This window comes from Gobio gobio (assembly GCF_949357685.1).
Source record: "Gobio gobio genome assembly, chromosome: 3".
Classification (NCBI taxonomy): Eukaryota; Metazoa; Chordata; class Actinopteri; order Cypriniformes; family Gobionidae; genus Gobio; species Gobio gobio.
In genome coordinates, this window is record NC_137099.1 from 63,094,846 (window position 1) to 63,239,024 (window position 144,179).

Consider the following 144,179-nt stretch of genomic DNA (forward strand, 5'->3'; position numbering starts at 1 on the left):
TGACTATTTCTGTCAGACGTCTACAGAAGCTCTTACTGAGAATTAACAGAGCTTTAGATGTTGATGTTTATGTTTCATTTGAAGTCACCATTGTGGCGGGAAGCGTTTGCTTTAGTTGGGCTCTTGGTCCCCGTATTTGTGTTAGCTTTTCTTTGGATGTTATAACTGTGTGTGTGAAACACAATAGTTATGGCTGAGAAAGCAAAGATAAAGTGACTTCAGGTGTTGTCATCTCCTTGTTGATGACTAAATCATCAGAAGTCTAGAATCTTATGTTATGAGTTTTGTGTTCTTGTTTGGCAAATAATAATTTGTTTATATACTATAACCTTGTGAATCCACTGTATTGACACCAATAGCAATAAACAAATCACTTATCCTGAAAGATGATAAAACAGCATGTGCACATTGTTTTGAGAAAATATGTCACATAGTCACACACAGACATCAAGATTTTGCATATGATTCACAACAACGGTGACAATCAAGCATGAGTTTTGTACTTTGAAGCTACCCATCATGCATTGCAGCATGAAGTTTTTTTGTTATGATTGTCACCGTTGTTGTGAATCATATGCAAAATCTTGATGTCTGCGTGTGACTATGTGAAATATTTTCTCAAAACAATGTGCACATGCTGTTTTATCATCTTTCAGGATAAGTGATTATTTTATTGCTATTAGTCCCGATACAGTGGATTCACAAGGTTATTGTATATAAACAAACGATTATTTGCCAAACAAGAACATAAAACTCAAAAGCACAACATCAGATTCTAGACTTCTGATGATTTAGTCATCAACAAGGTGCTGACAACACCTAAAGTCACTTTATCTTTGCTTTCTCAGCCATAACTATTGTGTTTCACACACACAGTTACAGCAGCTAAAGAAAAGCTAACTCAAGCACAGGGACCAAGAGCCCAACTAAAGCAAACACTTCCCACCACAATGGTGACTTCAAATGAAACATAAACATCAACATCTAAACCTCTGTTAATTCTCAGTAAGAGCTTCTGTAGACGTCTGACAGAAATAGTCAAAGTGTGTCTTATGTCTGTGATTAAGGGCAGCACCAGTGTCTCAGTGGGAAACACTGTCTCCTCACAGCAAGAAGATCCTGGATTGAATCCCACGATTCTCTCACGATCCAAAGATGTGTGAATTACAGATGATAAGTTTTCTAAAGTGTCTAAAGGTGTGAGCTAAGTTTCTTTTATTTTCATGATTTCTGGACAAACACACACTGTCTGTGAGTTTCTTTGCAATTACAAATGGAAAATATGTCCACAATTTGAACTAGTTTTTAACCCTGAGGTTCCATGAGCGTCTATATCGGACGTGCAGAACACGTCAAAAACAGACGTCATAAAAACTTTCATTCTGGCTCCTCAGTGGACGTCTTTTCAACGTACACCTTTGCTCAGTGGGAATTATCAATAAAAACTAAGATGACAGAAAGTCAATCTAATAGGTAAAAAGGGAAGCTGATAATGCTGTTTGTGAAGTTGTGTCTGAAGTCTGTTGTGTTTCTCTGTCCTTCAGTGATTCTGCTTGTTATCATCAGGAGTCTTCAGTAATATTCAGTCATTACTCTATTAATCACTTAATTATCTCATTAACTCCAACACTGATTCAGTTACATTTAACAGCCTGTAGTGTGCACACTGAGCAGTGTTCAGTTCATCTGGGCTAGCCCATGTGGGGCCTACATGGAAACTGAGGACAAAACTGGCTGGGCCCCAGTTAGACAGCCCAGGTGACGCCCATATGGGCCCCACATGACTGTGCTGGCTGGGGTGTGGTGTACAATAGGCTTTACCAAATATTTTATTTATGAAATATGACCCATTGATGGTGTTATGATCTTCTATTTGTTTTATGTGGGTTGTTTTTCTTTTGTACATGTGTGCAGGGATTGATTAAATAATAGAGCTGATGTGGAAGGAGTCTGATTGGTGGATCAACCGGCTCTCCGCTTTAAACGGGCGGCGCTAATGGAAGAAGAGGAGCTCATTCTGGCATTGACCAGGTGGCGTGCAGAGCTCCGGATGCCTCCTCCTGTCGGCAGATCCCAAAGCGTTTCGTTTTGATTATGAGTGTTTGTTTAAGCTGATTTACTTATGTTCACATTTGCGTTTTGGAGCGTAGGGGTGTCCTGCCATTTATTTTTATAATGTTAGCATTTGTTTATTAGTAGGGAGTTAGGGAAGTTTCTTTGTAACTTTTGTTTTACTTCCTGATTAGGTAATTTACATATGTTTTATTTATAAGATTGTTTTGTTTGTTATGTTGGCCTTGGGGCACCCTGAAGCCATTGCTCCGTTATTCACTCATTATTCTTTTTTCTAAAAGAAATTGATATCTTTTATGGAATTTAGTGTTTGTGTTTTTGGTGATCTGTCGGCTGGGGCTGGTTTTCCTATTTTTACCATCTTAAATTTGCACGTCGACCTCGTCGTTATACGGCGGGTCGTAACAAATGGGGGCTCGTAACGAACTCGGACACGTTATGGTAACAAGTTCGTCGTGAGGTATGTATCCGTTTTTTCTCGTTTTTCTGGTGCAAACGTTTTGTTGGCAGTTTTTGTCTTGAGTAGGGGTATAGAATAATGGAATTTAGCATTGAGGCGTTTCGACAAAAGCCTTCGTATGAAGCATAAGAGTTGTGTCGTAAAGCGGATTTGTACTTAATTGCTGATGATTATGAAATTTCTGTAGTAAAATCAGCTCGTAAGAGAGAAGTGCGGGACGTGATACAAGCTGTGTTGATTCAACAGGGTGTTCTAACAGCAGTTCAATATCCTGGAAGTGAGAGTAGGAATATGGATGAAAGCGCAAGTGATGAAGAACAGGGTCCGAGCAGTGATCCGGTGCTTCGTTCACTTAGTGGGGTAGGTACAGAAGATTTAAAACTTGCTATCCAATTGAAACAACTTGATTTGGAAATGAAACGTCAAGAACATACTACCCAACTTTTGCGCTTTAGACAATGTGAGTTGGAGAGAGAGGCTGGTCACCCGCTCGGTGACTCTAAACCACCTGCTGTTGTTGGAGCTAGTCGGAGTTTACATCATGCTTCTGATTCGTCGTTGCCTACGCCGTCTGTAACTTCTCCGGATTTTGACATTAGTAGACACATCAACCTCGTTCCACCGTTTTGGGAGACAGAGGTTGATTCATATTTCGGTGCGTTTGAACGCGTGGCTGCTGCTTTGAGGTGGCCGAAAGAGGTCTGGCCTCTTTTGTTACAATGTCGTTTAACCGGCAAGGCTCAGGAAGTTTGTTCCGCTTTGTCTGTTAACGACAGTTTAGATTATGAAAAAGTAGAAACCGCTGTGTTGAGAGCCTACGAGCTTGTCCCCGAGGCTTATCGCCAAAAATTCCGTTTACATGTGAAAACTGCCAATCAAACGTTCGTTGATTATGCGCATGAGAAAAGCACATTCTTTGATAAATGGTGTCAGGCCAATAAAACGGCAAGTTTTGAGCAGCTTCGTGAACTCGTTTTGATTGAAGAGTTTAAGAATTCGTTGCCCGATAAAATTGTGGTGTACTTGAATGAGCAAAAAGTTTTGACTCTTGCTGAGGCCGCTGTGTGTGCTGACGAATTTGTATTAACACACAAAAATGTGTTTGTAGCATCTGCTCGTCGAGAACGAGAAACATCACAGTTTGTAAGTTCTGAGAGAACTTCAAAATTGTCTAAACTCTTGAAACCATCAGTGCAAGCTGATGATCGTGAATGTTTCTATTGTCACGAAGCTGGTCATTTAATTGCGGCGTGTCCTGTTTTGAAAAAGAAAAATACGATCAAACAGAAAAAAGGGGTCGGTTTTGTACAAACTGTTCCTCAACCGTTGGAGCCAGAAATTGATGCGCTTTTTGAACCTTTCATTGGCCATGGAATGGTTTCTTTAAGTGATTCGGAAAGTGACCAATTGCCTGCTACTATGTTGCGTGATACGGGGACAGCGCAGTCTTTTATTTTGAAAAGCGCGTTGCTAATTTCAGAGAAAACGTATTGTGGTTCTGATGTGTTGGTGCAGGGAATTGTGATGTGAGTGGAAAAGGTTCCATTGCATCAAATATATATTCGATCTGAGTGGGTAACTGGTTTCGTAAAAGTGGCCGTTCGTTCTCAATTGCCTATAAATGGCGTAACTTTGATAATTGTAAATGACTTGGCAGGTGGAAAAGTTTTCCCTCTCCCTGAACTCATTGAAAATCCGCTTGATGAAACCTCTATTGGGTGTAAGCATAATGCGGTAGATTTGTCAGTGTTTCCTGCATGTGTGATTACTCGCGCGCAATCACAAAGATTTTCGAAAGTAATTGATCTTTCTAACAGTTTCCTCGTTGATGAAACATTACAGCCTGATGTGTCCGTTAAACCTCACCTAACTGAAATGTCAGAGTCTAAGCCGCTGTCCACTAGCAGCGGTGCTGAACTTGGTTCCGCTGATCTGTTACTTTCTGTAGATCGTACGTTGTTGGCTGCCGAACAGAAACAAGACCAGTTGCTCGAACTCTGTCGAGATTCTGCTGCAAATGCAAAAATTGAGAATAAGCCAATTGGTTATTATTTCGAGGATGGTGTATTAATGCGGAAATGGACCCCTTCAGTGTCGGATAACTCAGGTTGGGACACAGTGTACCAAATAGTCGTTCCTAACTGTTTTCGAGAACAGGTGTTACGTGTGGCGCATGATAATGTGGCTGGCCATTTAGGCGTGGCTAAAACGCTTTATCGAATTTTGCGTCATTTCTTTTGGCCTAGGATTAAGTCAGATGTTATCACAGTAAAATCCCCAGAGTTAAATTAACACTGCTCAGAGAACATTTGGTCCCACTCTACAGAGTGTTAAAGTAACACTGAATCAGTGTTAAAGTTAATGAGATAATTAAGAGATTAATTAAGTGATAATTGACCATTAGTGGTGAACACCTGATGATAATGAGTAGAATCACTGAAGGAAAGAGAAAAAGAAAAACACAAGAACTACGACTGACTATTAAAAAGACATTCAATCTCTGAAGATCTCAGCAGAGGAGGATTAAACAACTCCACAAACAGCATTACCAGCTTCACACATTACTAACCAGACTGACTTTATTTCTATCAGATGACTACAGAAGCTCTTATTGAGGTTTAGATGTTGATGTTTTATTGAAAATTAAAGTTGTTTGAAGTTACCATTATTGTGATTAGTGTTTGCTTTAATTGGGCTCTTGACCCTTGACTTGCTAACATAAGTTTTTCTCTGGCTGCTGTAACTGTTCGTTACGGTGAAAATGGCAAGAAAATCTTGACGCTTGTTGTTTATGATACAGTTGTTATCATCATATAGTGCCTTATTTGCTGATCCCCTGAAAGTCATTGATTATAGGAGCATTGTGATTCTAGGGCAGAAGATCCAGCAATGTTATCATCAGAGAAACTAAACAATTATCAAAAATTTTTTACGTAAGATTTGTACTGCGGTTTAATAACACATCACACAATAAGCACTTCTAACTCCTGCGAGTTTTACTCACACACAGAGATCAAGAATCTGCCTATGAATCTCAACAATGGTGACATGCTTCATGCCACAATGCATTCTGGGTGCATCACGCAAAACTCATCTATGGCTCCCAGAATGCATTGTGGCATGAAGCATGTCACCATTGTTGAGATTCATAGGCAGATTCTTGATGTCTGTGTGTGAGTTCATCTCGCAGGAGTTAGAAACGATTAGTGTACAATCGGTTGCAAAACTTATTCAGCTTTTCTGATTAAAACAGTGTTGGATCTTTACTAAAATCACAATAAAAAAAGTGAATAGTATATTGCTCATACTCAGTCATAAAATCAATGAATTAAATCATTATACAATGATCATATTCTCATCATCGAGCAGCCGACAGCATCTGATTGTGTTTACTCTTGCTTTTCTTGCTATAGCAAACTCAGTTACAGCAGCCAGAGAAACACTAATGTTAAAAAGTCATCAAACTGCCCAACTAAAGAAAACACTGATCACCATGATGGTCACATTAAAAACTAACAATTTTCACAACAAAATCAAACAAAACATTTGTTAATTCTCAATAAGAGACGTCTGACAGAAATAAAGTCAGTCTGGTTAGTAATGTGTGAAGCTGGTAATGCTGTTTGTGGAGTTGTTTAATCCTCCTCTGCTGAGATCTTCAGAGATTTAATGTCTTTTTTATAGTCAGTCGTAGTTCTTGTGTTTTTCTTTTTCTCTTTCCTTCAGTGATTCTACTCATTATCATCAGGTGTTCACCACTAATGGCCAATCATCACTTAATTAATCTCTCAATTATCTCATTAACTTTAACACTGATTCAGTGTTACTTTAACACTCTGTAGAGTGGGACCAAATGTTCTCTGAGCAGTGTTAATTTAACTCTGGGGATTTTACTATATATATATATATATATATATATATATATATATATATATATATATATATATATATATATATATATATATATATATATATATAGACTGTATTTATTTTATGTTTTTCTGTGTGCCAGAAAAAATGCAATATACCAGTATAGATTATACATATACTGATATTTAGCATTTTTTCTAGCACACACAGGAAAAAATTATATATATATAAAAGAAAAAAAAAAGTTCTGGACGGCCGACCATCTGTGTGATTGTTGAATGCTCACTGTATCACCGGCCATTAGATTGATTGTAGGACTGTGTGCGAATGTATGGGCCGCCGTCAATATGAATGCTCACTGTATAGCCGGCCGTTAGATTGATGCTTGGGCTGTGTGAGAATGTATGGGCCGCCGTCAATATGAATGCTCACTGTATAGCCGGCCGTTAGATTGATTGTAGGGCTGTGTGAGAATGTATAGGTGGCCGTCAATATGAATGCTCACTGTATAGCCGGCCGTTAGATTGATTGTAGGACTGTGTGAGAATGTATAGGTGGCCGTCAATATGAATGCTCACTGTATAGCCGGCCGTTAGATTGATGCTTGGGCTGTGTGAGAATGTATGGGCCGCCGTCAATATGACCAGCCAACCAGCAGAAAAGAGAAGAAAGCTTTCAGATTCTTCAAGATCTGCACTTGCTGTTGTAGACCTGAATTGGCCAGTAAAAGGCCAGTAAATGTTTTTTTTTTACATTTGCAAATTGTGTGTGTTTTTATAGCTATATATTTATATTATATTGTTATTCATATTTATATTACTAGTTATATTTATAGTTATTATACTTATATTACTTGTTGTGTTTTCAGTTGCAAAGAAGTTTAGCTCTTTTTTTATTAATATTTCATTTTTTTATTATATTTTTATAAGTGCTGTTGTACAAATAAATCACTTATACAAAGTCTTATGGTTCTGCCTATTATTTTATAGTTGAAAAAACATTCAAGCGTCATATATGATGGCTAAAACAGCTTGCAGTACACTTCATAACATTAGGTTATCAAGTCTCCTGTAGGTTTCTTGGCACCTGGACATATTCTTAGAAAAAAGCATGCAGGAACCCCATTTTTCATGATATCTTCGTCAAATTTTAAATATAAACTGATGAGTCTTGTGCCTTTCAATTCATGAACTAACTGGATTCCTCCAGGTTTATTTTCATATATTTTTACATCAAATAATAAAGTGTTCATTGTAGCACAAATCATCTTCAAGACACTTCAACTTCTATAACTGTTTGTCTTTCTAAGTTTTTTCTACTTTAATGTTTGGGTAATAAACTCTAAAGTGTCTTCTTTTTAAAGATGTCTAAATTGTGCACAGGGTATCTGCAGGTTTCAAGTCAAACTTAAGACTTTTTAAGACCTTTTCAAGACCATTATGAATTAAATTTAAGACCTATATCACGCAATTACAATAAAAATAAAAAACGTACAAAAGGAAATGCAGAATCACAAAATTACTCGCAAAGCAAATTCATTTATTCAAATTGAAAAAGTATTAGTAAACTTGCACTTCCTCATAGCTCAATCCCACCAGGATTAATATACAAACACACTACCGGTCAAAACAAAAGTTTCGGAACGGTAAGATTTTTTAATGTTTTTACATTCTGCTCATCAATGCTGCATTTATGTTATTAAAAATACAAAAAAGCTGTAATATTGTGACAGTTCTCATGTGAATATAGTAAAGTGTCATTTATTCCTGTGATCAAATCTGAATTTATCATCATTACTCCAGTCTTCAGTGTTACATGACCCTTCACTGATCATTCTCATATGAGGATATGATGATCAACAAACATTTCTGATTATTATCAGTGTTGAACACAGTTGTGTAAAAAATTTTTTTAGGATTCTTTGATGGATAGAAAGTTCTAAAGAACAGCATTTATCTGAAGTAGAAAAAATATTTCTGAAGGATTATGTGACTAAAGTCTGGAGTAATGATGCTGAAAATTCAGCTTTGATCACAGGAATAAATTGCATTTAAAAAAAAAATCACAATAATACTGTTTTTGCTGTATTTTGGATCAAATAAATGCAGCCTTGGTGAGCAGAAGAAACTTCTTTAAAAATATTTGAATCTTACCGTTCTCAAACCGGTAGTGTGTGTGTATGTATATACATTTTTGTGAGATCAAAATTACTGATTTTGTGGTGTTCATTTTCAGAAATGTGCATTTTATTTTTTTCATAATTACACAGCAAAATCCCCAGTGTTAAATTAACACTACTCAGTGTACATATGTGTCCACACTACAGGGTGTTAAAAGTAACACTTAAGAAGTGTTAAAGTTAATGAGATAATTAAGAGATTAATTAAGTCATGATTGACCATTAGTGATGAGAAACACAAGAACTACAACTGACTTCAGCCACAGCTTTAGATGCAATCCACTGAAGATAAAAGAAGACATTAAATCTCTGAAAATCTCAGCAGAGGAGGATTAAACAACTCCACAAACAGCATTACCAGCTTCACACATTACTAACCAGACTGACTTTATTTCTGTCAGACGTCTACAGAAGCTCTTATTGAGAATTACTTTTTTGTTTATTTTGTGTCGAAACTTTTTTAGTGTCACCATCATGGTGATCAGTGTTTTATTTAGTTGGGCAGTTTGATGACATTTTAATGTTAGTGTTTCTCTGGCTGCTGTAACTGAGTTTGCAATGGCAAGAAAAGCAAGAGTAAACACAATCAGATGCTGTTGACTGCTCAGTGATAAGAATATGATCATTGTATAGTGATTTAAATCACTGATTAACTTTGTTTTTACTGTGATTCCAGGAAAGATCCAGATCGGGTTTAATCAGTAAAGCTGAACATGTTTTAAAGCAGATTCTACACTAATCATTTCTAACTCCTGCGAGGCTAACTCACACACAGACATCAAGAATCAGCCTATGAATCTCAACAATGGTGACATGCTTCATGCTGCAATGCATTCTGGGAGCCATGGATGAGTTTTGCATGATTCACCCAGAATGCATTGCGGCATGAAGCATGTCACCATTGTTGAGATTCATAGGCTGATTCTTGATCTCTGTGTGTGAGTTAATCTCGCAGGAGTTAAAAGTGCTTATTGTGTAATGTGTTATTAAACCGGGAAACAAGACTTATGTACATGTTTTAAACATTGATCAGTTTATCTGATGAAAACACTGCTGGATCTCCTGCTGTAGAGTCACAATGCTACTATAATCAATGACTCTCAGGAGATCAGCAAATAAGGCACCATATGATGATAACAACTGTATAACCAACAACAAGCCAACATCATCTGTCATCAACTTGTCATCATCAATTTTCTCTTGCTGTTCTCACTGTAACAAACAGTTACAGCAGGCAGAGAGAAAAACTACTGACAAGTCAAGGGTCAAGAGCCCAACTAAAGCAACACTGATCACCATAATGGTGGCGTCAAACAAAACTATTATTTTCAATAAATCATCAACATCTAAACCTCAATAAGAGCTTCTGTAGTCGTCTGACAGAAATAAAGTCAGTCTGGTTAGTAATGTGTGAAGCTGGTAATGCTGTTTGTGGAGTTGTTTAATCCTCCTCTGCTGAGATCTTCAGAGATTTAATGTCTTCTTTTATCTTCAGTTGATTTCATCTAAAGCTGTGGCTGAAGTCAGTTGTAGTTCTTGTGTTTCTCATCACTAATGGTCAATTATAACTTAATTAATCACTTAATTATCTCATTAACTTCAACACTTCTTAAGTGTTACTTTTAACACCCTGTAGTGTGGACACATATGTACACTGAGGAGTGTTAATTTAACACTGGGGATTTTGCTGTGTAGGATGCCACATTTACCATATCATTATGTTAGATGCACAATAGTCACACATGGCAATAAAACAAACAAAATTCATGATTCTTGTTTGACAATAGGACAAATAAATACAACTTACATATACAGATACAAACAGTGCTTTAAGTTTAGGTAGGCTACTGTTTGTTTTTCCCCGTTGTTATTGTTTGATTAATATTAAGGACACAGGCAGGAGGGGGTAAAGGCTAGGCTATATTGGGTTGCTTACTTTCACTTTAAGACCTACAGTAATGATAATAATATGGATATCTATGAATGTGCCTAGATTCGGTACACTCGCGCCAGCGCTGATAGGCGGCAAACGCATGCAGAATCCGCGGCCAGTCTGACATCAGTCCGTGTGGCAGTAGCGAATGAGTTCGGGGTTTACATCGCTTTTTAAACTCTTTTTTTAGTGCTATCGGGCATATCATACTTTTATTTGTTCATTATACGAGATGGCCGGTAAGAAAGATTCGCCTTTGCTTTCACGATCGCGGAGCTGGAAGAACTGGAGAACTGAAGCTGAAGGATAAAATCCGTTTGATGTGTCTGTGGTACAATCCGAGAGAGCCTCGCGCCAATAACACGAAAGCTGATTGGCTGCTATATAAGATGCATGTTGGTCTCTCACTAACGAAAAAACGAACTACAACTCACACACACACACACACACACACACTCGCTCTCTCTCTCTCTCTCTAAAACGCCGCGGGAGCATTTCAATGAGCAAGAGGTAGCATTACATGGACGTAGGAAAATTAAGACCCGTTTAAAATTATTCAAGACCTAGAACTCAATACTTCAGCGAATTTAAGACTTTTTAAGGCCATAAAATTTTGATTTTGAATTTAAAGACATTTAAGACTTTTTAAGATCCCGCGGGTACCCTGTGTGCATGTAGTGCAAATTGTTCAGCAACTGCAATTGTTTTAGTTGGGAGATGTCATTTCTGGGGATGTGCCTCAAGCAGGGGGAGGGAGAAATGGAACAGACATAGTCTTGGAAAAAAGCTTGCAGGAACCACATTTTTCATTATATCTTCCTCAAACTTGAACTATAAACTGATAAGTCGTGTGGCTTTCAATCCATAACTGAACTGGATTCCTCCAGGTCTATTTTCATATATTTTTACATGAAATAATAAAACATTCTATGTAGTGCAAATAATTTTTGAGGCATTTCAACTATTATAATTTTTTATCTGTTTGAGAATTATCAACTCTGATTGCTTTTTTGAGTCCCAAGTGTCTTCTTTCCAAAGATACCTTAATTGTGCCTGTAGCACACTGTTCTCAGGAGCTATAATTGTTTTAATTCAGGTAGGTCGTTTTCAGCTGTGAGCCCCCAAGTGGGGGTGCAGCTTAACAGGTTAAGGGCCAAATCCATTGTGAAAGCTATAACTGTTTTCTTTTCTACCTTTGGACTTCCGAGAATCGTTCAGACGTACCAGGGAACAAATTTTATGTCCCGGCTGTTTAATCAAATTTTGTCTCAGTTGCATGTCAAACACATCGTTTCCAGCGCTTACCATCCTGAGTCTCAGGGAGTGCTTGAACGATTCCATCAAACTCTGAAAACTATGTTACGCACTTATTGTGTTGATTCGGAAAAAGAGTGGGACGAAGGGTTGCCTTTGCTGTTGTTCTCAGTATGTGAAACTGTTCAGGAATCTTTGGGGTTTAGCCCCGCAGAGCTGGTTTTTGGGCATACAGTGCGTGGCCCACTTAAATTGCTCAAGGATAATTGGTTGTCCGAAACAAAGCCATCCTGCCATCTTCTAGATTACGTGAGCTCGTTTCGAGAGCGTCTGCATAAAGCTCGAGATCTGGCTCAGTCAGCTTTGTTAAACGCTCAAACAAAGATGGAGCGTTTTGATAAAAAGGCAGTCGCTCGTTGTTTTGTGAAGGGAGACAAAGTTTTTGTTTTGTTACCCCTATTGGGTTCTTCGTTGCAAGCAAAATTTGCTGGACCTTATGTTGTGGAGCGAAAGCTCAGTGAGACTGACTATATTATTGGTACCCACGATCGACAGAGAAAAACCTGCGTGTGCCACATTAATATGTTGAAGCGTTATGTTGTTTTTGGCAAACAAATAGAGTTATTCCGGTTGCTTCTTTTTCTGTGGTACCTCCTCTTTGTGGGGATGAAGATGGGTTAAATCTACGAAGTATGCCAGTGTCTGAGGTCAGATTGAATAATTCTGAAATTTTGGCAGATCTTAGTTCTCACTTATGTCATTTAACTGAGAGTCAGCGACCTGACATCATGAATTTGATCCAGTATTTTCTAGGACTGTTTTCGGACGTGCCTACTCAGACAAATGTCATTCAGCATGATATTGAAGTGAATGATCATCCACCCATTAAGCAACATGCGTACCGAGTCAATCCAGTGAAACGCAAAATTATTGAGTCTGAAGTGAAATACTTACTGGAAAATGAGTTCGCTGTCCCGAGCACAAGTGCTTGGAGCTCGCCCTGTCTGCTGGTTCTGAAACCTGACGGTACCCATCGATTTTGTACGGATTACCGTAAAGTAAATGCGATTACAAAACCTGATTCATTTCCTTTACCGTTAATGGAAGATTGTGTGGATAATGTGGGATCGGCTCAGTTCGTTACAAAGCTCGATCTTTTAAAGGGGTATTGGCAAGTTCCCTTAACTGAACGTGCAGCCGAAATCTCTGCTTTTGTCACTCTAGACAGTTTCCTGAATTATACTGTGATGGCCTTCGGGCTTCGGAATGCACCAGCGACTTTCCAGCAGTTAATGAACACCATACTGGCTGACGTTAAGAACTGTAAAGCTTACTTGGATGATATCGTGGTTTATTCCACTAGCTGGAAAGAACAACTAGAGACCTTAGTTACGGTTTTTACACGCTTGCTTAATGCTTCCCTCACGTTGAATTTGGCAAAATGTGAATATGCAAAGGCAACCGTCATGTATTTGGGAAAGTGGGTTGGACAAGGACATGTGCGTCCTGCAGTCCAGAAAGTGCAAGCAATTGTTGGTTTTCATGTGCCTCAAACCAAACGTGATCTTTGCCGTTTTCTAGGAATGGCAGGTTATTATAGAGCATTTTGTCGAAATTTCTCTGACGTGGCTCTACCATTAACTAACTTGCTTCGTGCCTCGCAAAAATTCCTATGGTCTGAAGAGTGTCAACATGCTTTTGAAGCGATACAAAGTTTGTTGTGCAGTTCCCCAGTTTTATCTGCACCGGATTATTCACGTCCTTTCAAGCTTGACGTTGACGCGAGTGCTACCGGTGCCGGAGCAGTTCTCTTACAGGATGATGTTCACAGAGTTGAGCATCCTGTAGCCTACTTCTCGAAAAAGTTTTTGCCATATCAGTTACACTACAGTACTATTGAAAAAGAGGCACTTGCTTTGTTACTGGCGCTACAGCATTTTGAAATCTATGTGGGTTCAAGTTCTATTCCTGTGGTCGTCTTTACTGACCACAATCCACTAGTATTTCTGTCTAGAATGTGCAACGCAAATCAACGAATCATGCGGTGGTCCTTGGTCATTCAAGATTTCAATCTTGAGATCCGTTACAAAAAGGGCAAGGACAATGTCTTGGCAGATGCCTTGTCCCGTTCTTTTAGTTTCGTTTGAAAATCACTTATTAATGATTTTTCTTTTTGTGTGTGGGGGTGTTATGATCTTCTATTTGTTTTGTGTGGGTTGTTTTTCTTGTGTGGGTTGTTTTTCGATTGCTCTCCTGCCTGATCGATTGCTCCTGTCTGCCTGCTGTGTCTGTTGCTCTGTAGCTCAAGTCTGTAGCTCTGTAGAGCCTTGCTTACGTTTGAATCTTTATTTTGATATTTCCTCTTTCTTCTACTGCTAAATATAACTTACTCATCACCATACATTGTTTAAAAATTGCCTATCACGTTAAATTTGACATCGCTAGCTTTTAATCTAAATCACCATCACACGTTAGCATTTTGCTAGCCTGTTAGCTTGTTATCTCTGCACCCGGGTCTCCCTTTTTCTGAGTTCATAACTTGGATTAGTAAATTGTGTCCAGCAAACGATTGTGGTAAGTGGTAAGTTGGATTTATCAACAAACACGGTAAGTCATGTCTTCTCCTGTCATTATCACCTGCACTGCATGTCGCATGTTTAGTGTAGGCTTCTCCGCTGGCGAACAGGGCTTCACATGTGATAAATGTAAGGAGATAGTTAGGCTGACGGAGAAGATTTCAGAATTAGAAACACGCATCCATACTTTATCTGAGAGTAGTGAGGATGTAACAGTTTTAGACACTGATTTGGATGCGAATAGCTTAGTGAACTCTGTACATTCTTCGGTTCCGGCTGCAGGGCCCTCGCAGCAGGGAAACTGGGTAACAGTGAGGCAGCATAGTCGCAGACCAAAGAACCGCTTTTCCGTTCCAGTTAGAACATCAAACAGGTTCTCCCCTCTCAGTGAAGCACCCACTGAGTATCCTGTTGAAAGTGCCCTAGTCATTGGCGATTCTATTACACGGAACGTGAAGATAGAGACACCAGCCGCCATAGTCACTTGTTTACCGGGAGCCAGAGCGCCTGACATCAAAGCAAATTTAAAAGTGCTGGCTAAAGCTAATCGTAAATTCTCTAAGATTATTATTCTCGTCGGCACTAATGATGTTCGACTTCGCCAGTCGGAGATCCCCAAAATTAACATTAAAGAGGTGTGTGAACTCGCTAGTACGATGTCTGAGGCTGTTTTTTGTTCTGGACCGCTCCCGGCAAAAAGGAGTGATGAGATAGTTAGCAGACTATCATCACTCAATGGCTGGTTGTCTAAGTGGTGTCATAGTCTTAGTCTTAGTCATACATAGTCTTAGAGCTAAACCTTGACACACTAGGGCCCAGGTCAGGAAGCAGACAAACTGGCTAAACCGACCGTCTGCTAGCTGTCTCACGTTACCGGAGTCAGATAAATCCCAGCACATAGAGACTCTTTCACCTAGTTATTATCATATAGAGACTGTGTCTGTTCCCCGAATTAGTAAATACAAAAAAACATCAAAACCATTCAACAGTAAAATTTTAATTGACGTCCAACAAATAAACAAAATATATAATACAGATGAACAATTGATAAAGCTTGGGTTGCTGAATATTAGATCCCTTTCCCCAAAAGCGCTTATTGTTAATGATATCATTACAGATAATAATCTAGATGTGCTCTGTTTGACAGAAACCTGGCTAAAACCTGACGACTACATTACCTTAAATGAGTCCACCCCCCAAGATTATTGTTATAAACATGAGCTGCGTCTGAAAGGTAAAGGGGGAGGGGTTGCTGTAATTTATAATAATATCTTCAGTATTACTCAGAAGTCTAGTTTCAAATATAATTCCTTCAAAGTTTTGGTGCTTTATGTAACGCTATGTAGTGTACATGATAAAAACCGTTCAACATTTGTGTTAGCTACTGTATACAGGCCACCTGGGCATAATACAGACTTTATCAAAGAATTTGCTGATTTTCTATAAAAGTTAGTACTGGCCGTAGATAAAGTACTAATTGTTGGTGATTTTAATATCCATGTAGACAACGGAAAAGACGTATTGGGATTAGCATTTAAAGACACACTAAACTCTATTGGAGTTAGGCAACACGTGTCAGGAGCCACTCATCGCCATAATCATACTTTAGACCTAATATTGTCACATGGAATAAATGTTGATACCGTTGAAATTCTGCAGCAGAGCGATGACATCTCAGATCATTACTTAGTATCATGTATACTTAATTTAGCTAAGGTTGCAAAGCCGCCCCCTTGCTTTAAAAATGGCAGGACAATCACTGCCGCTTCTAAAAATTGCTTTTTAAATAATCTCCCTCATCAGTATCATTTGCTCAGCATCCCAGATAGTATAGAAGAACTCGATGTTGCAACAGAAACTATTGACTCTCTCTTTTCCAGTACTTTAGACACAGTTGCTCCTCTGCGCTTAAAGAAGATTAAAGAAAATAGTCCAACACCGTGGTACAACGAGCACACCCGGGCCCTTAAAACAGCAGCCAGAAAAATGGAGCGCAGCTGGAAGAAAACAAAACAAACACAACCCAAGGTATTTATTCGATACAGTGGCTAAATTAACCAAAAATAAAGATTAAACTTCTGATGATTGTAAACAGCACAGCAGTAATGACTTTATGAACTTCTTCACATGTAAGATTGATAATATTAGGAAAAAAAATTTAACCATGCAGCCGTCTAATACAGCATCATATCAGACAGAGCATTGTAGTGTCACTGAGGAAAAATTACACTCATTCACTGCTATAGGAGAAGAAGAATTGGCTAAACTCGTTAAATCATCAAAATCGACAACATGTATGCTCGACCCTATACCAACTGGGCTATTAAAAGAGATGCTACCAGAGGTCATAGATCCTCTTCTTAATATCATTAATTCATCTTTGTCATTAGGATATGTACCGAAAACTTTTAAGTTGGCTATTATTAAACCACTTATTAAAAAAACGCAACTTGATCCTACAGATTTAGTCAATTATAGACCAATCTCAAATCTACCCTTTCTGTCAAAAATACTTGAAAAGGCAGTGTCTTCACAATTATGTTCCTTTTTAGAAAGAAATGGTATCTGTGAGGATTTCCAGTCAGGATTTAGACCGTATCATAGCACTGAGAATGCTCTCGTCAGAGTTACAAATGATTTGCTCTTATCATCCGATCGTGGCTGTATCTCTCTATTAGTGTTACTCGATCTTAGCGCTGCATTTGATACTATCGACCACAACATTCTTTTGAATAGACTCGAAAATTATGTAGGTATTAGTGGAATTGCATTATCATGGTTTAAATCATACCTATGCGACCGTTATCAGTTTGTAGTAGTAAATGAAGATATGTCACACCGATCGCAAGTTCAGTATGGAGTACCACAAGGCTCAGTGCTAGGACCGCTACTCTTCACCCTGTACATGCTACCACTGGGAGATATCATTAGGAAGCATGGCGTTAGTTTTCATTGTTATGCTGACGATACTCAGCTCTATATTTCTTCACGCCCTGAAGAAACTTACCAATTCACAAGATTAACGGAATGCATAGCTGATATAAGACATTGGATGACCGGTAATTTCCTGCAACTCAATTCAGAAAAAACTGAATTTTTAATTATTGAACAAAAAAGCTCCACAAGTAGTAACCTAGAATACTGTCTAACACTTGATGGCTGTTCTGTCAAGTCCTCGTCGTCAATGAGGAACCTGGGTGTGCTCTTTGATACCAATCTTTCGTTTGAAAGCCACGTTTCTAGCATCTGTAAAACTGCTTTCTACCATCTTAAAAATATATCTAAATTACGGCACATGCTCTCAATGCAAAATGCTGAACAGTTAGTTCATGCGTTCATGACCTCAAGGTTAGATTATTGTAATGCTCTACTGGGTGGTTGCCCTGCTCGCTTAATAAATAAACTCCAGCTGGTCCAAAACGCAGCAGCTCGAGTTCTTACTAGAACCAGGAAGTATGACCATATTAGCCCAGTTCTGTCAACACTGGACTGGCTGCCTATTAAACATTGCATAAATTTTAAAATCTTACTTATTACTTACAAAGCACTAAATGGTTTAGCTCCCCAATACTTGAGCGAGCTCTTAACATTTTATACTCCATCACGTCTACTGCGGTCTCAAAATTCTGGCCAGTTGATCATACCAAGAATATCCAAATCAACTGCAGGCGGTCGATCCTTTTCCTATTTAGCACCTAAACTCTGGAACAGTCTTCCTAACATTGTTCGGGAAGTAGACACACTCTGTCAGTTTAAATCTAGACTAAAAACACATCTCTTTACTGTGGCATACACATAAAACACTTTTTCAATGAAATGATTGTTAGGCTGCATTAACTAGGTCAGCTGGAACCGGGAACACTTCCCATAACACCTGATGTACTCGTTACATCATCAGAAGAATGGCATCTACGCTAATGATAGTCTCTCTGTTTTATCCCGAGGTTTACTGCAGTCAGCCGAATCCGGGCCGTATCCAGTTCAGATGGTGGACCTGCGCCCAGAGAAGACCAACACAGGACCCCGAAGTGTCTGCAGAGACCGTGATTAGACTCCCCCTGCAACTGCCTCATCGACACGTTATCTCAATAAACCCGTCTCCGGCGTGATGACTCAGATTGTTCGAATATTAAAATTAAATAATACTTAAATCGATATGTCATCCTCAATAAACCCGTCTCCAGCGTGTTGCCTCCAATCATTCGAATATTGCACTTGAATAATTATTTAATCAACATCATCCTCAATAAACCCGTCTCCAGCATGTTGCCCCCGGTCCCTCGAATATTCTGATCTATTATGACTTCCGAGCTGTAAAACTGCCAGAATAATAATAATAATAATAATACGGTGTTTGTTAATTGGCCAGAGGAGAACTGGCACCCCGACTGAGCCTGGTTTCTCCCAAGGTTTATTTTTCTCCATTAGGTCACCTAATGGGGTTTTGCCTTTGGGCATTATCACCCACCTTACCTGCATTTTGAGAAAATTGACAAGTAGTTTAATTCAAATTAATTAACTTAAATCAGTCAGTTCACCCAGATAACTTAAATCCATCACCCAGATAACTCAAATCCGTCACCCAGATAACTTAAATCCATCACCCAGATAACTTAAATCCGTCACGTCACCCAGATAACTTAAATCCGTCACCCAGACAACTTAAATCCGTCACCTGGATAACTTAAATCCCTCACCCGGATAACTTAAATCAGTCACCCGGATAACTTAAATTCATCACGTCACCCGGATCATGGGATCATGCGTCATGGCATCCAGCCCCAGCAGGGCCGGATGGGTGAGGGAGAACCACAGTGGGCAGTGGGACATGGCCTCCACCACCTCGGGGTGGAGTCGGCATTCTCCGGGCCTCAGCCCCTGCCTCGACAGAATGTCTGCTCCCTGATTTCGGTCCCCGGGGATGTACATCGCCCTGAGGGATGACAACCTCCCCTGGGACACAGGTGAACCTAGTGCGCCAGTCTGTAAAGAGGGCGCGACCTCAGGCCCCCCTGACAACAGACAGCCTACAGGAACCCTGTCAAATAAGGTACAGGTGGGCCCTTACTGCAATAGCACAGAAAACACCAACCTGTAACTTATTTGACGGGACCTCTGCATGCTGTCTGTGGGCATGACATTTTAATGCTAATTATGCATAATTAATTAATTAGTTGGCCCTTTACCACAGAAGTCCAAAACAGCATACCATCTGCAATCTATTTGACAGGACCCCTATAAGTAGTCCTGGCACAATTCAATTTTAGGCTAATGATGCATAATTAAAAGACATTCCTGGAACCGATCTAGAGCCCTGCCATCCAGGATCTAGAGCCGGGGGCCCCTGGACTACCACGGTGTCAAATTTGGAGTCGCTGCGACTTTTTGACCCCTGTATTTCCTGCCGACCAAGTGCAACTTGTTCAATTGAAACTTCACAAGTGCTTCCTGGTCAAGGGGGTCTTTTTTGGCCAAATAAGCAGGCATGGACACGGAACTCTGGACACTGTCCCAGGGGCCCGTGACAAGACGTATATGTCACTTTGGGGCCAAACGGACCACCATTCATGAAACACCTGTGAAATGAATGTTATAAGTTGCACGTGACATTGGCCCCTGTTCAGCCCTGGGGGTCCTATGGACCCCAAACTCGGTGTGCTGGTGGTCACTTTGGGTCCTGAAATACCAGTGTGACCAATAGTATGGTAAAGTTTAGTGTCAGAATATGGTTCAGTATAGTTTAGCGTCATAATAGGCACTCTAGGATGACGGTGAAGTTTAGGTGTTTAGGTGGCTCAAAACGCCCTTTGTGGGCGGTGAGGAAGACTATGGTGAAGATTAGGTGGTTAGGTGGCTCAAAAGGCACTTTGTGGGCGATGAGGAAGACTATGGTGAAGTTTAGGTGGTTAGGTGGCTCAAAGGGCAATTTGTGGGCGCTGAGGAAGACTATGGTGAAGTTTAGGTGGTTAGGTGGCTCAAAAGGCACTTTGTGGGCGATGAGGTGGACTATGATGAAGGTTAGGTGGATAGGGGGCACAATAGGCATTGGTTTGCATGCAGTGCAATAGCACCCCCAGTGTTGCCCATACATTGCATATGGGCATTATCACCCACCTTACCTGCATTTTGAGAAAACTGACAAGTAGTTTAATTCAAATTCATTAACTTAAATCCGTCAGTTCACCCAGATAACTTAAATCCATCACCCAGATAACTTAAATCCATCACCCAGATAACTTAAATCCGTCACGTCACCCAGATAACTTAAATCCGTCACCCAGATAACTTAAATCCGTCACCTGGATAACTTAAATCCCTCACCCGGATAACTTAAATCAGTCACCCGGATAACTTAAATCCGTCACGTCACCCGGATAACTTAAATCCGTCACGTCACCCGGATAACTTAAATCCGTCACGTCACCCGGATAACTTAAATCCATCACCCAAATAACTTAAATCTGTCACCCAGATAACTTAAATCCATCACCCAGATAACTTAAATCCATCACCCAGATAACTTAAATCCATCACCTAGATAACTTAAATCCATCATCCATCAAGGAGAAAGGCCACCTTGAAGGTCAGGATCCTCAGCCGACTCCAGCGGCTCAAAGGGGGCCTCAGCCAACCCTCCAAGCACCACTGCCAGGTCCCAGGTTGGGACTTTAGAACGAGCCGCAGGCCTCATCCTCCGAACCCCACGGAGGAATCGTACAACCAGATGGTGCCTTTGCAACGGCCCATCACCTAAAGGTGCGTGGAAAGCCCCAATGGCAGCCACATAAACCCTAAGTGTGGATGGGGAAAGACCGGCGGAGAAGCGTTCTTGAAGGAACTTCAGCACTGAAGCCCCTGGGCAGATAACTGGGTTCACCTCCCACACCAAGTGGAAAATACATTCCACTTCAGGCTGTACAACCTCCTGGTGGAAGGAGCTCTGGAGCTGAGTAGGGTCTCTACGACACCCGCCGACAGGCCCTCTCATAGGTACTGGGCCCCCTCAAAGGCCAGACCCAGAGATCCCACACCTCTGGCCTGAGATAGCAGGTCCCTCCTCAGAGGGGGACCGTCCTGCAGGTAGATGATGTCGGAGAACCATACTCAAGTGGGCCACCGGGGTACTACTAAGAGAAGGCTGTCCCTCCCGGCGGACACGCTTCAGAACTCCCGGGAGCAGAGTGATCGGGGGAAAAGCATACAGATGCAGCCTCGGACAAGTCTACATCATGGCATCCAGCCCCAGCGGGGCCGGATGGGTGAGGGAGAACCACAGTGGGCAGTGGGATGTCTCTCGAGACGCGAAGAGATCCACTTCCACCGGGCCCAACCGCTCGCACATGGCCTCCACCACCTCGGGGTGGAGTCGTCATTCTCCGGGCCTCAGCCCCTGCCTCGACAGAATGTCTGCTCCCTTTTTCGGTCCCCGGGGATGTACATCGCCCTGAGGGATGACAACCTCCCCTGGGACCACAGGTGAACCTAGTGCGCCAGTCTGTAAAGAGGGCGCGACCTCAGGCCCCCCTGGTGGTTTAGATATGATACAGCCGACATGTTGTCGGATCGTATCAGGACATGGTGGCCGCGGAAGTCCGGGAGAAAGAGCCCTGTAGACTGCCAGCATTTCCAGGCAGTTGATGTGCCAGGAAAAATGCCGGGTCTCCCACAGACCTCTTGCAAAGCGGCCGTCCATGACCACGTCCCAACCAGTGAGGGAGGCATCAGTTGAAACTGTTTTACTGACAACATGATTCTCCCAGTACTGGCCCCCGGGACAGGAACCAAGGTCTCTTCCATATGATGAGGGAACGAAGGCATCTGCGCGTTACCCTGATCATACAGAATGGTTTTCCCCTCGAGGAAAACCCCCCCGGTACCCAGCCACCACTGTAGGGGTCTCATGCAGCAGCCCAAGAGAAATCCTGTTGAACGCAGCTGTCATAAGATGCTGCGACCTAGCTTAATTTGGATACCATCACCTGTATGAAATCGATACGTGCGGGGGACAATCGTGCCCACAACGTAGAGGATCCCATACGACTCCCAGAAACACGGTTCTCTGAGAAGGCGTCAACACGCTACTGCGGGTAGAGTCTCAACCCCACGCACAGAGAGCAGCCAAGGACGACATCTCAATGCCGAACTGCTGCTACTTGCGAGAGATAAAAGCCAGGCCGAATGGAGGAACCCGATAATGATACGCTTCACCCCCGAAAGCGAACCTCAGGAATCCCCCGTGACACAGAAGGATGGATACATGGAAGTATGCGTCCTCTTTAGATCCACGAGACAGACCAGTCCTCAGACTGGATCTGAATCACGACACTCAAGCATCTTGAATCTGAATCTCCTCAAAGAACGATCCAAGTACCTCCGATCTAAAGTTGGACGCAACTGGCCATCCTTCTTAGGAACTTTGAAGTACCGGCCGTAGAACCCAGACTCCCTGACTGGCGGAGGAATATGTTCAAAGCCTCCTTAACCAACAGGGAGTGTACTTCCTGTTCCATAACCCGCACCTGCTCTGGGCCGACCACAGTCCAGACCACCCCGTTGAACTTCGGGGGAGGGAACTGAACCACGGCCTCTAACCCCGTTCTACACTACGCAGGGCCCATGCAGATATATTCGGAGGCATAACCATGCGGCAAAATAATCTGCTAAGGGAACCAGCCTCTCGAGGCCAGCCTCGGGTGTCAACCAAGCTTCCTCCCTGACCCCCTGAAACGGCTAACTGGCAGGGCGAAATCGAGGAAGATTTTCGGTGTGCGTACGCGTTTGCTGGACCGCCGCAGGTCTTGCTAGAGGCGGCTGGTGCAGCGTGCGTGCGCTGAGAAACGATGTGGCCCAAAGCGTACTAGACGGCGGGAGCACAACATCGATTCCCAAAAGCTCCACAGGGGAGGCGACCTCGATCGCTCCTACTCGGGAGAGGGGGCTGGCCAGCAGGTGCCTCATCTAAGGGAGCAGCTCGACAGGGCCGCACTTTTCTTTACAATAGTGCAGACACTGCGATCAGCAATTGCCTGAAACTGATGTGTCCCGCAGGCCATACGGCGGAAAGAACGACATCAACTTCCGGAGGGCTCCAAAGAGGAGCAGCCTCACCATGCAGGGAAGCTGCCCCCGCAGGAACTGCCCATGCATGATTGCTCCCATCTCAGATGAATATCCAGACAAGTCAAACACACTTGGGTGACAGACTGATCAAAAGTATCTAACTTATCAAAGTCAGATAACATGACACTCAATTCCTCAGAATTAAATGTCATCATAATAACCCAACCTGTGCAACCTGGTCTGAATGATAGGCTGCGTAAAAAATACTAACTCCTCAAAGTCAGATAATATTTTAATTTAATTCCTCAGAATTAAATGCAGCCACATTACGGTGAAACATGGTCTGAATATCTAACTCCTCAAAGTCAGATCATATTTAATTTAATTCTTCAGAATTAAATGCAGCCATAATCATCAGACGATACTGTTTTTATTGTATTTAAATGGACTCGCAAACCACACGTTGCCTCAGCAACATGGTTCAAGCCGTTATAAAACAATTGGCTTTCATCCCTCGAGAAGAAAGTCAAACAGGCGCAAGGCTGAAACATCCGAAGGCGCACGGCAGTACGTGTCGAGATATTTCTCAATGAAAACAGCCAGCACCCTCAGGAGCTGACTGCATACCTCGCACCCAACAGTATCACATGCCTTCTCACCGTGTCACGTTGTATCACTCTAATAGCAGACTCAAACCTTCACGCTTCGGCAACGCCAGATTGAATCTTGCATTAGGAAAGGCGAGCCTCGATACGGAGCCCATCTAATTCCTCAGAATCAGACTGCTCACACATCGGGTCCTCCACCCCGAGGGAAGATGCCGCAGCGCGGGCTTCCACACGGGGAAGGAGAACAATGGAGCTATCACTGGGAAGGAGAAGATGCCTCAGCACTCTCAGGTTCCCTTGACAGACCCATCTGCGAGTCCATGATTGATGGACCAGCCACGAAGTTCGCAAGCCCTGAATGCTTGTGAAAACAACGTTAGTAGACAACAGCACCAAATACTCTTAGACTGATTACACAGACTGCTACCGCTGAAGAGCAAAAAAGCTATCTCTGTTGTGTTCAGATGTCTCTTTGTATCTTCCGGGTATGCCGTCACATACTCATTGATGGACCAGCCACGAAGTTCGCAAGCCATGAATGCTTGTGAAAACAACGTTAGTAGACAACAGCACCAAATACTCTTAGACTGATTACACAGACTGCTTCCGCTGAAGAGGAAAAAAGCTATCTCTGTTGTGTTCAGACGTCTCATTGTATCTTCCGGGTATGCCGTCACATACTACGTTATCACGCAACACCAATCAGGATTGGGCTGATTCTACTGTTTCTTCAGACGCTTTACGCGAAGGGCGCTCCCCAAAGTGTCGTCACGATGACGCAGTTCGAGTTCCCTCGAAGGGGAACTTAAATCCGTCACCCAGATAACTTAAGTCCGTCACCCAGATAACTTAACCCTCTCGAGTCGGCAGTCACGCCGGCGTGATTGGCTTACTTTTTTTCTTATCAGTGCCAAAGAGACTCAAATAACTCTGTCGTTTTGTATCATTCAGGCAAGTGTTATACATCATTATAATCTGTTAAATAAAAAAAAAAAATTGTACAGTCACAATAAAAACAAATTGTTGTGCTTTTTGCAAAATAAAGAAATCAAACATGATGCGCGATCTGCAGCCTTTCTGTCAAAGACGTTCATTCAGATAGTCTTCAGAAAATGACCTCTAGCTTAGTGAATACTTGTCTTAAAAACATGAGACATATGTCTAAAGTAATGCTGAAATGTCAGGTTTTAAACACTGTAAACCAAATCAAAAACAAATATTCTGTGTTTATGTAATCCGTTTGAAAGCAGAGCGATGTTAGTCGTTCCCGAGCGGCTCATTATACACTAATGCGACCACGCCCATGAAGCGCGCGCTCTATTGAGATTCAAAAACTGAGGTCACGCCCACACACACATCAACTCAAACAAACACATCGTGCCTACAAGGGCGCACTGAAGCTTTCTTTGTTTAAATTAGCTCAAAATTACTGTCAGATGTAAGTAATTACCTTGACAAACTATACATCATTTAAAAGATCTAAGACTCAAGCTTCCATTTTTGACCTCTGTTTTATTCTCAAAGACATATAGTGACCGTAATTTGTTAATAAGTGTCAGGAGTTATGAATATGAAAACCGTTGGTACCTTCTAAAGATTGTAATACGAGCGTCAGCTGCTCTCATTCATAAAAAACTCTTCATACTTCATACTGGCAGCCGGAGGGCGCTCCGTGCACATGTAGTCCATATATAGCACGCATGAAGAAGATACCATGTGACATTGACATAAACAGCTTCCAGAAAACGCTCTTACATGCAGACAGACAGGTTTGAAGATAATAAACACACAATCGCGACAATATATGGCTTATCTGTGTTATTTATACCATGTTGGGTGTTTTCATGATAGATTATATTTATAAAGCAATGTTACTCGAGCTTTTATAATTATGCAGAATATTGTAAAATATATTTTCTGTCTGATTTTTTGATCCAAAGCCAAATGAGATCACAGAAGGTTGTTTAAAACATTTGAATTGTGATATAAAGTAAGTTTGAAGTAAAAACATGGTTTTAATCTCATTAATTGTTGTTGTGGCGAGCAGCGAGGCAGAGGGACCGTGAGGGCGGGACGAGGCGGCGCTCATCAGAGAGGATGAGCGCCAGCTGCGAGCTGCAGCGATCTCGGCCCTTGCGGAGGAGTGAGGGAGTATAAAGGAGGAGCGACGACAGTGAGGGACGAGAGAGGACCAGGCCTGGACCTGGTCCTCCGCAAGGGCCGAGATCGCTGCGGCTCGCAGCTGGCGCTCATCCTCTCTGATGAGCGCCGCCTCGTCCCGCCCTCACGGTCCCTCGGCCTCGCTGCTCGCCACAGTTGTGTTTTAATAAATTGGTGTAATAAATCATAAATTATGATTTAATAAATCATAAATTGTTGTGGCAGAGAATATAGATTGTTTTAAGTTATCTAGTCTACCTTTAGGAAGCAACTCTGCATTGTGCCCAAGCAGAATTTCCCCTTGGGGACAATACATTTAACTAACTAACTAACTAAGCAAAAACTCACTTCATTTTGATTTCCCCCTGGAAATTTGTACTTATCTAGTAAATTAATTTTGATTTAAGAATTTTAAATATTTGGACTGGAAACAAGAAAAAATACCAAATAAGAAGAGCATTTTTTGCAGTGTAGTCAAATCTTCTGATCATTTAAAATATAATAGGCCTCTGTTGATTACATTCCAAATAAAATAAACTACAAAAAATATATATTTCCTTTGCTCTGTTGCTCTCTGTCACATAGGCCTACCTGAAGCTCATTCATTATGCAGCTCATTAATGCGAGTCCTTTGTTATCTCAGGTGCTATCGCATCATTATTCATTTGATATCACGCCTCCTCGCATATTGGCTTTGAGAAGAGAAACTGTCCTACACATTTTAAATCAGTGTATTGTTTTATGTGAATGAGTAGGCTCAATGATTCTCACATCAGTATAAAGAAAAAACTCTATACAAATACAGACAGGAGTCAAAAGTCTTGGGAACAGATATCTATTGTGTGTTTTGAGGCCTTAATTTTAAAACAATATTTTTAGTTTTCTCAAAATCTGTGCATAAACATTTTTTTCTGCGTCATATTCTCGCGCATGCGTCGTGGAGACACACACGGAAGACAATAACAAGCTGGATAAAGGTGTTATTTTGATTTTTTTTTGCGAAAAAAAACTATTGTCGTCGCATCGTAAAATTATTGTGGAGCCACTGTGGTGAGATGGACTTTGTAACGACGTTTTACGTGCCTTTTATGGGTCTTGGGAGGACTAATGTACTGAATTCCAATGGAGGCCTATCTGAAGCCTTTCTCAGCCATCAGCTTTCAACTAAAATATCTTCATTTATGTTCCGAATATGAACGGAGGTCTTACGGGTGTCGAACGACATGAGGGTGAGTAATTAATGACAGAATTTTCATTTTTGGGTGAACTAACCCTTTAAATCCATCACCCAGATAACTTACACTGCATGAAAAGTGGGATTTTCGACCCCGTAAACGCCTGTAGACTCCCGGAAATCTCCCTAATTTTCGGCAGTTTTCGACAATTTAGAGGCAGCGAACGTCGCGTTCGTCTGTGCCACAAATTGTCGTAAACGAACCATGACGTAGGTGGAGAGCCCCCCGCTGAGAGACCGCGCGGAGGTGCGACACATCTAATTAGCATATGAATAGCAGCGAAACCAGAGAGTCAACGGCCAGACTTGAATTTACTCACTCACTATTGGCTGAGGCCACTACTTTTAAACAAAAAAAATTCCCTCGTGATTGGTTGGCAGATCACTGCAAACCAATCATTATTGGTCCTCCTGGCTCATTATAAATGTAAACCCCAATAATAATAATAATAATAATAATAATAATAATAATAATAATAATAATAATAATAATACATATATCATTTATGTTGTAATAATTTATGTTTTATATTAATGTTATTGTGCTATGAAGTACACTATTCATACCATCAAGGAATATATGGGAAAATTACACGGACCGTGCCGTTTATTCAAAGAAAGAGCTTCATTTACAAACACACAGCTGTTCATTCAAAGAAAGAGCTTTATTGTCAAACACAACTATGTACAGTGCAGCAGTAATGTATCTTATGTTGTCCTCCAAAAACGTCAAAGAGAAGTGGCCAACACATTCAGGGAACACAGGCGTATACGAGAGGGCGGTGGCCGAACAATCCATCCCGACAACCCCGTCAACAATGCCGTCTTCCTCATCAGACATGAGGTCAATGGTCGCGCACTTCCAGTCCATCTCATCCTCGGCCAGCACACTTCGTCTCGCTTTCAGCAACTGTAATACAATCCATAAAGACAATAAGAAACCTGAAAAATACTCTCATTGACAAAAAACGGATCTAATATAATAAATCTTACCCTTTTTCTTCTTGATTGACTCCGAGCTAAACTTCGCAGTTTCCGCCTGCGATGCAAGTTCAGGTTGTTTGTATCTGAAGCTCCGGCGTGTCGATTCATAATACGTCTTACAGGCAGCTGGAAAACAATTACATGAGACTGGTATTAATAAAAACAGTCACGGTAAAATTAAACAAAGAATGAGAAAAACATTAGACGTTATACTTACACACAATGTCGTCATGTTCAGCGGTTAAATCTGGACTCGCGGAAATCGCTCCAAGCAGATAAGAGCTCACGGCTTCGTTATGAGGCGGGGATAGTCTGTGTAATCAAAATGTGCAGTTTTAAGCTCGGATCTATTAACGCTTCCATTTCCTTATACAGCTGAATAAAAGCATATTTTTTAAATCGTAACGTTACATTACCCATGCTCTGGTTCATAGCGTCTGCAGTTTGCCTCAGAGTTGTGGAGACGCCTGAAAGATTAGTCGAAAAAGTTGGCCGCGTCCATGCAGAGGAGTTGAAGGGGAGCTGAAGGCGAAACGGCGTCCTGTCATTGTTGATCACGAAAAAGCAAAGCAGCAAAAACACATGAAATTTATAAAAAAAGAGAGTCCAAAACACGTCTGTTTAAAGCTCGTCTTCAAGTTTTGTACGCGTCATGGCCATGACCTCGCACCTAATTGGACGAGGGCGAGAAGCTCGTCGGGCTCCTCCAATCACATGCGAGGTCATTGTTATAAGGATGTTTTCCAGAATTAATGAAAAAAACTCTGTATTAATACATTTTCCTGGACAGAATGGAAAATGTATTTAGTACCACATGCATGTACAGACTACAGTTCTCGCTCACAAATTTGATGGGATTAGGATTGATTGTCATGATATAGTCAGTTTATGACAGTTTACAAAGAAGGTCTAACAACAAACTGATTTTAAGAAATGTATTAAATTAACAAGAAAATGAAACAAAAGAATGTTAAGAGGTGAATAAAATAAAAAAAGTTTTGATGTATTTTGGCTGTGTGTGTGTGTGTGTGTGTGTGTGTGTTTGTGTGTGTGTGAGTGCGTGTGATTGTGTGTGTGTGTGTGTGTGTGTGTGTGTGTGTGTGTGTGTCTGCCTGCACAGATAATTAATACAGTAATTAATCTACTCTGTTAGCCCGGACAAGTTGAATCTACTTAAAAAATTGGAGCAAACTGGTTGCCCTAAAAATGTAGTAATGTGAACTAAAATGAGTACATTTAACTTAAAATGTTTTAGTTTAATAAATTCAGAACCTAGATAAAACTCCCCCTGCTGCTACTCTGATTTGCATTTGTGTAGCTCACAGCATGTTCATTTACATGATAAAGCCTCCCCTAGAATTAAGGGGAGGGGGGGTCATGGGGGGACAACTGCCAAGCAAGGCCCACGTCAATTTCAGACAATTTACGGCAGTTTTCGGTGTTGCCTGCAAATTGCCGTGCACAGTCGTAAACCTGAAGTTTCACGGCAATCTACAGTGCCACATACTGACGAAAATCCCCCTTTTCATGCAGTGCAGATAACTTAAATCCGTCACCCAGATAACTTAAATCCGTCACCCGGATAACTTAAATCCGTCACCCAGATAACTCAAATCCGTCACCCGGCTAACTTAAATCCGTCACCTAGATAACTTAAATCCATCACCCAGATAACTTAAATCTGTCACCCGGATAACTTAAATCCGTCACCCAGATAACTTAAATCCGTCACTTAGATAACTTAAATCCGTCACCCAGATAACTTAAATCCATCACCCAGATAACTTAAATCCGTCACCCGGGTAACTTAAATCTGTCACCCGGATAATTTAAATCCGTCACCCAGATACTGTAACTTAAATCCATCACCCGGCTAACTTAAATCCGTCACCCAGATAACTTAAATCCGTCACGTCACCCAGATAACTTAAATCCGTCACGTCACCCGGATAACTTAAATCTGTCACACGGCTAACTTAAATCCATCACCCAGATTACTTAAATCCGTCACCTAGATAATTTAAATCCGTCACCCAGATAATTTAAATCCGCCACCCAGATAACTTTAATCCGTCACCCAGATAACTTAAATCTGTCACCCGCAAAAAACACAATGTGTCCCAGACTGTAAACATGTTTTTTTCTGCTGTAACGTTGGGCATTTTAACATGAGCTCAATGAGATTCTGCTCTCTTCTGGAGTGTGTCTCTAGCGGCCAGTCGATAAATTGCAGTTTAAGTCACTTCCGTGTTGGTTTCAAGAGAAACTGGGGGAGGAACTCAATGACCCCACAGTTAATTCCCCTCAGCCAGTGTGTAGCACGAGTGTCAAATAATATTGCACTTGTTGCTAATATTAACCATAGGCCAGTAGGTTTGACTATGGAGGTGTAATGAAGACAACACTGGTTAAATAATGAAGTAAATATTTGTATTGAAATTAACTATTGGAATATTTGTTTATTTTAAAAATTAAAATAATAAAATGATAAATCAAACAATATGTCACAATGTTTGTTCAGAAACAAATCAGAATTGTATGAAATTTCAATTCAATTCACAATAATTGAACAGCTCTGATTGCTCGGGTGCACCCTTTAGGTTATGCAAATGTAGTGATGCTTGTGACGTGTTTGAAACGTCACCATCATTAAGTACGTGGCCAATTGGGTACCTCTCCGCTTTTGTATATAAGTTTGTTGTTCATGCCCCCTGGGGTGCGTTTTGGTCGAAAGCCCGCCCCTTTTTCCTCGCACTGTTGTGGATCGCAGAGGTATGTGTTGGTAGCAATGTAGCTTTGTTGTTAGAGTTGAATGCTATGTAGTGATGTCATGCGATCTTTACTTTAGTGTGATGTTGGTCCGCCAGAGCTTTGTGTGTGCGTGGTGTACTGCTTACCCTCAGGTACGTTTTAATATGGTACATTCGGTGTTGTGAGAAGTTTGGTTTGAGTTTCCTATAGTTATGCGTTTTAGCGCGGTGTGTTTACAGGGTGCCCACCTGCGCGTCCGGGCAGCACAGTAGACAGATCGGTGCATCAGCTGTTCACCCACCAACTAAAGGAGCTACAGTATGACTGTGTGTGTGTGTGGTTGTGAGTGTCCCATCGTCTAATTATAAGGTGAGTAGCTTGTTTCTCCCTTGTAAATCGTGTATGTTTTAAGTTGAAAGTGTAATAAATGTTTGCGTTTAGGGTCCTTGTTAAGGCATTGCGCCTTCTCTCCCCTCCTCTATCTCTCCAATCCGCGCTCTGGGCCGCGCTGCTGCTTTGGGTCATCAACACTTCTGGTCCAGTGGCTAAGTACGTGGCCTGGATATTTGTTTTCTTTTTTTGTTGTGGTCGTTATTTTGGTATATTGTTATTTGTATTGAGTTTTCTTTTGTATTACTGTCACCAACTCTCAGTTCCTTTTGTGATTTTGACTGTTTTGTTAACAGTCACTATTAATTGGAGTGATTACCGCTATGCGGTATCAGTGATCTCGGTTATATTGCAATCTTGAGCCGTCATCAGTTCTGAGTTTGATCTTTGCTGCTGTGACAGTATACGTTGCCTTCTTTAATTAATACTTTTACATTTTGCTAATTTGAGTATTGTACGTTTTGTTTATATTTGTTCAGTATTTTGATTCTGACTGTTTTGTTTATTTGTTTGTCTTCTAATGTGATTCTCTTCTTTGTGTTAATCATGATGTGCCCCATCAAGTAAAGTCATGACATAGTCATACAGTAACAAGCCATGAGTTGATGTTAGTGTATGGTTAGTTAACCATGAGTTAGTAATGCCGTGCCCCCTGAAGTAAAGTCATGACACAATGATGGACTAACAATTCATTCATTACAAAATGAATAAACATATACACTAAGAATCCATATTCCTTTACACCCTTGGTAAGTTAAAAAAAAAAAAAACAAAGATAAAAAGTATTTGTAGGCTAGTTCCTTTATTTATATTTATATAATTAAACATATATGGACTTAAAAGAAAGCCCAAACATACCTGTAAAGACACACATAAGGCATGTTTACATGTAAAACAGGGCACATCCACCGGCTAATGCTAATCGAAGCATATAAGTTACATTTAAACAATTAAAAAATACAGTTAATTAAAGTACACACCTCCAGAAATATCCCAATACAACAATCATACAAACATGTCTTAAATTATTATTTCGATTAACCAAAGCAGTCGACATATATTATTTGATGAAAATGTCAGCAATACCGAAGGAACACAACTAATGCGCTAGGAGCACCGAGAGCGCCACTAATGAGTGTCCCACCAGAAACAAACCCTACATACTGTAGTTCCGGGAAGAAAACTAGCTGTGACTAAACGTAGCCTAATTGAACATATAAAAATCTAAAACGTTTTATATCAAATTAAAATGATTAGTGATAGTTATTAGTCTATTTTCACGTTTGATTAGACAAATGTGTGTAATTAATGGCTCACAAAAATGGCTACATACAAATCACAAAGCTGCAGATGGCAGATTATAATAGGCTATTACAGTTTAAATTATGACAGTATTAAATCACATGTTTAAATCAAAGTCAGAGTACTTCTTATTTATTCTTAAGGAGCCTGTTTGATTTAGTTTAACCATACATGTTAATTAATGCATTAATTATCAAACATGTACTAACATGTATTAATGCTGCTGTTATTCATGCATGAATATTTATGACTCCTGTCTTAGTTCATGATAGCTCCTCATTTGTTCATGATTAGTTCATATCTTCACTAATCATGAGTTCATGTTTAATAAACTATTAATTCATGTATTAATACATGATTATTCATGTACTGTTATTGTAAAGTGTTACCCAAATAAGCTAATAATGTTGCATTTTTAATGTCATTTGTCCCAAGTGGAGCTTGAGCAATCTCTCAATGTAATGCTCTTTAATATTTGTTATGCTGATATTCTGTTGTATTTAATGACAGAAAAAAGTGGAATTATACAACTAGAGCCTTATTTTTTTGGTATTTCATTTGAAACATAATAAAAACTGATACTCATAATTAAAAATATTGGTAATCTAAATAAGCTTCATACTTGATAAAGCTTAAAGAAAAACACACTTCAGTGATTACACACTCTAACATCAATTCATTAACCGATTACTTCCATTTTCACCATCCATCTATAAAATGATCCCTAAATTACTGTCACGTCATCACTGCACTCCTGTCAATCATCCAGGGCTCCACCCACAAAGAGATGAATAAGGGCTGTCATATATTTCCTGTGTGTTCAAAACAATACAGACTCTTCTTGATTAAGAAAGAAAAAAAGAAAGAAAGAAAGAAAGAACATTAATGATGAAATATTTAATTAAAAGCATCAAGGACATTCATGAGGAAAGGATAATAGGTTGTGTTTTCTCTCTATCTATTGAGTATTCTTACTTACTGGAAGATTTTCATACACAAACGAGTTCAGTTTGGGTTTACAATCATCAAGTTGATCAGTCTTCATGAACGAAGAGACAAACAAAAAACAGGACTATGTTATTAAATACCATTTACATAGTCAACAGATATTTGATATTTTCTAATTGATATTAAGAAGCATTTAATTCCTTTTAGCTAAAGGTGTAGGAAATCCTCAGTTAAAACACTTACCGTTAAATTCCCATATTCATTCAATTCAACATCACACGCGTGTCGTCTGTCATGATGAGGTATGGATTGAACCATCTTTGCCATTAAAGAAAAATCAGAATGGACAGAATATAAATGATGTATATTAACAACTCACTAGATAAAGTCACAACTATATTCAGATGTTTTAATCTTTTAGTTCAATGACTGACATAATAGGAATCTGGCTAGAGAGACCAATCTACTTTGAGTGTAACTAAACGAGCCAATGCACATTGGCAGGCGATATTTGCATCACCTGCCCCGCCGTTGAGCTAGCATCTTCTGCTTTACCAGAGGAGCCAAGCGATTCAACTGTTTCTGCTCTACAATTTAATAGAGTGTTTCCTACGAACCTCTTTGATCGGTGTTGGTGTGACGGCACTGCAGCAGTGGTCGCGATCTCTGAAGAGCACTTTAAAACAACTGTTGAGTGAGAGCGTCTTCAATGAGACTGCTGTTCACTCAGCCTGAGAGAAGTTGCGTCTTCAGGCTGCACTTATCCCTGCCAGTGTTGGTGCGGCCATTCCCCTGCGTGCTTCAGCTCTTTAAGAGGGTTAATTTTCCTGAAAGTGCGTCTTTTTAAAGACGTTATTACATTCGTGCATATTTCAATGCAATCGTTCCTGTCCTCATCTGATGGCCACGATCACTGTCTCACATGCCTAAATAGGCTGAGACTACGAAGTCCCCTCTGCTGTTGTCCAGCCGCCGCTTAGCCGTGGGTCTGCTTGACACTCTGAGAGAGACAAGAATATCCGTGAGAGCTTATCCGCTGGGAAAACCACGGATGGACCTCAACATGTCCCTTCGAGCTGCCGGCTGACAGCTGACATCTTCATTGGCACATCAACAGCCTCGAGTTGCTAGCAGTACGTCTTGCTCTGCACAACCTAAAAAAGCTGCTACAGGGCAAAGACAGATTGGTCCGTACGGCGTTGTGTACATCAACTAACAAGGTGGTGTGCGCTCCCATTGCATGTCGCAAATCGCCTGCCATCTCCTTCTATGGAGTCAGATGCATCTGAGGTCGCTTTGTGTCATTCAAATTCTGGGCATGCGCAAGTATGCCGCCGACGAGCTTTCATGACAGCCTGTGCACCCAGGAGAGTGGAAACTCCATCCCCAGGTGGTCCAGCTGATCGGGAGACATTTTGGAGTCGCTCAGTTAGGCCTGTTTGCCTCTCCATTAATGTCTCCTTGCCAGCTGTTTTACTCCCTGACTGAGGGGACACACGGCACGGATGCAGTGGCACACAGCTGGCCCCCAGGGCCTGCGCAAATATGCGTTTCCCCCAGTGAGCCTACTCGCACAGACACTGTGCCAAGTCAGGGAGGATGAGGAGCAGGTCTTGTTAGGGTGTGCATTACTGGCCCAACCAGACCTGGTTCACAGAAATCTTACTCCTCGCAACAGCCCCTCCCTAGAGCATTTCTCAGGAATTAAAGCATGGCCCTGATCAGTCAAGTACGGGGGTGTTCTCGGTGAGAAGAACACCACTCGACAAACAGTTTCCACTTCCAGGCATGCGCTGAAGTGATGGTGTTCACTACCTCCTGGGGTAGGTCACCAAGAACCTCTGCATCCCATCCAGAGACCAGACATGGAGATTCCAGAGGTCTGGACGTGGGTGCCATAGGGTGCCCTGTCTCTGAGAAAGCATGTCTTTCCTCAGAGCAAGGGTATAGCTCCTAATCGGAAGCATGTGTCTTTCCCTTGACAGAGTCCGCTCTGTCGTCTCTACCAGGTGTAGCTTCCTCCCTAACTAGGTTGAAGCCAACCCTGAGACATTCAGACTATGTAGTACGGCCCTAGTGGGTTAGACCATGTGTTTAGTTCCACAGTTACCTCCCCGTGCGAACGCAACTGGCTGAAAGGGAATGTTATGTATGTAACTCTCATTCCCTGATGAAGGGAACTGAGACGTTACATCCCGTTGCCACAGTCTCTGTACCATCACTGGGGCGGCCGGGTCACCAGCACGGCTTCTGAATGAAAAAAGCACCTGCTGCTCATTATATACGCAAGCTGCAGGGCAGGCCAACAGATCGAAATATCGCTCGTTTAGTTACACTCAAAGTAGATTGGTCTCTCTCTAGCAAGATTCTCATTACAAATTATTTTTCTTACCTGAGACTCATGTGCATCATTTCTCTTTTTCATCCACCTGCTTCCCCTTTAAAGACAATGATTTGACACAATTACAACCAATCGGAATGCATTTTATGTTTAATACACAGTTATGAGTGAAGAGATTTCTCTTTAGGATGGGCCGTTTTGAATGTGATGAAATCTGGTGTATCTTCAGGGTTTACTGCAGTAATGATGTGAGCTCAAGACTTCCTAGTTCAATTACTAATTTAATCGCTGTCAGTGTGGAAAGATAAGATGGAAAACTGGAAATTTAGCTTTGACATCATGCCGTCTCACTGAATTCACAGTCACTCATTCGTTCACACATACTAGATAGTCCCAAAGACACATATCTTACCAAATCAGTGCCATCATAATGATCCCTGCAGCTCCACAAACCACTCCAATGGATACGTATAATATCATCGGATGTCCTATAACTTAGAAACAAGTGTAAAACATCTGAACAGATTAATTTGCATCACTATAGAAAGAGTAAACTAAGTATATGAGCTGCTCTACCTTTAACTGTCACAGTTACATCATCTGATCTCTGAGATCCATGTTGATTGTGAGCCTGACAGTAGAAGCGTCCACTCAGTAGTGCACTGAAACTCTGTCCAGATCCAACAGCTGAGGTTTCATTCTCCTTAAACCAGCTGAAGTTCAGAGCCGGAGGGTTTGAATCACTGCTGCAGTTCAGAGTCATTGAATCTCCCTCCACTATTACACCAGATCCACTCATCAACACTGAGACGCTCCTGGGTGGGTCTGAAACAGAAAAAAAAAATATATATCATTACAAATCACAACAAATTTAAAATCACTGGCTATGTTTAAAGCCTTTCATGTCACAGTTACTCACACTTGACGTTTAGAGTCACAGCATCAGAGTATTTCTCTCCATGTTCATTGATGGATCTGCACTTGTATTCTCCACTGTCATCAGAGCTGATCTTTGAGATGCTGTAGATTCTTCCAGATCCTGCAAACGTTTCTCCTTTAAACCAGCTGAAGTTCAGAGCAGGAGGGTTTGAATCACTGCTGCAGCTCAGAGTCACTGAATCTCCCTCCACTATTACACCAGATGGACTGATGGACACTGAGACGCTCCTGGGAGGGTCTAAAAACAGTCATCAAACTTATTGTGACAAGGATCATAAACATTTTTTGTACAACTAATTATTGATGAAAATCATATTAAACATGCTGAAATGTTCTACAGCATCTGATGTTGTATAATGAACTCACACATGACGTTCAGAGTCACATTATCAGAATATTTCTCTCCATGTTCATTGATGGATCTGCACTTGTATTCTCCACTGTCATCAGAGCTGATCTTTGAGAGGCTGTAGATTCTTCCAGATCTTACAATTGTTCCTCCTTCAAACCAGCTGTAGTTCAGAGCAGGAGGGTTTGAATCACTGCTGCAGTTCAGAGTCACTGAATCTCCCTCCACTATTACACCAGATGGACTAATGGACACTGAGACGCTCCTGGGTGGGTCTGAAACAGAAAAAAAAACATCAATATCATTAAAAATCACAATACATTTGAAATCACTGGCTATTTTTAAAGCCTTTCGTGTCCCAGTTCTTAAATAATCTTCCTCATCAGTATCATCTCCTCAGCATCCCAGATAGCATAGAAAAACTCGATGTTGCAACAGAAACTATTGACTCTCTCTTTTCCAGTACTTTAGACACGGTTGCTCCCCTGCGCTTAAAGAAGATTAAAGAAAATAGTCCAACGCCGTGGTACTATGAGCACACCCGGCCCCTTAAAACAGCAGCCAGAAAAATGGAGCGCAGCTGGAAGAAAACAAAACTAGAGGTCTTTCGTAATTCGTGGAAAGAGCACATGATCACATACAGAAAGGCCGTAAAAACTGCTAGATCTGCTTATTTCTCGACTCTGTTTGAAGAAAACAAACACAACCCTAGGTATTTATTCGATACAGTAGCTAAATTAACCAAAAATAAAGCTTCAACTTCTGATGTTTGCAGAGCTGCCAACTTTTCAAAAAAACTTAGAGTGAGATTAGGTGGGGCCAACCAAAATTTTGCCGCGAACAAAGCAAAAATTGCAACAAAAAATAAAATAAAAAATAATATTATAATAATAGCTATATATATTTTATATATATATATATATATATATATATATATATATATATATATATATATATATATATATATATATATATATATATATATATATATATATATATATATATATATATATATATATATACACACACACACATCACAGAAAACACTCTCTCTGCTCAGCATTTGAATGGGGTAGTATTGGTTTTTGTTGTTGATTTCTTTTTTGCTTTTGATAGATAAGATTGATAATTAATTATTTCTATTAAGACAAAATGCATCTATATGACGCTTTGTATACAGTATATCCTATAGACACACACACACACAATTTTAAAGCACTATGTAGAGGCATGGTTTTGTCTAAATAGAACAAATTGATTATACATCAACCTACAGCATACTTTTACAGGGAAGAAAAAGGAAAATAACTGTCTGTCCTGTCTGTTGCTCTTCTGTCTGTTGTGTGGTTCTTTTTTGCTGTGGCTGATCTAAAAAAACAGTGTTGTAGTAAAAACTACTTTGAGTAGTTAAGTTATATTCAAGCTACCCTTTTGAAAATAGCTACACTACAAGTTACTATCAAAAAGTAGCTGGCTACATTGAAACCATGTTTCTTTTTCTTCTTCTTTTTTACAATGAGATTGTTACAAATAACTGAATAATTGTTCATGAAGAATGTTATAATATTTGGGGTTTCAAGCTTCATAATGCAATGTAATTATGATTTCAAAGAGTATAGGCTATAGGCATTCAGGGTTATTGGAACACTTTTCCCCAGTCATTTCAATGGAAAAAACTGTCAGAATCATTACACACAATACTCAAATATAGCCTATATCTCAAACTGGCTGCCCAAGTGCAAAATGGCTACAAATTTAACATCAGTGCAAGAACAAAATGTATGCAAATCAACTTTGCAATGCTGTTTGCGAACGTTCGTTGGAACTATGGCTTCGGGAAACACGACTCGTTTAACTATGCTTATAATGACGGAACTTGTGACCATAGTTAGCGAAAGACGCTTTGGGGAAACGCACCTCTGAGCGTCACAGCTCCACTTCGCTCATTACAGGCTCGTTCTCGTCAGAACCCAAAACGGAATGTAGCTTTAGGTCGCGCAACACCGTATTTATATGCCCATTTATCTTGAACCCCCTCACCGAAAGCATGATCGGCTCAACATGTAGATATAGATATATAGATAAACTCATCTTTCAGGCATTTGACAGACCGGGTTGGCACTTCAGCGTGAGAAATCGGGGGTGTGGCGTGTGAGCGTGTGAAACCAATCAAATGCGTGTGTCTCACGGCCAATGCGTGAGAGTTGGCAGCTCTGTGTTTGTTCACAGCACAGCAGTAATGACTTTATGAACTTCTTTACATGTAAGATTGATAATATTAGGGAGAACATGTTAACCATGCAGTCGTCTACTACAGTATCACATCAGACAGAGCATTGTAGTGTCACTGAAATATTACACTCATTCACTGCTATAGGAGAACAAGAATAGGCTAAACTCCTTAAATCATCGAAATCAACAACATGTATGCTCGACCCTGTACCGACTAGGCTATTAAAAGAGATGCTACCAGAGGTCATAGATCCTCTTCTTAATATCATTAAATCATCTTTGTCATTAGGATATGTACCGAAAACTTTTAAGTTGGCTATTATTAAACCACTTATTAAAAATAACGCAACTTGATCCTACAGAATTAGTCAATTACAGGCCAATCTCAAATCTACCCTTTCTGTCAAAAATACTTGAAAAGGCAGTGTCTTCACAATTATGTTCCTTTTTTTAAAAAGATATGGTATCTGTGAGGATTTCCAGTCAGGATTCAGACTGTATCATAGTACTGAGACTGCTCTCATCAGAGTTACAAATTATTTACTCTTATCATCCAGTCGTGGCTGTATCTCTCTATTAGTGCTACTCAATCTTAGCGCTGCATTCGATACTATCGACCACAACATTCTTTTGAATAGACAAAAAAAAAATAATGTAGGCATTAGTGGAATTGCATTGGCATGGTTTAAATCATACCCATGTGACCGTTATCAGTTTGTAGCAGTAAATGCAGAGATGTCACACTGATCACAAGTTCAGTATGGATTACCGCAGGGCTCAATGCGAGGACCGTTGCTCTTCACCCTGTACATGCTACCACTGGGAGATGATATCATTAGGAAGCATGGCGTTAGTTTTCATTGTTATGCTGACGATACTCAGCTCTATATTTCTTCACGCCCTGACGAAACTTACCAATTCACAAGATTAACGGAATGCATAGCTGATATAAAACATTGGATGACCAGTAATTTCCTGCAACTCAATTCAGAAAAAAATGTATTTTTAATTATTGGACAAAAATGCTCCACAAGTAGTAACCTAGAATACTGTCTAACACTTGATGGCTGCTCTGTCAAGTCCTCATTGTCAGTGAGGAACCTGGGTGTGCTCTTTGATACCAATCTTTCATTTGAAAGCCACGTTTCTAGCATCTGTAAAACTGCATTCTACCATCTTAAAAATATATCTAAATTACGGCACATGCTCTCAATGCAAAATGCTGAACAGTTAGTTCATGCGTTCATGATCTCAAGGCTAGATTATTGTAATGCTCTACTGGGTGGTTGCCCTGCTTGCTTAATAAATAAACTCCAGCTGGTCCAAAACGCAGCAGCTCGAGTTCTTACTAGAAACAGGAAGTATGACCATATTAGACCGGTTCTGTCAACACTGCACATGCTCCCTATTAAACATCGCATACATTTTTAAATCTTGCTTATTACTTACAAAGCACTAAATGGTTTAGCTCCCCAGTACTTGAGCGAGCTCTTTACACATTATACTCCATCACGTCTACTGGGATCTCTAAACTATGGCCAGTTGATAATACCGTCTCCGGCGTGTTGCCTCCGATCTTTTGAATATTGCACTTAACTAATTGTTTCATCAATATGGCATCCTCAATACACCCGTCTCCGGCGTGATGACTCCGATCCTTTGAATATTGCAATTTAATAATTGTTTAATCAATACAGCATCCTCAATAAACCCGTCTAAGGCGTGATGACTACGATCCTTTGAATATTGCAATTTAATAATTGTTTAATCAATACAGCATCCTCAATAAACCCGTCTAAGGCGTGATGACTACGATCCTTTGAATATTGCAATTTAATAATTGTTTAATCAATACAGCATCCTCAATAAACCCGTCTAAGGCGTGATGACTACGATCCTTTGAATATTGCAATTTAATAATTGTTTAATCAATACAGCATCCTCAATAAACCCGTCTACGGCGTGACGACTCCGATATTTTGATTATTCCTATTTAATAATTATTTAATCAACACATCATCCTCAATAAACCCGTCTCCGGCGTGCTGCCGCCGAACTTTCGAATATTCCGATCTATTATGACCTCTGACCTGTAAAGTTGCCAGAATAATAATCATACGCTGTTTGTTAATTAGCCAGAGGAGAACTGGCACCCCGACTGAGCCTGGTTTCTCCCAAGGTTTATTTTTCTCCATTAGGTCACCTGATGGGGTTTTGGTTTCCTTGCCACTGTCACCTCTGGCTTGGCTTGCTCAGTTGGGGACACTCAATTTTTCAACTAAATATCCAAATAAATCGAATTATTAAACTAAATTAACCATATAAACTAAATTATTGATCTAATTACTGTTCTAATGCCCACATTGTCACTGTATGATAATTGAAATGAGCTGATGACATCACTGTTTTCTCCAGAACGGCTATACGGCTGAATAAAATTCAGTTGCATTATTTTCCTGTTTAACACTGTGAAGCTGCTTTGAAACAATCTGCATTGTTAAAAGCGCTATATAAATAAAGTTGACTTGACAAGTTGACTTGACAGTTACTCACACATGACGTTTAGAGTCACAGCATCAGAGTATTTCTCTCCATGTTCATTGATGGTCTTGCACTTGTATTCTCCACTGTCATCAGAGCTGATCTTTGAGATGCTGTAGATTCTTCCAGATCTTACAAACGTTCCTCCTTTAAACCAGCTGAAGTTCAGAGCAGGAGGGTTTGAATCACTGCTGCAGCTCAGACTCACTGAATCTCCCTCCACTATTACACCAGATGGACTGATGGACACTGAGACGCTCCTGGGTGGGTCTGAAACAGAAAAAATATAATCAATATCATTAAAAATCACAATAAATTTGAAATCACTGGCTATGTTTAAATGCTTTAATGTCACAGTTACTCACACATGACATTTAGAGTCACAGCATCAGAGTATTTCTCTCCATGTTCATTGATGGACTTGCACTTGTATTCTCCACTGTCATCAGAGCTGATCTTTGAGATGTTGTAGATTCTTCCAGATCCTACAATCGTTTCTCCTTTAAACCAGCTGAAGTTCAGAGCAGGAGGGTTTGAATCACTGCTGCAGTTCAGAGTCACTGAATATCCCTCCACTATTACACCAGATGGACTTATGGACACTGAGACGCTCCTGGGAGGGTCTAAAAACAGTCATCAAACTTATTGTGACAAGGATCATAAAACATTTTTGTACATCTAATTATTGATGAAAATCATATTAAACATGCTGAAATGTTCTACAGCATCTGATGTTGTATAATGAACTCACACATGACGTTCAGAGTCACATTATCAGAATATTTCTCTCCATGTTCATTGATGGATCTGCACTTGTATTCTCCACTGTCATCAGAGCTGATCTTTGAGAGGCTGTAGATTCTTCCAGATCTTACAATCGTTCCTCCTTCAAACCAGCTGAAGTTCAGAGCAGGAGGGTTTGAATCACTGCTGCAGTTCAGAGTCACTGAATCTCCCTCCACTATTATACTAGATGGACTGATGGACACTGAGACGCTCCTGGGTGGGTCTGAAACAGAAATAAATTAATCAATATCATTAAAAATCACAATAAATTTGAAATCACTGGCTATGTTTAAATGCTTTAATGTCACAGTTACTCACACTTGACGTTTAGAGTCACAGTATCAGAGTATTTCTCTCCATGTTCATTGATGGATCTGCACTTGTATTCTCCACTGTCATCAGAGATGATCTTTGAGATGCTATAGATACTTCCAGATCTTACAATCGTTCCTCCTTCAAACCAGCTGTAGTTCAGAGCAGGAGGGTTTGAATCACTGCTGCAGCTCAGAGTCACTGAATCTCCCTCCACTATTACACCAGATGGACTGATGGACACTGAGACGCTCCTGGGTGGGTCTGAAACAGAAAAAAAAACATCAATATCATTAAAAATCACAATACATTTGAAATCACTGGCTATTTTTAAAGCCTTTCGTGTCCCAGTTCTTAAATAATCTTCCTCATCAGTATCATCTCCTCAGCATCCCAGATAGCATAGAAAAACTCGATGTTGCAACAGAAACTATTGACTCTCTCTTTTCCAGGACTTTAGACACGGTTGCTCCCCTGCGCTTAAAGAAGATTAAAGAAAATAGTCCAACGCCGTGGTACAACGAGCACACCCGGGCCCTTAAAACAGTAGCCAGAAAAATGGAGCGCAGCTGGAAGAAAACAAAACTAGAGGTCTTTCATAATTCGTGGAAAGAGCACATGATCGCATACAGAAAGGCCGTAAAAACTGCTAGATCTGCTTATTTCTTGACTCTCTTGGAAGAAAACAAACACAGCCTTAGGTATTTATTCGATACAGTAGCTAAATTAACCAAAAATAAAGCTTCAACTTCTGATGTTTGTACACAGCACATTAGTAATGACTTTATGAACTTCTTTACATGTAAGATTGATAATATTAGGGAGAAAATGTTAACCATGCAGCCGTCTACTACAGTATCACATCAGACAGAGCATTGTAGTGTCACTGAAATATTACACTCATTCACTGCTATAGGAGAACAAGGATAGGCTAAACTCCTTAAATCATCGAAATCAACAACATGTATGCTCGACCCTGTACCGACTAGGCTATTAAAAGAGATGCTACCAGAGGTCATAGATCCTCTTCTTAATATCATTAAATCATCTTTGTCATTAGGATATGTACCGAAAACTTTTAAGTTGGCTATTATTAAACCACTTATTAAAAATAACGCAACTTGATCCTACAGAATTAGTCAATTACAGGCCAATCTCAAATCTACCCTTTCTGTCAAAAATACTTGAAAAGGCAGTGTCTTCACAATTATGTTCCTTTTTTTACAAAGATATGGTATCTGTGAGGATTTCCAGTCAGGATTCAGACTGTATCATAGTACTGAGACTGCTCTCATCAGAGTTACAAATGATTTACTCTTATCATCCAGTCGTGGCTGTATCTCTCTATTAGTGTTACTCAATCTTAGCGCTGCATTCGATACTATCGACCACAACATTCTTTTGAATAGACAAAAAAAAAATAATGTAGGCATTAGTGGAATTGCATTGGCATGGTTTAAATCATACCCATGTGACCGTTATCAGTTTGTAGCAGTAAATGCAAAGATGTCACACTGATCACAAGTTCAGTATGGATTACCGCAGGGCTCAATGCGAGGACCGTTGCTCTTCACCCTGTACATGCTACCACTGGGAGATGATATCATTAGGAAGCATGGCGTTAGTTTTCATTGTTATGCTGACGATACTCAGCTCTATATTTCTTCACGCCCTGACGAAACTTACCAATTCACAAGATTAACGGAATGCATAGCTGATATAAAACATTGGATGACCAGTAATTTCCTGCAACTCAATTCAGAAAAAAATAAATTTTTAATTATTGGACAAAAAAGCTCCACAAGTAGTAACCTAGAATACTGTCTAACACTTGATGGCTGCTCTGTCAAGTCCTCATTGTCAGTGAGGAACCTGGGTGTGCTCTTTGATACCAATCTTTCATTTGAAAGCCACGTTTCTAGCATCTGTAAAACTGCATTCTACCATCTTAAAAATATATCTAAATTACGGCACATGCTCTCAATGCAAAATGCTGAACAGTTAGTTCATGCGTTCATGATCTCAAGGCTAGATTATTGTAATGCTCTACTGGGTGGTTGCCCTGCTTGCTTAATAAATAAACTCCAGCTGGTCCAAAACGCAGCAGCTCAAGTTCTTACTAGAAACAGGAAGTATGACCATATTAGACCGGTTCTTTCAACACTGCACATGCTCCCTATTAAACATTGCATACATTTTAAAATCTTGCTTATTACTTACAAAGCACTAAATGGTTTAGCTCCCCAGTACTTGAGCGAGCTCTTAACACATTATACTCCATCACGTCTACTGTGATCTCTAAACTATGGCCAGTTGATAATACCGAGAATATCGAAATCAACTGCAGGTGGTCGATCCTTTTCCTATTTAGCACCTAAGCTCTGGAACAGTCTTCCTAACATTGTACAGACACGCTCTGTCAGTTTAAATCTAGACTAAAAACACATCTCTTTACTATGGCATACACAGGGTTTTTCCTGGGTTAAAAATGGTCTTCGGTGGTGTCTGACAGACATGGTCATCCACAAACACAGTAAAAAAGTACTCTACCTACGTGATATGTGAGCGCAATACTGACAATACATTTTAAATAAATGCAAAGAAACCGTATGTAATTTTTGCTTATCTTATTTTTGACATCTGATATTATGTATGCTCTCTACCTTGATGTTTGTTTCTTTTGATCCTCATTTTTTACACTATTTACTGATAATTGTTTTGGTATAATCATATCAATATTAAAAAGTAGCATTAAGAAATTAACAAATAGCCAAATTTTCTACCATATACAATTTAGTAAAATTATCAGCTAGCTAACAACTTTGTTCTGGTCTCACCTAACTCCAGTCTACACTAAATTATATTTCACTACACATAGTCAACATAAATAAGGTGAATGACTGTGGATAATTAAACTAATTCTTACTATCGACTCTTGCTAAATTGTGTAAGCACACTTGTGTTCTCTTTTCAGAGGCGTTCTGAGTAAATGAATAAACTGATTCATGAGTTCAGTGTTAAACGGATCAGTTGTTCTAAGCAGTCGCTATAATGATTCAATTCAAAGATGTCATTGGTTCGCGAATCGGACGTTAGCAGACGTGCTGTGTGCGAATCCAGTCTGTTATAACATCGCAAAAGATTTGTCAATACAGAAGACACTTCATAACTGAATATAATGTTTTCCCGTTTATTGAAAGTATGGTTTATGCCAGCTGGTCAGAGAAGAGTAAATGTTTTTTGAGCGCAATTCACACCCTGCGCTAATTCAAGGAAAAAATTGTCCGAATGCGGCACGTGCAACATGGATTCGGTCTTCCGACCTTTTGATTTTGATTAATATGTGAAATATGAGCCAATATGAGAAGACATAGACAGAGAGAGAGAGAGAGAGAGAGAGAGAGAGAGAGAGGGAGAGTGCGCGCGCGCAGGGGAGAGGCTCTGCTCGTTCTCTCTGTCACTCAGTTAACACGATCGTATCACAAGTGTCATCTATTCTACATCACTCATAAATCACAATGACTCATCAAATAAGGCTTTGGCGGGCCAAAAATTTGTCTTGGCGGCAGCCCAAAAAATTTTAATGCAGGAAAAACCCTGCATACACATAAAATACTTTTTCAATTAAATGATTGTTAGGCTGCATTAACTAGGTCAGCCGGAACCAGGAACACTTCCCATAACACCTGATGTACTCGTGACATCATCAGAAGAATGGCATCTACGCTAATGATAGTCTCTCTGTTCTATCCCAAGGTCTACTGCAATCAGCCGGATCCAGGCTGTATCCAGATCAGATGGTGGACCTGCGCCCAGACAAGACTAACGCATGACCCTGAAGTGTCTGCAGAGACCGTGTCAATTAGACTCCCCCTTAATAATTATTTAATCAACACATCATCCTCAATAAACCAGTCTCCGGCGTGCTGCCGCCGAACTTTCGAATATTCCGATCTATTATGACCTCTGACCTGTAAAGTTGCCAGAATAATAATCATACGCTGTTTGTTAATTAGCCAGAGGAGAACTGGCACCCCGACTGAGCCTGGTTTCTCCCAAGGTTTATTTTTCTCCATTAGGTCACCTGATGGGGTTTTGGTTTCCTTGCCACTGTCGCCTCTGGCTTGGCTTGCTCAGTTGGGGACACTACATTTTTCAACTAAAAATCCAAATAAATCGAATTATTAAACTAAATTAACCATATAAACTAAATTACTGATCTAATTACTGTTCTAATGCCCACATTGTCACTGTATGATAATTGAAATGAGCTGATGACATCACCGTTTTCTCCAGAAAGGCTATACGGCTGAATAAAATTCAGTTGCATTATTTTCCTGTTTGACACTGTGAAGCTACTTTGAAACAATCTGCATTGTTAAAAGCGCTATATAAATAAAGTTGACTTGACAAGTTGACTTGACAGTTACTCACACATGACGTTTAGAGTCACAGCATCAGAGTATTTCTCTCCATGTTCATTGATGGTCTTGCACTTGTATTCTCCACTGTCATCAGAGCTGATCTTTGAGATGCTGTAGATTCTTCCAGATCTTACAAACGTTCCTCCTTTAAACCAGCTGAAGTTCAGAGCAGGAGGGTTTGAATCACTGCTGCAGCTTAGAGTCACTGAATCTCCCTCCACTATTACACCAGATGGACTGATGGACACTGAGATGCTCCTGGGTGGGTCTGAAACAGAAAAAAAATTATCAATATCATTAAAAATCCCAATAAATTTGAAATCACTGGCTATGTTTAAATGCTTTAATGTCACAGTTACTCACACATGACGTTTAGAGTCACAGCATCAGAGTATTTCTCTCCATGTTCATTGATGGATCTGCACTTGTATTCTCCACTGTCATCAGAGCTGATCTTTGAGAGGCTGTAGATTCTTCCAGATCCTACAAACGTTCCTCCTTTAAACCAGCTGAAGCTCAGAGCAGGAGGGTTTGAATCACTGCTGCAGTTCAGAGTCACTGAATCTCCCTCCACTATTACACCAGATGGACTGATGGACACTGAGACACTCCTGGGAGGGTCTAAAAACATGTCATCAAACTTATTGTGACAAGGATCATAAAACATTATTGTACAACTAATTATTGATGAAAATCATATTAAACATGCTGAAATGTTCTACAGCATCTGATGTTGTATAATGAACTCACACATGACGTTCAGAGTCACATTATCAGAGTATTTCTCTCCATGTTCATTGATGGATCTGCACTTGTATTCTCCACTGTCATCAGAGCTGATCTTTGAGATGCTGTAGATTCTTCCAGATCCTACAATCGTTCCTCCTTTAAACCAGCTGAAGTTCAGAGCAGGAGGGTTTGAATCACTGCTGCAGTTCAGAGTCACTGAATCTCCCTCCACTATTACACCAGATGGACTGATGGACACTGAGACGCTCCTGGGTGGGTCTGAAACAGAAAAAATATAATCAATATCATTCAAAATCACAATAAATTTGAAATCACTGGCTATGTTTAAATGCTTTAATGTCACAGTTACTCACACATGACATTTAGAGTCACAGCATCAGAGTATTTCTCTCCATGTTCATTGATGGATCTGCACTTGTATTCTCCACTGTCATCAGAGCTGATCTTTGAGATGCTATAGATACTTCCAGATCTTACAATTGTTCCTCCTTCAAACCAGCTGTAGTTCAGAGCAGGAGGGTTTGAATCACTGCTGCAGTTCAGAGTCACTGAATCTCCCTCCACTATTACACCAGATGGACTGATGGACACTGAGACGCTCCTGGGTGGGTCTGAAACAGAAAAAAAAACATCAATATCATTAAAAATCACAATACATTTGAAATCACTGGCTATTTTTAAAGCCTTTCGTGTCCCAGTTCTTAAATAATCTTCCTCATCAGTATCATCTCCTCAGCATCCCAGATAGCATAGAAAAACTCGATGTTGCAACAGAAACTATTGACTCTCTCTTTTCCAGTACTTTAGACACGGTTGCTCCCCTGCGCTTAAAGAAGATTAAAGAAAATAGTCCAACGCAGTGGTACTATGAGCACACCCGGGCCCTTAAAACAGCAGCCAGAAAAATGGAGCGCAGCTGGAAGAAAACAAAACTAGAGGTCTTTCGTAATTCGTGGAAAGAGCACATGATCGCATACAGAAAGGCCGTAAAAACTGCTAGATCTACTTATTTCTCGACTCTCTTGGAAGAAAACAAACACAGCCTTAGGTATTTATTCGATACAGTAGCTAAATTAACCAAAAATAAAGCTTCAACTTCTGATGTTTGTACACAGCACAGCAGTAATGACTTTATGAACTTCTTTACATGTAAGATTGATAATATTAGGGAGAAAATGTTAACCATGCAGTCGTCTACTACAGTATCACATCAGACAGAGCATTGTAGTGTCACTGAAATATTACACTCATTCACTGCTATAGGAGAACAAGGATAGGCTAAACTCCTTAAATCATCGAAATCAACAACATGTATGCTCGACCCTGTACCGACTAGGCTATTAAAAGAGATGCTACCAGAGGTCATAGATCCTCTTCTTAATATCATTAAATCATCTTTGTCATTAGGATATGTACCGAAAACTTTTAAGTTGGCTATTATTAAACCACTTATTAAAAATAACGCAACTTGATCCTACAGAATTAGTCAATTACAGGCCAATCTCAAATCTACCCTTTCTGTCAAAAATACTTGAAAAGGCAGTGTCTTCACAATTATGTTCCTTTTTTTTAAAAGATATGGTATCTGTGAGGATTTCCAGTCAGGATTCAGACTGTATCATAGTACTGAGACTGCTCTCATCAGAGTTACAAATTATTTACTCTTATCATCCAGTCGTGGCTGTATCTCTCTATTAGTGCTACTCAATCTTAGCGCTGCATTCGATACTATCGACCACAACATTCTTTTGAATAGACAAAAAAAAAATAATGTAGGCATTAGTGGAATTGCATTGGCATGGTTTAAATCATACCCATGTGACCGTTATCAGTTTGTAGCAGTAAATGCAGAGATGTCACACTGATCACAAGTTCAGTATGGATTACCGCAGGGCTCAATGCGAGGACCGTTGCTCTTCACCCTGTACATGCTACCACTGGGAGATGATATCATTAGGAAGCATGGCGTTAGTTTTCATTGTTATGCTGACGATACTCAGCTCTATATTTCTTCACGCCCTGACGAAACTTACCAATTCACAAGATTAACGGAATGCATAGCTGATATAAAACATTGGATGACCAGTAATTTCCTGCAACTCAATTCAGAAATTTTTTTATTTTTAATTATTGGACAAAAAAGCTCCACAAGTAGTAACCTAGAATACTGTCTAACACTTGATGGCTGCTCTGTCAAGTCCTCATTGTCAGTGAGGAACCTGGGTGTGCTCTTTGATACCAATCTTTCATTTGAAAGCCACGTTTCTAGCATCTGTAAAACTGCATTCTACCATCTTAAAAATATATCTAAATTACGGCACATGCTCTCAATGCAAAATGCTGAACAGTTAGTTCATGCGTTCATGATCTCAAGGCTAGATTATTGTAATGCTCTACTGGGTGGTTGCCCTGCTTGCTTAATAAATAAACTCCAGCTGGTCCAAAACGCAGCAGCTCAAGTTCTTACTAGAAACAGGAAGTATGACCATATTAGACCAGTTCTGTCAACACTGCACATGCTCCCTATTAAACATCGCATACATTTTAAAATCTTGCTTATTACTTACAAAGCACTAAATGGTTTAGCTCCCCAGTACTTGAGCGAGCTCTTTACACATTATACTCCATCACGTCTACTGGGATCTCTAAACTATGGCCAGTTGATAATACCGTCTCCGGCGTGTTGCCTCCGATCTTTTGAATATTGCACTTAACTAATTGTTTCATCAATATGGCATCCTCAATACACCCGTCTCCGGCGTGATGACTCCGATCCTTTGAATATTGCAATTTAATAATTGTTTAATCAATACAGCATCCTCAATAAACCCGTCTAAGGCGTGATGACTACGATCCTTTGAATATTGCAATTTAATAATTGTTTAATCAATACAGCATCCTCAATAAACCCGTCTACGGCGTGACGACTCCGATATTTTGATTATTCCTATTTAATAATTATTTAATCAACACATCATCCTCAATAAACCCGTCTCCGGCGTGCTGCCGCCGAACTTTCGAATATTCCGATCTATTATGACCTCTGACCTGTAAAGTTGCCAGAATAATAATCATACGCTGTTTGTTAATTAGCCAGAGGAGAACTGGCACCCCGACTGAGCCTGGTTTCTCCCAAGGTTTATTTTTCTCCATTAGGTCACCTGATGGGGTTTTGGTTTCCTTGCCACTGTCGCCTCTGGCTTGGCTTGCTCAGTTGGGGACACTCAATTTTTCAACTAAATATCCAAATAAATCGAATTATTAAACTAAATTAACCATATAAACTAAATTATTGATCTAATTACTGTTCTAATGCCCACATTGTCACTGTATGATAATTGAAATGAGCTGATGACATCACTGTTTTCTCCAGAACGGCTATACGGCTGAATAAAATTCAGTTGCATTATTTTCCTGTTTAACACTGTGAAGCTGCTTTGAAACAATCTGCATTGTTAAAAGCGCTATATAAATAAAGTTGACTTGACAAGTTGACTTGACAGTTACTCACACATGACGTTTAGAGTCACAGCATCAGAGTATTTCTCTCCATGTTCATTGATGGTCTTGCACTTGTATTCTCCACTGTCATCAGAGCTGATCTTTGAGATGCTGTAGATTCTTCCAGATCTTACAAACGTTCCTCCTTTAAACCAGCTGAAGTTCAGAGCAGGAGGGTTTGAATCACTGCTGCAGCTCAGACTCACTGAATCTCCCTCCACTATTACACCAGATGGACTGATGGACACTGAGACGCTCCTGGGTGGGTCTGAAACAGAAAAAATATAATCAATATCATTAAAAATCACAATAAATTTGAAATCACTGGCTATGTTTAAATGCTTTAATGTCACAGTTACTCACACATGACATTTAGAGTCACAGCATCAGAGTATTTCTCTCCATGTTCATTGATGGACTTGCACTTGTATTCTCCACTGTCATCAGAGCTGATCTTTGAGATGTTGTCGATTCTTCCAGATCCTACAATCGTTCCTCCTTTAAACCAGCTGAAGTTCAAAGCAGGAGGGTTTGAATCACTGCTGCAGTTCAGAGTCACTGAATATCCCTCCACTATTACACCAGATGGACTTATGGACACTGAGACGCTCCTGGGAGGGTCTAAAAACAGTCATCAAACTTATTGTGACAAGGATCATAAAACATTTTTGTACATCTAATTATTGATGAAAATCATATTAAACATGCTGAAATGTTCTACAGCATCTGATGTTGTATAATGAACTCACACATGACGTTCAGAGTCACATTATCAGAATATTTCTCTCCATGTTCATTGATGGATCTGCACTTGTATTCTCCACTGTCATCAGAGCTGATCTTTGAGAGGCTGTAGATTCTTCCAGATCTTACAATCGTTCCTCCTTCAAACCAGCTGAAGTTCAGAGCAGGAGGGTTTGAATCACTGCTGCAGTTCAGAGTCACTGAATCTCCCTCCACTATTATACTAGATGGACTGATGGACACTGAGACGCTCCTGGGTGGGTCTGAAACAGAAATAAATTAATCAATATCATTAAAAATCACAATAAATTTGAAATCACTGGCTATGTTTAAATGCTTTAATGTCACAGTTACTCACACTTGACGTTTAGAGTCACAGTATCAGAGTATTTCTCTCCATGTTCATTGATGGATCTGCACTTGTATTCTCCACTGTCATCAGAGCTGATCTTTGAGATGCTATAGATACTTCCAGATCTTACAATCGTTCCTCCTTCAAACCAGCTGTAGTTCAGAGCAGGAGGGTTTGAATCACTGCTGCAGCTCAGAGTCACTGAATCTCCCTCCACTATTACACCAGATGGACTGATGGACACTGAGACGCTCCTGGGTGGGTCTGAAACAGAAAAAAAAACATCAATATCATCAAAAATCACAATACATTTGAAATCACTGGCTATTTTTAAAGCCTTTCGTGTCCCAGTTTTTAAATAATCTTCCTCATCAGTATCATCTCCTCAGCATCCCAGATAGCATAGAAAAACTCGATGTTGCAACAGAAACTATTGACTCTCTCTTTTCCAGGACTTTAGACACGGTTGCTCCCCTGCGCTTAAAGAAGATTAAAGAAAATAGTCCAACGCCGTGGTACAACGAGCACACCCGGGCCCTTAAAACAGTAGCCAGAAAAATGGAGCGCAGCTGGAAGAAAACAAAACTAGAGGTCTTTCATAATTCGTGGAAAGAGCACATGATCGCATACAGAAAGGCCGTAAAAACTGCTAGATCTGCTTATTTCTTGACTCTCTTGGAAGAAAACAAACACAGCCTTAGGTATTTATTCGATACAGTAGCTAAATTAACCAAAAATAAAGCTTCAACTTCTGATGTTTGTACACAGCACATTAGTAATGACTTTATGAACTTCTTTACATGTAAGATTGATAATATTAGGGAGAAAATGTTAACCATGCAGCCGTCTACTACAGTATCACATCAGACAGAGCATTGTAGTGTCACTGAAATATTACACTCATTCACTGCTATAGGAGAACAAGGATAGGCTAAACTCCTTAAATCATCGAAATCAACAACATGTATGCTCGACCCTGTACCGACTAGGCTATTAAAAGAGATGCTACCAGAGGTCATAGATCCTCTTCTTAATATCATTAAATCATCTTTGTCATTAGGATATGTACCGAAAACTTTTAAGTTGGCTATTATTAAACCACTTATTAAAAATAACGCAACTTGATCCTACAGAATTAGTCAATTACAGGCCAATCTCAAATCTACCCTTTCTGTCAAAAATACTTGAAAAGGCAGTGTCTTCACAATTATGTTCCTTTTTTTAAAAAGATATGGTATCTGTGAGGATTTCCAGTCAGGATTCAGACTGTATCATAGTACTGAGACTGCTCTCATCAGAGTTACAAATGATTTACTCTTATCATCCGATCGTGGCTGTATCTCTCTATTAGTGCTACTCAATCTTAGCGCTGCATTCGATACTATCGACCACAACATTCTTTTGAATAGACAAAAAAAAAATAATGTAGGCATTAGTGGAATTGCATTGGCATGGTTTAAATCATACCCATGTGACCGTTATCAGTTTGTAGCAGTAAATGCAAAGATGTCACACTGATCACAAGTTCAGTATGGATTACCGCAGGGCTCAATGCGAGGACCGTTGCTCTTCACCCTGTACATGCTACCACTGGGAGATGATATCATTAGGAAGCATGGCGTTAGTTTTCATTGTTATGCTGACGATACTCAGCTCTATATTTCTTCACGCCCTGACGAAACTTACCAATTCACAAGATTAACGGAATGCATAGCTGATATAAAACATTGGATGACCAGTAATTTCCTGCAACTCAATTCAGAAAAAAATAAATTTTTAATTATTGGACAAAAAAGCTCCACAAGTAGTAACCTAGAATACTGTCTAACACTTGATGGCTGCTCTGTCAAGTCCTCATTGTCAGTGAGGAACCTGGGTGTGCTCTTTGATACCAATCTTTCATTTGAAAGCCACGTTTCTAGCATCTGTAAAACTGCATTCTACCATCTTAAAAATATATCTAAATTACGGCACATGCTCTCAATGCAAAATGCTGAACAGTTAGTTCATGCGTTCATGATCTCAAGGCTAGATTATTGTAATGCTCTACTGGGTGGTTGCCCTGCTTGCTTAATAAATAAACTCCAGCTGGTCCAAAACGCAGCAGCTCAAGTTCTTACTAGAAACAGGAAGTATGACCATATTAGACCGGTTCTTTCAACACTGCACATGCTCCCTATTAAACATCGCATACATTTTAAAATCTTGCTTATTACTTAAAAAGCACTAAATGGTTTAGCTCCCCAGTACTTGAGCGAGCTCTTAACACATTATACTCCATCACGTCTACTGTGATCTCTAAACTATGGCCAGTTGATAATACCGAGAATATCGAAATCAACTGCAGGTGGTCGATCCTTTTCCTATTTAGCACCTAAGCTCTGGAACAGTCTTCCTAACATTTTACAGACACGCTCTGTCAGTTTAAATCTAGACTAAAAACACATCTCTTTACTATGGCATACACAGGGTTTTTCCTGGGTCAAAAATGGTCTTCGGTGGTGTCTGACAGACATGGTCATCCACAAACACAGTAAAAAAGTACTCTACCTACGTGATATGTGAGCGCAATACTGACAATACATTTTAAATAAATGCAAAGAAACCGTATGTAATTTTTGCTTATCTTATTTTTGACATCTGATATTATGTATGCTCTCTACCTTGATGTTTGTTTCTTTTGATCCTCATTTTTTACACTATTTACTGATAATTGTTTTGGTATAATCATATCAATATTAAAAAGTAGCATTAAGAAATTAACAAATAGCCAAATTTTCTACCATATACAATTTAGTAAAATTATCAGCTAGCTAACAACTTTGTTCTGGTCTCACCTAACTCCAGTCTACACTAAATTATATTTCACTACACATAGTCAACATAAATAAGGTGAATGACTGTGGATAATTAAACTAATTCTTACTATCGACTCTTGCTAAATTGTGTAAGCACACTTGTGTTCTCTTTTCAGAGGCGTTCTGAGTAAATGAATAAACTGATTCATGAGTTCAGTGTTAAACGGATCAGTTGTTCTAAGCAGTCGCTATAATGATTCAATTCAAAGATGTCATTGGTTCGCGAATCTGACGTTAGCAGACGTGCTGTGTGCGAATCCAGTCTGTTATAACATCGCAAAAGATTTGTCAATACAGAAGACACTTCATAACTGAATATAATGTTTTCCCGTTTATTGAAAGTATGGTTTATGCCAGCTGGTCAGAGAAGAGTAAATGTTTTTTGAGCGCAATTCACACCCTGCGCTAATTCAAGGAAAAAATTGTCCGAATGCGGCACGTGCAACATGGATTCGGTCTTCCGACCTTTTGATTTTGATTAATATGTGAAATATGAGCCAATATGAGAAGACATAGACAGAGAGAGAGAGAGAGAGAGAGAGAGAGAGAGGGAGAGTGCGCGCGCGCAGGGGAGAGGCTCTGCTCGTTCTCTCTGTCACTCAGTTAACACGATCGTATCACAAGTGTCATCTATTCTACATCACTCATAAATCACAATGACTCATCAAATAAGGCTTTGGCGGGCCAAAAATTTGTCTTGGCGGCAGCCCAAAAAATTTTAATGCAGGAAAAACCCTGCATACACATAAAATACTTTTTCAATTAAATGATTGTTAGGCTGCATTAACTAGGTCAGCCGGAACCAGGAACACTTCCCATAACACCTGATGTACTCGTGACATCATCAGAAGAATGGCATCTACGCTAATGATAGTCTCTCTGTTCTATCCCAAGGTCTACTGCAGTCAGCCGGATCCAGGCTGTATCCAGATCAGATGGTGGACCTGCGCCCAGACAAGACTAACGCATGACCCTGAAGTGTCTGCAGAGACCGTGTCAATTAGACTCCCCCTTAATAATTATTTAATCAACACATCATCCTCAATAAACCAGTCTCCGGCGTGCTGCCGCCGAACTTTCGAATATTCCGATCTATTATGACCTCTGACCTGTAAAGTTGCCAGAATAATAATCATACGCTGTTTGTTAATTAGCCAGAGGAGAACTGGCACCCCGACTGAGCCTGGTTTCTCCCAAGGTTTATTTTTCTCCATTAGGTCACCTGATGGGGTTTTGGTTTCCTTGCCACTGTCGCCTCTGGCTTGGCTTGCTCAGTTGGGGACACTACATTTTTCAACTAAAAATCCAAATAAATCGAATTATTAAACTAAATTAACCATATAAACTAAATTACTGATCTAATTACTGTTCTAATGCCCACATTGTCACTGTATGATAATTGAAATGAGCTGATGACATCACCGTTTTCTCCAGAAAGGCTATACGGCTGAATAAAATTCAGTTGCATTATTTTCCTGTTTGACACTGTGAAGCTACTTTGAAACAATCTGCATTGTTAAAAGCGCTATATAAATAAAGTTGACTTGACAAGTTGACTTGACAGTTACTCACACATGACGTTTAGAGTCACAGCATCAGAGTATTTCTCTCCATGTTCATTGATGGTCTTGCACTTGTATTCTCCACTGTCATCAGAGCTGATCTTTGAGATGCTGTAGATTCTTCCAGATCTTACAAACGTTCCTCCTTTAAACCAGCTGAAGTTCAGAGCAGGAGGGTTTGAATCACTGCTGCAGCTTAGAGTCACTGAATCTCCCTCCACTATTACACCAGATGGACTGATGGACACTGAGATGCTCCTGGGTGGGTCTGAAACAGAAAAAAAATTATCAATATCATTAAAAATCCCAATAAATTTGAAATCACTGGCTATGTTTAAATGCTTTAATGTCACAGTTACTCACACATGACGTTTAGAGTCACAGCATCAGAGTATTTCTCTCCATGTTCATTGATGGATCTGCACTTGTATTCTCCACTGTCATCAGAGCTGATCTTTGAGAGGCTGTAGATTCTTCCAGATCCTACAAACGTTCCTCCTTTAAACCAGCTGAAGCTCAGAGCAGGAGGGTTTGAATCACTGCTGCAGTTCAGAGTCACTGAATCTCCCTCCACTATTACACCAGATGGACTGATGGACACTGAGACGCTCCTGGGAGGGTCTAAAAACATGTCATCAAACTTATTGTGACAAGGATCATAAAACATTATTGTACAACTAATTATTGATGAAAATCATATTAAACATGCTGAAATGTTCTACAGCATCTGATGTTGTATAATGAACTCACACATGACGTTCAGAGTCACATTATCAGAGTATTTCTCTCCATGTTCATTGATGGATCTGCACTTGTATTCTCCACTGTCATCAGAGCTGATCTTTGAGATGCTGTAGATTCTTCCAGATCCTACAATCGTTCCTCCTTTAAACCAGCTGTAGTTCAGAGCAGGAGGGTTTGAATCACTGCTGCAGTTCAGAGTCACTGAATCTCCCTCCACTATTACACCAGATGGACTGATGGACACTGAGACGCTCCTGGGTGGGTCTGAAACAGAAAAAATATAATCAATATCATTCAAAATCACAATAAATTTGAAATCACTGGCTATGTTTAAATGCTTTAATGTCACAGTTACTCACACATGACATTTAGAGTCACAGCATCAGAGTATTTCTCTCCATGTTCATTGATGGATCTGCACTTGTATTCTCCACTGTCATCAGAGCTGATCTTTGAGATGCTATAGATACTTCCAGACCTTACAATTGTTCCTCCTTCAAACCAGCTGTAGTTCAGAGCAGGAGGGTTTGAATCACTGCTGCAGTTCAGAGTCACTGAATCTCCCTCCACTATTACACCAGATGGACTGATGGACACTGAGACGCTCCTGGGTGGGTCTGAAACAGAAAAAAAAACATCAATATCATTAAAAATCACAATACATTTGAAATCACTGGCTATTTTTAAAGCCTTTCGTGTCCCAGTTCTTAAATAATCTTCCTCATCAGTATCATCTCCTCAGCATCCCAGATAGCATAGAAAAACTCGATGTTGCAACAGAAACTATTGACTCTCTCTTTTCCAGTACTTTAGACACGGTTGCTCCCCTGCGCTTAAAGAAGATTAAAGAAAATAGTCCAACGCAGTGGTACTATGAGCACACCCGGGCCCTTAAAACAGCAGCCAGAAAAATGGAGCGCAGCTGGAAGAAAACAAAACTAGAGGTCTTTCGTAATTCGTGGAAAGAGCACATGATCGCATACAGAAAGGCCGTAAAAACTGCTAGATCTACTTATTTCTCGACTCTCTTGGAAGAAAACAAACACAGCCTTAGGTATTTATTCGATACAGTAGCTAAATTAACCAAAAATAAAGCTTCAACTTCTGATGTTTGTACACAGCACAGCAGTAATGACTTTATGAACTTCTTTACATGTAAGATTGATAATATTAGGGAGAAAATGTTAACCATGCAGTCGTCTACTACAGTATCACATCAGACAGAGCATTGTAGTGTCACTGAAATATTACACTCATTCACTGCTATAGGAGAACAAGGATAGGCTAAACTCCTTAAATCATCGAAATCAACAACATGTATGCTCGACCCTGTACCGACTAGGCTATTAAAAGAGATGCTACCAGAGGTCATAGATCCTCTTCTTAATATCATTAAATCATCTTTGTCATTAGGATATGTACCGAAAACTTTTAAGTTGGCTATTATTAAACCACTTATTAAAAATAACGCAACTTGATCCTACAGAATTAGTCAATTACAGGCCAATCTCAAATCTACCCTTTCTGTCAAAAATACTTGAAAAGGCAGTGTCTTCACAATTATGTTCCTTTTTTTTAAAAGATATGGTATCTGTGAGGATTTCCAGTCAGGATTCAGACTGTATCATAGTACTGAGACTGCTCTCATCAGAGTTACAAATTATTTACTCTTATCATCCAGTCGTGGCTGTATCTCTCTATTAGTGCTACTCAATCTTAGCGCTGCATTCGATACTATCGACCACAACATTCTTTTGAATAGACAAAAAAAAAATAATGTAGGCATTAGTGGAATTGCATTGGCATGGTTTAAATCATACCCATGTGACCGTTATCAGTTTGTAGCAGTAAATGCAGAGATGTCACACTGATCACAAGTTCAGTATGGATTACCGCAGGGCTCAATGCGAGGACCGTTGCTCTTCACCCTGTACATGCTACCACTGGGAGATGATATCATTAGGAAGCATGGCGTTAGTTTTCATTGTTATGCTGACGATACTCAGCTCTATATTTCTTCACGCCCTGACGAAACTTACCAATTCACAAGATTAACGGAATGCATAGCTGATATAAAACATTGGATGACCAGTAATTTCCTGCAACTCAATTCAGAAATTTTTTTATTTTTAATTATTGGACAAAAAAGCTCCACAAGTAGTAACCTAGAATACTTTCTAACACTTGATGGCTGCTCTGTCAAGTCCTCATTGTCAGTGAGGAACCTGGGTGTGCTCTTTGATACCAATCTTTCATTTGAAAGCCACGTTTCTAGCATCTGTAAAACTGCATTCTACCATCTTAAAAATATATCTAAATTACGGCACATGCTCTCAATGCAAAATGCTGAACAGTTAGTTCATGCGTTCATGATCTCAAGGCTAGATTATTGTAATGCTCTACTGGGTGGTTGCCCTGCTTGCTTAATAAATAAACTCCAGCTGGTCCAAAACGCAGCAGCTCAAGTTCTTACTAGAAACAGGAAGTATGACCATATTAGACCGGTTCTGTCAACACTGCACATGCTCCCTATTAAACATCGCATACATTTTTAAATCTTGCTTATTACTTACAAAGCACTAAATGGTTTAGCTCCCCAGTACTTGAGCGAGCTCTTTACACATTATACTCCATCACGTCTACTGGGATCTCTAAACTATGGCCAGTTGATAATACCGTCTCCGGCGTGTTGCCTCCGATCTTTTGAATATTGCACTTAACTAATTGTTTCATCAATATGGTATCCTCAATACACCCGTCTCCGGCGTGATGACTCCGATCCTTTGAATATTGCAATTTAATAATTGTTTAATCAATACAGCATCCTCAATAAACCCGTCTAAGGCGTGATGACTACGATCCTTTGAATATTGCAATTTAATAATTGTTTAATCAATACAGCATCCTCAATAAACCCGTCTACGGCGTGACGACTCCGATATTTTGATTATTCCTATTTAATAATTATTTAATCAACACATCATCCTCAATAAACCCGTCTCCGGCGTGCTGCCGCCGAACTTTCGAATATTCCGATCTATTATGACCTCTGACCTGTAAAGTTGCCAGAATAATAATCATACGCTGTTTGTTAATTAGCCAGAGGAGAACTGGCACCCCGACTGAGCCTGGTTTCTCCCAAGGTTTATTTTTCTCCATTAGGTCACCTGATGGGGTTTTGGTTTCCTTGCCACTGTCGCCTCTGGCTTGGCTTGCTCAGTTGGGGACACTCAATTTTTCAACTAAATATCCAAATAAATCGAATTATTAAACTAAATTAACCATATAAACTAAATTATTGATCTAATTACTGTTCTAATGCCCACATTGTCACTGTATGATAATTGAAATGAGCTGATGACATCACTGTTTTCTCCAGAACGGCTATACGGCTGAATAAAATTCAGTTGCATTATTTTCCTGTTTAACACTGTGAAGCTGCTTTGAAACAATCTGCATTGTTAAAAGAGCTATATAAATAAAGTTGACTTGACAAGTTGACTTGACAGTTACTCACACATGACGTTTAGAGTCACAGCATCAGAGTATTTCTCTCCATGTTCATTGATGGTCTTGCACTTGTATTCTCCACTGTCATCAGAGCTGATATTTGAGATGCTGTAGATTCTTCCAGATCTTACAAACGTTCCTCCTTTAAACCAGCTGAAGTTCAGAGCAGGAGGGTTTGAATCACTGCTGCAGCTCAGACTCACTGAATCTCCCTCCACTATTACACCAGATGGACTGATGGACACTGAGACGCTCCTGGGTGGGTCTGAAACAGAAAAAATATAATCAATATCATTAAAAATCACAATAAATTTGAAATCACTGGCTATGTTTAAATGCTTTAATGTCACAGTTACTCACACATGACATTTAGAGTCACAGCATCAGAGTATTTCTCTCCATGTTCATTGATGGACTTGCACTTGTATTCTCCACTGTCATCAGAGCTGATCTTTGAGATGTTGTAGATTCTTCCAGATCCTACAATCGTTCCTCCTTTAAACCAGCTGAAGTTCAGAGCAGGAGGGTTTGAATCACTGCTGCAGTTCAGAGTCACTGAATATCCCTCCACTATTACACCAGATGGACTTATGGACACTGAGACGCTCCTGGGAGGGTCTAAAAACAGTCATCAAACTTATTGTGACAAGGATCATAAAACATTTTTGTACATCTAATTATTGATGAAAATCATATTAAACATGCTGAAATGTTCTACAGCATCTGATGTTGTATAATGAACTCACACATGACGTTCAGAGTCACATTATCAGAATATTTCTCTCCATGTTCATTGATGGATCTGCACTTGTATTCTCCACTGTCATCAGAGCTGATCTTTGAGAGGCTGTAGATTCTTCCAGATCTTACAATCGTTCCTCCTTCAAACCAGCTGAAGTTCAGAGCAGGAGGGTTTGAATCACTGCTGCAGTTCAGAGTCACTGAATCTCCCTCCACTATTATACTAGATGGACTGATGGACACTGAGACGCTCCTGGGTGGGTCTGAAACAGAAATAAATTAATCAATATCATTAAAAATCACAATAAATTTGAAATCACTGGCTATGTTTAAATGCTTTAATGTCACAGTTACTCACACTTGACGTTTAGAGTCACAGTATCAGAGTATTTCTCTCCATGTTCATTGATGGATCTGCACTTGTATTCTCCACTGTCATCAGAGATGATCTTTGAGATGCTATAGATACTTCCAGATCTTACAATCGTTCCTCCTTCAAACCAGCTGTAGTTCAGAGCAGGAGGGTTTGAATCACTGCTGCAGCTCAGAGTCACTGAATCTCCCTCCACTATTACACCAGATGGACTGATGGACACTGAGACGCTCCTGGGTGGGTCTGAAACAGAAAAAAAAACATCAATATCATTAAAAATCACAATACATTTGAAATCACTGGCTATTTTTAAAGCCTTTCGTGTCCCAGTTCTTAAATAATCTTCCTCATCAGTATCATCTCCTCAGCATCCCAGATAGCATAGAAAAACTCGATGTTGCAACAGAAACTATTGACTCTCTCTTTTCCAGGACTTTAGACACGGTTGCTCCCCTGCGCTTAAAGAAGATTAAAGAAAATAGTCCAACGCCGTGGTACAACGAGCACACCCGGGCCCTTAAAACAGTAGCCAGAAAAATGGAGCGCAGCTGGAAGAAAACAAAACTAGAGGTCTTTCATAATTCGTGGAAAGAGCACATGATCGCATACAGAAAGGCCGTAAAAACTGCTAGATCTGCTTATTTCTTGACTCTCTTGGAAGAAAACAAACACAGCCTTAGGTATTTATTCGATACAGTAGCTAAATTAACCAAAAATAAAGCTTCAACTTCTGATGTTTGTACACAGCACATTAGTAATGACTTTATGAACTTCTTTACATGTAAGATTGATAATATTAGGGAGAAAATGTTAACCATGCAGCCGTCTACTACAGTATCACATCAGACAGAGCATTGTAGTGTCACTGAAATATTACACTCATTCACTGCTATAGGAGAACAAGGATAGGCTAAACTCCTTAAATCATCGAAATCAACAACATGTATGCTCGACCCTGTACCGACTAGGCTATTAAAAGAGATGCTACCAGAGGTCATAGATCCTCTTCTTAATATCATTAAATCATCTTTGTCATTAGGATATGTACCGAAAACTTTTAAGTTGGCTATTATTAAACCACTTATTAAAAATAACGCAACTTGATCCTACAGAATTAGTCAATTACAGGCCAATCTCAAATCTACCCTTTCTGTCAAAAATACTTGAAAAGGCAGTGTCTTCACAATTATGTTCCTTTTTTTAAAAAGATATGGTATCTGTGAGGATTTCCAGTCAGGATTCAGACTGTATCATAGTACTGAGACTGCTCTCATCAGAGTTACAAATGATTTACTCTTATCATCCGATCGTGGCTGTATCTCTCTATTAGTGCTACTCAATCTTAGCGCTGCATTCGATACTATCGACCACAACATTCTTTTGAATAGACAAAAAAAAAATAATGTAGGCATTAGTGGAATTGCATTGGCATGGTTTAAATCATACCCATGTGACCGTTATCAGTTTGTAGCAGTAAATGCAAAGATGTCACACTGATCACAAGTTCAGTATGGATTACCGCAGGGCTCAATGCGAGGACCGTTGCTCTTCACCCTGTACATGCTACCACTGGGAGATGATATCATTAGGAAGCATGGCGTTAGTTTTCATTGTTATGCTGACGATACTCAGCTCTATATTTCTTCACGCCCTGACGAAACTTACCAATTCACAAGATTAACGGAATGCATAGCTGATATAAAACATTGGATGACCAGTAATTTCCTGCAACTCAATTCAGAAAAAAATAAATGTTTAATTATTGGACAAAAAAGCTCCACAAGTAGTAACCTAGAATACTGTCTAACACTTGATGGCTGCTCTGTCAAGTCCTCATTGTCAGTGAGGAACCTGGGTGTGCTCTTTGATACCAATCTTTCATTTGAAAGCCACGTTTCTAGCATCTGTAAAACTGCATTCTACCATCTTAAAAATATATCTAAATTACGGCACATGCTCTCAATGCAAAATGCTGAACAGTTAGTTCATGCGTTCATGATCTCAAGGCTAGATTATTGTAATGCTCTACTGGGTGGTTGCCCTGCTTGCTTAATAAATAAACTCCAGCTGGTCCAAAACGCAGCAGCTCAAGTTCTTACTAGAAACAGGAAGTATGACCATATTAGACCGGTTCTTTCAACACTGCACATGCTCCCTATTAAACATCGCATACATTTTAAAATCTTGCTTATTACTTAAAAAGCACTAAATGGTTTAGCTCCCCAGTACTTGAGCGAGCTCTTAACACATTATACTCCATCACGTCTACTGTGATCTCTAAACTATGGCCAGTTGATAATACCGAGAATATCGAAATCAACTGCAGGTGGTCGATCCTTTTCCTATTTAGCACCTAAGCTCTGGAACAGTCTTCCTAACATTGTACAGACACGCTCTGTCAGTTTAAATCTAGACTAAAAACACATCTCTTTACTATGGCATACACAGGGTTTTTCCTGGGTCAAAAATGGTCTTCGGTGGTGTCTGACAGACATGGTCATCCACAAACACAGTAAAAAAAGTACTCTACCTACGTGATATGTGAGCGCAATACTGACAATACATTTTAAATAAATGCAAAGAAACCGTATGTAATTTTTGCTTATCTTATTTTTGACATCTGATATTATGTATGCTCTCTACCTTGATGTTTGTTTCTTTTGATCCTCATTTTTTACACTATTTACTGATAATTGTTTTGGTATAATCATATCAATATTAAAAAGTAGCATTAAGAAATTAACAAATAGCCAAATTTTCTACCATATACAATTTAGTAAAATTATCAGCTAGCTAACAACTTTGTTCTGGTCTCACCTAACTCCAGTCTACACTAAATTATATTTCACTACACATAGTCAACATAAATAAGGTGAATGACTGTGGATAATTAAACTAATTCTTACTATCGACTCTTGCTAAATTGTGTAAGCACACTTGTGTTCTCTTTTCAGAGGCGTTCTGAGTAAATGAATAAACTGATTCATGAGTTCAGTGTTAAACGGATCAGTTGTTCTAAGCAGTCGCTATAATGATTCAATTCAAAGATGTCATTGGTTCGCGAATCGGACGTTAGCAGACGTGCTGTGTGCGAATCCAGTCTGTTATAACATCGCAAAAGATTTGTCAATACAGAAGACACTTCATAACTGAATATAATGTTTTCCCGTTTATTGAAAGTATGGTTTATGCCAGCTGGTCAGAGAAGAGTAAATGTTTTTTGAGCGCAATTCACACCCTGCGCTAATTCAAGGAAAAAATTGTCCGAATGCGGCACGTGCAACATGGATTCGGTCTTCCGACCTTTTTATTTTGATTAATATGTGAAATATGAGCCAATATGAGAAGACATAGACAGAGAGAGAGAGAGAGAGAGAGAGAGAGGGAGAGTGCGCGCGCGCAGGGGAGAGGCTCTGCTCGTTCTCTCTGTCACTCAGTTAACACGATCGTATCACAAGTGTCATCTATTCTACATCACTCATAAATCACAATGACTCATCAAATAAGGCTTTGGCGGGCCAAAAATTTGTCTTGGCGGCAGCCCAAAAAATTTTAATGCAGGAAAAACCCTGCATACACATAAAATACTTTTTCAATTAAATGATTGTTAGGCTGCATTAACTAGGTCAGCCGGAACCAGGAACACTTCCCATAACACCTGATGTACTCATGACATCATCAGAAGAATGGCATCTACGCTAATGATAGTCTCTCTGTTCTATCCCAAGGTCTACTGCAATCAGCCGGATCCAGGCTGTATCCAGATCAGATGGTGGACCTGCGCCCAGACAAGACTAACGCATGACCCTGAAGTGTCTGCAGAGACCGTGTCAATTAGACTCCCCCTTAATAATTATTTAATCAACACATCATCCTCAATAAACCAGTCTCCGGCGTGCTGCCGCCGAACTTTCGAATATTCCGATCTATTATGACCTCTGACCTGTAAAGTTGCCAGAATAATAATCATACGCTGTTTGTTAATTAGCCAGAGGAGAACTGGCACCCCGACTGAGCCTGGTTTCTCCCAAGGTTTATTTTTCTCCATTAGGTCACCTGATGGGGTTTTGGTTTCCTTGCCACTGTCGCCTCTGGCTTGGCTTGCTCAGTTGGGGACACTACATTTTTCAACTAAAAATCCAAATAAATCGAATTATTAAACTAAATTAACCATATAAACTAAATTACTGATCTAATTACTGTTCTAATGCCCACATTGTCACTGTATGATAATTGAAATGAGCTGATGACATCACCGTTTTCTCCAGAAAGGCTATACGGCTGAATAAAATTCAGTTGCATTATTTTCCTGTTTGACACTGTGAAGCTACTTTGAAACAATCTGCATTGTTAAAAGCGCTATATAAATAAAGTTGACTTGACAAGTTGACTTGACAGTTACTCACACATGACGTTTAGAGTCACAGCATCAGAGTATTTCTCTCCATGTTCATTGATGGTCTTGCACTTGTATTCTCCACTGTCATCAGAGCTGATCTTTGAGATGCTGTAGATTCTTCCAGATCTTACAAACGTTCCTCCTTTAAACCAGCTGAAGTTCAGAGCAGGAGGGTTTGAATCACTGCTGCAGCTTAGAGTCACTGAATCTCCCTCCACTATTACACCAGATGGACTGATGGACACTGAGATGCTCCTGGGTGGGTCTGAAACAGAAAAAAAATTATCAATATCATTAAAAATCCCAATAAATTTGAAATCACTGGCTATGTTTAAATGCTTTAATGTCACAGTTACTCACACATGACGTTTAGAGTCACAGCATCAGAGTATTTCTCTCCATGTTCATTGATGGATCTGCACTTGTATTCTCCACTGTCATCAGAGCTGATCTTTGAGAGGCTGTAGATTCTTCCAGATCCTACAAACGTTCCTCCTTTAAACCAGCTGAAGCTCAGAGCAGGAGGGTTTGAATCACTGCTGCAGTTCAGAGTCACTGAATCTCCCTCCACTATTACACCAGATGGACTGATGGACACTGAGACACTCCTGGGAGGGTCTAAAAACAGTCATCAAACTTATTGTGACAAGGATCATAAAACATTATTGTACAACTAATTATTGATGAAAATCATATTAAACATGCTGAAATGTTCTACAGCATCTGATGTTGTATAATGAACTCACACATGACGTTCAGAGTCACATTATCAGAATATTTCTCTCCATGTTCATTGATGGATCTGCACTTGTATTCGCCACTGTCATCAGAGCTGATCTTTGAGATGCTGTAGATTCTTCCAGATCCTACAATCGTTCCTCCTTTAAACCAGCTGTAGTTCAGAGCAGGAGGGTTTGAATCACTGCTGCAGTTCAGAGTCACTGAATCTCCCTCCACTATTATTCTAGATGGACTGATGGACACTGAGACGCTCCTGGGTGGGTCTGAAAAAGAAAAAAATTTATCAATATCATTAAAAATCACAATAAATTTCAAATCACTGGCTATGTTTAAATGCTTTAATCTCCCAGTTACTCACACTTGACGTTTAGAGTCACAGCATCAGAGTATTTCTCTCCATGTCCATTGATGGTCTTGCACTTGTATTCTCCACTGTCATCAGAGCTGATCTTTGAGATGCTATAGATACTTCCAGATCCTACAATCGTTCCTCCTTTAAACCAGCTGAAGTTCAGAGCAGGAGGGTTTGAATCACTGCTGCAGTTCAGAGTCACTGAATCTCCCTCCACTATTACACCAGATGGACTGATGGACACTGAGACGCTCCTGGGTGGGTCTGAAACAGAAAAGAAAACATCAATATCATAGAAAATCACAATACATTTGAAATCACTGGCTATTTTTAAAGCCTTTCGTGTCCCAGTTTTTAAATAATCTTCCTCATCAGTATCATCTCCTAAGCATCCCAGATAGCTTAGAAGAACTCGATGTTGCAACAGAAACTATTGACTCTCTCTTTTCCAGTACTTTAGACACGGTTGCTCCCCTGCGCTTAAAGAAGATTAAAGAAAATAGTCCAACGCCGCGGTACAACGAGCACACCCGGGCCATTAAAACAACAGCCAGAAAAATGGAACACAGCTGGAAGAAAACAAAACTAGAGGTATTTCGTAATTCGTGGAAAGAGCGCATGATCGCATACATAAAGGCCGTAAAAACTGCTAGATCTGCTTTTTTCTCGACTCTCTTGGAAGAAAACAAACACAACCCTAGGTATTTATTCGATACAGTAGCTAAATTAACCAAAAATAAAGCTTCAACTTCTGATGTTTGTACACAGCACAGCAGTAATGACTTTATGAACTTCTTTACATGTAAGATTGATAATATTAGGAAGAAAATTTTAACCATGCAGCCGTCTACTACAGTATCACATCAGACAGAGCATTGTAGTGTCACTGAAATATTACACTCATTCACTGCTATAGGAGAAGAAGAATTGGCTAAACTCCTTAAATCATCGAAATCAACAACATGTATGCTCGACCCTGTACCGACTAGGCTATTAAAAGAGATGCTACCAGAGGTCATATCATTCATTCATCTTTGTCATTAGGATATGTACCGAAAACTTTTAAGTTGGCTATTATTAAACCACTTAATAAAAATAACGCAACTTGATCCTACAGAATTTGTCAATTACAGGCCAATCTCAAATCTACCCTTTCTGTCAAAAATACTTGAAAAGGCAGTGTCTTCACAATTATGTTCCTTTTTTAGAAAAAAAATGGTATCTGTGAGGATTTCCAGTCAGGATTCAGACCGTATCATAGTACTGAGACTGCTCTCATCAGAGTTACAAATGATATACTCTTATCATCCGATCGTGGCTGTATCTCTCTATTAGTGTTACTCGATCTTAGCGCTGCATTCGATACTATTGACCACAACATTCTTTTGAATAGACAAGAAAATTATGTAGGCATTAGTGGAATTCCATTGGCATGGTTTAAATCATACCTATGTGACCGTTATCAGTTTAGAGAAGTAAATGAAGAGATGTCACACCGATCACAAGTTCAGTATGGAGTACCACAGGGCTCAGTGCGTGGACCGTTGCTCTTCACCCTGTACATGCTACCACTGGGAGATATCATTAGGAAGCATGGCGTTAGTTTTCAAAGTTATGCTGACGATACTCAGCTCTATATTTCTTTTATTTGTTTTTTTTTTTTTTACCAGGGTAGTCACATTGAGACAGTAGTCTCTTTTTCAAGTGAGTCCTGGCCAAGAAAAAGGCAGCACATAGCTAAAAAAAGACACATAAAAAACAGAGATGGACACAACATAAAAAACATAAATACAATTAACAAGTTAGAATATGCAGGCTGTAAACAACAAAAAGTCTAGACACACTCACATGTATGAGGTAAAGTGTCTGCCAGATATGACTTAAAATCAGAAATGGGGATAAACATGTTTAGTTTCAGTTCTTTCTGTAGTGCGTTCCAGGTTGACGGAGCATTGTAACGGTAGGCTGTTTTACCAAATTCAGAGTGAACAGTAGGCACAATGAAAAGTATGCTATTGTTGGACCTGAGGTTATATCTATTGTTTGTTGCCAATGAGAATACTGATAAATATGATGGTAATGATCCAGTAATTGCTTTATAAATGAAAATCAACCAATTGCGTTGTCTGCGTATAGACAGTGGTAACCAACCAGATAAGCTGTACAAATTGCAGTGGTGTGTATTATAGTCGGCTTTTGTTATAAATCGTAGTGCTGAATGGTAGACAGAATCCAGTGAACACAATACAGACTTTGAGGCATGCATATAGATAATGTCGCCATAATCCAGAACAGATAAAAATGTGGCTGCTACAAGTTCTTTTCTAGCTTTCAAATTAAAACAAGCCTTATTTCTAAAAAAGAAACCTACCTTTACTCTAAGTTTCTTTACCACATGCATAACATGCACTGCATGAAAAGTGGGATTTTCGTCAGTATGTGACACTGTAGATTGCCGTGAAACTTCAGGTTTACGACTGTGCACGGCAATTTGCAGGCAACACCGAAAACTTCCGTAAATTGTCTGAAATTGTCGTGGGCCTTGCTTGGCAGTTGTCCCCCCATGACCCCCCCTCCCCTTAATTCTAGGGGAGGCTTTATCATGTAAATGAACATGCTGTGAGCTGCACAAATGCAAATCAGAGTAGCAGCAGGGGGAGTTTTATCTAGGTTCTGAATTTTTTTGACTAAAACAAGTTTAAAGTTTAAGTTAAAATGTTAACTTAAATTTAAGTTAAATGTACTCGTTTTAGTACACATTACTAAATTTTTAGGGCAACCAGTTTGCTCCAATTTTTTAAGTAGATTCAACTTGTCCGGCTCACAGTGTAGATTAATTACTCTGTATGTCATTAGCAATAACCAATGTTATGTAAAAAAAAATAAAAAAAATACAGGACAGCAGTTCATGTCTTCAACCTTTAGAGAGGTTATGTGATGCAACAAGACAATGAACCAAAGCACACAAATAAATCAAGTAAAGCATACAGTTTACATACCAACATTAATTTTTCCACCCTGCACTGTGAATGATTTTTTAAATGGCTATTAATCATAAATGTGAAAAGTACAAGTTTGTGTGTTTATAGTTAAGTCAGATTGTGTTTTTCTGTAATTGTCATTTAAATTGAGCTCACACCACATTTTATGAATTATCAATGCAGATTTTCAAGAGGTGGTTTCCTGGACAGGGTTTAAATTATGCCAAGAGTAGGCCTTAATCTATTTAATCGTGAGTTAAAAAATTGTTGCCTGGAACAAAGATTAAGCACAGATTACTAACACCTGGACTATGAGTCCTGAACTAAAATAAACTGGATTCATTTACAGTTTTATCTAATTGCTTACACACAATTTCTGAAAATATGGCTCCATTTCTTGTAACTCTACACACAAAACATCAGACATCTCTTGCAAAAGCAACACTTTGTGCAAAACTATTTTAACTATTTCCAAAAATGTTGTTTTTGCATATATCTAACTACACAATGCACAACTGAGGAATTTACAGTTGAACTGAAATCAACTGAACTGAATCAACACTGAAGTCACTTGAGCTGAATATTGACACTATATTGGCTTGTTAGAGCCGGTTTACAGCAGAATTTGTTTTGAACTTGTTACTGAAGCTGCTATGAAACAATATATTTTGTTGTATGCATATTCTTTCTTTCTCAAACCTTAGTTTTGATTTCTAAGTGATCAATTTATGTATGTGTTTTCACACATGATCATTGGCTGTATGGGTCCTCAGTAAATGAATGTGGCATTTAAATGGCAAAAGTTATTCTTGTCTCTATAACTTATGGCTTCCTAAAGACACGTTTATGGGTAAATAAAATATTAATAATATAAATAAAATGAATATCAAAACATATTTTAAATATAATGAAGTCATTTTATTATAGCACTCATCAGATGTTCCTGGAAACAAAACAGAGACAGAACAGTATAAACAAACTATACAACAAACTAAACACCAAATTACAAAAACATTATTATGTGAAAGTGAATAAAGTGGTGTGTGTTTTCAGTTATAAATATGTGCTGTGTAAATTAGCCTATACTTTTAGAAATTATATATAGCCTAACTTTAAAAAACAAACAATAACCCATATAGATAAATTATAATAATTGTATAATATTAAGCATTTACTTAATATACATTGTAACATTAGGCTACTTTACTCTAGCACAGTAGTCAGTTAAGCAATTAATTAATATCTTATATTAATATGTATGTAGCCTAGGCTACATCTAAAGGTAAGTCTGCTTTAAAAAAAAATATATTACACTTCGACATGTACAGAATGTGCGCGTTAAGAAACACGTTCAAATGTGTCTTCTTAACATGTTAAAACTGTGCGTGAAGCGGAAAACAGGGCGTGTTGAAGGTTGAAACGATCATAAGTCACGCGTTTCGTATAAAGAGATTTGGCCCCGGGCGCGTTCCATATCAGAGCCCTAGTCCAATGGGGTGCGAGGTCGAGGTCATGGCCATGACGCGTAGAAGACGAGCTTTAAACTATTTTTTTATGTTTTTTGCTGCTTTCCTTTTTCGTGATCAACAATGACAGGACACCGTCTTCAACTCAATCTCTGCATGGACGCGACGAACTTTTTGGACTCATTTTCAGGAGGCTGTCTTCGTCTTCACAACTCTGAGGCAAACTGCAGTCGCTATGAACCACAGCATGGGTAATGTAACGTTACGATTTAAAGAATATGCTTTTATTCAGCTGTATAAGGAAATGGATGCGTTAATAGATCCGAGCTTAAAACTGCACATTTTGTTTACACAGACTATCCCTCGCCTCATAATGAAGCCGTGAGCTCTTATCTGCTTGGAGCGATTTCCGCGAGTCCAGATTTAACCGCTGATCATGACGAAATTGTGTAAGTAACTTCTAATGTGTTTCTCATTCCTTGTTTAATTTTACCGTGACTGTTTTTATTAATACCAGTCTCATGTAATTGTTTTCCAGCTGCCTGTAATACGTATTATGAATCGACACGCCGGAGCTTCAGATACAAACAACCTGAAACTGCGAAGTTTAGCTCGGAGTCGATCAAGAAGAAAAAGGGTAAGATTTATTATATTAGATCCGTTTTTTGTCAATGTGAGTATTTTTCAGGTTGCTTATTGTCTTTATGGATTGTATTACAGTTGCTGGAAGCGAGAGTGTGCTGGATGAGGTGGACGTTTGGAAGTCCGCGACCATTGAACTCATATCTGATGAGGAAGACGGCTTTGTTGACGGGGTGTCTGGATGGATTGAGCGGCCACAGCCCTCTCGCAGCCTGGAGCACGCCGAACTTTACATTACATTACGAGACATTACTGCTGCACTGTACATAGTTGTGTGTTTAACAATAAAGCTCTTTCTTTGAGTAAACCGCTGTGTTTTATAAATTAAGCCCTTTCTTTGAATGAACAGCTGTATGCTATAAATGAAGCCCCTTGTTTGAATAAACGGCACGGTCCGTATAATTTGCCCATATATTCCTTGATGGTATGAATACTTCATAGCACAATAACATTAATATGAAACAAATTATTACAACATAAATTATATATTTATTATTATTATTGGGGTTTACATTTAATGAGCCAGGGGGACCAATAATGATTGGTTTGCAGTGATCTGCCAACCAATCACGAGGGATTTTTCTTTTTTAAATGTAGTGGCTTCAGCCAATAGTGAGTGAGTAAATTCAAGTCTGGCCGTTGACTCTCTGGTTTCGCTGCTATTCATATGCAAATTAGAGGCGTCGCACCTCCGCGCGGTCTCTCAGCGGGGGGCTCTCCACCTACGTCATGGTTCGTTTATGACAATTTGTGGCACAGACGAACGCGACGTTCGCTGCCTCTAAAAATCCCACTTTTCATGCAGTGATGAGGATGAGATTGGATGAGATTTTCATCCAATAAAAAACCTAGATATGTGTAGCATGACAGCTTCTCTATTTCCTGTCCCTGTGCGGTTACAATTGGAGTTAGAGATTTTACTTTGGACTTGGAGTGTGTGAACAACATGTGTTTGTTTTTTTTAGCATTAAGCACTAACCTTAATCTCCTTAAATTTTCTTGCAAGACTGTGAAAGCCTCTTGCAGTTTTACTAACGCCTCACATGGAGAGGGTGCAGTGCAATAGATGATGGTGTCATCCGCATAAAGGTGTACATTAGCATTTACACGTTCAGAAATAGAATTTATGTAGATGGTAAACAAAAGTGGCCCTAAGATGGAGCCTTGTGGAACCCCAATTGTAATTGCAGCCTTCCCTGGTGTAATACTATCACATGAAACACATTGAAACCTACCTGTAAGTTTTTAAACCAACTTACCGCATTTGAGGACACCCCAATTTTAACTAAACATTTTTAAAAGAATGCTGTGATCCACTGTATCAAAAGCCTTAGAAAGGTCAATAAACAATCCTGCGCATGAGTTTTTGTAATCAATGGCAGACACAATGTCATCAATTACTTTAGTGGCTGCCGTGATGGTGCTATGCCCCTTCCTGAAGCCTGACTGAAAGGGGGTGAGGATATAATTGCAGGTTAAAAACTCTTTAAATTGTTCACTGACTAATTCCTCAAATATCTTAGCCAGTACTGATAATTTAGATATAGGGCGATAATTGTCCAATAATGTGGGGTCCCCACTTTTAAAAAGAGGTATCACATGTGCTGCTTTCCAGGATTCAGGAATAACATTTTGTTCCAAAGACAAATTAAAAATCTGAGTGAGTGGTTTAGCAATAATATCAGCTGCAAGCTTCAGGAGAGATGGATCAAGCCCATCCGGTCCAGCTGACTTTCTACAGTTTACACATTTCAATTTTGACAGGACCATTTTCCTTGTAAATGGCTGAAAAGAGAAAGTGTTAAAGGTCCTGTTCTTCGTGATCCCATTTTTCAAACTTTAGTTACTGTGTAATGTTGCTGTTAGAGCATATATAATACCTGTAAAATTATAAAGCTCAAAGTTCAATGCCAAGCAAGATATTTTATTTAACAGAAGTTCCCTTTCAAAGCCTACAGTGAACGGCTGGTTGGGACTACAACCCTGTACATCCTGCTTTAATTACGTCAGTAGAGCAGTTTGTCGACTAACCTCCGCCCACAAGAGCACGCGAAAAAGGGGGCGTGGTCTTGTTGCTCCCGCGTGGAGAAGAAGTAGTGTTGCGTTCGGTTGCGTTTGTATAGTGTTAGTCGCCATGTCGTCGAGAAGCGTCAAGTCACCTTTGTTTGGCTTTCCCAGGGACGCTGTACTTAGAGATCATTGAGCGCATGCATCCCCGTTATGGTAAGAGGCGTGACCTTTCCGGTAACGTGCGCTCTGCGTGTGCTAAGCTGTTGTCGAATCACACAACAGGGGAACCGCTGGCACAATCAGAACTCGTTACGTGTTTCTGAAGGAGGGACTTCATAGAACAGGGAAATCTGTCAAGCCGTTTTGAGGACAGTGAAAACAGCAGTATACAGATAAGTACATTGTGCTAAAAATACTGTGTTTTTTTACACGCGAAACATGAACACATGTTATATTGCACACTGTAAACACAATCAAAGCTTCAAAAAAACACGAAAAACGGGACCTTTAACATTTCCAACATTTGGGACCTGTGTGTCCAAGGGTTGATTTGGCATTGACTTGAAAAGATGCCCAGCAGAGGCAAAGTGCTGATTAAAGGAGTCCACTATCTCATTTTTATCTGTGATTTGTCTAGAATCAACACTTATTTGCTTTGGTAAACTTGATGATGAGTTAGATTTTAAAGATTTAATAGTTTTCCAAAATTTAGCTGGATTATGCAAATTTCTGGTTGTCTCATCTAGATAAAACTGTGCTTTAGCTTTACGTATCTGTGCTATACATTTGTTTCTTAGGCATCGGAAGATGGACCAATCATTTGCTAAGCCAGATTTCCTTGCCCTTGCCCAGGCCAGGTCCCTCTCATGTAGCAGAGAGGATAATGCATCAGAAAACGTCTCGGTTACGTATGTAACCCTCGTTCCCTGAAGGAGGGAACAGAGACGTACGTCGGAACTGACCGACGAATTGGGATCTGTTTTCAGAGACCGACCTACTTCGAGTGATTAAAACGAGTCAATGAACATTGGCATGCGATCACGCATTCCACGCACCGCCCCGCGTCGCGGGTATAAATATGGAAGTGGAAGTGCCGCATACCGTTTTCAACTGAGGAGCCGAGATAGGTGGCTCGGGCCTTCAGCTGAAGCACAGCACCTGTACCCTTACGGCTGGCGCCCTGCTTCCCCGATGGTGAAGGCTGCTGTTTGGGTTTAGCAGGGGCGGAGGTGGCCGCAGGGGGATGCCCTCGGCGACGAGCAGGCGGAGGTGCTGCAGCCGGTGACTGGGTGGAGACAGCAGCAGGTCGCCGGGGCAGAATGTTCTTGATGGCCTCCATCTGCTTCTGGGCCACCGAGAACTGCTGGGCGAAGTTCTCGATGCCGTCACCGAAGAGGCCGGCCTGGCAGACAGGGGCGTTGAGTAACCGCACCTTGTCGGTCTCACGCATATCCGCCAGGTTCAGCCACAGGTGGCGCTCCTGGACCACAAGAGTGGACATCGCCCGACCCAGGGTGCGTGCGGCAACTTTCGTCGCCCGGAGGGCGAGGTCCGTTGCGGTACGCAGTTCCTGCATAACCCCTGGGTCGGAACTACCCTCGTGCAATTCCTTGAGCGCATTGGGCTGGTAGACCTGCAGGAGCGCCATGGCATGCAAGGAAGACGCGGCTTCTCCACAGGCTGTGTAGGCCTTGCCCGTTAGACCGGACGAGAACCTACACGCCCGGGAGGGGAGACGCGGGTGACCCCGCCAGTCGGAAGCGGTCTTAGGACACAGTTGCATCGCAACCAACCGTTCGACTGGGGGGACCTCCACGTAAACCTTAGCCGCGCCTCCGTCGAGGGTAGTGAGGACTTCGTGAGCTCCTGATGCACTTCTGGAAAGAAAGGCACTGGGACGGGGCGCTGAGAACCAGCACGGTTCGGGACACGGTAGAGGGTTTCACTCGAGCCCGACACTCGCGGCAGCCCGGGAAAGCATAGCCGTGAGCTCTGGATCAGACTCAGGCAACGCTGCCACACTCGAAGGGGGCAACGCAGCCGAATCCTCATCTCCAGAGTCCATTAGCTCGTCCCCCGATGCAGCTATCGACAACATATTCTCAGCTGGAGCCCCGAAAGAAACGGGTGGCCCCCTGTGGGAAGGACCGCCACAATCTTCCGGGGACTGCACCGGCGCAGCGGAGGGGGGAGGGGCCCGAGGAGCATGTTGACTCTGCAGGGTGCCCTGACCGTCACCCTCAGATCTCCACCAAAGGCATCAGCCAAAGTAGCAGCCCTCTGCTTTGCAGCGGGAGGACCACTAGATCGGGGGATGCGCAATGGGACTCCACCCCTTTTGAGGTATTGGAGCCTAGACCGTAGCACTGCGATGGTCATGTTCGCGCAGTGCGAACATGAGTCATCCACGAAAGCCGCCTCTGCGTGCTGAACGCCCAAACACGAGAGACAGCGATCATGTCCGTCAACTGGGGACAGAAACCGACGGCATCCAGAAACACACGGTTTGAATGACATCTTGAAAAAGACGCAGGGTCAAACCGTGTTGCTCTTTTAGTGAGAAGAAAAACTGCTCCGACAGTGCCGAGGCACACAGGGGAAATGGCCGCGGCTCACAGCGGTTCAAAGGTGCAAGCCCGCTGTGAGCACTCAAAGAGAAAACGCCCAGCAAGCTGTGATAACAGCTGTTTGTTTTCTTCCTGGTTTTCGCGACCACCGCTGCAAGGCACCATCACACAGACACTGGAACCGGAAGCAGGTATGAATCTCTCTCCTCGCTCGTAGAAAAAACACTCTTCGTAGGAACACCAGATAAAGCTGAAAATGCTCGACTCCGAAGTTGAAAGCGGTATGCGGCACTTCCACTTCCGTATTTATACCCGCGACGCGGGGCGGTGCGTGGAATGCGTGATCGCATGCCAATGTTCATTGGCTAGTTTTAATCACTCGAAGTAGGTCGGCCTCTGAAAACAGATCCCAATTCGTCGTTCATTTCCGACGTACGTCGAACGTGACCGACTGAAAGGGAACCAAGGGTTATCCCTCCCTAGAGGTGCATGTTTATTTAAAACTCCCATAAATAGACCCTTAAAAAAAGTTCATGCCAAATCAAAATCAGGAATGAATGATATTCTATTCCAATCACAATGATAAATATTATGAATGAAAGCTTGTTGGTCAAAGGTCTTAAAGTGTCGTTTCTCCACTATTCTTGAAGGTGTTTTCACAGGTTTACAGTTCCTAATAATCCCAATAGCACAGTGATCACTTACGTCATTTGGGAAAATACCAATCTGTGTACATTTATCAGGTCGGTTAACTAAAATAATATCAATTAATGTGGATTTATTTAGATTTTTTGTGTTTGGGCGAGTTGGAGTATTTACTACTTGTGTTAAATTAACAGAATCACAGTAAGCCTTTAAGTCCTTTGAATCATCTTTCATCCAGTCCCAATTTAAATTACCAAGCAGAATTATTTCTTTGTTATTTACAATATCTGTAAGCACAGCTGAGAGTGTTGATAATGTTTCTTTAAGAGCTGACGGGGACCTATAACAACAAGCAACAGTGAAACTGGTAGTTCCTAATTTCAGATCAATAGCCAGCAATTCAAAACATTTTGTGATACTCATAGCCTTCAATAGAGTGGTATGATACTTAGACTTCACGTAAATAACCACGCCTCCTCCCTTACTCTTCCTATCCGCACGAAATATATTGTATCCTCTAATCGCAATATCATTATCACTAACAGATTTTTAATTTTTTTTAGCCACGTTTCCGATAAGACAAAATCAAAATCTATCTTTGGCACTAGACTACGGATATTTAAATGTAACATTTTCAAGCCAGATCTATTAGCGAAATCTCCTGGTGTGTATAAACATTCAGGCTCGGGTCCTGGGTTTGGCTTGACATTTCCAGCCAGCAGTAACATCAATATAATAAAACGACGTTTCCAAACATGCTTTAATATATCATCTCGTTTGATTGCACAATGCTGAGTGAGACATGATCTTTGTCCAAATACTATAAAATTGTCTCTAATCAGACGCAAACAAACAAGGGAAAGATGAATGTCAGGTTCATGGATGAAAAGTTTTGCGCAATATGCCTGTTTTGGAGTGTGTGTGTGTAGTGTGTTCTTTGACAAAGTGTATGTAGTGTATCGCAAAGACGTCGGAAAGTCCTCATGATACGCACAGGTTGAAAAATTCAGATCTAAAGTAAAAAGTAACAACCAGATTACCTGTAGAGTTCCCATGATGGGGAGTAGCTTGCCTACGGGAGACCAGGAAGAATTCAGCAGGCAGTTTCGCAGGTATGTCCACAAACGCTTGTAAACGACGGTTTAGCTTCGGGTATTGGGTGTTTGTCCATAAGCCTAGCGCAACAATATGGAAATTGTGGTAGGAAAGGGGAATATGGAATGGGTAAGGGGAAATGTGTACTTGTTGTTTGGACTGAAGTAGGCCTCCTGCGCGTTTGTAGAAAGTTTTCAACAACCGGAGCCTGGAGCACTCAGCTGCAGGAGGTTTAGATGCTGCCCGCAGCCGACGGTAACGCAGAGTTTCAAATTACATAAAAATAGACTGGGTATAGGCATAGATCGTGTCCACAAACAGTCAGTTTAAAATAACGTTGAACAAGACAAACAGGACAGAAACGAGAGAGAGGAGAGACGCGCTGCCATCTTGCCATCATTGCACTAGTATATACGTGCCCTGACGAAACTTACCAATTCACAAGATTAACGGAATGCATAGCTGATATAAAACATTGGATGACTAGTAATTTCCTGCAACTCAATTCAGAAAAAAAATATTTTTTAATTATTGGACAAAAAAGCTCCACAAGTAGTAACCTAGAATACTGTCTAACACTTGATGGCTGCTCTGTCAAGTCCTCGTCGTCAGTGAGGAACCTGGGTGTGCTCTTTGATACCAATCTATCGTTTGAAAGCCACGTTTCTAGCATCTTTAAAACTGCATTCTACCATCTTTAAAATATATCTAAATTACGGCACATGCTCTCAATGCAAAATGCTGAACAGTTAGTTCATGCGTTCATGACCTCAAGGCTAGATTATTGTAATGCTCTACTGGGTGGTTGCCCTGCTCGCTTAATAAATAAACTCCAGCTGGTCCAAAATGCAGCAGCTCAAGTTCTTACTAGAACCAGGAAGTATGACCATATTAGCCCGGTTCTGTCAACACTGCACTGACTGCCTATTAGGCAAGGCAAGGCAAGGCAAGTTTATTTGTATAGCACATTTCATACACAGTGGCAATTCAAAGTGCTTTACACAGAAATGAAATAAAAATATTACAGTTATAATAGGAATTAAAAGAAATAAAAAATAAAGAAAACATTGAAAGATAAAAATAAAGAGTATAATTAAGAATAAAAATAAGAACAGGGTTAAATTTAAGCATATAAATTAAAATGCAAGCAGTTCGGACAAAGCACGTACAGTGGCACAGTGCTCATTCTGTAAATGCACAGCTGAACAAATGAGTTTTGAGTCTGGATTTGAAAGTGGCTACTGTTTGAGCACATCTGATCTGATCAGGAAGCTGGTTCCAGCTACGGCTGGCATAATAGCTAAAAGCAGACTCTCCTGGCTTTGAGTGAACCCTTGGTATTTCTAATTGACTTGATCCTGATGATCTGAGTGATCTGTTGGGTTTGTATTTAATCAGCATATCTGCAATGTATTGAGGTCCTAGGTCATTGAGTGATTTATATACAAGTAATAGCACTTTAAAATCGATCCTAAATGTAACTGGAAGCCAGTGTAAAGATCTGAGGACTGGTGTGATATGGTCATATTTTCTGGTTCTGCTCAGGATCCTGGCAGCAGCGTTCTGTATGAGCTGCAGCTGTCTAATGGTCTTTTTGGGAAGGCCGGTGAGGAGACCATTACAATAGTCCACCCTACTGGTAATAAAAGCATGAACGAGTTTCTCTAAGTCTTGCCTGGAAACAAAGCATCTAATTCTTGATATGTTTTTGAGATGATAGTAAGCTGATTTAGTTATTGCTTTGACATGACTATTGAAACTCAGGTCTGACTCCAAAATCACACCAAGATTCCTGACTTGATTTTTTGATTTCAGGCCTTTAGCCTCAAGATATGCGTTCACCTTGAGAATTTCATCTTTGTTTCCAAATGTAGTAATTTCAGTTTTGTCTTTGTTTAACTGAAGAAAGTTTTGGCACATCCAACTGTTAACTTCATCAATGCATTTACATAGAGAGTCAATGGGGCTGTAGTCATTTGGTGATAGGGCTAAGTAGATCTGGGTGTCGTCAGCATAGCTGTGGTAAGCCATTTTGTTATTTTTCATTATTTGGCTGAGTGGCAGCATATACAGGTTGAATAGGAGTGGTGCAAGAATTGACCCTTGTGGGACTCCGCATGTCATGGATGTCCACTCAGACTTATGGTCACCTATACTCACATAATAACCTCTCCCTTCTAAGTATGACCTGAACCATTTGAGGACCATTCCAGAAAGCCCAACCCAATTTTCTAGCCTGTCAAGAAGTATGTTGTGGTCAACAGTGTCGAATGCAGCACTGAGGTCCAGTAGTACCAGAATTGATGTTTTGCCTGTATCTGTATTGAGGCGAATATCATTTATAATCTTTATGAGCGCTGTCTCTGTGCTGTGATGCGGTCGGAAACCAGATTGAAAATTGTCAAAGTATCCTTTTGAGTTCAAGAATATGTTCAGCTGACTGAAAACAACTTTTTCAATGATCTTGCCTATGAAGGGGAGATTTGAGATTGGTCTGTAGTTGCTCAATATGGAGTTATCCAGATTTCTCTTTTTCAGGAGAGGCTTTACTACTGCGGTTTTTAGGGAGTTTGGAAAAGTCCCAGAAAGAAGTGAGGAGTTTACAACTTCTAGGAGATCTGCTTCTAAACAGTTAAACACACTTTTGAAAAAAGAAGTGGGGAGTGTGTCAAGGGCGCAGGTTGATGTTTTAAGGTGCTGTACTGTTTCTTCTAAAATTTTACCATCAATTGCTTCGAAATCAGTCATAGTAACTTTCTGAGGTTGTGGTCTGATCTGATTCACCCCAGAGAAACTCAAGGATGTGCTGATCGCATTTCTGATATTAATGATTTTCTCGGAGAAGAAGGAGGCAAACTCACTGCATTTGCTGTCTGAGAGCATTTCACTGGGAATGTGACTCGGGGGGTTTGTTAGTCTCTCTACAGTAGCAAAAAGAGTGCGTGTGTTGTTTATGTTTTATTAGACATCGCATACATTTTAAAATCTTGCTTATTACTTACAAAGCACTAAATGGTTTAGCTCCCCAGTACTTGAGCAAGCTCTTAACACATTATACTCCATCACGTCTATTGCGGTCTCTAAATTATGGCCAGTTGATAATACCGAGAATATCGAAATCAACTGCAGGCGGTCGATCCTTTTCGATCCTCATACACATAAAATACTTTTTCAATTAAATGATTGTTAGACTGCATTAACTAGGTCAGGCGGAACCGGGAACACTTCCCATAACACCTGATGTACTCGTGACATCATCAGAAGAATGGCATCTACGCTAATGATAGTCTCTCTGTTCTATCCCGAGGTTTACTGCAGTCAGCCGGATCTAGGCTGTATCCAGATCAGATGGTGTACCTGCGCCCAGAGAAGACCAACACATGACCCTGAAGTGTATGCAGAGACCATGTCAATTAGACTCCCCCTAAAATTGCTTCATCGACACGGCATCCTCAATAAACCCGTCTCCAGCGTGATGACTCCGATTGTTCGAATATTACAATTTAATAATTGTTAAATCGATATGTCATCCTCAATAAACCGATCTCCGGCGTGTTGCCTCCGATCTTTTGAATATTGCACTTAACTAATTGTTTCATCAAGACGGCATCCTCAATAAACCCGTCTCCGGCGCGATGACTCCGATCCTTTGAATATTGCAATTTAATAATTGTTTAATCAATACAGCATCCTCAATAAACCCGTCTACGGCGTGATGAATATGATATTTTGATTATTCCTAATTAATAATTATTTAATCAACACATCATCCTCAATAAACCCGTCTCCGGCGTGCTGCCGCCGATCTTTCGAATATTCCGATCTATTATGACCTCTGACCTGTAAAGTTGCCAGAATAATAATCATACGCTGTTTGTTAATTAGCCAGAGGAGAACTGGCACCCCGACTCAGCCTGGTTTATCCCAAGGTTTATTTTTCTCCATTAGGTCACCTGATGGGGTTTTGGTTTCCTTGCCACTGTCGCCTCTGGCTTGGCGTGCTCAGTTGTGGACACTCAATTTTTCAACTAAATATCCAAATAAATCGAATTATTAAACTAAATTAAACATATAAACTAAATTACTGATCTAATTACTGTTCTAATGCCCACATTGTCACTGTATGATAATTGAAATGAGCTGATGACATCACCGTTTTCTCCAAAACGGCTATACGGAAGAATAAAATTCAGTTGCATTATTTTCCTGTTTAACACTGTGAAGCTGCTTTGAAACAATCTGCATTGTTAAAAGCGCTATATAAATAAAGTTGACTTGACAAGTTGACTTGACAGTTACTCACACATGATGTTTAGAGTCACAGCATCAGAGTATTTCTCTCCATGTTCATTGATGGACTTGCACTTGTATTCTCCACTGTCATCAGAGCTGATCTTTGAGATGCTGTAGATTCTTCCAGATCTTACAAACGTTCCTCCTTTAAACCAGCTGAAGTTCAGAGCAGGAGGCTTTGAATCACTGCTGCAGCTTAGACTCACTGAATCTCCCTCCACTATTACACCAGATGGACTGATGGACACTGAGACGCTCCTGGGAGGGTCTAAAAACAGTCATCAAACTTATTGTGACAAGGATCATAAAACATTTTTGTGCAACTAATTATTGATGAAAATCATTATAAACATGCTGAAATGTTCTACAGCATCTGATGTTGTATAATGAACTCACACATGACGTTCAGAGTCACATTATCAGAGTATTTCTCTCCATGTTCATTGATGGTCTTGCACTTGTATTCTCCACAGTCATCAGAGCTGATCTTTGAGATGCTGTAGATTCTTCCAGATCCTACAATCGTTCCTCCTTTAAACCAGTTGATTTCTGCAGGAGGGTTTGAATCACTGCTGCAGCTCAGAGTCACTGAATCTCCCTCCACTATTATACCAGATGGACTGATGGACACTGAGACGCTCCTGGGTGGGTCTGAAACAGAAAAAAAAACATCAATATCATTAAAGGGGTGGTAAACCACGATTTCACTATTCTAACTTTAGCTAGCGTGTAATGTTGCTGCTTGAGCATAAACAACATCTGCAAAGTTACAACGTTCAAAGTTTAAAGCAAAGGGAGATATTTGCTTTTAAAGAAATCAGTTTCTAAGAACTACAGCAAACGGCCAGCAGGCAACTACAGACATTCCTCCAGGGTTGGTGACATCAACAGGCTCAATATTTACATAAACCCCTCCTCCGAGAAGATTAAATAAGGGGGGGGTGAGGCCATTTTGTATCGCGGCGCTGTTGTGGTATAAGTTAGTTAGGCTGGAGTGTTGTTGCCGCGATGCAGAGGAAACGCTGTTATTTCCATCCGGATTGCAGGTCTGGGGCACTTGCTCTGTTCAGCCTTCCTTGGGACGGGGGTGCGTTGCAGAGCGTTTAACATACAGCATGTTATATGCACGTGTGTTTGAGTCAGCGGGGAATCAGGCGCGCGCAGGGCTCCCTGCAGCACATCTAACAGAGGAAAACATCCACCGTCTTCGCGATTTCAATGCCGGATTTGCACAACGTCAGCTGCGTGAAAAAAACACTGCCGGTGTGTGGATGCACGACGCGCGCGCTGCACATTTCACGGAGGACAACACAAACTTCCACAAACTTCGCGAGTTCAATACAGGATATGCACAACGGCTTGTCCTGAAAGCTGGATTTACAAACAGAAGCTGTTTACGGGCCACAACCTGTAAGTCTGATTTATTTTTCATCGATGTGTTTTCCTGTAATAGGTTGTAGCAAGGAAGTAAACAGATGACAACGCTGTTCTGCAAACCAGTCTGTTAAATGCTCATTCATACTTAACGTTATCCGACGAACACCTAACGTTACAAACACTAACGTTAAAATCTCAACAGCGAACCTGACATTAGTGTAAATGATTCTTTGATTAGAGCTTTTATGTATTGTTTATCTTCAGGCATGCTAAACATGGTTCTGTGTGTGATTTGGCTAACTTACTAGTTAAAGCCAGTGCTTAGTGTTCGTTTTGGGTTAGTTCTTGCGACAGATATTTGGCTATAATCGTTCTAAAAATACAAAAGTTAAAGTGCCATTCAGTAGCGATCACTATAGATCCGCAGTCTTTACTCTTGAGGACTGAACAGGTTCTGCTCGATCATCTTCACTCAAATGTTCTGGGTCTGATTCGGGCTCATATGGTTTTATTGACGCCGACCAAAGCACAGCCTCCAGGTAAGGGGCGTGACGTTTCCGACAACCGTGCACTGCGGTTAGCAAATCAGAACACACTAGGCCAGCTAACCAATCAGAGCCCACTGCGTATTTTTGAGGGACTGGCTTCATACAACCCGGAAAGCATCAGACCGTTTTACAAGGAGGGACAGAGCAGTGTAGAATAAAGGTCAAATATATGAAAAATAAGGCAATTTTTTTTAAAACGAAGCATGAACACATGTTGCAGTGCACCCCACAAACACAGTCAAGCCTTCAAAAGAATGTGTTTTACCACCCCTTTAAAAATCACAATACATTTAAAAATCACTGGCTATGTTTAAAGCCTTTCATGTCACAGTTACTCACACATGATGTTTAGAGTCACAGCATCAGAGTATTTCTCTCCATGTTCATTGATGGATCTGCACTTGTATTCTCCACTGTCATCAGAGCTGATCTTTGAGATGTTGTAGATTCTTCCAGATCTTACAACCGTTCCTCCTTTAAACCAGCTGAAGTTCAGAGCAGGAGGGTTTGAATCACTGCTGCAGCTCAGAGTCACTGAATCTCCCTCCACTATTACACCAGATGGACTGATGGACACTGAGACACTCCTGGGTGGGTCTAATCACAAAGCACAAATCAAACATCTTCATTAAGCATCTTTATTTAATATATTACAGATTAGTACATAACAATATGTAATAAACGTAATATTTGCACTTTTTACACAAACTAACTGCTTGTGTTTAAAGAATAATGCAGTACTCACACATGACATTGAGATGAACATCAGGAGAGATGTGATGGTGTCCGTGTACAGCACAGCTATATCTGCCTGCATCCTCTCTTCTGACTGACTGCAGCAGGAGTTCATTGTTTCTGTCTCTTCTCTCAGTTAATGGCTGTGAGTTTCTGGACCAGATGAATGTTGCTCTGTCAGTCAGAGTGCAGTTGCTTTTACATGTCAGACGGACTGAATCTCCCTCTGTCACTCTCTCAGGAGACTCCACCTGAAGATCTGAACACAACACACACATTATATCTAGTGCTGCTGTCATACACTGATTATTATTCAACATAATGCACAGAACAAGAGATAAACCTCACCAAAAACATCTGTGACAGTAAGAGTCACTCCTGGTTTACCAAACCATTTGTCTTTATCAGTGATGAATCTGAAATAGTACTCTTGTGAATCCTTCAGTGTCACATGACTAAGTCTGACGGAGCAGTCCTGCTGTTTATCTCCCAGATACTGAAGCCTCTGACTGTATTCAGGGTCATTAGACATATCTGGAAACTCAACACCCATTATAGACTCTTTGGTCCAGTACACTTTCTTGATCTGATGTCCAGTAGGGTATGTATAAGAGCATCTCATTATCACTGTTGAGTCCTTTAGTGCACAGATGTGTGAAGGACTGTAACTCACACCCCAACCTGCACTAGAAACCCCTGAAACACAGAATTCATCAAGAACATTTAGCAGCAGCATGTGCATAAAAAAATTCCAGTTCCTCTTGAGTGTTTCTGAAGTGTTGCATTGACTAACCGTGAATCATGAGCAGAACGATCAGAGGAAGAGGAGGAGCCATAACACCTACAACAAATTTACAGTGGATTATTTTTTAATTTTAATCTGGTTGTTTCTGTTTCTGTTACATATTCTTATATTTAATATCATGCCTTATTGCATTAGATGTTTTAAATCAAATATACTATATGTGTCATACTATTCATGGACACACAGATGAAGAAACTAGCTCAACCACACATAAACCCACTGTATCTTGACTGTAGCTGCGCATTTACTAGTGTGTGGTTCACCTAATGTAGCAACAGTGACCTTATCTTCGTCTTTCTTGTCAGTGTAAATTGAGCACCATCCGTTTTGAGATTGAACAGAGAACAACCCACAAGAGAAATAAACTCTAGTTATTTGCACTGCGAGAAAAAACTTATTTTTGCTGTTGGACTTTTTATTTTCAACCATTTAGTTACTGAGACACAGCCCTGTCACAACTAGCCCAAAACAATCTCCCATAAATCCCCCAAATTTAAGATATCTGACAGAACATTTATAAAATCATGCTCTTACCCGTTTCACCAACACCCGTGACCAGTGACAGCACTACAAATAATCAGGCTGGAAGCAGTATGGGCGTTTTAACACTGAATGACACGTGATTAACACATATATTTCAATATGAACTTATGCCACGTCAACTATAGTGCAGATCGAGCGGAAGAAGAGTTTTGGCTGACAGAGTTAAACTGAGGATAAAAGTTAAACTGAGATTAACTTTACGTCAGTCCATACAGATGCTCATGTAATAATAGTTTCAAACTTGGGATTTTTTCAAACTACATTTTTAATGAATTTTGACGTTATGTGTAACAAAATGCCATCCTTTGTGTTTAAGTTTGATTGTAGTAAAATAAATGCAAAAGCTTCAAATAAACATAAAAAAAATTATATTAAACCTTGACTACAAGTAGTCTTTGATAATGTCTAAGTATAAATCTAAATCCACAACTTAACTCAAAAATAAGTATTTATGTCTATTTATAAGCCACTTCATATAGAATTATATAGGAATCACTTAGGTAACCCCCATTCCCTGAAGGAGGGAATGGAGATGTTTTGTTGGACTGACGTCGTGGGGTTTTGCCTGGGAGCCCAATCACCTCCAAGCGGTAACTAAACAAGCCAATGGATATTGGCCAGTGAGATTAGCATGCCAAGTCATACCCACCCCGACATACGGGTATAAATACGACCGCCATTAGGGACCCCATGGTGTCACTCCAACATAACCCGTTCCCTCCTTCTGGCTGAAGTGCCTGAGCACCAGGGACTGGGTAGGGAGGTGTAAGGAGGCAGTGCGTCCTCGAAACACAGACTCCCTGCCCGTGGCGAATGAAGGGGTGGCTGAGAGTGAGGAAGCAGAGGTTGAGGAAACTGATCTTTTATTGAGAATGTTGTTACCGTCTTAATGGTGTTCAGCCAATCATCATCCTCACCACAGGCTATACTCTTCAGATCAATGGTAACCCAAAAACTCACACATACCAGAAAACCATTTAAATTACAAAATAATTCAACTTAAAACAATAACAGAGATCCCCCTATATTAATATTGAGCAAATTGTGTGAAATAACACTTAATTTCAACATTTACTCTCCTGTAACAGTCAGAAGCAAAACATGCTGGGAACTAGAAATTAGCTGTAACTCATTCTGTGAATGTGAGTAAATATGTGTGTACATTCACATTAATATGGGAACATGTTTGTGCAATATATGTACACAATAAAGGATAAAACTTTAAGTTGGCTGATAAAGTGGATAAAACTTCATTAATATTACATGTAATGCTATTTTTGTCTTCAGTTCTAAATATTTTATATGTATCAATATACAGCCATACCTGGTAAATGCATATATTGCAGTATATTGACAAATATAAGCACTAGTTTCCAATATATGGAAATGTAATATGTTGCTTAATATTTAGCAGTATATTTCCATATATTTTGTTCCGTAATGGAACATCTACAACACAATCAATATACAGTCACTTACTTTAACTTCTGTGAAGGTGAGTCTCATGAAATTCATCAAGAACAAAATCAGGTCATTATTACAGTAAAATTAAAACAGTCTTTAAAAACAATTTGTTATGCAATTTTGTATATTTTTTCATATTCTCCAGTAAAACATGACTTGAAATTTTTTAGCGATTTAAATTTGAGTAAACAACAGCTTTTATTCTATGAAAATGCTATTTAGTCAGTATAGTCAATAAAAAATACTGAGAAGTACTGACAGAGTTTCCATCTCAGAAATCAGTAAAAATCTATAAGAACTTCCAACATGCAACATAAACACATGCAGATAACAAGGATAATTTCTATTTTACTTTTAAAATGTAACATTATAAAGTAGAGAGAAATTCTTCAGCGATGAAACAATGCAGTGAGAACAGAGGTTTATAACACTAAGATGTTTTCTCTTGAAGACAAACTCTTTATCTTCCTCTTTTCAAGAACATTTTACCCTCACTTGCTGTTTCAAAACCATGTTTCTTAAAAGAAAACTTTTTGTAACATAAGAAAAAACCTCATCATAAAATGGACAGGGCAAATGATCAGCATCCCTCAATGCATGAGAATGAGCCAAACGGAGTAAGAAAGAGGAAGTGAAAAGAGTCGAGTACATACAAAGTTATTCACATGTTCAAAGCATTTCTTTAAGACGTGTGTGATTTTCACATGCAGTGGAACTTTTTATTGCTTAACAGACAGGATAGTTCATAGATAATGTGTGTACAAATGCAACCGTGGTCAGTTTTTCTTGAGTTCGATGGGACTATATAAGATCATCTTTACTAAAACCCTTACGTCTCACTTCCTCTTTTGTGTGTTTATAAGAGGTCTGTGAACTGCATTACACTGCATGAAAAGTGGGATTTTCGACCCAGTAAACGCCTGTATACTCCCGGAAATCTCCCTAATTTTCGGCAGTTTTCGACAATTTAGAGGCAGCGAACGTCGCGTTCGTCTGTGCCACAAATTGTCGTAAACGAACCATGACGTAGGTGGAGAGCCCCCCGCGGAGAGACCGCGCGGAGGTGCGACGCATCTAATTAGCATATGAATAGCAGCGAAACCAGAGAGTCAACGGCCAGACTTGAATTTACTCACTCACTATTGGCTGAAGCCACTACATTTAAAAAAGAAAAATCCCTCGTGATTGGTTGGCAGATCACTGCAAACCAATCATTATTGGTCCCCCTGGCTCATTATAAATGTAAACCCCAATAATAATAATAAATATATAATTTATGTTGTAATAATTTGTTGTATATTAATGTTATTGTGCTATGAAGTATTCATACCATCAAGGAATATATGGGAAAATTATACGGACCGTGCAGTTTGTTCAAAGAAAGAGCTTCATTTATAAGCATACAGCTGTTCATTCAAAGAAAGGGCTTCATTTATAAAACACAGCTGTTTATTCAAAGAAAGAGCTTTATTGTTAAACACACAACTATGTACAGTGCAGCAGTAATGTCTCGTAATGTAATGTAAAGTTCGGAGAGCTCCAGGCTGCGAGAGCGCGGTGGCCGCACAATCCATCCAGACACCCCGTCAACAAAGTCGTCTTCCTCGTCAGACATGAGTTCAATGGTCGCGGACTTCCAAACGTCCACCTCATCCAGCACACTCTCGCTTCCAGCAACTGTAATACAATCCATAAAGACAATAAGCAACCTGAAAAATACTCACATTGACAAAAAACGGATCAAATATAATAAATCTTACCCTTTTTCTTCTTGATCGACTCCGAGCTAAACTTCGCAGTTTCCGCCTGCTATGTAAGTTCAGGTTGTTTGTATCTGAAGCTCCGGCGTGTCGATTCATAATACGTCTTACAGGCAGCTGGAAAACAATTACATGAGACTGGTATTAATAAAAACAGTCACGGTAAAATTAAACAAGGAATGAGAAACACATTAGAAGTTACTTACACACAATTTCGTCGTGAACAGCGGTTAAATCTGGACTCGCGGAAATCGCTCCAAGCAGATAAGAGCTCACGGCTTCGTTATGAGGCGAGGATAGTCTGTGAAAACAAAATGTGCAGTTTTAAGCTCGGATCTATTAACGCATCCATTTCCTTATACAGCTGAATAAAAGCATATTCTTTAAAACGTAACGTTACATTACCCATGCCCTTGTTCATAGCGCCTGCAGTTTGCCTCAGAGTTGTGAAGATGAAGACAGCCTCCTGAAAATTAGTCGAAAAAGTTGGTCGCGTCCATGCAGACATTGAGTTGAAGACAGCGTCCTGTCATAGTTGATCGCGAAAAAGGAAAGCAGCAAAAAACATAGGAAATGTAAAAAACAAAAAAAGTTTAAAGCTCGTCTTCTACGCGTCATGGCCATGACCTCGACCTCGCACGTCATTGGACTAGGGCTCTGATATGGAACGCGCCCGGGGCCAAATCTCTTTATACGAAACGCGTGACTTATGACTGTTTTTTACGGTCTATGGTTTCAACACGCCCTGTTTTCCGCGTCAACGCAGCAATTTTTTACGTGTTTCTTCTGTATGTGTAGACACGCACATTCTGGTCGTGTAACAGGCATACACGCACAGTCGACGCACAGTTTTAACATGTTAAGAAGACACATTTGAACGTGTTTCTTAACGCGCACATTCTGTACATGTCGAAGTGTAATATATATATTTTTTTTAAAGCAGACTTACCTTTAGATGTAGCCTAGGCTACATACATATTAATATAAGATATTAATTAATTGCTTAACTGACTACTGTGCTAGAGTAAAGTAGCCTAATGTTACAATGTATATTAAGTAAATGCTTAATATTATACAATTATTATAATTTATCTATATGGGTTATTGTTTGTTTTTTAAAGTTAGGCTATATATAATTTCTAAAAGTATATATAGGCTAATTTACACAGCACATATTTATAACTGAAAACGTTCTAAGGTTACGTATGTAACCTCTGTTCCCTGAGAACAGGGAACGAACGCTGCGTCTAGCTGACGCTATGGGGAACGCCTCCAGCGTCACAGGTGTCTGAAGCTACTATCGAATCACGTCAATCCTATTGACCGACGACAACCCATGACGTCATCACTATGCGACCCGGAAGTATATAAGGGCGCTGTGCCAACACATACACATCTTCTCGTCTGAAGGGACTGTATGGCAGATAGGCCCTGAAGCATGGCAAAGCGACGCAGCGTTCGTTCCCTGTTCTCAGGGAACAGAGGTTACATACGTAACCTTAGAACGTTCCCTTTCGAAAGGGAACTCTCGCTGCGTCTAGCTGACGCTATGGGGAACGATATACCAACGCCGCCATGCTGAGGGGAGTGTCTGCCTAGTGGCAGTGACCACTGTCAACACAAGTAAATTCAACTGAAAAAACCTGAGCCACTCCCTCAGGTCACACTGGGCTGTCAGCGACAGCATTCCCTACGGTCATAGCCCAAGCTATACATCTAAACGGAACCTTAACGCAACTGCGTGAGGTTCTTATCCAGACTGCTCAAAGGCCCGAGACCACTACTTCAACAGAAGGGGTCACTTTAAGGGAATGTGGCTAGGGGACCCGAAGGAACCCTGGCCAGTCACTACTCGGGAAACAAGTTCTCCCGAATGCCACCAGGGAGGCCTGACCTGGTGCCCTAAGAGTTATGGACACTTCGGTTTAGCCAACCCTGTCTGTTCAGACAGAGCCTCTGGATGGTGCCCAGGAGGCATCCAAACTAAGGGACTGAAAAACTGGCAGTCCTACTCAGCCCGGAACTCAGAGACGGGTTATCCAAGAGAGCAATACTCAGCATAGCGCTTTACAACCCTTGCTAGCGAGGGGAGTCTGCCTGCTCAATCAAGGATCTATCAGGTGCTTGTGTTTCAAAGCAATAAGGAGGCCGGAAAGGCCTACGGACTGATCTAACAGGGAGGCCTCACGAGAGGCCTACAACCGTCTGACCAGGCTCAGGCGGCTGTGTGCTCATAGACGACCCTCAGTGAGGGGAGCAGCTGAGCCTGCCTGGCGGGTAACCTCCAGCTGTAGGCCAACTATGACCAGTTCTAAGACAGAGAACTGGTAACCAAGAAGTGCCTACCTCGGGAACTTCGCCTTCAAGGAGGCCCGGTGGGCCTACTACCTGATAAAAGGTTTATCCCCCAGGGAGGCCTATAAAGGCCTACTACCTAACAGCACGCCATGCTGGCAACTTACAGAGCGTTCAAGCTCACCTTCAGGGAGGCCTAGAGAGGCCTACTACCTGACAGCAATATATGCCAACTTATAGAGCGTTCGAGCTCACCTTCAGGGAGGCCTAAAGAGGCCTACCACCTGCCAGCGAAGCATGCTTACTGCTGAGGTTACATCTAGGGAGGTCCCGTGGGCCACCTGATAACAGTTGAAGCTGTCTGTCAAGGCTGGAAAACTGAACTTGTTTTCTCAAGGAGGCCAAATGAAGGCCTGCTACCTGACAGTCAAGCTACGCAGGCTAGCCGAGCATCCTGACTCAGGAACTCGCCCTCAAGGGAGGCCTATTGAGGCCTACAACCTGATAGCCAGCCTTTAGGGAGGCCTGGAGAGGCCTACTACCTGTTTGTTTTTCGTTCCTAACTGTTTCTCAAGTGAGTGGGCCCCAAGAACGCCTTAGGGAGGCCTAATAAGGCCTACTACCGGCCTCTGGGATAAGCCCGGTACAGGCCTACTGTCAGATAGCAATATATACTACTGATCTAGTGACCATGACCTGGGAACTCCTTTTCAGGGAAGCTTTTGTAAAGCCTTCCACCCATTTTAGCCTGCTTCCACTACAACAGGCCTTCAGGGAGGCCTGATGAGGCCTGCAACCTGCTAGCCGGCAGGCCAGTTGTCCCGATGTGATTATCGGTACTTCCTCCAGTGAGGCCTGCTTTTTTAGCGAGGCCTTCCAACTGATAATATGCCTGATCAAGAGGCCTATAGAGGCCTACTTGGCAGCCGACCCTCAGGGGAGCGTAATGGCTCTTTACACCCTGATAGCCAGCTAGGCTGGTTCTTCTGCCTTCAGGGAGGCCTGATAAGGCCTACCACCTGAGTAGCCTGCCAGGCTAAAATACTCCCGATGCCCACACATCGGTACTTGCCTCCCGGGAGGCCTGACTGAGGCCTTCCACCTAACAGCCGACCATCAGGGAGGCTTATTGTAGCCTATACCCTGAAAGCCAGCCGGGCTATTTTTCACGATGCCCTGCATCGATACTTGCCTTCCCAGGAGGCCTGGTGAGGCCTACCTAGATAGCAAGCCATGCTAGCTGCCCGGGAACTTCTACCGGAAGCTCACCCTCAAAAGAGAGGCCTAAAGAGGCCTTCTATCTGAGAGCAAGCCTACTAGGGAGGCCTAGTGAGGCCTACCACCTGCTAGCACTACCTCAGCCGTGCTAGCTGTCAAGCGACTGAGACTCAGAGCGCTCCTCCAGCGAGGCCTAGCTTCAAAGGCCTGCCAACTGATATCAAACACATTGCACAATGTGAGAGTAACAAAAAAGACCCTAGGGGCTCGTCTTCACAGAGGCCTGATGAGGCCTACCGCTTGATAGCCATCAGGCTAGCCATATCAAATTCACGCCTTATTTTCGGCTCTCGCCCTCAAGGAGGCCTGAAGGGGCCTACTACCTGATAGCAAGCAATGCTAGCTCCCCGAGTATCCAACTCAGGAACTCACCTCCAAGGAGGCCTGGTGAGGCCTACCACCTGGTAGCAAGTTTAACTGACTGCTATGAAACCCTTGACAGTTAGATCCACTGGCTGACTAATACTATTATTGCTTTGACAAAAACGACTCTCAAGTGAGAGGAGGCTACCACAGGGATGGTACAAGAAGGCTCAGAATCACGAAGTGACGACCAGAGGTGACAGTGCCTCAGCAATGCAGCTCCCTCATCCACATAGCCTAAGCCAAATGCCTAACTGAAGCTCCGGCATCAGTCTCTAACAAACACTCTGAAGGAGACAAACTATTCTAACCTGCGGTGGCTTACCGAAGGCATATAGTAAAAAACCCTAAGCGGTAGAAAGACAACACTCCATTCTCCCAGAAGGGTGTGCTACCGCTTAGTATCCCGCAAACATTTCAATAGAAAAGATCGGCGGCCTAAACACCACTCTCACACTGAGAGGAGGCCTTAATACAAAACTATGATACCATGAGCGGTGGCCAGCCCCGCGATAACTCAATCGCAGAAGGGAAGGCCAACACATACTCAAGCAGCACCTGATGCTGACATAAGCCACCTACAGGGGGAAAACTTCAGTTAGCTCCGTCTCAGAAAAATCCCGTACTGCAACAGGGAATGGTGTCTCTGTAAGAAGCACATTCTTTAGTGTTTCAACACAAAAAATTACCACTCTCACCTGCGGCACGTAGAGCGAAGACTCACCAAGCAGCTATCACCGCGATGTTCTACCGCCCTTGCATGCCTGAAAGTGGCGCTCTCACTAACCAAGCTACGGCGGGCCGTCAGAACCACTGTTCTAATCATCATAGGCCCGCCTCAGGCCTGATGTAAGAAGCGCCTGGGATTTAAAAGACATAGAATGTTAAAATGTTGCATTAAAAAGGCATTTTTTTTTTTTTTAAAAAGGAAAAGGGAGAGGGTAGGATTGAAATCCCCTCAAAGGAGGTGACCCATTACCAACGCCGGGAGCGCTTGTCCTGGATCACCTCCCTAAGATCCCTTTTCCTGCGGGACTGGCGTCTCCTCTGTGTCCTACTCCTCAACGGAGGAGGGGCACGGGAAGAGACGCTCACTCTCTGGTCCATTCTACGGCCCTCGAGCCGCGATGGACCAGGTCCCGCCTGCCTGGGTGCGGACGCAGACCTCAGCGGTATACAGTTTTTGAATGCGGCTGAGCGCGCCTTCGCCTCTCTGAACTTCCCAACCACCGCCTCTACGGAGGTGCCAAAAAGTTCAGAGGGCGAAACTGGTGAATCGAGGAGAAAGCTCTTTTCTTTCTCCCCGATGTCAGCCAAGCTCAACCACAGGTGCCTCTCCGTGGCCACCATCGCCGCCATCGACCGCCCGATCGCGGCAGCGGTTTGTTTAGTGGCCCGGAGAGCCAGGTCTGTGGTGCGGCGCAACTCAGCCACCGCCTCAGGGGACAGCCCCGCCCCCTGGTCGAGGTCTTCCAGCAGATCCGCCTGGTACGCCTGCAACACAGCCATCGTGTGCAGGGTCGCACCAGCCTGACCTGCTGCCGCGTACGCTCTGCCATTCAACCGCGCAGTCGCCCTCAGCGGTCGGGATGGCAGAGTTGGAGCTCTCAGTGTCGATGCACGCCCTGAGACGAGATAGTTCGCGAACGTCTCGTCCATGGGGGGCATCGACACATACCCGTGCTCCGCCATCCCCTCGACATCAGCGAAACTAGCTCGCTGATGCCGGTGGATGCGGGCGGAGTACGGGTTCCTCCATGCCGCCCGGACCTCATCATGGAGGTCCGGGAGGAATGGAAGGCTCGCCTGAGGTACTGGGCTGTGGCCGGGGAGAAACCGATCGTCGAGTCTACCACGCGCGATCTCTCCCCTAGCGCGCCGCCAAGGCAGCCTCAGCCTGCCCGCGGCGCGCTCCACAGTGTCCAGCAGCTCAGCGTACGCGGGACAGGGTGGCTGAGAGGATCCAGGCTGATCCTGGTTGTTGTTACCACCCTCCTCAGCCATCTCCTGCCCGTCCAGAAGAGCACTCGCTGCAGAGCTTCGCGGAGAACTGCCATTCTCCACGTCGACCTGCAGCTCACTCTCGTCAGCCGCTGGATCGTCTGAGAGAACAACGCCTCTCTCCAGACGATCGGCGAGCTCCATCTGGGAGCCCCACGATGTGCGTAGCCGCTCCGCCTCAGCGGGAGTGGAACCCACATCGGTTGCGCCAGATGAAGCGCCCCCTTCCCTCGAGAAGAGGGCCAAACGAGAGCGGAGAGTTCGCAGCGGAAACCTCTCACAATTTGCACAAGCAGAACCCTCAAGAACTGCTTGTGCATGCTCTTCTCCCAAGCAGAAAACACACAGAGTGTGTGTGTCTTCCGGTGTCAGAAATCTCTGACACGGGTCGGCACACTTCCTGAAGCAGTTCTGCCTCTTCTCAGTGCGTTTCATAATGTACAAAGTCTTTTACCAGGATCCGTAGAATTTACCGCTTTACAGACAGTCCCTGAAGACGAGAAGATGTGTATGTGTTGGCACAGCGCCCTTATATACTTCCGGGTCGCATAGTGATGACGTCATGGGTTGTCGTCGGTCAATAGGATTGACGTGATTCGATAGTAGCTTCAGACACCTGTGACGCTGGAGGCGTTCCCCATAGCGTCAGCTAGACGCAGCGAGAGTTCCCTTTCGAAAGGGAACACACACACACACACAACTTTATTCACTTTCACATAATAATGTTTTTGTAATTTGGTGTTTAGTTTGTTGTATAGTTTGTTTATACTGTTCTGTCTCTGTTTTGTTTCCAGGAACATCTGATGAGTGCTATAATAAAATGACTTCATTATATTTAAAATATGTTTTGATATACATTTTATTTATATTATTAATATTTTATTTACCCATAAACGTGTCTTTAGGAAGCCATAAGTTATAAAGACAAGAATAACTTTTGCCATTTAAATGCGAGTTTCTGTATCTTGGAGGATACAGACATTTAACAGGCTGTAGGGGGAAGGGCCATGGGGGGATGGGCATTATGTGGTTGCAGTTGATGAGAAACACTAATGGGAGGATGGGTCATGTAATCAGGGTCATGTGACTTTATGCCAACATTCCAAACATTTGTATCAAAATCCAAAATGGCAGCATACGTGGAAAAAGACACTGGCCATGAGGTAAGTGTTTTTATATTTTCACAATTATGATATTTTAGAGTGATTTTGTTTTAGAAAATAGTTTTTTAAGGATAGTTTTACATGTTCTTGTGCATATTTTTAAAATAATCGTCTCACAACTTTGATTATCAGCCATTGAATGTCTGTATCCTGGGGGATACATTGCCCATATAAGGGTATTTAACAGGGCTGATCACTCACAGATATTCTTATGTTTTGAGACCTAAATGTTAGTAAATGAGTGGAGGGAAGAGGGAAGGAACCCCCCTTCCCAATACTTTATTTCACACACACACACACACACACACACACACACACACACACGCGCACACAGACGCGCGAACACACACACATACACGCGCACACACACACACACACACACACACACACACACACACACACACACACACACACACACACACACACACACACACACACACACACACACACACACACACACACACACACACACACACACACACACACTCAAATATATACCCTGCATAGGCATCTTGGGAGAAAAAGTTCAGTTTTTTCCAATTTTTCTAATGTTGCATGGATAACATGAAAAAAATTAGCTAAATAATTGTTCATTCAATGTTTTAAAAGTTTTCATATGAACTATAATAAAAAAAGAATACATGTTACAATGTAACCCTAAATGGGCAATGTATCCTGGGAGATACAGACTGTAACTTTGAAAATAAAGGTCATATTTTGGAAAAAATGTATGAACTGTGTCATTTTAGTCTAGATACATACAAAAATAGCAATGAATCATTTTTCCATCAAATTTATTTATGCTTGCCCCTTTAAGGGTTAATTTACTGAGGACCTATACAACCAATGATCATGTGTGAAAACACTTATACATAAATTGATCACTTAGAAATAAAAACTAAGGTTTGAGAAATAAAGAATATGCATACAACAAAATATATTGTTTCATAGCAGCTTCAGTAACAAGTTCAAAACAAATTCTGCTGTAAACCGGCTCTAACAAGCCAATATAGTGTCAATATTCAGCTCAAGTGACTTCAGTGTTGATTCAGTTCAGCTGATTTCAGTTCAACTGTAAATTCCTCAGTTGTGCATATTTGTGTGTAGTTAGATATATGCAAAAACACCATTTTTGGAAGAGTTAAAATAGTTTTGCACAAAGTGTTGCTTTTGCAAGAGATGTCTGATGTTTTGTGTGTAGAGTTACAAGAAATGGAGCCGTATATTCAGAAATTGTGTGTAAGCAATTAGATAAAACTGTAAATGAATCCAGTTTATTTTAGTTCAGGACTCATAGTCCAGGTGTTAGTAATCTGTGCTTAATCTTTGCTCCAGGCAACAATTTTTTAACTCACGATTAACTAGATTAAGGCCTACTCTTGGCATAATTTAAACCCTGTCCAGGAAACCACCTCTTGAAAATCTGCATTGATAATTCATAAAATGTGGTGTGAGCTCAATTTAAATGACAATTACAGAAAAACACAATCTGACTTAACTATAAACACACAAACTTGTACTTTTCACATTTATGATTAATAGCCATTTAAAAAATCATTCACAGTGCAGGGTGGAAAAATTAATTTTGGTATGTAAACTGTATGCTTTACTTGATTTATTTGTGTGCTTTGGTTCATTGTCTTGTTGCATCACATAACCTCTCTAAAGGTTGAAGACATGAACTGCTGTCCTGTATTTTTTTTTTTTACATAACATTGGTTATTGCTAATGACATACAGAGTAATTAATCTACACTGTGAGCCCGGACAAGTTGAATCTACTTAAAAAATTGGAGCAAACTGGTTGCCCTAAAAATTTAGTAATATGAACTAAAACGAGTACATTTAACCTAAATTTAAGTTAACATTTTAACTTAAACTTTAAACTTGTTTTAGTCAAAAAAATTCAGAACCTAGATAAAACCCCCCCTGCTGCTACTCTGATTTGCATTTGTGTAGCTCACAGCATGTTCATTTACATGATAAAGCCTCCCCTAGAATTAAGGGGAGGGGGGGTCATGGGGGGACAACTGCCAAGCAAGGCCCACGTCAATTTCAGACAATTTACGGCAGTTTTCGGTGTTGCCTGCAAATTGCCGTGCACAGTCGTAAACCTGAAGTTCCACGGCAATCTACAGTGCCACATACTGACGAAAATCCCACTTTTCATGCAGTGTTACACTTTTATGCAAATCCTGACAGAAACTGTATCCTGTACAACACAGACAGTCACCCAAGCGGAGTTAGGCGGACACAACCGCCGCTCCAAACGGTTCCTGGGAGCGTTGCTCGGAGCCGCCGCCGCCGCCGTTGGAACTCTGTTTAACTTTGGCATGTCCAGTGTCAACGCCGTAAACATAGCCACGATAAGACGGCATGTGGCTGAAATTCAGACTGAACTTCCACAGCTAAAAGAGCAACTCACCACACAGAGTGCAGCTTTACAAACCGTCGGCCAGACATTAAGAGGAACGGTGGTAATTCTGAACACCCACAGTGTCCTGTTGAACCAGACCGTGAACTCCATGAAACAGCTGTTTACAGTCTTCCAGAATGACTTTCCTCAAACGCAGCTGGTCACAGCCTTAATGACTGACATGCTATGGGAAGTAAGCTCCTCCATCGACAGCTTAGCCATGGGTAGAATCCCACCATACCTGATACCCTTAAGCCTGGTGCAAAGTGTGCTGGCGTCCGCCATCAACACACCCACCGACCCTCTGCAAATACACCTTGCCTACTCTCTTAAAATAACTGCAGTACATTGAAGTAAAACTGCAGTACAAAGTAGTATAACTGCAGTACATTGAAGTAAAACTGCAGTACAAAGTAGTATAACTGCAGTACATTGAAGTAAAACTGCAGTACAAAGCAGTATAAGTGTACTTTTAGTTGCCATTCAATTAAAAAAATGTAACCTATAGGAGTCTTATAAAAATGTTAATTTTAAAATAAAAATATCAGACGGTTTTTGCATCTGAAGTCTTCATAGGCCTTCCACTCATACTACTACACTGTACTGCAGTTAAGCTGTATTGTGCAACATGTAGCCACTTTTGTCACCTATGGGACATTTCAACCACATAGATAAATAGCCCTCACGTGACTGGATCTTACCCACCAAAAAATACAGATTTATCTCCCGGGACGCAAAACACAATTGGGCTAGTTTTGAGTAGCAATTGGACGAGTTTTGTAACCTGCCAACCCTGATTCGCAAGCAGGACGGAGAAACGTTTTCTGGAAGAAACTTTCATCAGGCAAGTTGGAGCTGCTTCACAACAATTCTGTTGGCATTATTATTCTCATTTGTATCACTGTAAAGCAACAATATGTATTGTTTAAAGTGCTATAAATAATAGTGACTTGACTTAAAGGGACCTATTTTGCTTATTTTTACAAGATGTAATTTAAGTTACAGGTGTCCCCAGAATATGTCTGTGAAGTTTCAGCTTAAAAGACCTCACAGATCATTTATAAATCCATGTTATAAATACTCATTTCAGACTACAATCAAGAACAGGCTGTTTTCGTGCATGTGCCTTTAAATGCAAATTAACTGCTGCATGCACGCTGCCCCCACCTGCTTGTGATTATCATCAGTAGCCATCACTCGGATAATGGACCGCGTTTTCTGAGCACACAAGAACTGGCAGATAACAAGTCTCATGAGTAACTTCTCTTTTACATGTTTTGCTGTGTTTAAACTGTCAAATACATGTAAGGTTCTTGATTTCTGAAAAACTGCAGAGGGGCGGTAATATAAGATCCTCTTCCTAAGTCAGAAGGGGGGAGAGGCTAATTTTTCACTGTGCTTGCAGAGAAAGACTACCAAAACAAAGTTACTGGCCTGAGTTGTCCTTTAAAATTTTCTGGGTTGGTAGATTCACCGGGGGCCTGATTATAGCACTTAAACACGGAAAAATTAACCATGGTTTTATTATAGTAAAAGTGTAGTAACCATGTTTTTTTGGCTAATTGATTACCATTTATATAACCACAGTTTTACCACAAATTCTATGGTTAGAGTAGTAAAGCCATGGTTTAACTATAATAACCATGTTTTTTTTTTTTGTTGGTTTTATTTGGTTCATTTTCAAAAGGGTTGCCTTTGTTTTATGTTAAATATCTTTGGAATATCTGATAATATTGTATATACACAAAAATAGACTAAATCAGGACTTTTTTTCGCAACACTGTACACAAGCATTTATGTTCAATATTTTGACATTAATGTGCAGAAAAGGATGTTTTACAGGAATACTATTTATTGTGTGATTGCTATTTTCAGAAAAATGCACTGGTAACAACAACAACAACAACAACAACAAAAAGAAGACCAAAAATGTAATTCAACAGAAGATCATGGCTGGAGTGAAACAAAGCTGCACTCAAATAATGGTGAGAGCAGTTGGCAACTTTATATATTTTATCTTTTCTAAACTATTATCTTTATAGTTTAGAATGCATAATAACTAATATTGTACTTCAGGAACCAAGACCTGTGGGAATGCTGGAGGAATCAAGTGTACAAAGTCGTCTCCTAAGCCATGTTAGAAGAGATCGAGGATTTAAAAAATGAAATCAAAGACCTAAAAGAAGATTTACAATATTAGCGCTGCTGGAAAGTTATGAAATCTAGTTATACCACAACAATTATTCTCAGTACTTGACATCAGTTCTCAACAGTTTGCTTGTGGACTCTCTTCTTCATGGGTATATTATACCATAGTCTGTTTGTATACTAGGGCTGTCAACGAATATTCTAAATTCGAATAGTTTTTATAAAATGAATTTCGAAGGTGAAAATTAATATTCGAATAAATAAAAAAATGTGGGGAAAAAAACGGCCAGTAGTAGAGGCATGGCTGTCTGCTTTGCGAGTGGGCGCTAGCGCGCCTGAAGCCTTGTGTACTTTGGCCTGTCTCCGCAACGCGAGCCTCCGCTGACTGCGCGCGCTCCTCCCCAAACGGACGAGGTGTTTATATTTGACGCGCTCGCCATTGTGCTTTTCTTTGAAATGACAGATGGCGACTCGGAGTAATTGTTCTATAAACTATCAGGAAAAGCGTCGAGAAGAAGTGGGCTAATGTACACAGGTGACGATATTATTTTAGTACACTTCACCGAAAACCACACCACAAAAGAATCTACCACACTACAAAAGAATTTACTGAATGTAAAATAGATCAAAATAAACCTTGATATTACTTGTGACATGAGAACAAAATGTATGTAGAAATGTAACGTTAACTTATACAACTCAATTTATGATATCTAAATGTTTCCTAATTTCACTAAACACTTTAGTGAGTTTTCACTTAGTTTCGTGAGCTTTTCTTTATTAAACGGGCTTTTTTATGCTTTTGTAGGCTCGTTTTGTAAATATAAGCAACTAATTTGTATGTGCAAACTGGACCACCCTTACTTTGCATCGCCCTCCACAAGCTCTCTGTCTGCAACACGACAAGAGGCCATAACGGAGAAATTAATTTTGTTCATTTGTAAGGACATGAGAGCGATCAGTGTCGTGGATGGGGCTTCATGGAGTTCTGTCAAGCAATGGAACCGAGGTACTGACTGAATAGATATTGCATGAATAAAGGATAATGCACTGCTTCCACTGGTTTGATTATTTACCGTTTCATGTCAAGGAAAAGTTCCATGTTTACCACAGCACAGCTCGCTCGGAGCGTTCAATAATATGCTGTAAAACTTATATTAATATTTGTTTCAATCACTGAGTGAAGCCTGCTATATTTGGGACAAGAGTCGCGACCTTAAATTGCTTGCACAAAACTCTTGATCAGCTCTCAAAATGTGTTTGTTCATTTAAACCGTTATGCGCAGAGAGCGTGAGGGCGAGAGAGAGTGAGGTCTGCGGTCATTGATTTACTTGTTTTTGTGTAGGTAATACGTTGTCAAATATATGTAAACTTAAATAGACTACCTATACAAGTAGTTATGTCTCTATGTATTCATTTGTCCTGTTATTGACGTAATGCGCGTCATTGATAAAATGCACAACCAGATGTTCGAATAGTTAGAATATGTCACATGTCTGTCCTGTCTTGTGGAGCACATGTGGTGTGTTGTTATTTTGGGCTGTGCTCATGTCTTTGTCTGATCCCTCCCCCTTGTTATCTGATTAGTGTTTGATTTCTTCCACCTGTTCCCTCCTGATTTCTTCCCCTTTATATAGTTCCCTTGTGTTCTCAGTCCTTGTGCTTACGTTGTTATGTCTACGTCTCCCTTACCTGTGTTCCACTCCCTGACCCGTTTTGGTATGTTGTTTGGTTAATTTATGTTGTTTGATATTTGTTATGTTTTCCCCCTTGTGGGTTTTTGTTTGTGTTTATGTTTCTTTTTATAAAAAATTCATTTCACTTCCTGCATTTTAGTCCTCACCTCAGTTTCCGTCAGCGCAACGTGACAGAATATTCGTGGTTTTTTTAGAGGGAATATTCGAACGTCATTTTTGAGCAATTTTCAATTCAATTCAATTCAATTCAAATTTATTTGTATAGCGCTTTTCACAATACACATTGTTTCAAAGCAGCTTCACAGAAAGTGCATTTCATAAATGTACATTGAAAAATGTTAGAAAAGAGAATGTTAAAGAAAAAATGTTAGGATAAGTTAATCAATCATGTATTATTTTAGGCCATAACAACGCTGGCGTTGAGTCGTCTCTTCACAGGCGTCGAGTCGTCTCATCACAGGTGTTGGGGCATCTGAAGTCTCCATCAGAGGCTGGATACAAACTGGAGCTGACGAACTAGTTACCTCGGGACTAGTGTCCCGAGATAACAACAGAAAAGCAGATGGGAAATAATTAGCATAGCTGCTGTTCAGAATATTAATGCTGTTGGTGCGATTTAACTGTAGTATAAAACTTAATTATAATGTGAATGCTTGGCTAAAGAGATGCGTCTTTAATCTAGTTTTAAACTGGGACAGCGTGTCTGAACCTCGAACAATATCCGGAAGACTATTCCAGAGTTTAGGAGCTAAATGTGAAAAAGCCCTCCCTCCTTTAGTGGACTTAGATATCCTAGGAATGACCAGAAGCCTCGAGTTTAGTGATCTTAAAGAGCGCGATGGATTGAAGGGCGATAAAAGATCAGTTAAATACACTGGAGCTAACCCATTTAGGGCTTTATAGGTCAGTAGCAATACTTTGTAATTGATACGGAACTTAATAGGTAACCAGTGTAGGGATGATAAAATTGGTGTTATATGATCATATTTTCTTGACCTAGTAAGCACTCTAGCAGCTGCGTTTTGGACTAACTGCAGTTTGTTTATCGATGATGCAGGACAACCAGCTAATAAAGCATTACAGTAATCTAGTCTCGAGGTCATGAATGCATGAACTAACTTTTCTGCATCAGAAATAGATAGCATGTTACGTAGCTTGGCAATGTTTCTAAGGTGGAAAAATGCCGTTTTTGTAACATATGAAATATGACATTCGAAAGATAAGTTGCGGTCTAATATAACACCCAGGTCTCTTACTGTAGTGGATAAAGCGACAGGACATCCTTCCAAGGTAAAATTGTATTGCGAGAGGTTTTGTGGGCAATTTTTTGGACCAATAAGTAACACCTCCGTTTTATCTGAATTTAATAGCAGAAAATTACACGTCATCCAGTGTTTAATATCATCAACACACGCTGTCAGTTTAGATAATTTAGCGTTTTCATCTGGTCGTGATGAAATATATAATTGAGTGTCATCAGCATAACAGTGGAAATTAATTCCATGTTTTCTTATAATATTACCAAGTGGCAGCATATATATAGAGAATAGCAGAGGGCCTAGCACGGATCCTTGCGGCACCCCATAGTCTACTGACGTCATCTTTGATTTTTCCCCATTTAGACAGACAAAATGGTAGCAGTCTGATAAATACGATCTAAACCAGTTTAATGCCTGTCCCTGAACACCAGTGTAATTTTGAAGTCGATCTAATAGTATTTTATGATCTATAGTATCGAACGCAGCACTAAGATCAAGTAGAACTAGTATTGAGATACAGCCTTGGTCAGAAGCTAGAAGTAAATCATTTGTGATTTTAACGAGTGCAGTTTCTGTGCTATGATGCTGCCTGAATCCTGATTGAAATTTTTCATAGATATCATTTTCTTGCAAGAAAGAGCACAATTGAGCGGACACAACTTTTTCTAGTATTTTAGACATGAATGGAAGATTTGATATTGGTCTGTAATTTGCTAGGTTATTATGATCTAATTGTGGCTTCTTAATGAGAGGCTTTATGACTGCCAACTTGAATATTCTTGGAACATGACCTAAAGATAAAGACGAGTTAATAATATTGAGAAGAGGCTCTTCCACTACAGGTAACAACTCTTTCAGTAGTTTAGTGGGTATTGGATCTAATAAACATGTTGTTGGTTTAGATGCAATGATAAGTTTATTTAGCTCTTCCTGTCCTATGGTTGTAAAGCGGTGTAGTAGTTCTTGAGGGGCGATAATTGCGGTTGAATCATAAGACATCATTAATGATTGTACATTTACAATTTTGTTTCTGATGCTTTCTATTTTGTCAGCGAAGAAGTTCATAAAATCATTACTACTAAACTGTAACGGAATATTTTGTTCAGGCGATGCTTGTTTATTTGTTAGTCTAGCCACAGTGTTAAATAAAAACCTTGGGTTATTTTGGTTATTTTCTATTAGTTTGCGGAGATGCTCAGCCCTGGCTGCTTTTAGGGCCTTTTTATAACGTGACATACTTTCTTTCCATGCGATTCTAAAGACCTCTAAATTAGTATGTTTCCATTTACGCTCTAAGTTACGAGTTTCTCTCTTGATAACATGTGTAGCACTGTTGTACCATGGTGCTTTAGTTTTCTCTCTAACCTTTTTTAATCTAATTGGTGCTACAATTTCTAATGTACTAGAGAAAATGGTGCTCATACTGCTAGTCATTTCCTCTAGTTCATCTGTTTGTTTGGGTTCACTTAGCAGCTGAGCCAGATCAGGTAAGGTATTTGAGAATCTATCTATAGTGGTTGGAAGGATTGTTCTGCCTGGTCGATAACGTGGCGCAACATGACAGATTTCAGCAGTACGCAGTATGCAAGTTACCATGTAATGGTCAGTGACATCATCACTTTGTGGTATAATATCTATATCGGTTGGGTTGGTTCCATGTGATATAATTAAATCTAGTGTGTGATTAAGACGATGAGTGGGACCAGTGACGTTTTGCTTGACCCCAAAGGAATTTAATAGATCTGTAAACGCAGCCCCTAACGCGTCATTTGTGTTATCTACGTGTATGTTAAAATCTCCAACAATTAATGCTTTATCGACGTTGACCAATAGATCTGAGAGAAAGTCTGCAAACTCTTTTAGGAAAGCAGCATAGGGCCCTGGAGGTCTATATACAGTAGCTAAGGCTAGAGATAATACAGATTTCTTTCTTACATCTAATAGCGTGACATTTAGCACTAGTACTTCAAATGAATTAAACCTGTGACCTGTTTTCTGGGTAACATTAAGAATATCTCTATATATTGTTGCAACACCGCCGCCACGACCAATCAGACGGGGCTCATGCTTATAACAGTATCCTGGCGGAGTAGACTCATTTAGACCGAAATAATCATTTGGCTTAAGCCAGGTTTCAGTAAGGCAAAGTACATCGAAACTATTATCTGTGACCATTTCATTTACAATAACCGCCTTAGGTGTGAGCGATCTAATGTTTAGAAGACCTAGTTTTAGAAATTGTTTTTGTTCACTAATATTGAGATTTTCTGGTTTAATCACAATTAGATTTTTCCTAGATCCTACAGTAGATTTAATGTTTGACCTCACTAAACGAGGAATAGACACAGTTTCTATATAATGTTCTACATTGGTACTTATGTCAATTAAGTTAGTACAAAATTGGTTTTGTTCACTAATATTGAGATTTTCTGGTTTAATCACAATTAGATTTTTCCTAGATCTTACAGTAGATGTAATGTTTGACCTCACTAAACGAGGAATAGACACAGTTTCTATATAATGTTCTACACAGTTATGTTCAGACACAGTTTCTATATAATGTTCTACATTGGTACTTATGTCAATTAAGTTAGGACAGCAAATACTGTTATTTGGACTTTGACTTACTAGTCATATGATGGTGTGCAGCGCTCTGGAGATGTTGTCCGACAGAAGAGCCGCTCCGATTCTGCTGGGGTGAAGGCCATCAGGACGGAAGAGCCTAGGTCGCTCCCAAAACAGATTCCAATTATTTACAAAGAGCAGCTTCTGTTCATTACACCATGACATTAACCATTCATTTAGAGCAAATAATCTACTGAACTTTTCATGTCCTAGTCGGTACGTGGGAAGCGGTCCGGACACGATGATCGCTGCTTCAGGCGATGTTCTGCGCACCGTCTCGATCAGGCTCCTGTAGTCCCTCTTCAGAACCTCCGTCTGTCGCAGCCTGGTGTCGTTCGTCCCCGCGTGCAGCACGACAGCTCCGATGCGCTCGTCACCGTTCAGGATCTCGGGAACCTGCGCAGCGACATCGAGAACTCGAGCACCAGGAAAGCAGTGAGTGATAACCTTGCCTTTACCTGAGGTAGCGTGGACATGCCGGACGATGGAAGTACCGATGACCACAGCGTCGCGTTCCGTCTCGCGAAGAGGGGAGAAGCGGTTCCGGGTGGAGATCTCGAAGACCGGGAGGGGCGGAGAGGTCCTCGCTCTGGTCCTGGCTCGCGTCTTCCGCTGTGGAAACACCCAGGGTCCATTGCGCTGTGTCGGTGCCGGAGTGAACGAAACCAGGGATGATGATCGCGTCCTGGGTGCTTGGGTCCTGTGCAGAGAAACACGCGGAGTAGACGAGGTCGGAGTCAAAATGTTAGTATCCACTGACTTGTGCGCATCGGCGCGTGATGTTTCAAGCGCCGTTCGCCGCTCTCTCAGCACAGCTTGTCTGTCTAGAAGGCCGCGAATCTGACTCGCCAACGACTCCAACTCCAACTGCACCGAATGCAGCTCGAACGTGTCCTCACCTGCACTCAAAGGTAACATTAGACACACATCCGAGTTATTCGCCATTGTAGCAGAAGTGCTACGATGGCGAATTGTAGCTATCAGTGTTTACCGGGTGTAACGTTAAACAAGTTACCACGCGTGCAAGGCTAGCGGGCTACCGGTGTAAACAAGTTACCACGCGTGCAAGGCTAGCGGGCTACGGCTAGTAGCGGAAGTTCGGATATAAGTAGCGATATCAAAGCAATCCGATTGTTTTTTATAGAGAATCGTATCGGAGATATGTTCACACGCTGTAAATAATAGAAAGTATTCGTTTGTAAGCGAGTATTAAGAAGAAAATCAAGGATTTATGAATCAATTTGACGGAGCTCAAACACAAACAACGCGCTCACAACCCGCGCATGCGCCGTCCGCATGTTGCAATTTTGACAGCCCTATTGTATACTGGATTCTGATGTGCATTAAAACAATGAATGCACAGATAGTTACAGTCAGTTTAATCTACACACACACACACACACACACACACACACACACACACACAGACACAGACAGACAGACAGACAGACAGAGGACCTGGAAGCCTGCAATGATCTGACAGTGAATGTGGGTGAGTGAGGTGAATAAATGGGGAGAGATAATCAGGTGCAGCTGGAGGTGATGAGGAGAGAAGCAATCAGTAACCACGCCTCCAACACAAACACAGAAGCTGTGTCCCAAAGTGAAGGGTGCGCACTTCGAAGGCCGTGCACTTCGAAGGCCAGACCAGGCCACGCCTTAGAAGTGCATGAAGGGCGAACCGAGGGACAGGGTTGCCAGGTCTGCACAACAAAACCCCTCTAATTGCTAATCAAAAGTAGCGGAATCACGGCCAAAATGGGCCAGCATATGCCAAAACGCGGGGGGCGCCCAGTACAAATATTGCTAAAGTCAAGACAACTTACACCTGTGGACTATAGGCTACAAACAAAACAAACCACATCAACAGTAAATGCCTCCCGATTCTAGACTTGGCAACACTGAACCGAGCGTCGTTGAATGGGCTGTAGCAGGTGTGTGACAACTGACAGCGGACGTTCGTGAGGAGATTTTAAATAGAGAAATGGAGCAGAATTTATTTATTTATTTTTTGCTTTTTATAAGTTTTATTGGATTTTGAGATGCTTCAAAGCCTGCGATGATGGGAGACCGGACCATAAGCACGTAAATCTGTATATGGTTAAATATTTAATCGTTAAGTTGCAACTATTGTTTATTTATTATTTTAAATGTAACTATTACAATATATTTTAAACATTTATATATTTACGTCCAAGTCTTTATTTAAGTACTTATTTTATTTTTATTCAACTCACATCATCTCAGATGCAATTGTAGCTATACTTTTTATGACATGCCAGCCGTCGACCGATTCAGCCCCGCAAACCTGCGGACAGTGGAAATATGCGCTCATCCCAGAAGAAGATGATGTCCCGCTGGCACAGGCCTTACCAGGGTTTCTATTGTGCATTACCATCCAGCTCCACCATCCACATTCAGCTACCAGCTCCACCAGCGTCGCCCGCTCAGCTCAATGAAAGTGTAGAAATGTGTTCTTCTGTTTCAGCTGTTCATTTAAATTTCTGTTGTTTCTGATGTTTATTGTAGGCCTATTAATAGTTCAAAAAACTATTAGATAAAAATAGGTACAAAGTACTTTAAGTAATGTATAGACCAATTTATTTTCATTTCCACATTTTAATTTACATGACAAGAAAATATATGCATGAACATATGAATATTACAAAAATAAACAGAATGTACAAAACAACCTCTCTTTTATTTAGCCTACACATTTCAAGTTAACGAAAATTAACAATAGACAGCAATTACTTGGTTTAATTTACAAATAACTTGCATAAAATAAAATAATAATAATATAGAGAAATTGTTCTGTGCATCCCGGCCACGACTTTACATTCAGCCTTTGGAGGAGACTTTCGGTATAATGGACGTCGTCAGTGAGCGACATTCATTCATTTATTCATTCATTCATATTAAATACTTTAATTTGCAGTAATGTCAGCAGTTTTCGTTCATTTGCATTTTGACTTATAGTTTTGAGTGACAGATGTCGTATTTGATTTAGCCTATTTTTGTCTGTGACATATTTTAGGTGTTGACAGTAGCCTATGCCTATAAGAAAAAATAAATAAATGATTGCTTGGCCAACATAGCCTTTTACTTCTGTTATCCCCAGTCTCTCTCTCTCTTTCTGTAGAGGACATTTAAAAGAGAGATTCTGGAAACGAAATCTACATTTAGCTGGATCGGTCGGGAGTAAAATAATTTATAGTGCGTGAGCACGGAGTGAATATGAAGCGCGAGCGGGAGGGTGCGGTGCTTAATAGATCTTATTGCGGGAGCGGGACGAAAAAACAGCCCCACGCAGATCTAATTTGTATTTAAAGAAAGTGCAGAAATAAGAGATAAAAGAAAAAAAGAGCAAAAAAGGAGAGAATGGACTGATTCCTCTTCTTGAGAGAATGGTTGAGAAATAAATAACACTTATGCTAGTTAAAATTGGGAAATTATCTTGCCAGGTTGCTCTACCACGAATGCACTAAACGTTTTGTTTACTTCAAGTTCAAGTGGTTGCGCCAGGCTACACTTGAGTTACCGACCGCTACCGTCGTAAATTTAAACCAGCCGCGGGAATGCGGACCAGTCAAATCCTGTAATCACCAGTGTGCTATGAATTCTGGGATAGGGTAGGCTGCGAAGTTGTGGTAAGGTTCCATCTGCTGTACCCTTCCTTTGCCTGAGAAACTGAGGGCGCATTTTGAGTCGCTTTCGACTTGCGGCAGCCTTCGTCGCGCTGCTGTGATGCAATCGCACTTCAAATCCGGCCTTTGGAAGTGCAGATTTCACATTGGGACACCCTTCGTAGTGCCGCTGTGACGCAATCGCACTTCAAATGTGGCCTTCAGAGGGTGCAGCCTTCACATTGGGACACCCTTCGTAGTGCCGCAATGACGCAATCGCACTTCAAATGCGGCCTTCGAAGTGTGCGCCCTTCACTTTGGGACACAGCTAAAGAGAGAATGAATCAATGAACCCATGAACAGTGACAGAAACATGAAAGACATCACTGTAAAGCTGGCCATTAAGCCTGATAGTAAACCCAAGTGCTTAAAAGCTCACCCCGTTCCTTACGCAATAAAGCCTAAAGTAGAAACTGAACTAGACCGTCTGGAGGATAATGGCTTACTGAAGAAAGTGAGTGTTAGTGAGTGGGCCACGCCAATTGTTCCTGTATTGAAGAAGGATGGATCAGTCAGGATTTGTGGTGATTTCAAGGTTACTGTCAACCCTGTGTTAACTGTAGAACAATACCCCTTGCTGCTAATTGAAGATTTTTTGCTGGATTAGCAGGCCAGAAATTCAGCAAAAGAGACTCATGTCAAGCAAGAGTCCATTTTGTTAGAAATTAACAGATCATCGTGTTATCTCGGTGATCTGTTAATCACAGGAAAAGATGATGAGGATCATCTCAGGAACCTGTATGCAACACTACAAAGACTAAAAGAGTATGGCCTTCGGGTGAAGAAAGACAAATGTGACTTCTTCCAGCCCACCATCGAGTATCTAGGACACGTAATTGACAGCGCTGGTCTTCACAAAGCACCATCAAAGGCAAAAGCTATCGTGGATGCGCCATCTCCAAATAATGTAAGCCAGCTGCGATCATTCCTAGGATTGCTAACATACTATGCAAAGTTCATGCCAAACCTTTCCAGTAAACTTTGTCCACTACATGAACTGTTAAACAAGTCCAAACCATGGGAATGGTCTGACAAATGTGAGAAGGCATTCAGGGATGTGAAATGCATATTAACACAATCGGAGGTCCTCATACATTACAACCCTGCACTACCGATACAGTTGGCATGTGATGCTTCACCGTATGGTGTCGGTGCAGTACTTTCACTGGTAATGCCATCCGGTGAAGAAAAGCCAATCGCCTTTGCATCAAGGACCCTGAACTCAGCAGAGAGTAATTATGCTCAAATTGAGCGAGAAGCTTTAGCAATCATATTTGGTGTAAAGAAATTTCACCAGTACCTGTTTCACCAGTCACCCTGCTCACAGACCACAGACCACTTACCTCTATCTTTGGTCCCCAAACTGGCATTCCCTCTCTGGCAGCGAATTGCATGCAGAGTCGGGCTCTGTTGCTGTCGGCGCACAAATACGACATCAAATATAAGAGGTCTGAGCAGCATTGCAATGCAGATGGACTGTCCAGGCTGCTTCTGCCAGACACAAAACCAGAATGCCCTCAAGTTGACATCTTCTACTTCAAAGAAGTGCAAAGTGCTCCTGTAAATGCTGCCCAAGTGAAATGATTCACAAGAACGGACCCAGTTTTGTCAGAAGTTCTGGCCTGGATATCTCAGGGCGGGAGAGGAAAGATGGAAGACAAATTCAAACCTTATCTGATTCGACAAAATGAGTTGACAGTTCAGTCTGGTATGGTGGCATTACCCCCGCCCCTGAGGAGCCTCTTGCTGAAAATCTTCACGCTGGTCATTCGGGAATAGTGAGGATGAAAAAGATGGCACACAGCTACTTCTGGTGGCCTGGCTTAGATGTAGAGATTGAAGAGGAAGCAAAGGGTTGTTCAGAGTGCCAGAATGTAAGGAACATGCCACAGACAGCCCCCTTACATCCATGGGATTTTCCAGAGGTGCCATGGCAAAGAATACATATAGACTTCGCAGGACCACTGGAGAACCACATGTTTCTGGTGATTGTGGACGCTCACAGCAAATGGCCTGAGGTTACAGTCATACATAACACATCCTCTGAGAAAACCATTGAGGAGCTTAGAACTCTTTTCAGTTGCTTTGGGCTACCACAACAGCTTGTAAGTGATAATGGCCCCCAGCTGGTTTCTGAAGAGTTTCAGTCCTGTCTGAGTGTAAATGGAATTCGGCACATCAGGTCTGCTCCTTATCATCCATCCACAAATGGCCTGGTGGAACGATTTGTTCAGACCCTGAAGAAGGCTTTTCAGGGTAAGGGCTCCCCAAACCAAAGACTGAATACATTTCTATTGGCTTATAGAAACACACCCCATGCAGTCACAAAAGTCTCCCCAGCTACAGCATTGCTGAAACGACAACTACGCAGCAGAATGGATCTTCTGAGACCAACAGGAACCAAACAGGTTGTATTGTCACAACAGGGAGTGCAGGTGGAGAGGCGATCCAAAGCAAAGTTCAGGAGTTTCAACAGAGGAAACCGCATACTTGCTCATAATTATGGAAAACTAGCAAAATGGGTACCGCAACAGTTCTTGCACAAACCGGCCCCGTTTCGTACATCATTGAAACAAAGGAAAATCTGACATGGAGGAGACATGTTGACCAGTTGTTGTCCTTGACAACTTCCAGTGATGATCCCTGTGAAATGGAGACACAACAACAACACACATCTCACATCAGCTCTGGTCGGGATGTGGTACCGGAAATCTTACCCACACTATTTTCAAGCGAACCATGGGTAAGCGTTCCCTCTGAGAATACATCTCTTTCCCCAGTGACTGTTACAGACACTCTAGTAGAAACACCACCTGTGCCTCATCGTTATCCAACTAGAGTGCGAAAACCACCACAGAGATTAGACCTCTAGTTTAATGGCTAACCCGCGATGTTGGGGCAGAATAATCCCCAGGGTTCAGCCAGGGAAATGAGGCAGTCTACCCTCTTTCCCTAGTGTTAGAACAGTGGTATAAAGTGTTTATAAAATGATCTTATATTAAAAACAACTGTATGTATGTTGTCAAAAGCTTTATTTGTTGAGGTTGATGTTAAAAGTAAAAGTGGAGGAGTATGTTGTGTATTGCATTTCTAAAGTTGCACGTTTTGTCCTTACGACACACCGTATTGGTTCCCTGTTATATTGTACATGCGCAGAACAACTCAGTGTGTTTTACATATAGAGAACGACTCAGTAAAAGTTGCCATGTGAAAATGCTTGTGTCAGTGTCATCACTCAAGCAGTATATGATCATCATTTAACGATGTAATACAGTGTTAACACAGTTTAGGTTTAGGTTACAGCAGCAGAAGACAAAGGAAGAGGAAGTCAGCATCTCATCAAATTCATGACAAAAGCACTAGCATGAAACACTGAAACACACAGAGCATCAGAACTGAATCTACACAGTAAAATCCCCAGAGTTAAATTAACACTGCTCAGAGAACATTTGGTCCCACTCTACAGAGTGTTAAAGTAACACTGAATCAGTGTTAAAGTTAATGAGATAATTAAGAGATTAATTAAGTGATAATTGACCATTAGTGGTGAACACCTGATGATAATGAGTAGAATCACTGAAGGAAAGAGAAAAAGAAAAACACAAGAACTACAACTGACTATAAAAAAGACATTCAATCTCTGAAGATCTCAGCAGAGGAGGATTAAACAACTCCACAAACAGCATTACCAGCTTCACACATTACTAACCAGACAGACTTTATTTCTATCAGATGACTACAGAAGCTCTTATTGAGGTTTAGATGTTGATGTTTTATTGAAAATTAAAGTTGTTTGAAGTTACCATTATTGTGATTAGTGTTTGCTTTAATTGGGCTCTTGACCCTTGACTTGCTAACATAAGTTTTTCTCTGGCTGCTGTAACTGTTCGTTGCGGTGAAAATGGCAAGAAAATCTTGAAGCTTGTTGTTTATGATACAGTTGTTATCATCATATAGTGCCTTATTTGCTGATCCCCTGAAAGTCATTGATTATAGGAGCATTGTGATTCTAGGGCAGAAGATCCAGCAATGTTATCATCAGAGAAACTAAACAATTATCAAAAAAAATTTACGTAAGATTTGTACTGCGGTTTAATAACACATCACACAATAAGCACTTCTAACTCCTGCGAGTTTTACTCACACACAGAGATCAAGAATCTGCCTATGAATCTCAACAATGGTGACATGCTTCATGCTGCAATGCATTCTGGGTGCATCACGCAAAACTCATCTATGGCTCCCAGAATGCATTGTGGCATGAAGCATGTCACCATTGTTGAGATTCATAGGCAGATTCTTGATGTCTGTGTGTGAGTTCATCTCGCAGGAGTTAGAAACGATTAGTGTACAATCGGTTGCAAAACTTATTCAGCTTTTCTGATTAAAACAGTGTTGGATCTTTTCTAAAATCACAATAAAAAAAGTGAATAGTATATTGCTCATACTCAGTCATAAAATCAATGAATTAAATCATTATACAATGATCATATTCTCATCATCGAGCAGCCGACAGCATCTGATTGTGTTTACTCTTGCTTTTCTTGCTATAGCAAACTCAGTTACAGCAGCCAGAGAAACACTAATGTTAAAAAGTCATCAAACTGCCCAACTAAAGAAAACACTGATCACCATGATGGTCACATTAAAAACTAACAATTTTCACAACAAAATCAAACAAAACATTTGTTAATTCTCAATAAGAGACGTCTGACAGAAATAAAGTCAGTCTGGTTAGTAATGTGTGAAGCTGGTAATGCTGTTTGTGGAGTTTTTTAATCCTCCTCTGCTGAGATCTTCAGAGATTTAATGTCTTTTTTATAGTCAGTCGTAGTTCTTGTGTTTTTCTTTTTCTCTTTCCTTCAGTGATTCTACTCATTGTCATCAGGTTTTCATCACTAATGGCCAATCATCACTTAATTAATCTCTCAATTATCTCATTAACTTTAACACTGATTCAGTGTTACTTTAACACTCTGTAGAGTGGGACCAAATGTTCTCTGAGCAGTGTTAATTTAACTCTGGGGATTTTACTGTGTACTGACAACAGAGAAGATCATTGAATAAGAGAGAAGAATGAAGATCATCTGGACTTTCACTCTGCTCATGTTTCCTGGTAAGAATCTGAGGAAACTTTTGAAAGCAATTTCAAGCCTCTTAATAATCATACTGAAGTGTTTTATTAAAATGCTGGTTTGTTGTAGGTGTCGTGAGCACCATGAACGTGACGGGATATTCAGGGGGCAGAGTCACGATCACATGCAAATATGATGAAGGATATAAGATAAATGCAAAGTATTTTTGTAAAGGTCAGCAGTCAAATTGCTCTGACCTCATCAAGACTAATGAGAAAGATAAATGGGTTGATTCTGGAAGATTCTCTTTGTATGACAACACAAGTTCAGCAGTCTTCAATGTGGCCATCAGAGATCTGAGTCAAGGGGATTCTGGGACGTACTACTGTGGAACCGATAGAGGTGGAATAGATCTCTACACTGAAGTGAAGCTGAACATAACAGGTGAGTAACACAGATGCATTTTGAACTCGACCATCACAAATGCTGTTGCTTTTTGTCAATTTAATGCACATTAAATTGTAAAATTTGATTTTCTATTAAAATAAATGTACTTTTCTGACTATTTTTCTTGTTTTAAGCATATAATAAATCTTTATCAAATTTGCCGAACATTTTGTAATTTTCCAGATAGCAAGCAACCACTGAAACGATGTTAACTTAATGTTAAATGCATTGAATCAACATAGCTTTTGTACCCGCAAATAATGTTGAAAATTTTGGGAAATTTGATCCAAAAATCAATGGTAATGGCATTGAATGAATGTTTGTAATGGTGATCAATGTTTCAATTTGATGTTGGTTCAACATCATGCTTGCACTCTCTGAAAATTAAACACAACAACTACAACTGACTTAAAGCCACAGACTCTAAAAAAAGATGTGTTAAAAAATGACACGTTGTGTAGATTTTAACACATGTAGTGTATGTGCTCAGGGACCACACAAATTTATTGTGTCAAATTTAACACAATAAATTTGTTAGTCATTTTAACACACAAATTGTGTCAGTAGATGTGCAATTTTAAAAATTAAGTGAAACAGGAAGATAAAAAATTATTAAGCATTGAATCAATAGTTGAGTAAAGAACGCATGTGCGCACAAAGTACAAGACAATGTTTCAAACTCAATGACTGGACAGACTTACTGTCCTGTACGTTATTCAATTATTCATGCTTTAACACCTCAGCGATGCCGCTTTTGAGAAAAGTTCATGAAGAGATAACATTTAACAGAGTTTGTGCTTTGATTTAAAGCAGCACTAGGTAACTTTTCAACCTTCATAATATATTTTCAAGACTCTTGTGATGATACATTGACTTACAATAGGTTGAATGACACGTCTGCCATAGCCTGACGGGGTCTGTATCGTTTTTAATCGTACTTTTAAACTTCGGGTTTCGGGTAGTAACCCGAGAACAAAAATAACTACAAAATTCGACTGCTTTACGGCATATACGTCACTTCCACCACCACCCCCACTTCCTTAAATTCGGACGTGTGAACCCGAGCCCAACTAACGTTTGTTTGCCAGATGTTATAGTCATGGCCGAAGCAGCACAGATAAATAAGAAAGCAAAGGTTTTGTTGGAGGAAAGCAAAAAGAGGAAACGAGAAAGTGATCGGATTAAAGGCAGGACGAGGATCAACATTGGGCCAGCGTTTGCTCGTTGGCATGAACTGAAGGAGGAGGGGCTACATTCTTGCAAGTAAATACATAAGTTGTACAAAATCATATTTTAGGATACCTAACATGTCTGTGATATTTGTTTATTTGTCTTGCCTCAAGCTATAATGCAAATCGATTTTTCAAATTTGCAGATTCATCTAGGGTAGCTTGATATTATAATATTGATGATGTATGGTTATTACCTACCACTCAAACATTGAATTGAAGTATCATATAGATTCTGTAAAACGGTAACCAATAGACTAGGCTACTATAATGACGCTGGCTTGTAAACGTGAGCATCGTGATCATTTGGCGTTTGAAAAAAATAAAACCCATGAAATTATATTCATATGACATGCTGAAACATATGCCACTGTACCTGGGATGAAGACATTTCACACGCGACGCAAGCAGAACAGCTGCATGTGAACTCCTGCAGTGTTCAGGGCTATCATAGTTGTCATGTCAACAAATGTACGTGCGATGCATCCACTGATGTAAGATGATAAGAGGTTACGACAGTAGTAGAGGACAATACTGTTTCCCAACTGTTTTGTTTCCCAAAACCTACCTAGTGCTGCTTTAAATTAAAATGTAGCAACTGATAAAACATTCTATATAACTTTTATTTACACAGGCCTGTTTGTTTGAGAACATAAACACTGCATACAATGCACAATGATGGTGAGTGTTGCATGCTTTATAAAAACAACACAACCTGTAAAAAGAGATGTGTTAAAATTACACATGTTGTGTAGAATTCAAAACATGTAGTGTGTGTGTGCTCAGGGATAACACATGTTGTCTAGATTTTAACACGTAGTGTGTGTGTGCTCAGGGACAACACATTTACACTTGCCTTGTCTTGATGATGCTTCTTCTGCTAAATTTGAGTAGCTCTTAGGGCTTGGAAATGGGGTTAGTCACTTGATTTCTACTGTAGTAGACAGCTGCATGGTTAAAATGGGTTTCCTAAAATTATCAGTCTTGCACGTAAAAAAGTTCATAAAGTCATTACTGCTGTGCTGTTTGCAAATGTCAGAAGTTGAAGCTTTATCTCTTGTTAATTTACCCACTGTACTGTATATAATGAATACCTAGGGTTGTGTTTATTTTTTTCTGAGAGTCGAGAAATAAGCAGATCTAGCAGTTTTTACGGCCTTTCTGCATGCGATCATGCGCTCTTTCCACGAAATGCGAAAAACCTCCAGTTTTGTTTTCTTTCTGCTGAGCTCCATTTTATGGCTGCTGTTTTAAGGGCCAGAGTGTGCTCTTGTACCACGGCGTTGGACTATTTTCTTTAATCTTCTTTAAGTGCAGGGGAGCAACTGTGTCTAAAGTGCTGGAAAAGAGAGAGTCAATAGTGTCTGCTGCAACATCGAGTTCCTCTAGGCTATCTGGGATGCTGAGGAGATTAAACTGATGAGGAAGATTATTTACAGAGCAATCTTTAGTGGCAGCGGTGATAGTCCTGCCATATTTGAAATGAGGAGCTGGCTTTGCAGCCATTGCTAAATTAAGTATACATGATACTAGGTAGTGATCTGAGATGTCATCGCTCTGCTGCAGAATTTCAATGGCATCAACATTTATTCCATGTGACAATATTAGGTCTAGAGTGTTGGGAATCATCAGAATCAGTCAGGTCCATTTTGCAACAGTGTTTATTAGAGAGAATCGTCGACAGGCAAGGGTCAGGCACGGGCAAAGACAATGGAGAAGAGCAGGCATACACATAGTAGAAAACCAGGCAACGGTACAGAGGCGGGCAGCAGGCAACGATCGGGTCAGTTCGGATATGTTCAAACACGGGCAGGCAGAATACAAAGATAACGCTCAGAAATGATCACAACAGTAACTCAAGACTTCGCAATGGTTGTAGTGTGAGTGGGGTTTTTATGAGGGTTGAGAACTAGGAGCAGGTGCGTGTGTGATCAGTGATTGCGGAATCAGAGCAGGAATGTATCAGGGGAATTGGAGTTCGTAAGGGAAAGTCAGTATTCGGGCAAGGGCGCCCTCTGGCGCCCACTGAGGGAGGTCATGGAGTCTGTGATCGTGACATAGAGTATGATTATGGCGATGAGTGGGTCCTGACACATGTTGCCTAACTCCAATAGAGTTTAGAATGTCTCTAAATACTAATCCCAATGCGTCTTTTTTGTTGTCTTCATGGATATTAAAATCACCAAAAATGTGTACTTTATCTGCAGCCAGTACTAACTCTGATAGAAAATCAGCAAATTCTTTGATAAAGTCTGTATTGTGCCCTGGTGGCCTGTATACAGTAGCTAACACAAATGTCAAAACGGGATTTATCATTTACACTACATAATATTACATAAAGCACCAGGACTTCAAAATAATTATATTTGAAACTAGAGTTCTGGTTAATACTGAAGATATTATAAATTACAGCAACACCTCCCCCTTTGCCTTTCAGACGCGGCTTGTGTTTATAACAATAATCTTGGGGGGTGGACTCATATGAAGAAATTTAGTCGTCAGGTTTTAGCCAGGTTTCTGCCAAACACAGCACATCTAGATTATGATCTGTAATCATATCATTAACAATAAGCGCTTTTGGATCTTTTGGACTTTTTTAGGGATCGAATATTCAGCAGCCCTAGTGTTATCATTTGTTCATCTGTATTATATCTGTTTTTTATTTGTTGGACATCAATTACATTTTTACCGTTAAATGGTTTCGATGTTTTTTTTTTTGTATTTACTAATTCGTGAAACAGACATGGTCTCTATGTGATAATATCTAGGTGAAAGAGTCTCTATGGTTTAGCCAGTTTGTCTGCTTCCTGACCTGGGCCCCAGATAGCAAAGGCTCAACTCTAAGACCATGTGCCAAATTACTAGAGAGAAGAGTGGCACCACCCCAGGAAGGATGGATGCCATCTTTTTTTAACAGGTCAGGTCTGGTCTTTCCAATTGTCTATGAACCCTATGTTATTTTGCGAACACTACTTAGACAACCAGCCATTGAGTGATGATAGTCTGCTAAGTATCTCATCACTCCTTCTAACATGGAGGGGACTTGAGCAAAAAAAAGTATCTGCCATCGTACGTTCACACACCTCTTTAATGTTCATTTTGGTGATCTCTGACTGGTGAAGTCGAACATCATTAGTTCTGACATGAATAATAATCTTAGAGAATTTACGATTAGCATTAGCCAGCACTTTTAAATTTCCTTTGATGTCAGGCACTCTGGCTCCTGGTAAACAGGTAAACAGGTGAAGAATCAAGAATCAGTGTATGAATCTCAACAACGGTGACAAACAGCATATTCAGATAATGCAACTCTGAAAATCACAAAAAAGTCACATAAAAACAGCTAAAATAAAATAAAATTGTGAGAACAAAAGAAATTGCTAAGACAATTCAGCTCATGATTTTTTCATTCCGCAATGCATGTGTCACGGAACAAAAGGATGCAGGCAGGTAAATCGTGATAACACAGAGTTTAGGGAACAGTGTCACGGATAGTGACAGTTATGCAGACTGGTGAGTGAACGATCAGGATAAACAGATATAATGATGACTTAGCTGGCAGTAACGGAAATGTCTTTATATGGCAGAAGAATGAAGAGGAAGCCAGTAACGGGCAGATAACGGATGACAGAAGACTGAAGACAAAGATGGATTCCTAGTAGAAAGTAGCTAGGTAGCAGGTAGGTAACGTGTAGACTCTTGTGGTGTTCATAAGGACGAGACCATTCAAGGACGAGACCATTCAAGGGAATGCAGGAGGAGTGTCTCTTTATAGTGAGTGCTGATGATGAGGTGCAGGTGCAGTGAACTTGTCACTTCACATTTAGTCATGTCTGTTCCCTGGAAAGATTAGTTCACCTCTCTTCAGGTTCGAGTCATTCATTCACCAACTCACAGCCCCATAGGCTGAATGCAGAAGATCCTCTACAGAACCGATGGCATGTAACGCATGCACGGTCAACACAAAATGAACGAATCGCTCTCTAAGACAACTTGTTGTTCCCGATTTATATTGTGACGAGTCTCTCTGGGCATATCAGCGTCGCCCTGGCAACCAACGCACGGCACCTGCACGTCCTCATCACGGGCTGATCGGTCACAGCTGCAGCCGATCAGCGAGAGGGTGTAAAAGCCGCTGCCGCTCTCACTTGAGCAGACACCCGTCTCATGCTGAACGTGCTGGAACTAACCCTCTTTCTCTTACCTCACAGAAGGCAGCGAGTGACCGACAGCCCGACTGAGCACGCCTGGACACCCACCTTCACGAGCACGAGGACTTCACAGGGACACCAGCCACGACGACAGCACGCACCTTTGTTTCACCGTTTGCACCTATTCCCCAAAGTGTTCACAATAAATCCACCCTCCGGGGTTCACTTTCACGAGCAACCTTGTTGTGTGATTTCTCACCCGTGACATCTGGTGGAGAATGCGGGCAACTGCATGAGAAATCACACACAAGTGTTTGCAGTTTTCACCGCACTCAAATATATTTTTTGTTCTCTTTCTGTTCACCACCCCAGCACTGATCGGCGCTCTCTCTTCCGTTGGAGATGGAGGAAGTACTGAAGCGCCTCACCGAAGTCAGCATCCGCCAGCAGCAGATCGTGGAACATCTGGCCACTCGGCAGGGCAGAGCTGAAGAGGATATCGCCGCCCTTCATGCCCAGGCGGCCCAGCCAGTTCCACTACCTGACCCCCGCATACGAGCGACTCGGCTGCTGCCTAAAATGACGGATCACGACGATGTTGAAGCATATCTCCAAATTTTTGAAACAACGGCCAATCGGGAAGGATGGCCTGTCGAAGACTGGGCTTCCGCGCTGGCTCCTCTCCTAACCGGTGAAGCCCAGCGAGCTTATTTTTCCCTTCCTCCCGCGATCACGAACGACTACAGGGAAGTGAAACGAGAGGTCCTCGCCCGGTTGGGGCTTTCTCCCGTCTGTGCAGCGCAACAGTTCAATGAGTGGGAGTTTAAGGGTCGGATGCCAGCGCGGGCCCAGGCCGCTGATCTCGTCCGGTTGGCTCAACACTGGCTACTCGACGGGGAGCCCACCGCAGGTCAGGTAGTGGAACGAGTGGTCATCGATCGCCTCCTCCGCGCCCTGCCTCGGTCCCATCGTTCTCGATCTGGTGGAGGCGATCGAGCTGGCGGATGCGGTCCATCAGCGGGAGGCCGGAGAGAGAGCGCCGCCATTTCCCCGGAGGGTGGTCCAGGAGCGACGCACGCCGGAGGGCACCTCGCGCGCAGTTCAGGAAATGAACTGAAAATCCAGAAATGCTGAGGTTGGGGGTGATAGAACCATCGCGCAGCCCATGGTCCAGCCCCATCGTGATGGTACCCAAGCCGGATGGCACCCTCCGCTTTTGTAATGACCTCCGCCGGCTCAACGAAGTCTCCGAGTTCGACGGCTATCCCATGCCTCGGGTCGACGAGCTGCTGGACCGCCTGGGGAGGGCCCGGTACATCACGACTCTGGACCTCACCAAGGGTTACTGGCAGGTACCTCTCACTCCCTCCGCTAAATCCAAGACTGCTTTTTCTACCCCTAGTGGACACTGGCAGTACCGGACCCTCCCCTTCGGCCTACACGGGGCCCCTGCGACCTTCCAACGCATGATGGACGTCATCCTACGGCCCCACCAAACGTACGCGGCCGCGTATTTGGATGACGTCGTGGTGCACTCCGAGGCATGGGAGGAACATCTGGAACGTCTGCGGAGGGTGCTCTCGGAGCTCCGGCGGGCTGGACTGACCGCCAACCCCCGCAAATGCCACCTCGCGCTCTCTGAGGCGAAGTACCTGGGATTCCAGGTTGGCCGGGGCCTCATCAGGCCCCAGGAGAAGAAGGTGGAAGCCATCCGCAACGCACCCAGACCACAGACAAAGTCCCAGGTACGCGCCTTTTTGGGGTTGGCGGGGTATTATCGCTGTTTCATCCCCAACTTCTCCTCTGTAGCCGCCCCCCTGACAGACCTGACCAGGAAGGGGCAGCCCGAGAAGACCTGCTGGACGTCGGCCGCCGAAGAGGCCTTCACCCAACTCAAGACGGCCCTGACAGCGTCTCCGGTACTCCGCGCCCCTGATTTCGGCTGTCCCTTCCTGCTGCAAACGGATGCTTCCGACACCGGACTGGGAGCCGTCCTTTCTCAAGTCCAGGAAGGTGAGGAACATCCCATACTTTACATCAGCAGAAAGCTGTCCCCGGCAGAGAAGAACTACGCCGCCGTCGAGAAGGAGGCCCTGGCCATCAAGTGGGCAGTCCTGGAGCTGCGGTACTACCTCCTCGGCCGTAAGTTCACCCTGCTGACCGACCATGCTCCTCTCCAATGGATGGCCCGGGCGAAGGATACCAACGCCAGGGTGACCCGCTGGTTCCTCGCGCTCCAGGACTTCCACTTCGAAGTACGACATCGGGCCGGGGCCGCCAACGCCAACGCTGATGGACTCTCGCGGATGTGGGCAGCTTTCTCAGGTCTGTCAGGTGTCATTCCCCACCCACCCCTTGTTTCACCCCTACTGTCTCCTTTCGTTCCCAGGGCCAGAACGACGCTTAGGGGGGGGGAATGTGACGAGTCTCTCTGGGCATATCAGCGTTGCCCTGGCAACCAACGCACGGCACCTGCACGTCCTCATCACGGGCTGATCGGTCACAGCTGCAGCCGATCAGCGAGAGGGTGTAAAAGCCGCTGCCGCTCTCACTTGAGCAGACACCCGTCTCATGCTGAACGTGCTGGAACTAACCCTCTTTCTCTTACCTCACAGAAGGCAGCGAGTGACCGACAGCCCGACTGAGCACGCCTGGACACCCACCTTCACGAGCACGAGGACTTCACAGGGACACCAGCCACGACGACAGCACGCACCTTTGTTTCACCGTTTGCACCTATTCCCCAAAGTGTTCACAATAAATCCACCCTCCGGGTTTCACTTTCACGAGCAACCTTGTTGTGTGATTTCTCACCCGTGACAATATTAAAGATTCATTCAAAAAGAACAAATCGTTCATGAATGACACATTACTTACGCATAGTTGTCGTTTACATGTCTATCTGTATTGTTTTAATACTGTGATGTTTCGTAATGTTTAACCCTCTGAAGTCTGAGCTGTTTTGGGGCCCTTTGGAAGTTTGACATGCTCTGACATTTGTGCTTTTTTCAGTTGCTTATAAACACATGAATGGCTAAAGTGTAATTACACTGTATTCAGCACAAACTGGGCTACTATAATATGTGATCAACATGTATGTACATGCTTGTATTTTTGAGAGAATAATGTTTATGCATGGTTTTTTAAAAACTAAAGAGATAAGTCACTGAATAAAGGCCACACAACACAATAAATATGTGTCCATAAGACTAATGGGTGTTGTTGCCTAGAGTTTTTGCTTCAAACTGATGTGAGAATCGTTGTGCCTACTTATTCACATAAAACAATATATTGATTTACATTTTGTAAGACACTTTTTCTTTACAAAGGCCATATGCGAAGAGGCGCGAACAATCATGAATAATGTTGTGAATCACACCTCAGAGACAAAGGAACACATAATGACCAGCATAATGACCTGCATAATGAGTAAAACAACAGGACTTATTTAGAATGTAGTCAAAAAGGCTCATTACAAAGGCATATTATATTTTAAATTATCAAAAGATTTGACATGACTATTTTTTATGTTTTTGAAAGAAGTCTCATGCTAAAAAACTGTAATATTGTGACACTGAACACAATTCAGTATTCAGTAAATACAAATAACGTCTCGGTTACGGATGTAACCCTCATTCCCTGAGGAGGGAACGGAGACGTAACGTTAGTGACTAACGAATGGGGGTTTCGCTTAGAAGCCAATCATCTTCGAGAATTCAAAAACGCCCAATGATAGTGCCAATGCCATGGGCATGCGGAATTTGCATACATAACTCCGCCACACTGTGTGGTTATATAAGGAAGTAAGTGGGCAATATCACATTCTGTTACCTGCTGAGGAGCCAAGATTGAACTCCCAGCCATTCCAGCAGTACAGCGGATGTGGCAAAAGGACGTTACAGGGAACGAGGGTTACATCCGCAACCGAGACATTCCCTTTCGTTCAGTCACTATGACGTAACATTAGTGACTAACGAATGGGGGGTCCCAATATAATCACGCCACTCGGCTGTCTTCCAGTGCCCTGCGTAAGTGCGAGTGCCCTGTCGTAAGACTAGTACGGATGAAGGACTCCCACTTAACACAGGAATACCAAGGTACACTGGGAAGCATATTCCAGTGGAGATATGCCAGAATGCCTACCCGTAGGGAGGACTTAGAGAGTACACATATGACCCGCTAAGGGCTGCATATGGAGAACGCTGGGGTACCAGCTGAAGGTGGATTTTTAACCCCAGGGGTGGCAGGGACTTGCCAAGGGAAAGACACCCGCTCACGGAGGAGGCTTACAGTGGAAATACACCTGTGGGGGTCGCCAGAGGGGAACCATGCACACGGGGCACCTGGCCGAACACGAGGGTCCGGGCTCGAGAGGGCAGACTTACTGGTGTCGGCGTCGACAGTGCTGGAGGAACTGAGGAGAAAAATTGCACGTATCCAGTCCGTAGAGTGGAATGGCGAGCAAGCGAAGACATCTGAGCCTAGCCCATTACCGGCCACTAGTAGAGGCGAGTACATAGTCGGACACTGGCTCCACTCGGAGATTGTAGAATCTTGCGAATGTGTTTGGTGTCGCCCAGCCTGCAGCTCTGCAGATGTCTGTTAGCGAGGCGCCGTGCGCTAGAGCCCAAGAGGAGGCCACACTCCGAGTGGAGTGGGCCCTAACCCCAAGGGGACACGGTCGACCTTGCTGCTGGTAAGCCAAAACAATGGTGTCCACTATCCAGTGAGACAGCCTTTGCTTTGAGAGAGCTCTTCCCTTCCGCTCTCCACCATAACAGACAAAGAGCTGGTCTGAGGTCCTGAAACACTGCGTCCTGTCTACGTAAGCGTGGAGAGTGCGTACTGGACAGAGCAGTGCCAAGGCTGGGTCTGCCTCCTCCAAAGGCAGCGCTTGCAGGTTCACCACCTGATCTCGAACGGAGTGGTGGGAACCTTGGGCACATATCCAGGCCAGGGTCTCTGGAACACGTGAGAGTTGGCCGGCCCGAACTCCAGTTATGCTTTGTCATCCGAAAATGCTTGCAGGTCCCCTACCCTCTTGATTGAGGCCAATGCAGTCAGGAGCGCTGTCTTCATAGACAAGAACTTAATATCGACTGACCGCAAAGGCTCAAAGGGGGACCTCTGCAGAGCATCTAAGACTACTGAGAGGTCCCAAGAGGGTATGAGGGGAGAGCGAGGAGGATTTAGTCTCCTGGCTCCCCTCAGGAACCTGATGACCAGGTCGTGCTGACTTACCTTTTTGTTCTCCAAGAGGTCGTGGTAGGCAGATATTGTGGCCACGTAAACTTTAAGGGTGGAGGGAGACAGCCTTCGCTCCAAGCCTTGTTGGAGGAACGAGAGCACAGACCCGATCGGGCATTCCCAGGGGTCTTCTTGGTGGGAAGAACACCAGGTGACGAAGAGGTTCCACTTCAACGCATAGGCATGCCGAGTGGACTCTGCCCTAGCGGAAGTGATGGTAGCCACCACCGTAGGTGGTAGGGTACTCAAACCTGCCACGTCTCGTCCAGGAGCCACACGTGGAGGTTCCAAAGATCGGGACGCGGGTGCCAAAGGGTGCCCCGTCTGTGAGTAAGGCCTCAGAGGAATAGGCCAGGGAGGGGCTGTCGCAAGGAGTAAGAGTTCAGGGAACCAGGTCCGGCCGGGTCAGTATGAGGCGACCATAAGGACCGGCTCCTTGTCACCCTGATCTTGCACAAAAGCTGTGCGAGAAGGCTTACTGGGGGGAACGCATATTTGCGTAGGCCCTGCGGCCAGCTGTGCACCAGTGCATCCATGCCGAGCGTGCCCTCGGTCAGGGAAAAAAACAGGCTACAATGGGAAGAGTCGTGAGAGGCAAACAGATCTACCTGTGCGGCGCCGAACTGTTCCCAAATCAGCTGGACCGTCTGGGGATGGAGTCTCCATTCTCCCAGAAGTGGCTGAAGCCGTGAGAGCTCGTCGGCTGCACGGTTCAGAACTCCCGGAATATGGACAGCACGAAGGGACCTCAGATGCTTCTGACTCCATAGAACGAGATGGCGGGCGAGTTGAGACACACGGCGGGAGCATAGATCAGCCCGGTGGTAGATGTACGCTACTGACCATGTAGTCTGACCGGACTAGTACATGTTGACCCTACAGCAATGCTAGGGAGCGGTGCAGGGCGAACCGTACTGTCAGCAACTCAAGGCAATTGACATGCAGGAGGCACAGGGGTCCTGTCCAGGAGCCCGAGGCAGCACGTCCATTGCACATGGCACCCCAGCCCGTGGAGGAGGCATCTGTTGACACAACAATATGCCTGGAAACTCATCCTAAGGGCCACCGGCTCGATGGGACTCGATCGCAAAGCCAAAGCTGAAGCGGTCTCATATGAAGCAATTCAAGCGGCGTTACCGTGGCTGCAGATGCCATATGCCCTAGGAGCCTCTGAAAAAACTTCAGTGGGACCGCACTCTTGTATCCCATCCCAAGATGGTGGCGCGAGTAGTTCGCGAGGCTCTGGGTCTCTCCAGATTCTGCAATTTTGCTGTATTTTTCTTGCTCATCTCGGGTTTGTTCGTGCAGAACAGTTGTGCCTTAACACCGTACACCCGTGGGGAGATTTTTGATATTGGTTTGCGAATTTCCGACAGTTTTATGGACAATCTTCAACTCCTTCCTGAGATCGCTAGGACACCCGAGGCTATGCACTCTACCCGGCCGGGCAGATGTGCTTGCAGGCGGCGTCGGGACCGTAAACAAAGGCGGGGGAAGCGCGGAGGTCTGAACGCTAAGCTAAGGCTAAAGCTAACCCCACATCGGCTCTCTTTACCCAGCATTTTCCTTGCCAATGTACGGTCGCTAGTGAACAAAATGGAGGAGATTCGGCATCACACACAGCAAGAAATTTTTTGAACTGTAACGTCCTAATCTTCACGGAAACCTGGTTAAACAGCGGAATACCGGACACCGCTATTGAGCTAGCAGGATGCCACACGCTCCGGGTGGATAGAACATTAGATGGCTCCGGTAAGACCAGAGGTGGTGGATTGTACATTTACATTAACAAAGCTTGGTGCATTGTTCAGCTAAACTTGAGTTTCTCATGGTTAAATGTAGACCGTTTTATCTACCGCGGGAGTTCACTTCCACCATTATAATTGCAGCCTATATTCCCCCGGATGCTGATGCCAAGCTTGCTATGAAAGAACTTCACGCAGCCATCAGTAAACAACAGACTGATCACCCGGAAGCTGCTTTTATTCTTGCAGGTGACTTTAATCATTCAAACTTAAAGTCAGTGCTACCCAAGTTTCACCAGCATGTTTCCTGCCACACCAGAGGAATTAAAACCTTAGACCATGTTTACACAAACATGGCTGGCGCTTACGTTGCGAGACCCCTCCCCCACCTGGGACAGTCAGATCACCTGTCTTTGTTCCTCACCCCCAAATATACACCCCTCATCAACCGTGTGAAGCCATCAGTGAAGACCATCAATGAGTGGCCTGCGGGGGTTGATTCCACACTCCAGGAAAGGTTTCTACACACAGACTGGAGTGTGTTTGCTTCTCAAGCCACCAGTGGTGCTCACACAACATTGACTCCTACACCTCCTCTGTATTGGATCATATCAATACCACCATTGACAGTGTTACAACCCAGAAACAGATCACCACATACCCAAATCAGAAGCCATGGATGAACAGGGAAGTGTGACTCCTGCTGAAGTCACGCAATATACGCAAGTATAACACTTGCCTGAATGATAAAAATCGGCAGAGTTATTTGAGTCTCTTTGGCACTAGAGGTCGACCGATAGTGGATTTTACCGATACCAATAAATAGGTTGGACCGCACTTGCCGATAACCGATTAATCGACCGAAAGTTTTTAAAATGGATACTGGATAAAAAAACATAATTAAAACAGTGCTGAACTTTGAAAATGTGCTAAATTAAAAACACATAAATATGAATATTAAAATTAGAAGTTCTAACATAAAAAATTCTGCAGAAAATAATATAAACATTAAAATATTACAGGTCAAATTTGTTTCTTTACCTATAATCTAGAAAAATATATATACATTTCATAGGTAACACTATGCAAGTCCCTATGCAACAAGGATGTATTACCTTACATGAACTATAAGCATTATGCATATATTTTTACAGCATGTATTAATATGAGCAATACAATTGTACCTTGATCATTCATGTAAGTTCATAGTGTATTAACCAAGGTTAACAGATAAAAATTCAAACAATTTAATGTTGAAATTAACATACTTACGATGAACAATACTTCCACAGCATTTATTAACCTTAGTCAATGTTACAAATGGAATCTTATTGTAGTGTTACCATTTAATACAAATCCAAACAGTCTGCTTTTTTAGAAGGAGATTATCTAATAAAAAACTAATGCGCTTCTGCTTTGTTTATGTTTCTGTCGGCAGCATGACGATGCAGTTTGCGTTCTCACATCACTAATTTTATATGTGCAACATTTGGGTCGGACTTGCTTGTGTTTTTATCACATTTTTTTAACTGCTTGAGGTACTGCTATTAGCGTTCTCTCAGCCTCGTCGACAAACATACAGACTGCTGTTATTTACCTGTTAATGCAGCATCTAGTCAAGAAATGAATTACTTTATAATGATTTGGTAACAAGTACTGTAGTGCTCTGTCGTTTCGCTGCCGTGTTTTAAACATCTGAAGTGTCAGCGCTCTCTGTGCAATGCCTAGTTGTCAACAGAACTCAACTGCACACACATTGGAAGAAGAAGAAGATGAGTGTAAACGATCTATGCCGGTGTTGTAAAAAGAATAAAAAAAAATACTGAGTACTTTAGCCTGATGTCGTCATCCTCAGATTCAAACAAATTAAACCCATGTGATCTTTAGTGACATGGATGGTTACGTTACTGTTGATCATCTGTTCATCATCGTATAAAGCCCCCCCTGACAATTTGATTGGTCCGAACAGCTTTGGTTCAAGCATATTTGCTCCACAACGGATCAAGTCCAGACCGAAGTTCCTGACCTAAAATTTTGTGGGCAGGGCTAAATTCGGCTGGCATCCAGGCTATTCAATATGCGATCTACAATGACGAATATACAGATATGGTTGTCAAAAGAGGGAAGGACGGACATGAAATCAATACCCAGATGGGACCATGGATGGCATGGAATTGGTAGAGGAACCAGCTTTCCTTCAGGAAATCTCCAGGGAGTGTTGGTAATGACGTAGACCTAGCATCCCTGGATGTACCGGGAGATATCCTGAGCCATGGTGGGCCACCAGTAGCTATGACATAAGAGTGAGAGAGCACGTTGACTACCTGGGTGTCCATAGCCCGGAGACGTATTAGCCCAAGAGAGGCAGACGATAGTTGGATGGTACATAGAGGAGCCCCTCTGGACCTCCCGGTGGAGCAGGTTCGGAGCAATTAGCTTGAGCCATTTGCTCATCAGTGGACCATTGGATTGGGCTGACAATCATGGCTAGAGGGAGAATAGTTTCAGGAGAGGGATCTTCAGGATTAGGGACAGGGCATCTGCCCTACAGTTCTTATACCCAGGTCGATACGAGACTGTGAAATCAAATCGGGTGAAGAAAAATGCCCATCGGGCTTGGCGCGGTTTCAGTCTCTTTGCTTCACATAGATATTCAAGATTTCTATGATCAGTGATGACCTCAAAGCAGTGATGCGCTCCCTCCAACCAGTGTCTCCATTCCTCCAGAGCAAGCTTGATGGAGGGGAGCTCACGACTGCCGATGTCATAGTTCTGCTCCCAGGGACTTATTAGTGAACAAGTCTTGAGGCAACTTATCCTCCCCTCCCATACACAATCTGACTTTATCTAGAGCTGAACCTCTTAAGTGGGAGACGATAAAATCTACTTGATCCTCTGTATTCAAACCCCTTACTCTTATGACCCTCTCAAGCTCCTCAATGAACTCATCAATATTTTGGCAATCTTCACCCAGATCCCCACTGAAAGGTACAATTTGTCTCTCTCTTGGGATATACACATAAGATCTATAATGCATATTAGTCATGTTAGAAAGGGCCGACATTACTTGATCATGTCTATATCCCAACTCCAGGATCTGCGAATGTAGCTGCGAGATGGGGTTACTATGTCCCTTTCTGGAACTGCAGCAAAATATAAATTCTGCATCCAAATTGCACAACAAATTGTGCGATAAATACAATTTGTGCTATAGACACACATTTCATGATATCTTGCATGAGCGCAGTGTGTGTGTTTGTATGTGCTTTTCATAACTGTGCAGTCCAGGGGGCCCGTCGTAATAGCCTGCACTGGGGTCCGTCATTACTAAGTTATGGCACGGTGTATAGCTGATGCGTTTCACCTAAGGTGACCAGACGTCCTAGTCCTATTTCAGTGTATAGTGTGAGCAGACAAGTCACGCTTGACGATCAGACTATATAGTGTGGGCACATAAATCGTGAGCTTTGGCTTTACGTTGCATGCAATCTACTCATACTCATGAGTAGGTAACCTTGCTGAAATTGCACAGTGTATGCCCGCCTTAATGGTGACTTAAAAAGGTAACTCTTTCCTTCAGTGATTCTGCTTGTTAACAGGAGATGTTCATCACTAATTGTATATCATAACTCAATTAATCATTTAATTATCTCATTAACTTTAATACTGATTGAGGCCCTGTTCACAAGAACATGTTTTTTTTTCAAAACCGCAGCTTTTTCTATGCAGTTTGACCATTCGTCCACATGCAAAAGCAGTATCTGGTCTCTGAAACCTAACATTTTCTAAAGATTTTCAGAAACTCCGGTTGTAGTGTTGTCGTATAGCTGGTGAAACCAGAGATTTTGGCTTTACGTTAGGGTTATATCGCCACCTGCTCTTGGCAGCACTTCATAGCATGTTTTTGCATTTAATACCTGTGTATGTGTGGGCTAAGCCTGAGTGTGGACTCAAATAAACTCTGAGGAGAGTTAAATTAACACTGGAGTTTTTGCTGTGTAATAAAAATATGAAGTTTTCAATGGCCCATTGTAACTGATAAAACAACATTTTCATCATGATGAATTCTGTGTTTCAGGGGTTTCTAGTGATGATTGGAGTATCGGTTACAGTCCTTCACACATCTGTGCCCTAAAGGACTCAACAGTGATAATGAACTGCATTTATACATACCCTACTAAATATAAGCCCATGGAAGTGTTCTGGACTAAAGTCTATGAAAAGGATGTTGTGTCTCCAGATCTTTCTGAGAACCCTGAATACAGTCAGAGGCTTGCCTTCCGGAGGCAGTATCTAGGAGATAAACAGCAGAACTTCACCATGATACTGAGTCATGTGACACTGAAGGATTCACACAAGTACTATTTCATATTCACTACTGTTAATCCTGATGGAAGATGGATTGGCCCTTCAGGAGTGACTCTTAATGTCACAGGTGAGTTTCATGAGGTTTATCTCTTTTTCTGCATTATGTTGAATAATAATCAGTGTATGGCAGTAGTACTAGATATAATGTGTGTGTTGTGTTCAGATCTTCAGGTGGAGTCTCCTGAGAGAGTGACAGAGGGAGATTCAGTCCGTCTGACATGTAAAAGCAGCTGCACTCTGACTGACAGAGCAACATTCATCTGGTACAGAAACTCGCAGCCATTAACTGAGAGAAGAGACGGAAACAATGAACTCCTGCTGCAGTCAGTCAGAAGAGAGGATGCAGGCAGATATAGCTGTGCTGTACACGGACACCATCACATCTCTCCTGATGTTCATCTCAATGTCATGTGTGAGTATTGCAGCATTCTTTAAACACAAGCAGTTAATTTAGGTACAAATATTAAGTTTATTACATATTGTTATGTACTAATCTGTAATATATTAAATAAGGATGCTAAATAAAGATGTTTACTACTTTGTGATTAGATCCACCAAAGAACGTCTCATTGTCCATCAGTCCATCTGGTGTAATAGTGGAGGGAGATTCAGTGACTCTGAACTGCAGCAGTGATTCAAACCCTCCTGCTCTGAACTTCAGCTGGTTTAAAGGAGGAACATTTGTAAGATCTGGAAGAATCTACAGCATCTCTAAGATCAGCTCTGATGACAGTGGAGAATACAAGTGCAGATCCATCAATGAACATGGAGAGAAATACTCTGATGCTGTGATTCTAAACATCATGTGTGAGTAACTGTGACATTAAAGGCTTTAAAGGTCCCATGGCATGGATTTTTTATTTTATTTTATAATGTATTCAGAGGTGTACTTATATTATTAGTTTATTAGTTTATTATTACCTCTGGCTGAATGCCCTGTTTCAAGGGACGTGTCTGCTGTGAGACTTCAGTAAAAAGTCTCACTGTTGTGATTAGCTGACATCTTTTCATTTGAAATGAGTAGAGGGGGCGTGGTTTAATGAGGCACAAGGCTGTGCCAGAGAGACGGATGTCACTTCTCATCAGTTCTCTCAGCACGTCTCAGTTCAGTGAACTGTTGTAGTTACTAGCATATACTTCAGGTTATTAGTTTATTTCTAGTCGGAGGGACTGTCACTCATGTCAGAAAGTTATTAACTTTAGTAAATGATGGATCAGCGCTGACTCGAGACGCGAACCATTTAGAATGATTCTGTCCGATTTGGTGAACTGGTTCGACCGGTTCACTAAAAAGAACCGGTTCAAAAGAACGATTTGTTTCGCGAACCGGACAACAATGGACCAGAGACAGAGAGATTGCTAACAAAGTTATATTGTACTGAGTTATGAGAGAGCTGTCAGCGCAAGTTTATTTTGTCTGTATCTGAGAGTTCTGAATAAACACAAGTCCCAGTCACGCCGAGCCCGCCTTCCTCCTTATTACCAACTTTGTAACACATGCAATGTTCCATTACAGCTGTCGAGATGAACGAGTTACGAGTAAGTGTTGATTATAGCATTATTTTTAGATATTTTCCTATCATATGAAAAGCGTCAGCCCGATCCTCGGCGTGCGTGAAGTTTATCTCTAAAGATGTGACTCTGCCGATGTTGAGCAGAAACTCACGACTGTATGCAGATTTTAGAACAGATAGACGCAACGAGGACGTACAAAAACACTGACTCAGCAGATAGAAAACACGAAAACACCGTTCTGTCGGGAGAGAAGCGGCAAAACGAATAATAAAGTTCTGTGTGAACTTGAAAAATTAGCTAGACATCAGAAATCACTGATCACAGAAGGAAGGAACTGAAAAAAGACTTCTGTTTTAATTTGTACATCCAAACACTGAGAAACTGCCAGCATTCACAAGTCATGATCTCTCGAGGACAAACAAATATGGCGTTCGGAGGAAAGGGAGGTAATCTTTCCTGTTATGACGTCATAACAGGAAAATTCAAGATCAGCTCGTCTGGGCTGTCATTTTCTCAAAGGCAGAGAAAGACAGCCAGAACTCGGTTTACACTGATCAAAATTTCTAGCAACTTGGGGACAATATTCAGGATAGGGGAACTCATATTAATGTTGAAAAACCTCATAAAATGGAAATTTCATGCCATGGGACCTTTAAACATAGCCAGTGATTTCAAATTTATTGGAATTTTTAATGATAGTGATGTTTTTTTTCTTCTGTTTCAGACCCACCCAGGAGCGTCTCAGTGTCCATCAGTCCATCTGGTGTAATAATGGAGGGAGATTCAGTGACTCTGAGCTGCAGCAGTGATTCAAACCCTCCTGCTCTGAACTTCAGCTGGTTTAAGGAGAATGAAACCTCAGCTGTTGGATCTGGATAGAGTTTCAGTGCACTACAGAGTGGACGCTTCTACTGTCAGGCTCACAATCAACATGGATCTCGGAGATCAGACGCTGTAACTGTGACTGTTAAAGGTAGAGCAGCTCATATACTTAGTTTACTCATTCTATAGTGATGCAAATGAATCTGTTCAGATGTTTTACACTTGTGTCTAATTTATAGGACATCTGATGATATTATACGTATCCATTGGAATGGTTTGTGGAGCTGCAGGGATCATTACGATGGCACTGATTTGGTAAGATATGTGTCTGTGGTACTGTGTGGTGTGTGTGAATGAGTGACTGTGAATTCAGTCAGACGGCATGATGAACATGAGTCAAAGCTAAATTTCCAGTTTTCCATCTTATCTTTCCACACTGTCAGCTACTCAGTTAGTTATTGAACAAGGAAGTCTGAAGCTCACATCATTACTGCAGTAAACCCTGAAGATACACCAGATTTCATCACATTCAAAACAGCCCATCCTATAGAGAAATCTCTTTACTCATAACTGTGACATAAAATGTGTTCTGATTGGTTGTAATTGTGTCAAATCATTGTCTTTAAATGGGAAGCAGGTGGATGAAAAAGAGAAATGACGGACAGGAGTCTCAGGTTTACTGATCAGGTAAATGAACTGGTAACTAAAAGATGAATACATCTGAATGTGGTTGTGAGTTGTTAATAGACATTATTTATTTCCTCTCTATTCTGTTTTTTCTTTAATGGCAAAGATGGTTCTTCATCCTGACAGACGACAAGCGTGTGATGTTGAATTGAATGAAGCTGTGTATGAGAATGTAATGGTAAGTGTTTTAACTGAGGATTTCCTACACCTTTAGCCAAAAGGAATTAAACGCTCCTCAATATCAATATTTGATATAGAAAATATCAGTCTTTTAACTAAGTATATGGAAATTTAAATGACACAGTTCTGTTTTTCCTGTGTCTCTTCATCCATGAAGGCTGCTCAACTTGATGATTGTAAACCCGAACTGAACTCGTCTGTGTATGAAAATCTTCCAGTAAGTAAGAATACTCACTAGACTAGATAGAGAGAAAACCCAAACTAGTATCCTTTCCTCATGAATGTTCTTGATGCCTTTATTTAAATATTTCATTATTAATGTTTTATCGTTCTTTCTTTCTTAATCAAGAAGAGTCTGTAGTGTTTTGAAAAAACAGGAAACATATGACAGCCCTTATGCATCTCTTTGTGGGTGGAGCCCTGGATGATTGACAGGAGTGCCGTGATGACATGTGACTATAATTTGGGGATAATTTTATAGATGGATGGTGAAAATGTAAACTGTTATTGATATCACTGAAGTGTGTTTTTCTTTATGCTTTTTTATGAAGCTTATTTGTGACCCTGGACCACAAAACCAGTCATCTTGGTCAGGTTTTTTTTATTATTTTGTATTAAGATACATCATATGAAAGCTGAATAAATAAGCTTTCCATTAATGTATGGTTTGATAGGACAATATTTGGCCTAGATACAACTACATACCACAACCAGAGATACAACCAGAAAATCTGGAATCTGAGGGTGCAAAAAAAAATCTAAATATTGAGAAAATTGCCTTTAAAGTTGTTCAAATTAAGTCCTTAGCAATGCATATTTCTACTACTAATACATTTCTGATATATTTACCGTAGGGTATTCAGTCAGGATCACTATCGTCAAAGATGATTGATTGACTATTAGCATATAGTTTGGATTGCCGGTATGGTTCTGTTCTGGGCAAGAACTCCCTGCGCATCCATGCAGCCTAGCATGGATAAGAGCAGGGAGAGCACCAATAACCCACCCTTAGGGTAATGTTACGAGCCCCTGCTCTCTCCTTTTCTCTTTTCTTTATGAGTATAGTTGCCAATTGGATGGGGGCGGAGACTGATGATTCCTAACACCTGAGGCCTCTGCCTATTTAAGAGCTGCTGGTGGCACTTCAGTTTGGGGCTACCTCAGGAAACCTGTTGTTTGTGGTTTTGGAGTTTGTTTTACTTTTTCTTTTGTACAGGATGGTGAGTTTCGTTTGTTTAGTTATATTAGATTAGATGGAAAGTATAGTCAAGTAAATTTTATTTATATAGTGCTTTTTACAATGTAGATTGTTTCAAAGCAGCTTCACAGTGTAAAACAGGAAAATAATATAACAGAATTTTATTCGGTTGTACAGCTGCTCCGAAGAAAACGGTGATGTCATCAGCTCATTTCAATTATCATACAGTGACAATGTGGGCATTAGATCAGTAATTAGATCAGTAATTTAGTTTATATGGTTAATTTAGTTTACTAATTAGATTTATTTGGATATTTAGCTGAAAATTTAGTGTATAGGTAAGTAAGCTGACCCGGAAGATTCTTTTGTGCATATTCTTTTGTTTTTCTCGGGAGTTAGGAAAGCATTAACTCTGAGTTGTAGTTTAGATTAGTTAGCTCACCAGTCCTTATTCTAAGTTTTGTATGTTTATATCTTTTTTTCTTTTTTTTTTTGTTAGTTTCTGTGGCCAATAAATTTAATATTTTTATTGCCCTGGCCTTTGCGATTTTTGTTTTGCTACCTTCGTGAATGGCTCTTATGTTGGTCCCTGTTTTGGGTCGTAACAGGTAAACAGAACAGAACCAATATAATGTATTGCAGATATCATTAATGTTGATATTAAATGTACAAAATAATTCAGGAATTTAGTCTGATTCAAGGGGAATTAGAATACCTAATCCTGACTGACAAGAGGAGGAGCTGGGGGTGGAGGAGGGTAAATGATCTCTGGAGAAACACGATAGCTGCTGATAGTACTGAGGAGCTATATATATGTATGCGGTGATAGACGTCATATTCCTATAGGTAGACATGATCAGCTGACAGACAGCTAATGCGAGTTTGACGAACGTGACCTGCCAGAACTGACGCTATACGCTTGATTTTACAAAATATCTTCATGGAACATGATTTTTGGCATAAAAGAAAAATCAATAATTTTGACCCATACAATGTATTGTTGGCTATTGCCACAAATATCCCCGTGCTACCTATGACTGGTTTTGTGGTTCAGGGTCACATTTAAATTATTCATATTTCTAATAAGTATTCATTTGTGTTTCAAATGAAAGGAAGAAAAATAAGGCTCTAGTTGTGCAATTCCACACTTTTGTGTCATTAAATCCATAAGAATCACAGCATAACAAATAGAAAACTTTTGCGATATTTTCTAATGTCGATAAAAAGAATGTTTGTGAAATGATGGCGTTTCCATTAACCTATGTTATGCGTCTAAAACATAATTTTCTCCTGTCATGATAAGTCATTAGAAAAATTATGGCAACGGATGTTGGTAGGTTTACATATATCCCAGCCACCGCACTAGCCATTATTTTTAATTTAATTTACATTTATGCAGTTGGCAGACGCTTTTATCCAAAGCGACTTGCATTGCATGCAAGGTACACATTTTACATTTTGTCAGTTCTTGCTTTCCCTGGGAATCGAACCCATGACCTTGGCATTGCTAGCACCACACTCTACTGTTTGAGCTACAGGAAACCTTTAATCAAAGGAGTAGTAGTGTACTTCTGTTTGAGAGCTTTCCATTTGCAGCGTAATAATTGCCACAGCTTCTGGAAGCCCTTTCCTGGGCGTATTTTCTATTCTCATTTTCAATTTGTGTAATTTGAAGGGTAATGGAAACCCAGCTATTGAGAGATTGCTAGAGAAAAACAAATTATCTAGTCAGAATATTAATATCATAATTATAATACTAAATAAAATTACACGCGCAGTCTTGTTGTTGTTCTGTACAACATTTCAATAAACGTCCTTAATATATAGCAACTACATTTCAACTTGAAGTTAGTTCGTATATCTTCTTCGACGATGGAAATCGTTCCAACAGAAGCAACTTCAAGGCTGAAAGACTGGAAAAGCAATCGGAATAAATACCTGACTGGAACAATACTATAAAAGAGTGGAGCGGAGTGACACACATTCCCCTCCCGCTCAAAACGTCATGTAATCCACAGCTCGAGCTCCACTTCGGGTTTTCAATCTCCCACTCGGAGCGATACTGCAGCCAGCTAGAGCAAACACAGGCCAAATGACATTCAAAAACGTGACATTATTTGCTTATTTGTTGTATACAGTGTTGTTGTGTGCAATCTTTATCTTCTTTGTTTTTGTTGCTTTTCACTGTACTATGCATTACAAACCGCAAAAATTGTTGGCTTTTCTGACACATACATGTCATTTTCATGTTAAATACATTTAAATTTCATTTAGAAGTCAAACTGTATCAAGTTTCAATAGATTCATATATTCTGTAAATAAATTACACAATAAAAATGAACATTGCAAGAACAGCTAACTTTAGTGGTGTTTTATTTAATATACCATGATTTGTGTACAAAAAGTGTACATTTAGTAAGAATAGCAAAAATCAAGCATTCTGCGTTAGTTCAGGCAGGCCATGTAGTCAAGCTCCGCTATCAGCTGACATGCAACTCCAACGCCGCCCATATTAGCTGACCGATTATCATCATTTCAAATACAAACAATGTATTCACTATTTACATACGAAGTACAACCCCAAATCAGAAAAAGTTGGGACAGTATGAAAAACGCAAAAAAAAAAAGAAGTGATTTCTAAATTTACTTTGACTTGTATTTCATTGCAGACAATATGAACACAAAATATTTCATGTTTTGTCTGGTCAACTTCATGTCATTTGTAAATATGCATCCTTTCCTTTCATTCAGACCTGCAACACATTTAAAAAAAAGTTGGGACAGGAGCAATTTAGGGCTAGTAATGAGGTAAAATTGTTAAATAATGATGTGATTTGAAACAGGTGATGTCAACAGGTGATTGTAATTATGATTTGGTACAAAAGCAGCATCCAAGAAAGGTCTAATCCTTTAGGAGCAAAGATTGGCAGAGGATCGCCAGTTTGCCAACAAAAACATGAGAAAATTATTGAAATGTTTAAAAACAATGTTCCTCAAAGAAAGATAGGAAGAGATTTGGATATTTCACATTCAACAGTGCATAACATAATTAAAAGATTCAAGGAATCTGGAGGAATTTCAGTGCGTAAAGGACAAGGGCGCAAGCCTAAGCTGAACAACCGTGATCTCCGATCCCTCAGGCGGCACTGCATCAAGAATCGTCATTCATCTAGAAGCGATATCACCACATGGGCTCAGGACTACTTTGGCAAACCTTTGTCAAGTACCACAATACGTTGTTACATCCACAAATGCAAATGCCAGTTAAAACTGTACTGTGCCAAAAGGAAGCCCTATGTTAACAGTGTCCAGAAGCGCCGTCGACTTCTCTGGGCTCGGAGGCATCTGGGATGGACCATCACACAGTGGAAACGTGTACTGTGGGCAAATGAATCAGTATTTCAGGTATTTTTTGGAAGGAATGGACGCCGTGTGCTCCGGACCAAAGAAGAAAAGGATCATCCAGACTGTTACCAGCAACAAGTCCAAAAGCCAGGGTCTGTCATGGTATGGGGTTGTGTCAGTGCCCTTGGCAAAGGTAACTTGCACTTCTGTGAAGGCACCATTAATTCTGAAAAGTACATAGAGATTTTGGAGCATAATATGCTGCCTTCAAGAAGACATCTTTTCCAGGGACGTCCATGCATATTTCAACAAGACAATGCAAAACCACATTCTGCACACATTACAAAGTCCTGGCTGCGGAGGAAGAGGGTACGGGTACTTGACTGGCCTGCCTGCAGTCCCGACCTGTCTCCAATAGAGAATGTGTGGCACATTTTGAAGCGCAAAATGTGACAACAAAGACCCCGTACTGTTGCCCACCTTAAGACTTGTTTGCAGGAAGAATGGGACAAAATTCCACCTGAAACACTTCATCACTTGGTGTCTTCAGTCCCTTAACCTCTTTTAAGTGTTGTGAAAAGGAATGGCAACATTACAAAGTGGTAAATGCTTTACTGTCCCAACTTTTTTTAAAATGTGTTGCAGGTCTGAATGAAAGGAAAGGATGCATATTTACAAATGACATGAAGTTGACCAGACAAAACATGAAATATTTTGTGTTCATATTGTCTGCAATGAAATACAAGTCAAAGTAAATTTAGAAATCACTTCTTTTTTTTTTTTTTTGCATTTTCCATACTGTCCCAACTTTTTCTGATTTGGGGTTGTACACGAGCAGCTGCACTTTCATTATATCAGGCATACACTATTTCTACATATATACATTATACTACATTATACTACATATAACTATGGGAGGAATATGGGATGATTTTAGACTCAAAAAGATTAATACATTCACACACACTTATCCATGAAATTGATAAATGTTGCAAACATGTTTTACTATCCACAAACAAATACCTTTTAACTTGTGTTTGCAAAATACATAATTACATGAATGTGCAGCGATTTGTACAAATAGAGACATAGCTGTGAATTCAAAAATTCGATTTTGTATTAATGTAGGTCAGAATTTGTGCGTGCAACGAGTAAGATGTGCATTTTTGGATCCGGTGACGCGCATTCATTCATTGACTCGTTTGTGAGTCGATCCTATTTGATTCATTTGGATTTTGAGCCTTTCATTTCACCGGTTTGGCCTTGCACGATCCACACACACAGCAGTTTAAGAAAACCTCATGCCACTAGATGGCAGTATCTGCCAAAACAGACACTGGCACGTGAGCGTTATTCTGCTATAAGACGCTTTATGTGTCCTCGTTATAAAGATGAGGAAAACGCTTAACAGGCTAACGTTAAAAAGGTATTAAAGGCTACTTTGTATAGGCAAGCACACTGCATGAAAAGTGGGATTTTCGTCAGTATGTGGCACTGTAGATTGCCGTGGAACTTCAGGTTTACGACTGTGCACGGCAATTTGCAGGCAACACCGAAAACTGCCGTAAATTGTCGGAAATTGACGTGGGCCTTGCTTGGCAGTTGTCCCCCCATGACCCCCCCTCCCCTTAATTCTAGGGGAGGCTTTATCATGTAAATGAAGATGCTGTGAGCTACACAAATGCAAATCAGAGTAGCAGCAGGGGGAGTTTTATCTAGGTTCTGAATTTTTTTTACTAAAACAAGTTTAAAGTTTAAGTTAAAATGTTAACTTAAATTTAAGTTAAATGTACTCGTTTTAGTTCACATTACTACATTTTTAGGGCAACCAGTTTGCTCCAATTTTTTAAGTAGATTCAACTTCACAGTGTAGATTAATTACTCTGTATGTCATTAGCAATAACCAATGTTATGTAAAAAAAAAAAATTCAGGACTGCAGTTCATGTCTTCAACCTTTAGAGAGGTTATGTGATG

General features: G+C 41.1%; 2 protein-coding genes across 2 annotated transcripts; one reads left to right on the plus strand and one right to left on the minus strand.

The window, feature by feature from the left end:
* Positions 1–32,208: 32,208 nt before the first annotated feature.
* LOC307124229 (B-cell receptor CD22-like) lies at positions 32,209–96,759 on the minus strand (the record flags this gene model as incomplete). Its single annotated transcript, XM_079813278.1, has 19 exons — positions 32,209–33,674; positions 33,814–33,873; positions 34,026–34,100; positions 36,175–36,220; positions 36,536–36,617; positions 36,700–36,948; positions 37,043–37,300; positions 37,429–37,686; positions 42,197–42,454; positions 42,550–42,807; positions 42,936–43,193; positions 43,289–43,546; positions 86,703–86,951; positions 87,041–87,388; positions 87,486–87,533; positions 94,900–94,991; positions 96,180–96,347; positions 96,525–96,694; positions 96,736–96,759. The coding sequence occupies 19 exons, from the start codon at positions 96,757–96,759 to the stop codon at positions 33,636–33,638; spliced, it is 3,198 nt and encodes a 1,065-aa protein (XP_079669404.1). The 3' UTR covers positions 32,209–33,635.
* A 20,512-nt stretch (positions 96,760–117,271) lies between these two features.
* On the plus strand, positions 117,272–122,753 carry LOC307124230 (CMRF35-like molecule 7; the record flags this gene model as incomplete). Its single annotated transcript, XM_079813279.1, has 3 exons — positions 117,272–117,311; positions 117,400–117,714; positions 122,662–122,753. 3 exons carry the CDS (start codon positions 117,272–117,274, stop codon positions 122,751–122,753), a joined length of 447 nt encoding a protein of 148 aa, XP_079669405.1.
* Between the last annotated feature and the right edge of the window lie 21,426 nt (positions 122,754–144,179).